Source organism: Cibotium barometz, chromosome 11 (genome assembly GCF_041138505.1).
Source record: "Cibotium barometz isolate CiBa-2024 chromosome 11, ASM4113850v1, whole genome shotgun sequence".
In the NCBI taxonomy this organism is placed as follows: domain Eukaryota; kingdom Viridiplantae; phylum Streptophyta; class Polypodiopsida; order Cyatheales; family Cibotiaceae; genus Cibotium; species Cibotium barometz.
This window is the reverse complement of record NC_141056.1, coordinates 58,095,701-58,239,879: the sequence shown is the minus strand read 5'-3', so window position 1 is coordinate 58,239,879 and position 144,179 is coordinate 58,095,701. Positions and strand designations below refer to the sequence as shown.

Below are 144,179 nucleotides of genomic sequence, written 5' to 3'. Positions count from 1 at the left end.
AGCACCCTCTAGGATCCTTCGCAGGTGACCTAGCGCTTCACTCATAGGCCGCTTCCTTGGTCCCTCATCCAACACCGTACACCGGGGAAGCTCACCATTTAAATGGAACCGAGGCTGGTCAAGACCTCGGTCGACCTTGCTACGTGAGACGTCCTCCATTGACTCTCCGTCAGTAGTTGCAACTTTATCAGTTAGGTCTCCATGACCTTAATCCCTAAGACGGTCAAAATGCTTCCCAGCATTCTTGACATAAAACAGTCATTTACAAACAGGTCACAAAATACAGTTTCTATATCGAACTCTCGTCTTTCCACATTATCCCTCCTCAGTCCACATTACTTATTCCACATTCCATTCATATGTGTACTCATTCTCATCCATTCACTCATATCGACGACACATTATTTCACATACACGAATACATTCATTATTCTACATACACATCCATGTTCGTACATCCACATCATACATCTAATCCCATATCCGCATTCATACATACACATCCATACATTCACATCCACATCCACATTCACATCCATACATCCACATCTACATGCATACATCCATTTTCACATCCGTACATCCACATCTACATGCATACATCCATTTTCACATCCGTACATCCACATCTACATGCATACATCCATTTTCACATCCTCATTCATACATCCACATCCACATACATACATTCACATCCGTATCTACATCCATACATCCATACATCCACATCCACATCCACATCCACATCCACATCCACATCCATACATCCACATCTATATGCATACATCCATTTTCACATCTACATGCATACATCCATTTTCACATCTTTATTCATACATCCACATCCGCATACATACATCTACATCCGTATCTACATCCATACATCCACATTCACATCCACATTCACATCCATACATCCACATCTACATGCATACATCCATTTTCACATCCTCATTCATATATCCACATCCACATCTTAAGTCATCCCATACTCATTCTTATCACATCTCATATAACTCTTAACTCATCTTATCACATCTCATACGCATCTTATCACGTCCTAATTTCTATTTATAGAATAATAGAGAATTCTTATATTTGATAAAAGATTTCTTTATGCATCTATTCATGCATAAATTCTATTTTAAGGAGAATAACACTTTCAAAATAAAAATCTATCTTTTATACATCTTCCTATGCATAAATTCATTTTAAATGAGAATGACACTTTTGAATTAAAAATCAATCTTTTATACATAATTCTAATTTAGTAGAAACTACACTTTTAGAATAAAAGAATTTCTCTTATGCATCTTATTTAAGCATAAAATTCATTTATGATGAAAATCACTCTTTTGAATTGAAAATAAAATTCTTTATGCGTCTTTCTATGCATAAAATAAGAATTAATAAAAATAACACTTTTTGGATTAATTTAAATTCTTTATGTATCTATCCATGCATTAATCCAATTTAGTAGGAATTACACTTTTAGAGTAAAAGAATTTCTCTTATGCATCTTATTTAAGTATAAAATCTATTTATGATGAAAATCACTCTTTTGAATTAAAAATAAAATTCTTTATGCATCTTTCTATGCATAAAATAAGAATTAATAAAAATAACACTTTTTTGATTAATTTAAATTCTTTATGCATCTATCCATGCATAAATCTAATTTAGTAGGAATTACACTTTTAGAATAAAAGAATTTCTCTTATGTATCTTATTTATGCATAAAATCTATTTATGATGAAAATCACACTTTTAATATAAAAATTATATCCTTTATGCATAAGTTTATGCATACAATTTATTTATGATGAAAATCATTCTTTTAATATAAAAGAATTTTTATTATGCATCTAATTTATGCATAAAATTATTTATGAGATAAAAATCTCACTTTTATAATAAAGTATTTCTAGTATACATTTTTCTATGTCTAGAATGAAAATTAACCCTTTAAGAATACTCATACGATGGAGATTACTCTTTTTAACATAAAATTTAATTACTAGAAATTCTCTTTTTCTTAATTCATCAATTATGCATAACATAAAAATCAATTTCTCCATGATTACAATAAAAGTCTTTCAATTAATCTAGGATGATAATTCCTAGAATATGGTAGGAAGTCCTCTTTTCATGCTTTGAATGAAATTATTATATGTGTAGTTTTTACAAAAATTTTGCCATAGCTCCGCTGCTATGATTGATAAATCTCAATTATTTTAAAGGATAAAGCTTATCATTAAGAGAATAATTAGAATGATCCCTAATTGGATCATTAACCCATAGTGGATTGAATCATCAATATTCATGAAATACATAAACTAAAAGCATAGAAAAAAGCTATTAATTTGACCTCAAGCATAGATTAATCTTGGATTAAAGAAAAGCTTTATGAAAAGCTTCATTTGGATTGAGAATAGGTCATGAGTATGACCATTTCTTGAGTGAGAGAGAGAAATTACATAAAAACCATTAGAATTAAGCATAAATAAAAATTTATGTAATTCTTTACTATCATTCATCAATTAACTTCAATAGCATTCATCAATTTATGTAATTCTTTACTACCATTCATCAATTAACTTCAATAGCATTCAAAAACCATTCCAATTAAGCTTCTCAAGCTTGAGAGGGGTTGAGAAGAGAGAAACATTGAGAAATTATAGAAAAGATCAAAATTCACCATTTACCTTACAAATTGCTTGATTCTTTGTTCACGGTAGAGGACCCCAACCAATCAATTGGTTTAGTATGTTGATGGAGCCACCAATGGAGATTGAAGAAAGAGGGAAGCTCCAATTTCTTCAATTTAGAGAGAATTTTAGAGAATAGTAAAAAATAGCATTATTTCAGCATAATTCTAGTATAGTAAAATTCTCCTATTTTTTTCAAAGGACTCATGTTCTATTTATAAGAGAGGGAGGCTCTAACCAAGACCAACTGATTTCTAGAATTTTTTAGATTTGAGTTTGGTTGAATTTGAACTAGATTTGGACCCAGTTTGGTTCCTTTTTATTCGGTTGATCCAAGAGAGAGGAGAGATAAAAATATCACATTATTTTTTAGTTTAAGACTCATTCAAGCATGAGAAGTAGGCGTCTCATTCATGAGAGAAAAATCCCCATACAGAGGTGTCAAAAATGCATCATTACTTCTAAATATCTCTCCTTTTTAACTATTAGCCTTGTCCTTAGTCAACTCTTCATCTTATGTGAGTATTTACTCATTTTTGAGAGATTTTTCTTTTATTTCTTTATTTATCTCTTCCTTACATTTGAATGAATCTTATTGGTCCATAGGAACCTTAATTTAAATTTTCGAAAAAATCTTCATCCTTAGGATAATGCCTCTTGAACAGATTATACTTAATTTCTAATGCACCTTCTGAAAATCTTTTTGAATTTCTGTTTCAGGGAAACTTATTTTAATAAGATGAGATATTTTTCTATCCAAAAATATTAAAAATCTGAATATTCTCTCTAGAATATTTTCTCTCTCTAGATTAAAACAGTTAGAAACAAAATCTTTTATATTTCTGAAGAGGGATTTAATTACACGAGAAGATGCTGGACATCTTGAGAGGCTGGGGAGGAATCTTACATTCTCTCCCACTTCAAAAACGCGAGATGTCCTCATCTCGCAAACTGGGGGTAATCCCGCAAGATGCCAGAATATGAGACTAAGAGAAAATTTAATTAAGAGTAACCACCAAGAAAAGTTTCAAGGAAAGCAAGACTCAAGACAAGAACAAAGATTTCAACTTTATACACTCTTGGAATATAAACAGCAAGATAGAAGAACTTTTTACAATTCAATAAGCCCGTCCATCATATGGTCACAAAAGCAGTACTCACTCACAAGTAGCACACGTATAAGGTAACTCATCTATAGTAATTACAGCACCTACCTCATTGGTATGAGGTGACCTAATAAAAGAACCTCTAAGAGGCAAGCCAAAAATGGGATAAAGGTATATCTTCTGGTGAGGAAGAAAATACGCAAGTAAGAAGACCCGCTCAGAAAACCCACCATGCCTTGATCTCATCACGCAATAGTATCGGGGACCCAAACCCAAAGCTTCAATAACCATAGCCAAGCAGACATTGTTACGAAAGTGATGCTGACCCCACGGTGTTACCCTAGTTATGTCTCGATAGGTCCGCCATTTGGTCTGAGCTACAGAAGTTTCCAAGTGAGGGAAAAGTAAGCGCTCCTACAGTTCTATAAAATCCTTCTTCACAGACTCGCTTGCGTCTTGAAGGTGAGAAATCATCATGGATAAAACCAAGTCTTGCTGCCAAGCCATAAAAGAGATTAAGAAAGAAAGGAGATTGATGGAATTAAGATTACTGCGAGCGACAAGTAAGAGTTACGACTTATATAAAAGAAGGAACTAGCGTAATCTAGAAGTCGACGGTGTATCTTACCACTGAAGTTTTATCGTCTTTCCATGATTTGGGCTTGGCACATATTTCTTTAGAAGGCTTACATGAAATACATTATGAACTTTGAGATGAGGAGGTAGAAGAAGCTCGTACGCTAAGTCACCTACTTTCTTTGAAATCAGATATGGCCCACAATATCTGGGGGATAACTTCTTATACTTCTCAAGAGATAAAGAACTTCTTTTGGGCTGTACTCGAATGAAGACCATATCTGCTTCTTTGAATTATCTGATTGTCCTCTTCTTATCTGCATACTGCTTCTGTCGATCCTGGGCAGCTTTTATATCTTTATGAATTGCCTGCATCTGCTGCTCCATGTCGTCAAGCATTTGTCTGGACATCTCGACCCTAATCAATGGGTCGGACCTAGTTAATGGAGTTAAGCAATCTTGTCCATACAGAGCTTTAAAAGGGTTCATCTCAATACTTCTGTGATAAGAAGCATTGTAGGAAAACTCGATTAGGTGCAGATAGCTTAGCCACTTCTTGGGTTCCCTGCTCTAGAGCATGACTGAAGTATATCTTCGATTACTTGGTTTACCCTGATACTCTGCTCGAGTATGGATGACTGAGAATTTTTGATTAGGCCCTTGGTTTTTAATTGTAGCATAGATCTGTCCTTTTTTCTCTTCTACTACATCTGAAATTGCGCCTGCTCTGGCTGCTGTAGTCTGAGGCAGAATTCTTTCTCTTTGGTTGCCCCAGTTCTGGAAAGGAGTTATGAGGTTATTCTGGATAGAGGCAGATGGATGAGCTGGAGTTCTTCTGGGGTTACCCTGGCTTGGACGAGACGGACCCTGATTAGACTAGTATGAAGGGATTGGTCTCTGAATTTGGGATTCTTGACTTCCCTGTGCCCTTGACATGGCAGGAGTCGGGCAGTCTTTTAACTGATGACCAAAACCTTGGCATCCAAAACACTGGTTCTCACTTCTAAACTCATCATTCTGAATCCTTAAACCTGAGAAAGTATTCTGAGGAAAGGGTCTTCCTTTTTAAACAGAATCTTTCTTTTATTTTAGAGAGGGAATAATTATAAGATCAGAAAGTGTTGGAATTAGGGTTGCAGGAAAGCACACAAAGCTTGGAGAAGAAGAAGCAAGAATGCACACAACACAAAGTGTATTAGATTGTGTCAATGTACAAAAGATAAGTTAGTCCTAGAGTGATGGGCGTATATACAAACTGGGGGAAAAAACCTCCTAAAGAGGGAAAAAGTGCCCCGGTGGTCCTAAGTGTGTTCACACACATCACTGTATATATGGCAACAAATCCCCCCTGGGAGTGATAGTGTGAACGAGAGCTGGCACTCATGTATAGGGGAGTGCCATGCCCAAAGTAGATCAATCCACAAAGGGAAGCAAGCCCAAAGCTTTGCGGAAAGCTTCGAACTTCTCACGAGGAAGCGCCTTTGTGAAAAGATCGGCGAGGTTGTCCTGTGTTGGCACATAGGCTAAGCTGATCTCTCCTGCTGCCCTGATATAGTGATAATGCACCTCAATGTGCTTTGTGCGAGCATGAAAAACTGGGTTTCTCGCAACTGCCAATGCGCTCTGACTGTCAGTGAAGATAGAGGTGGCAGACTCCTGTCCAACACCCAAGTCAGCCATAAGCCGTCTGAGCCACACACACTCAACCGTAGCTGTGAAAGCTGCCCTGTACTCAGCTTCACAACTAGAAGTGGCCACAGTAGGTTGCTTCTTGCTCAACCAAGATATGCATGAGCTACTGAGCATGAAACAAAAACCACTTGTGGACACTCTTGTGTCATAGCAACCAGTCCAATATGAGTCCTAAAAAGCATGCAAATCTGGCGGCAACGATCCCCCCTTGGGATAAAACAACCCAAGATGTATGGTGCCACTCAAGTAGCGAAAGATGCGTTTAACTGCCTTCCACTGCTGAGACCCTGGGCTATGCATAAACCTGCTCACCTGTGAGACTGCAAATTGAATGTCTGGCCTCGTAATGCATACATAAATGAGGCAACCAACAGCTGTTTGATAGAGTGTGACATCAAAGTGATCTCCAGCATCATGAAGACTCAACTTCAAACCTGTCTCCATTGGAGTAGCAATAGGCTTGTAGTCTTCAAGGCCAAATCTCCGCAGCAATGTCTCAATATACTTTGTCTGACACAAAGCAATACCTCCATCACACTGCTTAAATTGTATCCCCAAATAATGATGCAAATGTCCCAAATCTGACATCTCAAAAGAGGCATTCAAATCAGCCTTAAATTCAGTAATATGACTCTCATTTGGTCCTGTGAGCAGCATGTCATCGACATAGAGAGCAATGATTAGATGTACATCATCCACATGTTTTAACATACAAAGTGCTTTCTGTTGGACTATTCTGAAAACCATGTGCAGTCAAATATGCATGTATCTTTTCATACCAAGCTCGTGGAGCTTGGTATGAAAACCATGTGCAGTCAAATATGCATGTATCTTTTCATACCAAGCTCGTGGAGGTTGCTTTAAACCATATAAAGCCTTTTTTAACCTGCACACTTTGTTTTTCTGCCCTGTTTGAACAAAACCACGAGGCTGCGATACATACACCTCCTCATACAAATCTCCATTCAAGAACGCAATCTTTATGTCCAACTGATGTACATTCCAACCATTATGAGCTGCCAAAGCACAAATGCTACGAATGGTAGTCATACGACAAGTGGGAGCAAAGGTCTCATCAAAATCAATGCCCTTTTCTTGAGTATAACCCTTTGCAACAAGTCTAGCTTTATAGCGATCAACACTGCTATCTGGCTTTCGTTTCAAATTAAAAACCCACTTACATCCAATGGCCTTTTTACCAATAGGCAAATCACACAAAGACCATGTACCATTCTTCATTATAGCATCATATTCACTTTGCATTGCAGCCAACCAATTTTCTGAATTTTGTGCCTCATCAAATGAAAGAGGTTCTTCCTCTTCACACATACTAGACACAACCAAAGCATAACAATCTGATGCATAAGAGGCATGCTGAAAACCTGAACGAGTACGACTAGTCATAGGTGCATCAATCTTACTATCACGCAAGGTTTGTGTCAGGCGTTTTTCTGAGACGTCTTTTTGGCTAGTGTACATATGGGTGCATGGCTTGTGTGCAGAGGTTGGCTTTGAAAGCCTGGCCAGGTGTTCAGGGTGAACAGTTTGGATTTGAGCTGGTTGCAGGTCTGTCTGGTGAAAGGTCAGATGGAGGTGATATCAACCATTTGGCAGCTCTCCGTGTGTACGTGTCCCCAAGGATTGTGGGTTGCATTTGGAAAGAGTATGGAGGCATGGGCAAAATATAGATGATAATGGCCAAGGTAGTATGGGCATATGAGTGTGAAATGGGGGGAGTGGCCATCTTAGGCAAAAATATATATATATATAATAATTAATGGCCAAAAAGGTAATGAAAGCGTGGAGCTATATTGCGCTGCCAACGCTGCATTCTGGAAGCCGGTCGAAGGTGGTGAAGGCGGCGTGTGCTGCAGAAAAGCGAAGGAGGTCGCCATATTACAGTGGGGGGCTCCTTAGACGCTTAGAGAGGAGCGTGGAACAGAAGGCATGCAGCCACAGTCGAAGGCTCTCAGGCGCAATCCAGACTGAAGGTGCAGAGGACGTGTGCGTGGTCGGGCTGGTGAGCCTATGGACAGTTGGCGCAGCTGTGCAAGACAAGCGCAGTAGGGCTGTCGTCTGGTGGCCATCGTGTAGCAGCTGGAGACCCTCCCGTGTGAAAAGGTGAACAAGGCGTGTGAAGGCGGGTGAGGACAGCCTATGGGCTAGTGAGCATGGTACGCAGCTGATGTGCTGGCGACTGGATTTGCAGAAGTGATGAGGCGCAACCTTGTGTGAGCGTGGTGAGCTAGGCATGGAGCGCAGCTCTGGTGTGGGACAGGTTTACTAAGAAACGGCTAGTGTTGAAGCCGTATGAGCTGCTGGTGTTCAAAGGCAGAGGCTGGTGTGGGCGCCTTCTGGAGTGAGAGTGGCCGGGTTCATTCTGGTGTGGTTGGTACAGCAGGCAGGCGAGCTGTTCGTGGTGATCAGGGATGTGGTGTATCCTCGGCTGACAGGCCTGAGTGGGTTTTTTATGGTTGTGTGAGTAAGGCTTCTGTGTCGAGAGAAGCTTGTATGAAATGTTTTGATCTGGAATATATTGCTGGGTGTTTGCTTTGAGTACGGTGCCCCTGTTTTTTGGCTGTCTGTCTGGCGTGGGTTGGGTGGTGAGTGAGAGAATTGTTCCAGCCGCCGGTGGCTGGTGGTGCCCCCGTTCGTGTGTGTTATTCCAAGTTTGCGAGGTGGAAGGGCTATAGAGGCAGGTCTTTCTTTCTTTTTTTCACCTCACATCCTTCTGGTGCCCCCACTGAGGATTGCTCAAGGATTGTGTGACTGAGGAGTGGCTCTGGCGTTGTGCTTTGGATTGTTCCACTGAGGATAACTCGGGGATTGGTACAGGCTGTCATGATGTGGTCCTATCCGGAGTTTCATGGCAGGAAGGGAGAAGATGTGTGTGACTTTTTGGAGCAGATGGAGTTGGCATGCATTAGCAATCATGTCACGGATGAAGAGCAGGTTCTGAGGCTGATAAGGATTTTCTTGAAGGGAGATGCCCGAAGCTGGCTGAAGGATTTTGAAGCACAGGATGCTGGTGTCTTGACCTTGGATAGGTTGAAAGAAGGGCTTTTGGAGCGATTTCAGCAAGTGGAGGATTCTAGTGTGATTTGGCAGGAGCTGAGCGTCTTGAAGCAGGTACATGGCCAATCACTGGACGATTTTGTGAAGGTATTTACATGTTTGTGGAGTAAGTGGTGTGTGACATTGAAGCAGGAAGTTCCTCCAATGTTTTTGAAGAAGAGCTTGTTTATTGATGGTTTGCTACCCCATTTGAAGGTCAGGGTTGAGTTGAAGAATCCCAAGTCATTTGATGATGCTGTTAGGATTGCTAGGGAAAAGGAAGGCAAGGTTTTGAAGCAGATGGAGATGGGTATATATCCGTATGAGGGTGTCGTGTCTGCAAGGGATATGAAGGTAAATTTGGTTGAGGTAGGTAAGAGTCCTATGCAAAGTCTGATCAGACAGGAACCTCAAAGGCCAGTACAGGTACGGAGGGGGATGTTCTATATGCCTTCTGATTTTTTTCCAAAGTTTAAAAACCATGTGCAGGTGAATGAGAAGCAGGTGAAAGAGCAAAGTGAAGATGAGGAGTTGCCAGTGAATTCTTCTTTGGATTTGGATGTGGTGGCTGTACATGACAGTGATCTGGAGGATATGCATGCACAGGGAAGCAAAGAGGATGATGCTTTGGAATTGGCTGCGGATAAGAAGGAAGAGGAGCTGGATACAGGATGCCTTGACGAAGATTGTTTACCAGATTCAGCAAGGGAGGAGGATGGGGTAAAGACTTCTGATGAAGTGAAGATGGTTTGTGATGCGGATGTGGAGAGTGTGGAGGAAGATCCTATTATTATGGATTTTCTGGGACAGCTGGATGATGGTATGGTACCTGCAATGAATGAAGTGGATGTTGTTCCATCGGATGGATTAGGTGCTGGGAAGTCTTTGGACGATGATACCAGGGGGGTTGGCAACACTGAAAAAGGTATACATGTAGATTTGGCTGATAAAGAGCGTTGTGAGGAGAGTAGTGTGCCTGAGGATGATATCTGGGAAGTTGCTAGCCTGGATGAGCAGGAACCAGAGGTGGAGATGGATGCTGATATGGCTGAGAGTGTAGCAAAGGCTTCTTTGCGGATTGCTGAAATGCTAAAGGTAAGGTCCAAGGATGACAAGGATTCTAAGCCAGTTGAGCTGTGTGGTTGTGAAGAGATACCTGAGGTGCAGGAGCTGGAAGTGCTGGTGGACGCGGCTGTTGGAGAGGATGCGGATCTTGGTGTGCAGAAAAGTCAAGATGCTGGAACCTGGCCTTCACAGGTGTTGATGGATTGGATGCTAAATGCTGGGATGCCACAGGTTTTGAAGACGAAGAGGTTTGTTGTGGATGAAGTGGTTGTGAATGATTTGGTGGTGCATATGGTGGATGTTTGGTATGCAGTGATGCAGCCATGGTGTTTGAGGGATACTGGGGAATGGGATGGTGAATTGCTGTTTCCTTTTGATCCTGGTGGATGGCGACTGGATTTGTGCTTTTGCTGCTGAGCATGAATGCTCTAGCAGATGGGGGGGGTGGCAAAGTATGTCAGGCGTTTTTCTGAGACGTCTTTTTGGCTAGTGTACATATGGGTGCATGGCTTGTGTGCAGAGGTTGGCTTTGAAAGCCTGGCCAGGTGTTCAGGGTGAACAGTTTGGATTTGAGCTGGTTGCAGGTCTGTCTGGTGAAAGGTCAGATGGAGGTGATATCAACCATTTGGCAGCTCTCCGTGTGTACGTGTCCCCAAGGATTGTGGGTTGCATTTGGAAAGAGTATGGAGGCATGGGCAAAATATAGATGATAATGGCCAAGGTAGTATGGGCATATGAGTGTGAAATGGGGGGAGTGGCCATCTTAGGCAAAAAAATATATATATATAATAATTAATGGCCAAAAAGGTAATGAAAGCGTGGAGCTATATTGCGCTGCCAACGCTGCATTCTGGAAGCCGGTCGAAGGTGGTGAAGGCGGCGTGTGCTGCAGAAAAGCGAAGGAGGTCGCCATATTACAGTGGGGGGCTCCTTAGACGCTTAGAGAGGAGCGTGGAACAGAAGGCATGCAGCCACAGTCGAAGGCTCTCAGGCGCAATCCAGACTGAAGGTGCAGAGGACGTGTGCGTGGTCGGGCTGGTGAGCCTATGGACAGTTGGCGCAGCTGTGCAAGACAAGCGCAGTAGGGCTGTCGTCTGGTGGCCATCGTGTAGCAGCTGGAGACCCTCCCGTGTGAAAAGGTGAACAAGGCGTGTGAAGGCGGGTGAGGACAGCCTATGGGCTGGTGAGCATGGTACGCAGCTGATGTGCTGGCGACTGGATTTGCAGAAGTGATGAGGCGCAACCTTGTGTGAGCGTGGTGAGCTAGGCGTGGAGCGCAGCTCTGGTGTGGGACAGGTTTACTAAGAAACGGCTAGTGTTGAAGCCGTATGAGCTGCTGGTGTTCAAAGGCAGAGGCTGGTGTGGGCGCCTTCTGGAGTGAGAGTGGCCGGGTTCATTCTGGTGTGGTTGGTACAGCAGGCAGGCGAGCTGTTCGTGGTGATCAGGGATGTGGTGTATCCTCGGCTGACAGGCCTGAGTGGGTTTTTTATGGTTGTGTGAGTAAGGCTTCTGTGTCGAGAGAAGCTTGTATGAAATGTTTTGATCTGGAATATATTGCTGGGTGTTTGCTTTGAGTACGGTGCCCCTGTTTTTTGGCTGTCTGTCTGGCGTGGGTTGGGTGGTGAGTGAGAGAATTGTTCCAGCCGCCGGTGGCTGGTGGTGCCCCCGTTCGTGTGTGTTATTCCAAGTTTGCGAGGTGGAAGGGCTATAGAGGCAGGTCTTTCTTTCTTTTTTTCACCTCACATCCTTCTGGTGCCCCCACTGAGGATTGCTCAAGGATTGTGTGACTGAGGAGTGGCTCTGGCGTTGTGCTTTGGATTGTTCCACTGAGGATAACTCGGGGATTGGTACAGGCTGTCATGATGTGGTCCTATCCGGAGTTTCATGGCAGGAAGGGAGAAGATGTGTGTGACTTTTTGGAGCAGATGGAGTTGGCATGCATTAGCAATCATGTCACGGATGAAGAGCAGGTTCTGAGGCTGATAAGGATTTTCTTGAAGGGAGATGCCCGAAGCTGGCTGAAGGATTTTGAAGCACAGGATGCTGGTGTCTTGACCTTGGATAGGTTGAAAGAAGGGCTTTTGGAGCGATTTCAGCAAGTGGAGGATTCTAGTGTGATTTGGCAGGAGCTGAGCGTCTTGAAGCAGGTACATGGCCAATCACTGGACGATTTTGTGAAGGTATTTACATGTTTGTGGAGTAAGTGGTGTGTGACATTGAAGCAGGAAGTTCCTCCAATGTTTTTGAAGAAGAGCTTGTTTATTGATGGTTTGCTACTCCATTTGAAGGTCAGGGTTGAGTTGAAGAATCCCAAGTCATTTGATGATGCTGTTAGGATTGCTAAGGAAAAGGAAGGCAAGGTTTTGAAGCAGATGGAGATGGGTATATATCCGTATGAGGGTGTCGTGTCTGCAAGGGATATGAAGGTAAATTTGGTTGAGGTAGGTAAGAGTCCTATGCAAAGTCTGATCAGACAGGAACCTCAAAGGCCAGTACAGGTACGGAGGGGGATGTTCTATATGCCTTCTGATTTTTTTCCAAAGTTTAAAAACCATGTGCAGGTGAATGAGAAGCAGGTGAAAGAGCAAAGTGAAGATGAGGAGTTGCCAGTGAATTCTTCTTTGGATTTGGATGTGGTGGCTGTACATGACAGTGATCTGGAGGATATGCATGCACAGGGAAGCAAAGAGGATGATGCTTTGGAATTGGCTGCGGATAAGAAGGAAGAGGAGCTGGATACAGGATGCCTTGACGAAGATTGTTTACCAGATTCAGCAAGGGAGGAGGATGGGGTAAAGACTTCTGATGAAGTGAAGATGGTTTGTGATGCGGATGTGGAGAGTGTGGAGGAAGATCCTATTATTATGGATTTTCTGGGACAGCTGGATGATGGTATGGTACCTGCAATGAATGAAGTGGATGTTGTTCCATCGGATGGATTAGGTGCTGGGAAGTCTTTGGACGATGATACCAGGGGGGTTGGCAACACTGAAAAAGGTATACATGTAGATTTGGCTGATAAAGAGCGTTGTGAGGAGAGTAGTGTGCCTGAGGATGATATCTGGGAAGTTGCTAGCCTGGATGAGCAGGAACCAGAGGTGGAGATGGATGCTGATATGGCTGAGAGTGTAGCAAAGGCTTCTTTGCGGATTGCTGAAATGCTAAAGGTAAGGTCCAAGGATGACAAGGATTCTAAGCCAGTTGAGCTGTGTGGTTGTGAAGAGATACCTGAGGTGCAGGAGCTGGAAGTGCTGGTGGACGCGGCTGGTGGAGAGGATGCGGATCTTGGTGTGCAGAAAAGTCAAGATGCTGGAACCTGGCCTTCACAGGTGTTGATGGATTGGATGCTAAATGCTGGGATGCCACAGGTTTTGAAGACGAAGAGGTTTGTTGTGGATGAAGTGGTTGTGAATGATTTGGTGGTGCATATGGTGGATGTTTGGTATGCAGTGATGCAGCCATGGTGTTTGAGGGATACTGGGGAATGGGATGGTGAATTGCTGTTTCCTTTTGATCCTGGTGGATGGCGACTGGATTTGTGCTTTTGCTGCTGAGCATGAATGCTCTAGCAGATGGGGGGGGTGGCAAAGTATGTCAGGCGTTTTTCTGAGACGTCTTTTTGGCTAGTGTACATATGGGTGCATGGCTTGTGTGCAGAGGTTGGCTTTGAAAGCCTGGCCAGGTGTTCAGGGTGAACAGTTTGGATTTGAGCTGGTTGCAGGTCTGTCTGGTGAAAGGTCAGATGGAGGTGATATCAACCATTTGGCAGCTCTCCGTGTGTACGTGTCCCCAAGGATTGTGGGTTGCATTTGGAAAGAGTATGGAGGCATGGGCAAAATATAGATGATAATGGCCAAGGTAGTATGGGCATATGAGTGTGAAATGGGGGGAGTGGCCATCTTAGGCAAAAATATATATATATATAATAATTAATGGCCAAAAAGGTAATGAAAGCGTGGAGCTATATTGCGCTGCCAACGCTGCATTCTGGAAGCCGGTCGAAGGTGGTGAAGGCGGCGTGTGCTGCAGAAAAGCGAAGGAGGTCGCCATATTACAGTGGGGGGCTCCTTAGACGCTTAGAGAGGAGCGTGGAACAGAAGGCATGCAGCCACAGTCGAAGGCTCTCAGGCGCAATCCAGACTGAAGGTGCAGAGGACGTGTGCGTGGTCGGGCTGGTGAGCCTATGGACAGTTGGCGCAGCTGCAAGACAAGCGCAGTAGGGCTGTCGTCTGGTGGCCATCGTGTAGCAGCTGGAGACCCTCCCGTGTGAAAAGGTGAACAAGGCGTGTGAAGGCGGGTGAGGACAGCCTATGGGCTGGTGAGCATGGTACGCAGCTGATGTGCTGGCGACTGGATTTGCAGAAGTGATGAGGCGCAACCTTGTGTGAGCGTGGTGAGCTAGGCGTGGAGCGCAGCTCTGGTGTGGGACAGGTTTACTAAGAAACGGCTAGTGTTGAAGCCGTATGAGCTGCTGGTGTTCAAAGGCAGAGGCTGGTGTGGGCGCCTTCTGGAGTGAGAGTGGCCGGGTTCATTCTGGTGTGGTTGGTACAGCAGGCAGGCGAGCTGTTCGTGGTGATCAGGGATGTGGTGTATCCTCGGCTGACAGGCCTGAGTGGGTTTTTTATGGTTGTGTGAGTAAGGCTTCTGTGTCGAGAGAAGCTTGTATGAAATGTTTTGATCTGGAATATATTGCTGGGTGTTTGCTTTGAGTACGGTGCCCCTGTTTTTTGGCTGTCTGTCTGGCGTGGGTTGGGTGGTGAGTGAGAGAATTGTTCCAGTCGGTGGCTGGTGGTGCCCCCGTTCGTGTGTGTTATTCCAAGTTTGCGAGGTGGAAGGGCTATAGAGGCAGGTCTTTCTTTCTTTTTTTCACCTCACAGTTTGCACCAGCCATTTAGGCATACCTCTAGCCTGCTCATTTTCAGCCCTATCCTGATGAATTACATCCTGTAAATCTGCATCAGAAATAGGTTGATCTATGATGTCGTTTGAAATATGCATAGGCTGAATATTTGCCTCATTAGGACTTACATTTGAATTCCCACCTATAAAGAGAGGCAACAATGTATCAAATACATCGCGTGAGCTCACACCTGTCTCTTTGGTACATGATAACAAAGGCTGCACAGCATCTTCCACAAAAACAACTCTCGACTAATCAAGATACGCTTTGACTGTGGATGATACAATCTGTAACCCTTACTCTCAGCACTGTAACCAACAAAAATGCATTTGACAGCCTTATCATCCAATTTTCTGCGTTGTTGCACAGGCACTAAAGCATAGGCCAAGCAACCAAAGACACGCAAGTAACCAATAGAAGGCTTCCTGCCATGCCAAGCTTCGTATGGAGTAATAGACTGCAAGGCCTTAGTGGGACACCTGTTGAGTACATATGCAGCACACATGACAGCCTCAAGCCAAAACGCATGTGGCAAAGCTTGGCTCTTGACCATACATCGTGCCATCTCCATAAGTGACCTATTCTTCCTCTCAGCAACACCATTTTGCTGAGGGATATACGGCATTGTACATTGGTGTTTTATCCCATGACTAGCCAGAAATGCATCAAACTCTTTAGACATGTACTCCCCCCCTCGATCAGAACGGAGGGTGCCCACAGTACAATTGGATACATTTTCAACCATAAGAAAAAATTGTTTGAAGCACAAAAACACTTCGGACTTTGCCTTCAGTGGATATACCCATGCATGCCTTGAGTAATCATCAATGAAAGTCATGAAGTACAAGTGTTTACCAAATGACGGAGTTTGCATAGGCCCACATACATCACTATGTACAAGCTGCAATTTGCGAGTGGCCTGCACAGAACCATCCTTTGGAAATGCAGAACGCTGCATTTTGCCCAAAATACAGCCTTCACAAACATGTTTCAATGGTGCCTCAAGAGGGGGCAATGAAGCAACCATATCAAATTTCTGCAAACGCAGCAAACTAGCAAAGTTCAGATGACCAAAACGAGCATGCCATAGTTTTGCATCTGAAACTACCTTTTCATCAGAAACTGCATTTGCTGAATCTTCCACACACTTGTCATAAGAATTGAGCCTATATAGCCCACGAAACAAGGTGCTAGATACAATAATCGTATCACCAGAAGTCAAATCATGAACAGTACATCTGTCATCCATAAATTTGACTACAAGTCCAAGTCTAAAGCAAGCGCAGAGACGACAGACAACAGATTCTTCTTTATCCGTGGCACATACAAAGCATCTGAAAGTGTGAAAGCGCTGCCATTTGCAGCAGTAAGCATAATTTTACCAATGCCCTTCACTGGGTAAGAAGCATTATTGGCACATGTGACAGTATTCTCTTTAGGGACAGTCTCAAGAGAAGTGAACATATCACGATGCGAGGTAATGTGCTTTGTAGCACCACTGTCAAAATACCATACATGAGAGTCAACAGAAACTGCCAAACATGCATCATGTACAGATGGGTCATACTGGCAATACACGCTAAACGCCCATTCTGTATCCTGCACAACATTTGTAGAAGCCTCTGCTATTGTGGCTGCATTTGACTTTTTCTTCTTTGCCTCTTTAGCCTTTAGCTTAGGGCAATTCTTAATGACATGATCATTTGCCTTACAATAGTTGCACCTGGTCTTTTTCTTACCTTTATCAAGAGCCTTCTCAGACTTATTGTTGCTAACTGTGGAAGGAGAAGAAGTTGCAGACCTACTAATAGGAGAAGAAACAGTGGAAGGGGCTGCCTTACCACTTCTTTGGGCAACAATAAATGCTTGATCAACTGTACGCTGCCTAGCCCTGTTTTGCCTAGACTGCGCTTCTTGAAAGAGCTTGTTGACTAAAGTATCATACTTGACAGCATCAGGTCTGTCCTCATTAAGAAGTCTCCACGTGGAAGCAAAAGTCTGATATGTCTCAGGTAAAGCATCAAGAATAGTCTGCACAAGAGAATGATCAGGAATAATCTCACCTGCAGATATCACCTGTTCTTTGAGATCTTTAATCTCAGCAAGAAAAACATTCATGTCATCATCTTCTTGCATAATCTTCAATTCTAGCTCTTTACGCAGGTAAGCGATTTTTGCCTCGTTACGACCTGCATACAAACCAGCTAGAATATCCCAAGCCTGTTTTGTTGTTTTAGCTGAACGAATATGTGGGGTGATGTTACGTTTGATAGAAAGTGAAATCAAGGCATGAGCCTGCGCATCTTTACCATCCCAACGAGCTTGTTCAGCATTGGGTAAAACAGCAGCAACAGTAGAGCTGCTAGAACCTGCAACATCCTCAACAAATCCTACATCCACAGAACCTAGACGTACATCCATACCCTGCACAATGTTCCACACTCCTTTTGCAACCAAAACATGCTGCATCATGTATGCCCAAAGTGGGTAGTTACTGTCTCCATCCAGTTTGTCTTCAGCAGATAACATGCGAAATACATCATTGCTGTTATCAGCTATGGCCACTAAGACTGAAACTGATGCAAAAGCTACCTGTATAAAGCAAAGACTGAACAGAAGACAACTTGTGCTATGTAGCACGGTCCACAATAGAACACGTATGTCTGTTTTGCAGAAAACTGCACTGTCGAAATTTCTGCAGAAAATGACGAACACTTGTGCAGAACTTGAAATGCAAAAACGGAGCCCGAAATGACCTCAGATGCAAATTCTGAGAACGCAAAGCCCTACGGGCAAATTTGCAGGGTATAAGATCCTGCAAGCGCTCGTGAAAGCTCACCTCAATCGGAGAACGTGAGTCGGAGGGTGCTGGCGGTGTAGCCCTGGGAGCCGATACCTGCTCTGATACCAATTGTTGGAATTAGGGTTGCAGGAAAGCACACAAAGCTTGGAGAAGAAGAAGCAAGAATACACACAACACAAAGTGTATTAGATTGTGTCAATGTACAAAAGATAAGTTAGCCCTAGAGTGATGGGCGTATATACAAGCCGGGGAAAAAAACCTCCTAAAGAGGAAAAAAGTACCCCGACGGTCCTAAGTGTGTTCACACACATCACTGCCTATATATATGGCAACAGAAAGAGAGGTTCTTACTCCTGTATACCTCGAAGGCTGGGGGAGGAATCTTACATTCTACCCCACTTAAAAAAAATGCGAGATGTCCTCATCTCGCAAAGTAGAGGACAACTCTTTTTTTTAAGATCCAATTTATTCTGGGGTTCTTATATTCTGGTCAACCCAATAGAATACTGGGATAAATATCCCTTATATAGAACTCATCATTAAATAACAATTCATTCAGATCATATCATTCATATCTTTAACACGATAATGGTCCATTAGACCGAAAAATTTCTTTGTGAACATTCCTCCACCACACGGGAATTTCAGTCAAGCAAGTTCTCAATTTGTCATCCTTTAACTTGATCTACCGTGTCAAGTGTTAACAGTAGTAATTTGACAGCACAATCCACTAATCTCATAGTGATTTGCTAAAATCATTATCATCATTCTAGTTATGAATATCATCACAGGGACTCGTCCCATTCATCCTCATTGTGGTTTCGCTCAGCTTATTATATTTCAACCAATTTTCAGGGATCATCATTTTTCAATCAGAATCCAAATCAACTCATCAGTTCTCAAACAGAATTAAAAATCATATCAACCACATTCAAAATCATCATCTAGATAGCATTAATGCTTATAATTTCAAAACTGAACCCGGAAAAACTTTCTTTACCCGAAAAGCACGGGCTATTCCACTAGGATAACTTTTTACTCTAACGTAGTCAAGACCATTACTGATCAAACTGATCCGACTGCACCTATAAAGATACTCGGTCAGATCAAGGAAGAAACTTGCACTTGGATCATTGGGATCAACGCTTTTTTCCCCATCAAGAGGCACGCCGTTGATTCCTATCCATAGAACAATTACTATCCGGGATTTACTTTATCTATCATAATAACAGAAATTGAGTCTCGATTGACGGATCCATCAGTCCAGCCTAACCCCATCCAGTCCCATGGGTTAGCCAACCACTCAACCACTGTAGTGATGGGATCCAATTAGTAATTTGGTTAAGTTTTGTCCCAGGTACTAGGGAAAAGAATTCCCTAGTAATTTGGTTAGGTTTTGTCCCAGGTACTAGGTTTTATCCCAGGTACTAGGGAAAAGAATTCCCAGGTCTCCTAGCCGGAAGTTCATGCAAATATAAAACTAGTCACACCGCTTACACACCCAATATGAAATTACCTTTTTCTCAGCATCAACTAACTTTAAAATAATCCTTTAATGAAACCATTATGTCACTGATGACAATCCTCGAAATCTCTGGTTGAATCCATATTTTCAATCATTCATTCATCGGTGTACTTATGGCATCATTGACAACCAGAACGCTCACCACCTGTTCACTCAGGGGCCTTTTCAATAGTTCCTAGCTCATAGTATCCGGTAATATTTTCACATATAAAAATCAAGATGGAATCCTTGTTGAATATCAGCAAGATCAATCATCAACAGATCCATATAAGAGAGCCATGGACTCATCCGTTGAGGACCAGCAAGGTCAATCAACCAGATCCATGCCCGATTTCAGAAAACAACTCTTACTCCTTGTTCCAATATCTTCCACGACGCAAGTGTGGGTATCTTCGGCGACCCAGAGCCCGAGCACTGTATGGTCACCACCCTCTAGGATCCTTCGCAGGTGACCTAGCGCTTCACTCATAGGCCGCTTCCTTGGTCCCTCATCCAACACCGTACCGGAAGCTCACCATTTAAATCGAACCGAGGCTGGTCAAGACCTCGGTCAACCTTGCTACGCGAGACGTCCTCCATTGACTCTCCGTCAGTAGTTGCAACTTTATCAGTTAGGTCTCCATGACCTTAATCCCTAAGACAGTCAAAATGCTTCCCCAGCATTCTTGACATAAAACAGTCATTTACAAACAGGTCACAAAATACAGTTTCTATATCGAACTCTCGTCTTTCCACATTATCCCTCCTCAGTCTACATTACTTATTTCACATTCCATTCATATGTACTCATTCTCATCCATTCACTCATATCGACGACACATTATTTCACATACACATTCACATTCATTATTCTACATACACATCCATGTTCGTACATCCACATCATACATCCAATCCCATATCCGCATTCATACATACACATCCATACATTCACATTCACATCCACATTCACATCCATACATCCACATCTACATGCATACATCCATTTTCACATCCTCATTCATACATCCACATCCACATACATACATTCACATCCGTATCTACATCCATACATCCACATCCACATCCACATCCATACATCCACATCTACATGCATACATCCATTTTCACATTTTCATTCATACATCCACATCCACATACATACATCTACATCCGTATCTCCATCCATACATCCACATCCACATCCACATTCACATCCATTCCATTTTCACATCCTCATTCATATATTCACATCCACATACATACATCCACATCCTAAGTCATCCCATACTCATTTTTATCACATCTCATATAACTCTTAACTCATCCTATCACATCTCATACGCATCTTATCACGTCCTAATTTCTATTTATAGAATACAAGAGAATTCTTATATTTGATAAAAGATTTCTTTACGCATCTATTCATGCATAAATTCCATTTTAAGGAGAATAATACTTTCAAAATAAGAATCAGTCTTTTATATATCTTCCTATGCATAAATTCATTTTAAATGAGAATAACACTTTTGAATTAAAAATCAATCTTTTATGCATAATTCTAATTTGGTAGAAACTACACTTTTAGAATAAAAGAATTTCTCTTATGCATCTTATTTAAGCATAAAATCCATTTATGATGAAAATCACTCTTTTGAATTAAAAATAAAATTCTTTATGCGTCTTTCTATGCATAAAATAAGAATTAATAAAAATAACACTTTTTGGATTAATTTAAATTCTTTATGCATCTATCCATGCATAAATCCAATTTAGTAGAGATTACACTTTTAGAATAAAAGAATTTCTCTTATGCATCTTATTTAAGCATAAAATCTATTTATGATGAAAATCACTCTTTTGAATTAGAAATAAAAATCTTTATGCGTCTTTCTATGCGTAAAATAAGAATTAATAAAAATAATACTTTTTAGATTAATTTAAATTCTTTATGCATCTATCCATGCATAAATCTAATTTAGTAAGAATTACACTTTTAGAATAAAAGAATTTCTCTTATGCATCTTATTTATGTATAAAATCCATTTATGATGAAAATCACACTTTTAATATAAAAATTATATCCTTTATGCATAAGTTTATGCATACAATTTATTTATGATGAAAATCATTCTTTTAATATAAAAGAATTTCTTTTATGTATCTAATTTATGTATAAAATCATTTATGAGATAAAAATCTCACTTTTATAATAAAGTATTTCTAGTATACATTTTTCTATGCCTAGAATAAAAATTAACCCTTTAAGAATACTCATACGATGAAAATTACTCTTTTTAAAATAAAATTTAATTACTAGAAATTCTCTTTTTCTTAATTCATCAATTATGCATAACATAAAAATCAATTTCTCCATGATTACAATAAATTTCTTTCAATTAATCTAGGATGATAATTCTTAGAATATGGTAGGAAGTCCTCTTTTCATGCTTTGAATGAAATTATTTTATGTGTAATTTTTACAAAAAAAATTTACCATAACTCCATTGCTATGACTGATAAATCTCAATTATTTTAAAGGATAAAGCTTATCATTAAGAGAATGATTAGAATGATCACTAATTAGATCATTAACCCATAGTGAATTGAATCATCAATATTCATGAAATACATAAACTAAAAGCATAGAAAAAAACCATTAATTTAGATTGAGAATAGGTTATGAGTATGACCATTTCTTAAGTGAGAGAGAGAAATTACATAAAAACCATTAGAATTAAGCATAAATAAAAATTTATGTAATTCTTTACTATCATTCATCAATTAACTTCAATAGCATTCATCAATTTATGTAATTCTTTACTACCATTCATCAATTAACTTCAATAGCATTCAAAAACCATTCCAATTAAGCTTCTCAAGTTTGAGAGGCGTTGAGAAGAGAGAAACATTAAGAAATTATAAAAAAGATCAAAATTCACCATTTACCTTACAAATTGCTTGATTCTTTGTTCACGGTAGAGGCCCCCAACCCCACCAATGGGGATTGAAGAAAGAGAGAAGCTCTAATTTCTTCAATTTGTAGAGAATTTTAGAGTATAATAAAAATTAACATTATTTCAGCATAATTCTAGTATAGTAGAATTCTCTTATTTTTTTCAAAGGACTCATGTTCTATTTATAGGAGAGGGAGGCTCTAACCAAGACCAACTGATTTCTAGAATTTTCCAGATTTCAGTTTGGTTAAATTTGGACTAGATTTGAACCCAGTTTGGTTCTTTTTTTATTCAATTTTGATTCGGTTGATCCAAGAGAGAGGAGAGATAAAAATATCACATTATTTTTTAGTTTAAGACTCATTCAAGCATGAGAAGTAGGCGCCTCATTCATGAGGGAGAAATCCCCATGCAGAGGTGTTAAAAATGCATCATTACTTCTAAATATCTCCCCTTTTTAACTATTAGCCTTATCCTTAGTCAACTCTTCATCTTATGTAAGTATTTAATCATTTTTGAGAGATTTTTTTTATTTCTTTATTTATCTCTTCCTTACATTTGGATTAATCTTATTGGTCCATAGGAACCTTAATTTAAATTTTTGAAAAAATCTTCATCCTTAGGATAATGCCTCTTGAACAGATTATACTTAATTTTCAATGCACCTTCTGAAAATCTTTTTGAATTTTTGTTTCAGGGAAACTTATTTTAATAAGATGAGATATTTTTCTATCCAAAAATATTAAAAATCTGAATATTCTCTCTAGAATATTAGAAGGTGTTTCACACCTTTCTATTCGACCAACAGCTCTTATCTATCTATCTATCCATATGGATAGATAGATATTTTCTCTCTCTAGGTTAAAACAGTTAGAAACAAGATCTTTTATATTTCTGAATAGGGATTTAATTACACGGGAAGATGCTGGACATCGTGAGAGGCTGGGGAGGAATCTTACAAGACTCATATGTGTACCTGGGGATTACATTTACGACTCCGCCAGAAGATTTACTATGGCACAGGCAGCCAGGGATAGACTCACACGAGGATATGCAGCTCTGGCCATGCTAGAGAGATAGTGTCACCAGCCAGGAATCCTGCACGAAGGGGTGGTTGTTTGACACACTAGTCACCCCTGCTTTGCTGTATGCTGCAGCAGTATGGGTACCTAGGCTCGCTACCTCCACATGGTCTCAGATAGAGAGGCCTCAGTTTCTCATGCTCTCATGGATGATCCGCAACAGCAAACGCTCCGTCGTCCCACACACATGACATTGTCTAGACAGAGTTTGTTACACCTCCTATGCTAGTAGAGGCCCTCTTCCAGACGATTTGCTTCATACAGAGGATCAGAGATATGCCATCAAATCGACTCACATAAAGCTTTTGAGGCGTCCAGGCAGCTCGCAGAGAGTGGAGATAGGAGATCATGGTATTCACAGATGATACAGTGGCTCACTCAGCATGGTCTTGACATAGATCACCTGCCACCTTTCTAGTATGATAGACATGCACCACACATCTAGCTCTCTCATAGTGAGAGGAACACAGTCCTTCCGACAGAATTTATAGCCGAGACACTTAAGAGACTTGCATTACACCCAGTCAGCCTCTACCGCCGAAGATGCTATACTACAGAGATTAGTTTATGCGTATCTCAACGGATGGATTCATACAAAGACCTGGATACATGGATGTGTACATGCCTCACAGTGCCCGAGTGGTGATTGGCCTGCTCAGAGTGTCATCACACCAGCTTGAGATTGAGGCAAGTAGGGCAGCACGGATCCCCAGAGCAGAGAGGATATGCAGACTATGCCAGGAGGAGGTTGAGAGTGAGGAACATTATGTATGCAGATATAGTGTCATTAGAGAGAGATACACCACCATCTTCAGTGGACATCCCTCACTCCGCCAGATCATGGAGTCCGCAGACCAGTGCAGATTTGGCCAGTTCTTGCTAGAGACAGCGCCACAGAGAGACACTGCTATACGGACTCATACCACAAGGAGAGGTGGGCGACAGCTCCAGCTCACTGATTTCTTCGAGAGATCTATCCCAGTGCCTATTCTGACACAGGAGGGGGTTACACTTCAGCACGCTACAGACCTCCGAGGGGCCAGACGAAGACCGAGAGCACCAGGCTACCAGACTCCCAGAGACTACGTCAGAGGGAGATCACAGAGATACGAGCTCGACATCAGCACCATATCTAGGAGCGGCTAGCTCACTTACACTCACACCCAGAGATCATGCTCCGAGGTATTTTTGCCTCGCCATCGCCTATGTATCACATATTACACCCCCATTATGGTACTGGCTGGAGCTAGACAGATCTGCATTGCATTCTTGTATACCCTACGCATATAGGTTGCATACTGAGCCTCTAGCAGTAGTGCTCCATCCATCACACCCCCCCACTAGCTCAGTATTTTCATAGTTTACTTCATGTTCATTTTGTCCTTTTTTTTCTGGACATCCAGAAGACATTGACAGTTGTACATTGATTTGTCTCATAGGTTGAGTTCGGCCTCTAGTAGACGTTAATACAGCTTTCTTTCTTTCTTACTTTCTCTCTCTCTCTCTCTCTCTCTGACGACACAGGGAGGTAGGTTGCAGTCCCAAATTACATATTTCTTTCAGAGAGCTACGCCACCACCACCACAACAGAAGGGGGGTCACACTTCAACGCGCAGAGGATCTTCGAGCTCGACGGAGACAGAGAGCACCAGGCTACCAAACCCCCAAACTTCATCAGAGAGAGATCACTCAAATCCGGTCTCGCCACCAGCTTTATGTCCAGGAGAGGCTCACACATTTTCGATTAGATCTAGGGAGGATCCTACAGGAGGTCTTTGCCCCTCCCCCACTAATGTACACCATCCTACATCCCTAGTATGGTACTGGATGTAGCTAGCTAGATTTGCATAGCATGATTGTATACTTGATGCATACAGTACTGCACATTGAGCCCCTAGTGATAGAGCTCCATCCATCCCGTGTCAGTTTTGATGGTCCACTCTCCCATCGATCCTTAGCTTTTCGGCTTTGTACCTTGTACCTTTTTCTATTATCTGGATACCAAAGGACATTGACAGTTGTATATTGTTTTGTCTCATAGGCCGACTTCGGTCTCTAGTAGACGTTAATAAAGCTTTCTTTCTTTCTTTCTTTCTTTCTCTCTCTCACGATAGGAAGAAGAGTCTAGAAGAGCTTAGGTTCCAAGGACGTATTAGGTTGGTTTGTAGTTCAATCGACGAGCTCCAGCCATCATTCATGCTCAAGAGCCATACAAGAGCCCCCATCATTTCCTTTGCAATTCAACTAATAAACTTGAGCCATCGTTCATGCTCAACAGCTTGACCCTCATACAAGAGTTCACCCATCATTTGCCTTCGTGTATGTTGTCATGCCATTACAGCTCTACATCCAATGATAACATCTCCCAACCTCACTCACTCACTAACCCCAACTTATGAGAGAGTTGGAAGTGAAAGAATACAGAGAACACTATAAAGACCATATTAGGGACTATGGAAAAATCCCATTACTTTGGAAATTTGTCTTTCAATATGCTTTTTTGTATATCTTCAACATACCAAAATCCAAAGTTGTCGGAGAATGTGGATTTAAAATCTACTTGTCAAGAGCTTTCCAACGATGTCATTTGGTTTTGACAAAAGCTAAAAATGATTCACCATATTCCCATTTTTTAAATCTTACAAAATAGGAATTGGGATTTTCCCAAACTCCTTCATTGCACAAATTACAAACGATTTTACAAACATGTGATTATCTTTTATACTTCATAATCCGTTTCTCACTAAGCTACAAGTAACTAACCTCAGGCACCCTACACTACTCCATTTTTAACAAGGATTTCATAGCTAATCCAACCCTTGAAGCCAAATTTCTCATTCTCATACCTTAATGTAAAAGACTCGAAAGCTTACAACTTGGAAATATATGAAGAGGATTTTTTACATCTAAGGTGTAAACATTATATTGATGAAGTATATATGTTAATTAGAGTGGTTAAAATAGTGGTTGATGAAGAATCTATCACTTCCTCCTCCTCTTCTTCAATCATATTTGCATCTTAATGCTTGGCCTTTTGATCATGTCTTTTTCCAACAATTCGAGTTGTCTAGCCGTTTTACAATAGGTGTAAGTGACATCGCTCTTCTTCTTCAACCCCTCTATTTGTTGAGTAAGATAAGACATTTCCCTTTTATAGCCTTGATCCTTGTCCCTACATTCCTCATCAAGAAGCATAGATATAAGAGATTTTAAATCACTTGAAGGAACCACTCTTTGAGCCTTGACAAGAGTTAAAAATATGCTCTCGACAGTTGAGAATTAGATTACCCCGTGTCTGTTGAAATGTGGTGCTCGTCATGTCTTGTATGGAGCACATGTATGTTGGAATAAGGTAGATGGAGAATAGGATGTTATGAAATTGGAATGGATGCAAGCTAAGGTTAGTTTGGCATGTGAATGGATGAATGCAAAAGGTGGTGAATGGTCAAAAAGTAAGCACATGGAAAGTGCAAGGGTGCATCAGGAATGCAAGCATTTATGAACACATGGATGGCACAAGTGTGCATAGAACATGTGGATTTGAGCTCTATGAGAGCTACATATGGATGTATCAGGCTCATTCTCATGATAAAAGTTGTGATATTTTGATTAGTCTTGTGTCATGCCTTTATCACCTCTATTAGTGTTGATATTATACTCTAATGATGTCTTCTTTCATCTTTCATCCACCATAGCTTTCTCTTGCAACTCTCACACACTCCATAGCCATCTCAAATCATGTATTTTCTTAAATTGGTATCAAATCTAGGATCACTATTGCATGATTAGTCTCAGCATTTGCAATATTATCAAGATTAATTAAGCTACTCATTTTAATTACAAGCAACCTTATCCACTAGCTCATGTAGTGGCTGCCACCATTGAACACCTTCGTTCTCCCTATTCTCCCCAACATTCTGCAAGTCCTTCTAGGAGAATATAGAGCACCTCAAGGGTATCCACGCTTGCCCGTCATGTCCTGTATGGAGCACATATATGTGGGAGTAAAGTAGATGGAGCTTAGGATATTATGAAATTGGCATGGATCCAAGCTAAGGTTATTTGGACATGTGAATAGATGAATGTAAAAAGTGGTCAATGGTCAAAAAGTAAGCACATAGAAAGTGCAAGGATGCACAAGGAATGTGAGCATTTAGAACACAAGGAATGTGAGAATATACAAACACATGGATGGCGCGCGCGCACACACACACACACACACACACACATATCAAACAAAAAGGAAAGGGGTCAGGGGGTGGATTAAAGGGCGGAAACTTAAAAAAAGGGGGGGGTGTGGAAAAAATAAAAGAGGAGGAGGAAGGAGGGGGGGGGAGCAAGGCAAGGAGGGGGAAGTTAAAAGGGGGGATGTGCTAAAGAAGTGGAGTCAACAATCTAATGAAAAGAATGATTAGAAGGATTACATTATTCAACAGCTTCATAAGAATTCTCCTCTACCATTGGAGAGGAGGTGGACACTTACTCGTATGAGAGATTGTATGAGCCACCAAAAAGCCTGAAGTATGAGTCAGCAATATTATGAAAAGAAAGATTACATTATTCAACAGCTTCATAGGGACTTTACTATACCAAGGGATTGGAGCTTCAACACTAAGAGGATGCTTACTCGTATGAGAGATCGTATGAGCCACCAAAATTCTAAAGTATGAGAAGCAGTCAAGGTAGGTAAAATGAAGCTGGCATATCTTGATCATGATGATTGGAGCCAAGTCCAAGATGAGAGATAGCCTTGATAAGTTCAAAATGTATGATGTGTCTAGTAGAGCATAATGCCTCAAGGAACGAGGTCATCTCACCTATTTAATGGAGGAACTGTATACTTTGTAAGTTTTATCTTAATTTAGTTAATATGTTCATCCTTACTTTTCAATGATATACTGAATCTCGTTTTTATTATATTTAGAAATAAGTGTTGGTTAGTGCTGGATATAATCAAGAGGAGTCTAACTATGCATGGTCTCTCATGGAATGACGACTCTCTTTGACCAAATGGAGGCCACAAGGACATGACCTAAACTAGACCCATGTGGCATCTCTAAATCGCAAAGCTCAAGTGTTGTAAGGTTTGCAAGTAATATTACCTATTTTTATCATATTTCACTAGGGAGTTCCAAAAAACCCAAGACACGATTAGGGGGCTGGGGGTGCAATGGAGATGGTCATTCAGTGCCCCATAGATACCATCAATTTCTTGAATGCACATTTTGTAAGCAGCCATGGCTTTTATCCACAGCCATTGTGCATTGTATATTGGCTACATTGCTTTTGCCAATGGTTTCCTTGTATAAACATCGTTGACACCGTCCATCTTTAAGTCATTAATCTTTGCTTCATAATGCTTAATTTCACTTTGAAATGATTGTGTTGACATGTTCAGTTTGTTGGTACCATGATCATCTAAGTACCTATGAAAGGTACTATGGGCAAAATGGGACATAATGGGATTCTACCCAAAATGAGTTTTCATAATACAACTCTTCAATTATTAAAAATTGATAATCTCAAATTTTACTTAAAGTTAAATTATAACTTATTAGTAATTGGTAACCCTAAACTAAAATCTGTACAATACTAACCATTATATCAAGATTCATTATACTTGGGTGATTGATAAAATGATCAATGAATTAATTGTCCACTTGGATGATCACCTTATCTCTAAAAGCTTTTAAGATTAACTTTGTCCTAAAATTCTGTCCACTTGGATTTGAATATAGATGTGGTATATTGGAGACACTTGATTCTCTAATTTCAGGCTCATTTTCATATTTCTCGGCCTAGTGTTTGCATGTGTAAGCATGGAAGCCAATGGAGAGTAGCATGCGTTTGACGTGACACTGGGGCTTGGAGAGCAAGAGATTGCTCCTTCGAGTTGGTGGATACGACACCAAAACTTATTTTGTTTGGATATCCTCTTGGAGCATGGACACAGAGATGATATCTAGACTTATGGGACTGATTTGTCTCGCCCATTTACTTGGGACATGATTATGAATATTTAGACTTCTGGGGATGTTTTATCCCGTCCATTTACTTGGGACATGATTATGATATTTGAACTTATGGGACTCTTTTGTCTCGCCTATTTATTTGGGATATGATTTTGATATTGGTATTATGGAGACTAATTTAGTCTCGCCCATTTAATTGGGACATGGAGTCTTTCACGCATATGGGAATCTTTCACGCATATGGGAATCACTATCTGTCCATACGGAGCCAAGAGGTTCATTGTTCATCTCACTATACATGTGGATTCTCGTGGAGATTGTGAGAGAACAATTCAATGAACACTCCACCATACACGAGCATTCGTGTTGGGATTATGGAGTGAGTGTTTCATTGTTTCCACACCAGGCTCGTTGAGATCCGAGTTGGGATTGTGTGGGAGAACATGGGGAACGTTGGGAGTGGGAGAAAGGATTGACAGAACTATGGAGAACCAGCTTTTCTATCACCATGGTTTGTGCTTTGGAATGGCACCAGTTTGTGTGCATAGCACATGTTTCTGTGTGAGGCACTAGTTTCTTGTGCATGGCACTTGCTTGTGTGTCTTAGCACCTGGTTGAAGATTTTCATTGGCATATGATTATGTCATTGATATTGGTTATTGAAACACATTTGGCTCTTGTGCCTGTGTCTAGCATATCTTCCACAAAATTCTTGCCCATTTATTTGGGACATGGTTATATCTTCATATATTGTTTCAAGCTTTAGAGTTGAGGATAACTTTTAAGCAGCGGGGGGAAATCTAAACAATTGGGCATCTCCAAAATTCATGTGTGGATGGACTTTGGATGCCGAAAAGATTAAGAATGTACAAGCTTTGGGAATAGAGGATTATCCAGGATAGAGGACCAAGTGTTCGTAGCATGGTCCAAACACTCAAGATGGTTTCTTGGACACAGAAATAGGCTTTGGAGCTCAAGTGTCGAGTGGAAAGTATGTATGGTGAACTCTTGAGAATTTGGGAGAGATCAAGCAATGAAATAGGTTTCTACATGGTGCTTATGTATTTCCCATGTGGTGGAACACAAAGAAACGATCTCCTAAATTTTAGAAAAAGTTGCTATTTTTGACAATCTCTGATGGAATTTCCATTCGCATCATTACCTCCGGAATTCAACAGAGATCGAGGACTACCAAAGCGCCATTGTGAAATTAGCTATCATCTAGGATATTTTTAGAGTTGAAGATTGTGAAATTTTAGACATGTGGCACATAAGAAGATAAAAGTGAGACAAGTGTCCTCACACTTGTCAATTCAGCTCTATTGTAGCATTTTCTTGCTTATTTGAACATGAGAGAGTCATCTCTTGGGTGAGATTAAGCTTCAAGTAGGTTTTTGGAGGCTGAAAACTCTGGTTTTTCACCATTTCTCTTCATTTATAAGCCCACCATAGCCATATTCAGCTCAGGGAAGATGATTTTCACTACTCTACACCATCTTGCACACCCCGAATGGCTGTTTTTCAGCAAAACAGTCCTAAAGCTTCCTGAAATTTCTGGTTTTATACGCTATATAGGCTGCTTTACAGGTTTTGGCGCTCATTGATGCGACATATAGGCTGTTACACTGGTTTATGCGCTCATGGATGAGCCACATGGGCTGGTCTACAAGTTTATGAGCCCATGGATGAGCCACATGTGCTGGTCTAAAGGTTTATGAGCTCATGGATGAGTGGTTTACAGGTTTATGAGCTCATGAATGAGCCACATGGGTTGCTTTACAACTTTATGTGCTCGTGGAAGAGCCATATGGGCTGTCATACAAGTTTATGCGCGTATGGAAGAGCCATGTGGGCTGTTATACATGTTTGTGCACCTATGGAAGGACATGTTGGATAGCCATAATGGATGAAGGACACGTTTATGGCTTAATCCAGCATCTCTTGTGGGGAGAGAGTAAGGCCCTCAAAGCTTGCACATGTTATATTTCTCCTTGGATAATAAAATACTCCCCGAGGGGGGGGGGGGGGGGGGGGGGGGGGGGGGGGGGGCGCTATTCCGGCCTCTATGCGGTGTTATAAACTTATATGTACAACTTTTATTTTAATCTTTGTGGATTATTTAATGGTTGTGATTAAATGCCAAAATGTTTAATTGTGCTCATGGTCAAGTGATGCACACCCACTGCCGCGCTTCTCGGGCGAGTTACAACACCCCCTCAACAAGGGAGTACACCTGTATTCAGTGCCCAGATGGGTGCATCTCACTGTGCAATCAGCATCATATAGGTTTTCATTCACACACACTTGGGTAAATTTCACAAATCACGATTTTGTAAAGCTGTTTTGGTCCCATGGACCATATTTGGCTTCTATGGATGTTAATATGCACCCTCTTGCACTGACAATTTGTACCAGAAGCCATCAGACCTCTTAAACTACCAGGCACACAGCATAGGCCCTTTGAAAACATCAACTGCAACAAATTCATAACTGGAAGCTCATACATAGCATCTTGCGTGGGATGTCATCACAGCAGAGACCCATACTTACACATGCATTTCACCTTCCAAACATTATCCCTAGAAGCAAACACAACTTCACTCTTACTTAGCTGTTCTTGAACTGAGGCTTTCTCTTCTCCACAAATGCAGACATGCCTTCCTTTTGATCTTCAAGGGCAAAGGTTGCTCCAAACAAAGTCTGCTCCTTCTTTATCCCTTCCTGTAGCCCTATCTCGTATGCTGAGTTCACTGCTTTTTTTGCCATAAGTACCGCAGGTCTAGATTGTTGAGAGATTTTCTTGGCAACAGAAATGGCCTCATTGAGCAGCTCTTCGTTATTACCTTCAATCTGCAAAGGAAATAAATACAGCCAACATGCCTAATGGGCTTGCAAAACATTCTGAAGTCCCTAAATACATTTTCATCGTTTCACAAACATTCCACATGTAAACTAGATGTGTTAAAATGACAAAAGCGAGAACCTAAATTTTGAGGCAAACCTATCATTACCATGTTGTGAATTCCTAGATTCTTAGACTTTCAATCAAAAGTCATGGTCCAGTCATTGCTGGAAATCCTACGAAGAAACGCAAGCTCCCCATACTGCTGATCTGCCCCCCCTCTGTATGCACTCTTCACCCGTCTCCCTTTGCTTCTCTGCCCTCTTTTCCTCAGCCTCCTTCCTGTCCCCTCCCCTTTCGCCCTCCCTCCTGCCCTCGCGCTGCGCCTTTCCACCTCCGCCCAGCCCTTTGATCTGGAGATCCCGATGGCTGTGACTGAGAGTACCATTGCCTCGCCAGCTCCAGAGATACTAGAGTGCACCACCCGAAACTGTGGACATAGACAGCCAGTACACAGTTACAGATACGGAGCCTATTGCCCCGTCAGTGACCACCCCCGACACTTGACACTGAAACCGGCCTCTGATAGAAAACCAGAGTGCGGTAGATTAGCAATCACCCGTCCACTTGTAGTCTGGATGTGAAAAGAACACAGATTGGAGCTAGAGTGCCCAAATCTGAAAACACAGCGACACATGTTGGCCCCAAAGCTTGGCGCCCCTTGCGGTATTTCTTTATTCAATTATAATAAAATGAATGGCTGAGTACAACACAAAGATCAGCCAAGAGTTTACACCTGTAAGTCCAATCTGACGGCCCACAAATCCTTCTCAGCACAGAGGATCTATGCACACAGATCTGTGTCTTCAAACAACACACTGTGCCTCCCTCTGATCAGCCAAGATCACTAAGCAGGCCAGCCATGGGCATACATCTGGCATAACTCAAGTGCATGATACATCTTCTCAGCTCAAACATACATGTGCTGTCCAATCTCTGTCTCAACCCTTGTCAATCTGCCATACCCCTCCTCTCACAAGGGGCCAGATAACACATATCTGCAACAGACATCAAGCAGTAGAAAGAGAGATAGATGAACAGAAATAGAGCTTACCAAGTTCAGTTCGTGAAACAACACTGGAGGAAGCAACAGCACCAATCTGTACTTGCAGGCACTTGTATCCACAACCCTGCTTCACACGTGTGCTTGTACTTGCCTGTATCCTCCTCCTGATGTTCACTCTTATGCTGTCCTTGAAAATACAGATCTGAAAATCAGCACTGCACTCGTCTGTACCGCCTCGGGATACGTGCCAGGAGCTGTACTTGCACAAACAGCCGGCTGTCCACTCTTGTACCGGCCTGAATCAGAGTATACAGTCTGTCCCGCGCCTGTTTGCGCCACCTGCACAGCAGCCTGCAGCAACTGTACTTGCTGTACCTGGCTGTCCGTACACTGTACGGCAGCCGTACAGTGCTGTACTGGCTGTGTACTTGCTGGTACAGACTGTACAGGGCCTGTGCGCAGGGAATCCTTGCAGCAGCTTCTATGCGCAGCCAGCAACAGAGTCTGATCAGCCAAGATCACTAAGCAGGCCAGCCATGGGCATACATCTGGCATAACTCAAGTGCATGATACATCTTCTCAGCTCAAACATACATGTGCTGTCCAATCTCTGTCTCAACCCTTGTCAATCTGCCATACCCCTCCTCTCACAAGGGGCCAGATAACACATATCTGCAACAGACATCAAGCAGTAGAAAGAGAGATAGATGAACAGAAATAGAGCTTACCAAGTTCAGTTCGTGAAACAACACTGGAGGAAGCAACAGCACCAATCTGTACTTGCAGGCACTTGTATCCACAACCCTGCTTCACACGTGTGCTTGTACTTGCCTGTATCCTTCTCCTGATGTTCACTCTTATGCTGTCCTTGAAAATACAGATCTGAAAATCAGCACTGTACCCGTCTGTACCGCCTCGGGATACGTGCCAGGAGTTGTACTTGCACAAACAGCCGGCTGTCCACTCTTGTACCGGCCTGAATCAGAGTATACAGTCTGTCCAGCACCTGTTTGCGCCACTTGCAGCAGCCTGCAGCAACTGTACTTGCTGTACCTGGCTGTCCGTACACTGTACGGCAGCCGTACAGTGCTGTACTGGCTGTGTACTTGCTGGTACAGACTGTACAGGGCCTGTGCGCAGGGAATCCTTGCAGCAGCTTCTATGCGCAGCCAGCAACAGAGGAGAAAGAGAGAGAGTACTTGCACAGTTCTGGCCGTACAGTGCTGTACGGCTGATTCCACTCAGAAAAACACCAACAGCCCTCCAGAAATCTGCAGTCGACTTGCTCTTCAGCTTCTCCACGCTTGTGTACATGCGCTTGAGAAAAAACTCTCCACTTTTGCTACACGACTCCCCAAAAAGGGAAGAGAGAGAGAGAGGAGAGAGAAACACTCCTCCCCCAAATTAATCCCTAGGGCCCCAAACTTTAATAAGTTCCTAGGGCCACTAAGGCCTAGGGGCAAACTTTATTAAACATTAAAGTTTAATGTTTTTAGTTCCCCCCTTCACACCTAGGGATGTCCACACATCTTAAACTCTGTCCGGGCACCCCCCATGTGAATCATAAAATATTCTGACTCTGCAACCACCATGCCCACACTTGTCCTGTTCCATTTTCACAGGGCCATGACAGACACTGCCACACACTTATTGCCCAAGTGGATTGTATCTCTATTTATGAGGATGTATTGCACTTTTACAGTTGAGCCTCGGTGTACCACATAGGGCTTTCTTTGAGAATTTCGACAGTGATAGCTACGTTTTAGTTTAGTTCTTGTTTCATTTTTAGTTTGTTTCATCCCTATAGGGTTCTACTGCTGTACAAGTGTAGCACTGATGATGAGCCAGTGTGTCACATAGCACCTCAGTGCATGGGTGCATGTGACACCCTTGGACCTGCAATCCCAGACCAAAAAGTGTGACCAGATAGAAGCTTGCTAGAACGATTGCATTGGCTATCATCTAATTTGTGCTCCTGCATGAGCAAAATGTCAATCGGGCCATCTATAATTGCAAGGTGGAGTTGTCCCTCACGACTTGTCTCTGGTGGCCAGGAAAGATACCACTTTACCGCTATATATTCCATGTAAATCTTTATTGATTTTTGGGTTGCCCCTTATGCTAAGCTCCCCTCGCCCTTAGTCCTCCCTTATATCCCAGTCACCTTTTTTTGCTTTGGTCACCCCTGTTTATGGCTTCACACTGCCTTGGGTCGCCCGCCCCTCTTGCATGCATACCATCGCCACCTTCCTTAGAGGTCACCCTTCAACTCGTCAGCTCAACAAGCCACCACTTCTCATGATCATTCTCCTGCTCGCCTCCACCTTTTCCTGCTCGACCCCCCATTCCACTTGCTGCTCGACCCCCTTAGTGACCTACCGAAAAAACCTATCAAGCCATTTTTTTTAGCCCCATTCTGTCACCTTCTCTCCGGGACAGCTTCCACCCTCAGAATGCTCCTCACTTCCTGTGTCTTCTCGCACACTGCAACCTCGCAGTTGGTACCTGGTTCACCATTGCGGGTCAACCAGACTGTGCAGCTGCTCTGCAATGTCCTAAGCAGACTCAATGTCATTGCCTCTGGGACTGCCCAAAGGCTCAGCAGGTTTGGTGGAGGATTCTCAGATTATTCACATCTGAGCTGACCCCCCAAAAAAAAAGGTGAGAACTCCGAGTCCTCTCTAAAACCCCATCTCACAAAGCTACCAAATGCTACAGAGAGTTCATGAATGTGGGTCCCCATATACTCCTCTTAGGCAGTATAAGTGAACCAGCTCTAATCTGGCCTCTGGCAATCCTCATTGCATGAGACGTGTCTCCTCAAGTACCCTGGTTGCTGAATGAAACCATCCGTGAAAATGTGCCAGAAATGATGCCTGTAGTGTTGCATCTTTGCTTATTTAGATACCTTGAGACGAGCCATCTGGACGTCTTCTGAATAACCTGCATCCGCCTCTAGTGGAGAGGCTCCAAAGTCTGCCAGGATAATCGCATGAGGTATTAAGGGCTTGATCCTAATAAGCCTAGGAAACATCATAATTTATAATCTCTATTGTCTAGCTCAATCCTTTTTAATGAGGCCAGGGATGCCAATGGAAGCGTAGGTTATCATTATCCATCTTCCAATCTCTCTACGAAAAAAGTGATTCTTTTAAACATTGCATCCATCTCCAAGGGGGCAACTCCAAACTCCGCCAGGATAGTAAAATGAGGCACTTAGGACTCACATCTGAAGAGTCTAGGTAACGTTAACACTTATCATCTCTCAATTTTGGCCCAACCTTTCCTGTCCAGATTTTGATTTCCAAAAGGGTGCCTGGACATGGTGATCCGGATGGACCAATTTGTGCTTAGAAGCACTGTCTCTCAAGCCTAGCCACAGAGCTATCCCCTTTATGCATCATGGTGAATCTAGGAACACTCCAAGGTACATGTAGGAATTTACAATATCCACCTGCTCGCCTCAGTGAGAAAACCTGTTGCAGGATGTAACATGTTATTTCTAGAAGCATGCAGATCATAAGCTTGGTGTCACCAGAGTTAACTATAAGCCCCTTGGATAACAAAAACTCAGCAATGCATCTAAATGACTTTGTACTGCAACTGAGGAGGAAATCAATATAATATCATTTGCAGGAAAAGCCTGGCATGGAAGTTAAAAGAGAGGAGAAGCCCAGAAAAGAGGAAAGAAGATGAAATGAGAGAGGAAAGGAGAAGAGAAAATGAGCAGAAATAAAGAAAGTGATATCAGCGTCTTCAAAATACCCAGAGGGTCTTTGAGACCAAAAGTAATACAATAGCTCCATGAAATATATTAATGCATGGAAAAGAATTGGAAATAAAACTAGCTACCTATGCATGTGTAGAAAGTAGTACAAGTAGCAATGTGCCTAATACAAGGTGCCAATGTAAATGAGGGATGCATGCCTCATCTAATAATATACCATCCTCCTCCATGAGGAGCACAACACTCATTCAATAACAGTACCATCCTCCTCCATAATAGAGCACACAGCTGTGATGATGTCCCCATCCTATGGTGGGGCCTCTCCATGGCACCGGAGTATGTCCTGGATCTGCAGCTGACAAGGGGAAGGTCACGATCCGGGCGAGGGGGGAGTAAGGGTGGTGTGCAGGGCTCTCAGAAGGGATGACGCTCTCTAGTGACTCCGAGAGTGGTGTGTGCCAGAGGGTCCCATAGTCTGGAGAAAGGAAGGGATATGAGACAGGAAACCCGAAGAGAAAAGGAGTAACAGAGGAGAATGCAGAGAAAAAGAGAAGACGAGACAAAGGGACAACATAATTTTCATAACCAGTAGCTTGGATGACAAGTAGGTAAAGCAGCTCATGGAGGCCTCTTCTTGCTCTAGTCACGCATGAAAATATTTTTTCCCAGATAGGAAACAAATTTGAAAGAGCAGGCACCCCTGCATCTCTTAAGAGATTACTAATTTAACAACAAAGTGTTCACGAGCACCTGCAAGTGATGAAAGCCTTTACATTATGATACTTTCTCTTCTTTGGAGTCTTGATCAGCAAGAAATGCTTTAAGATGGAAGAAGGGAGAGAGTAAATCAGACCACCAGGGTTAAAAACCTGCCAAGCAACACTAGACAAATTTATTCTTTTTTTTCTCCCCTTTTTCCCCGACTGGCCTTAGGCCCAAGATCCTCCTGTAGTTATCGTTTTTCACCACCCGTAGGCAATGCCGGCGAGGAAGCACCTTTGGGGTTTTGAAACCAGGACCTCCTGGTCCTAGACAAACACCTTTACCACTTGAGCTATCACCTTGTTGGTAGGCAAATTTACTCTTATCTATTCATTTTAAACAAGAATAACAAGAAAAAGTCATCAGAGACACCATACCACACGGCTTGCAAGGCCTCGTTGACAAGCCTCTTGAGCATCTATGAAGTACTTTCCAGTTAAGATCATCTCCATGGCACGAGACTTGCCGACTTCACGTATAAGTCTCTGTGTTCCACCCATGCCAGGTATAGTCCCCAAGTTTATTTCAGGTTGACCAAATACAGCCTTTTCTCCCGCAAGTACAATGTCACACATCAAGGCCACTTCACAGCCACCTCCAAGTGCATATCTGGTAAAACATCAATGGCATCACCAACTTACAAATGAGCTATCAAGTAAAAAATTGGACAAATCAAAAGCCAAGCTTACCCATTGACAGCTGCAATAATTGGTTTCTTAATTTTTGAGACATCATTCCACTTTGAAGGGAACGAGGACATATAAATGCTGACAAGATTCTTGTCCTTCATTTCTTTGATATCTGCTCCAGCAGCAAAGGCTTTACCTTTTCCTGTGATAACAATGGCACCAACCTATCCATCCCATGCATATTCCACCGAAAGAAAACATTCATCAAATTGTATCAAAAGTCTCAAAACACGCGTTCATTAGGTATTGGGGATGCATTCACATATAGATAGATAGCTTTGTGCACAAGAACCAGGCCACTAATGAGTAGCCACAAGTTACTGCCCCATGCTATTCGGTTAAAAGAGCCATAATAATGCACACTTCATCCCACCTACATGTCCAGAAGGCAGCCATGGGCTAGTGTACAAGCAAGCACTAGATCGCAGCCTTGAACAGGCGGACTGGACAGTGGACAAGTTCATATAATTCTCTCATTGCAGTCCAAATAGATAGATTTGGCATCAAAGCTTAGGCCTTCTAGAGCCTTGCTTCAGCTCGAATCCTACAAAGGTAGTTCCAAAGTGCAACCAGCGATCTATTGTTGGGAACCACATGATACATCCATGCCCACTGCCAGGTTGCACTTTTTTGTCTTAGTGTTTTCAAAATTTTTCTTCTCTAGCCCATTCCTCAGTGTTGAATGCCTTCTTTGAGTCAGCCCTTAGTGTCTAGAAAGCCAATACACATGGATTTATAAATAATAACCTTAGCTGCCTGTATTAGCATTCTTTCTCCTAATCCTAGGGCTCCCCTAACCCAACTAGATTAGGCCACTAATCTTGAGGATTAGTACCAGGTACGTGACATTGACTGGGCATGAAGGGCCCTATATAAGCATGCTTGGATATACAGTCTTCCCATCTCATTTTCTACCGAGCAAGTGAGCCTTTTTGGAGCATTTGTCTGACGTGAGGCTGATCAAGGCTGATCTACAACAGTGTTGGGCTCAAGATCAGGGATCAACATTTTCAAGTATTATTTTGTACTTAAATTTAGTTGTAAGCATCTTTATTATACATAAGACAAACGGCAGTTTTAGGGCTACTTGTGTGTGCTTGTGTTTGGGTTTCCCTGCAATCTTCTCTCTACTTTTGTAAACCCTAGAATATAGGCTTATGACAGTGGATTGGGTCTTTCTGGAGGGGACCATGCTCGCCTAGGCCTCTCTCCAGGCTGAATGTGAGGTGTCTCCGGCTTATACTCCGGCACCCACAGCCAGGTTTTCATACCGGCACGGAGCCCTGTGACTAGACATAGGTTTTTTCCCGTGTGAACACACTTATGTGTGTTGGGCACCTTGCCCTAGGCTACTTTATGTAATCACATTGTACTTTCATATCATTATTGAGTACATCTTTTCCAGCACTCTTGAGCTTCACTCGTTTTCTCTCTTGCAGCTGTGTGTGTGTGTGTGTGTGTGTCTGTGTATAGGCTTCTCCCCCCATACCCAACATTGGTATCAGAGCTTGGTTAGGGTTAGCATTAGGGTTTGCCCCCCTGCTGCCCGTCAGAGCTTGAGCCTATTGCACACATCTGGAATTAGGGTTTTGCTGCATTAGGGTTAGGGTTAGGGTTTTGCCTTCAACCACCCTATCGCCGCCCTCAGCCGCCTCTGCACGCCGCACTACTCTGTCCGTACGCCATACTATACGGCTCTTCTGCCGCCCTCAGCTGCACGACGACGCCGCCGCCGCCCTTGTGTGCTGCCACCGCCGCCGCCCTTGTGCGCTGACGCCACCGCCGCCGACTGTACCGCCGTTGCCTCTGCCGCCGCCCCTGTGCGCCCCAAATCTGCTCCGTGCCGCCTGCAACGCTCCAGATCTGGCATCGCCCGTCCTTTGCGCCACAGATCTGGGTGCCCTGTGCCAGCTGCGACAGTACCTGCTGCCCCCGTACCTGCCTCGACGCCATCGCCGCCCTGAGTGCCGCCGCTTGTGCTATAGCCCACCGCCGTACGACTGTACTGAGCTGCCGTACGACCGTACATGCGCCTGTATCGGATAACTATACCTGCAAATGTGCCTGCTTTGCACTGTCCAAAACAACTTCAAATTCCAGATCTGCAAGGTTTGACCTGAAATTGCACACATTGCTTATTCAAATTTGGGGCTTTTTACAATTGAGCCTGCAATTGCAAAATTGGCACACATTGGCATTGATTTCAGCAGATTTGGTGCATAATTGCACTAGAAATTTGGGGATTTTGCAGAAATTGACTCGATTTTGCAGAAATTGGCACTATTTGCAAGTAATTTTGGGTATTGCAAGCACATTTGGTTGGCATTGGAGCATTTCCCCCAAATTTTTTGGGAGTTATAGCATTATTACAGCATTACTACTTGTTTGAACACACTTGTGACCACCATGTCTGGGAATACTGGTGATTTATTTGGTATGCTTTTCGTTGAGGATAAGTTGGATGGCACCAACTATCCTATGTGGGCATACATGATGAAACATGTACTTGTTGCAAAGAATTTGTGGGTTTATGTACCAAGGGTTGATGTCAGGCCCATTGCTCCTACACGAGCAGCAAGTACTTCAGGAACCATGGATGCAGGTGATGATGTATGTTCAGGTGGTGCTACATCTTCTGCACCTTTGCCACCCACTCCAGAACAGCTCAGATGGGATGCCAAGGATGCTCGGGCACATGCTTTGATTGCCCTCTCATGCAGAAGGCAAGTTATACCACACATTCATTCATGCACCTCTTCTAAGGGTGCATGGGATGTACTTGCTTCTTTGTATCATGTTCGCAATGAGGCCCGTGTTGCCTATCTTCGCAAGAAGATTGAGTCTGAGCATATGGATGAGGGTGACTCAATGGATAAGTTCCTTACCCGCATCAAGGATTTGCGAGAGCAACTCATCAATATTGATGAGGTCATTCCAGATGGTTCACTTGTATCTACAGTGCTTCAAGGTTTGCCAGAATCCTATCAGGGTTTTGCTACTACTCTTCGTCTACTCATGAAGGGTAATCCAAACTTGTATACCTTTGATGAGTTGGTGACTCTCTTGCTACCGGAGGAGCAGTCTCGTTCTAATAGGACCACTATGCTTTCTGCTGATCAAGCCTTTGGTGCCTTTGATCGAAACAAAGGTAAATCCGAGGCTTCATCTAGTGGTAAACCTAAGGGAAAACCACATGCCCATTCAGATTCTACCTCGTCTAAAGAGGGTGACAACAAGAAAAAGAAGAGATGCAACTATTGTAGAAAACCTTGCCATCTTATTGAGGAATGTAGGAAGCGCATTGAGAGTGAAAAGAAAAAGAAGCAGCAAGGTTTGGCTGCTACTGTGGACACTAAAGAAGGGCAAACTTTGCTCATGTATGCATTAGTGGTTACATGCAATTTGCCTGCTTCTTGTATGTCTATCTCAGCTGGAGATTGGTACTTTGACAGTGGTGCTTCTAAGCACATCACTTCTTGCAGAGATCTCTTTGCCAATTTGCAGGATTCACCTCCAGGTGGCATAGTTATGTGTGCCAATGATGCCTCTTACTCCATTAAAGGCATTGGCAATGTGGAGCTAACAGCATGTGATGGGAATAGCTTTGCTTACATGCAGTTACATGGTATTTCTCATCAGTGTACAACCCCCTATACTCCTCAGCAAAATGGAGTTGCAGAGAGACATAATCGTACACTCATGGAGATGGCACGTTACATGCTCAAAAGCAAGGATCTGCCCAGTCAGTTTTGGCTTGAGGCGGTTATGTGTGCCAATTATGTGCTTAACCGTTGCCCCATTAAAGCCTTGAAATCTAAGATTGCCTACTATGAAGCATGGAATGGCAGGATTCCAGTGGTGACTCATATGAGAGTCTTTGGGTGTTTGGCATATATGCATGTGCCCACACAACAAAGACACAAGCTTGATGCAAAGGCAATCAAATGCATTTTCATTGGTTATAGTACTAAGAGTAAAGGATACAGACTCTATGTGCCTAATACAGGTAAGATCATTGTGTCAATAGATGTTATCTTTGACGAATATGCATCTCAACCACTTGTTTCATGTACCAAACAGCCGTCTATTGGGCCGGAAGATGTCTTTGATACTTTGTTGCCTTTATTCAATTCAAATGTGGACAATGTAGAGCCAATTTCAGCTCATTTACAGCCACCTATGCCTGCTGAAAACCAGCAAATTCAGCAGCTGAACTTGCCCCAAATCGATCCTGAAATGCCTCAGATTGATCAGGATACCTTGGGTGATGCATTGGCAGAGAAAGATGCAGATACTAGGAAGTCAAAAATTGTTCCTAGATGGCTGGTTGACACTTTGCGTGATAGCAAACAGTCTACATTCATGCCAGGTCGTACACGTGCTGCTTCTCGCCATGCATCTTCACATTATGTGGATACAGCTCTTGTTGCCACCGCTTGTAATGAGGAACCCATTTCTCATGTTGATGCATTGGAGGATGACCACTAGGTGGCAGCCATGCATTCGGAGTTAGACTCCATTGATAAAAACGGTACTTGGGAGTATGTGACTTGCCCCTGAGCAAGCGTGCTATTGGCACAAAATGGGTTTTCAAACTTAAGCGTAAACCTGATGGTTCAGTTGATCGCCATAAGGCTCGCTTGGTCGCCAAAGGGTATGCCCAACGTGAGGGCATTGACTATGAGGAGACCTTTGCTCCCACTTCACGTATGACTACCATACGTACTGTTATTGCATTGGCTGCCCACAAGCAGTGGCATGTACATCAGTTGGATGTTAAAACTGCTTTTTTGAATGGCAATTTGCAGGAGGAAGTTTATGTGTCTCAACCTCCTGGCTTTGTTCAAAAAGGTGCAGAAAATAAAGTATGCCGTTTACATAAAGCACTGTATGGTCTTAAACACGCCCCTCGTGCTTGGTACCACAAAATTCATACATACTTGACTGCCAAAGGGTTTCAGAATAGTTCAGTTGAGAGTACACTTTATGTACGCCACATTGGGAACAATGTTCTCATCCTTATTCTTTGTGGATGACATGCTCGTCACTGGCCCTGAAGAGGGTGATATTTCAGCTTTTAAAGCTGATTTGTAGCATGCATTTGATGTCACAGACATGGAGCATTTACATTACTATTTGGGCATACAGTTTATACCTTCTGAGGGTGGTATCATGTTATCTCAGTGCAAATATGTTAGCAGCTCCTTGAGCGTTTTCACATGACAAGTTGTAAACCTGTTTCTACTCCTATGGAACCAGGTCTAAAACTGTCACTTGAGCATGCTGGTGAGCCTTTTGATGTTGCCACCTATCAGCAAGCTGTGGGATGCCTTATCTACTTATGCTCTACTCGTTTGGACATACAGTATGTTGTTTCCCAGTTGAGCAGATTCATGCATTGTCCGAGCACTATGCATTGGCAAGCGTGTAAGCGTGTCTTTCGCTATCTCAAAGACACTGCAAACTTTGCCTTGTTTTATGGCAGTTCTTCTACACTATGCTTGCTTGCATTTACAGACAGTGATTGGGCAGGTTGCTATGACACGCGAGTGTCAACCAGTGGTAACTGTTTTCTTCTTGGTGACTCATGCATCTCATGGCTCAGTAGCCTACAGTCGCCACTTCTAGTTGTGAAGCTGAATACATGGCAGCCTTTACAGCTACTGTGGAATGTGTTTGGCTATGACGCCTTCTAGCCGATCTTGGTGTTGGATAGCAGTCCCCTACCACCATTTACACTGACAGTCAGAGTGCTTTGGCAGTTGCACGAAACCCAGTATTTCATGCTCGCACAAAGCATATTGAGGTTCACTATCACTATGTCAAGGAAAGGCTCCCTGCAGGAGAGATTGACTTGGCTTATGTGTCTACACATGCCAATATAGCAGATGGGTTTACAAAGCCTCTTTCGAGGGAAAAGTTTGAAGCTTTCCGTGAAGCTTTAAGCATACAGCCTCTTCCAGGGTAGTCTGCTACACCCTATCCCTATTCACACCATTCACTTGAGGGGGGTTTGTAGGTCATGACCACTCCCGGCTAGTTCAGGTGTGAACACAGCTTACTCACGAGCACTTTTTCCCTGTGTGACTGGACACACGTTTTTTCCCCGTGTGAACACACTTATGTGTGTTGGGCACCTTACCCTAGGCTACTTTATGTACTCACATTGTACTTTCATATCATTATTGAGTCCATCTTTTCCAGCACTCTTGAGCTTCACTCGTTTTCTCTCTTGCAGCTGTGTGTGTGTGTGTGTCTGTGTGTATGCTTCTCCCCCCATACCCAACATCCACCAGATTCTCTAGATAGTTCCTGCACACCTTCACCGGCTTGACGTCCGGGGGCTACCGGTTTGCCGAGCTCTTCCTCCATGCCTCGTGAGGAACGAGCTCAATTATTTGAAGCTTTTGAATCCTCCCAAGTTCAATGGGAAGATGGACAAAGAATTGTCACCAATTGAACCCACGAGATGGTTGCCACATTGGCAGCAACACATGGTTCATATATTTTTCAGCTCCATTTGGTGCGTACAGTTTTAACGAGTGTTGATATCTTGTGGTGGGAGAGATCGCCTTAGGCACCACTCTGTGACTTGTTGGGATGACTGTCGCCGCCGCAAGGTAGTCTTTGAAGCAATTTATCCCTGTAGATTATGGGCATGAATTGAAGAAACGTGGGAACATTTTATGTAGAAACATAGCAAACTGATAACCGACTATCGCGCTCATTTCTAGAAGCTTTTGCTCATGCTCCCAAGGACCATCCCGCACACGAAGCAGGTTGAGTGATTTGTGGATGGTTTGAAACCAAGGTAGTTAGAGGCGTCAGAGGCGTTTGGTACGAGGCGGGTATGGTACGCGCCTCAAAAGACTCGTATGTTTTAGAGACGTTAGAGGCGTGTTAGAGGCATCTGTTTTATATATATGTGTGTGTATATATATATATATATGTGTGTGTGTGTGTGTGTATATATATATATATATATGTGTGTATATATATATATATGTGTGTATATATATATATATATATATGTGTGTGTATATATATGTATATGTGTGTATATATATATATATGTGTATATATATATATATATATATATAGTGAAAGATAGATATAATATATATAGTGAAAGTTGAGAAAGAGAGAGAAATGAAATGATATATTAACGTCTTCAGAAGGCCAAAATGACCTATGAGACCAAAAAGGTTACAACAATTGGTGGATCTGATACAATGTCTGTGTAAGAAAAGCTAAAAACAGCTAAACAACTAACTCAAACTGAAACAACTATGAGGAAAAGTACAGTACTAGGAGCTCCTAATGGATAACATCTAGGAGAAAAACTCCAGCAACAAAGGTAAGCATCATACACATCACTATCCAAAGATGTCTCTCATTGGTCGATGGCGGATATCCTCAATGTCCTCCATGGTGAGTATTCTAACTGGACGTCTCCCATGCCGTGCTAGTATGGTCATGATCCTCTGTTGTAGTCTCCGCCGGTGTCGAGATGGGCCTCTCATCTTGGGGCGCCTGGACCGCCCCAGCTCTATAGCCCGATCAATCAATGTACCTCTGTTGCGGCTATACTCTGGGGCTAGCTGCAATGCCTGCTGGCCTGACTACTCAATCTCTGGTCGAAAGAAGTCTATAATCTGCCTCTGTAGGTGTCTCTCCCTCTCTGATCCCCTCCCTCTCAAGAGAACCTCTCTATGTCTACGCAGCTCCAGCAAGTATAATCCGAGGCATCTCTGATCCTGGTATCTCATGACTCTAGAAAGTGGTCCGAAACCCTCTCTAAATAGGCAGTGAAAACGGCCTTGTATCTCATAATATACTGGACAGTGACATATGTAATGTAACTCTGTCTCTGGCTCCATCTGGCACAGTGACAAATCCTGGCCTCAGCTGGTACTCCTCTGAATCTGCCAGTCTCGACTCTCAATCTCTAGCTCGTGTGAGGATGTGCACATCTGACCAATAGCACACCGTACCCCATGAGAAAGATGAGTATCCATGTAGCTGGGTCTAATCACAAACCCATCCTCCATGAGCTGGAGAAGATGATCTCTATAGAAAGCCATCTTCGTACCAAGCTCGTGTGTCGGCTGTATCCATGTCCTCCTAGTGTCCAGCTGAGTCAAGTCCTACCTGATAAGTCTGGTAATCTCTGCCCGTGTGAGAGAGAGGGAGGGTGTATCCAGGGAGTACTGAAATGGAGGTAGCCTGTCCATACTAAAGCCATGCAGTTGGAACCAAGCTGTCATCTGTGCATACCAACATGATCCGTCTCTCTGTGATGCCAACTGTCGTGAAGACTCAAGGGCTAAGCGAGCATATATGTCTCTAGGGAGAGCCCAAGTGATATGTATAAAGGAGACTAATCGAGTGAGTGCCTCTACTACCAATGGGAGGGCAGCCATCTCTGCACAGATAATATCATGTGGTACGGAGGCCTTGGCCCTAATCATCCGGGAAATCATAAAAACCAAGGGCCTCTCCATACGTCTCCATCCATCAATGCTACCAGCTCGGCTGTGGTGATCCATTGAGGGTCCCCATTCCCCACTCCATACAGCATGGCTAAAGTGACCAAAGTGTCAAAGAGCCAGAGCTTTGTTCGAGGTTCCTGAAACTGAACCTGCGAACACATCCTCTCTAGTCTCCCCAATGCTGCATAAGCTCTGGTCAATCTGGTCTCCGCTGCTCTCCTCAAGGAAAATAGTGGGCCACTAAAAACCACACCAAGGTAAGTATATGCATCTGTATACTCCACTGTCTCCTGACCATATGTAAAGGTGGGTACTGACCTCCTAACCCACTGTGCTTTGGTGTTAAACACGATGCACCTTGGTTTTACCAAGGTTAACAGACAATCCACTATCCTGTGCAAACGTGTGCAATGTATCCAAATGACGCTGCATCCCCTCTTGAAAATCTGAGATCAGCACAATATCATCAGCATACAATAACAGCGGAATCCATGTCCCTGCTAGTTGTGCTCCTCTGTCACGCTCCCGCTCTACATAGTCCGAAACCTCATCCACAAACATCCCAAATAAGGTGGGAGAAAGGGGGCAGCCCTGTTTCACCCCAATAGTGGAGTAAACCATCTCACATATACCCTGAGTAGTACGTACCTGCCCCACAATTGTCCAGTATAAAGCCATGATTCCCCAAATCAGCTCTGTGGGCACTCCCATCTCCTGTAGTCTGCGCATCAGTCTGGCTCTCGGTACTGTGTCAAAAGCTTTGCGGAAATCTACAAAGCAACAATAAATCCTCCTACCATATAATCTGCCCTCCTCAATAATAGCTCTGAGTGTCAAGATATGATCAAGAGTGGAGAAACCTCTCCTGAACCCTGCCTGCCCTGATGCACATATGCCCTCTCTCTCTGCCCATCTACTCAACTCCTTCTCAAGAACAGATGCATATAATCTAGCCAATGTGTGACCAATCATGATGGTACGATAATTCCCAGGAAGCATGGGATCCCCTGACTTGAAGATAGGCACAATCGTGGACATATTCCAAGTCTCAGGAAAACCCTCACACATGGCTCGGTTAAACATCATAGCAATAAGCTCTGCAAGCATATCTCTGGCATGAATAAAGTGCTCTGCTACCAAACCTTTATGATCATATGCTCTCCCAGTCCTCATCCTGTCAATAGCTTTCCTTACCATCTCAGCAGTAAAGAAAGCACATATCTCTGGGCATGGCTCCGATGGGTCTGGCAGGGGAGGCTGTCCTGGTGCTGTGTACAGGGATGCTGCATACTCACCCCAAATCTCTGTGGAGGTAATGGCTGGTGATGGTGAATGCTCATGGAATAGTCTCCATGCCTCGCCTGAGTCCTGACTCATAAATAACTGATACAAATCCCTCTCTAACTGAGCAAGATAAGCCCTCTTCTTCCGTCGCACTAGGTGCCGGAAGGTAATCCGTGACTGTCTGTGAGTGGTAACACCCATGAGCACCTCTCTTTGTAATCTGATCCTCATTTCTCTGCACTCCTCATCATACCAACTGTTCTGGGGCATGTTCCCAGATCGTCTCCGTGTAGGCTGACTATGGGGATATGCCTTTGATGCTGCAGCATGAAGCGTCTCTATCAATATCTGAGTGAGCTCATCTAATGGCCGTCCCGGCTCCTCGGCACATAAGCGTCTGTATATCTCATCCGTGTACACGGTGTCAGTCTCCCTCGTAGTAAAGGTATAACGAGTGTGTGTGGAGACCTCTTCCAATGGAGAGGTGCTGAACTGAAATGTGAGAGTGAAGGACAAGATAGCATGATCCACTGCTATTCCAACCGGCCTAGTGTCTACCATAAAATCCTGAAAAGAGGAAATGAGACTGGGCTAAGCCATAACATAGTCCACTGTACTAGCACCATGCCGATGTGGAAAGCTAGTCAAACCGCCCGATGTCGGGAATCTCTGTAAGCCATTCAGGATGGCCAATCCATGTGCAATCCCCATGTCTATCAAATACCGCCCATACACTGTATGTTCCTCATCCTGTGAGAGTCTAGATAGGCCCATATCCCTAACATCAAGCTCCCTCAACATCTTCTCTGAGGTATCATAAAATATTGTCTGGTTATGGGCTGGTCCTGGCATTGAAGTCCCCCAGGAGAATGATGTCACCATCCCTGGAGAACTCCCAAATGTCATCATCCAAAATAGAAAAGGGAGACTACCCGCTAGGTGATGCATACACTGATGTACTAGGAGCAAAATAGCATATAGCAATGTAGAGATATCTGCCCGTCTCTGCCCTCCGTCTAACCCACATGTACCTAGCCTGCTCATCTCTGCGGACTATATGTATCAGTGGCTGCAGCTCCTCTCTAAACAATACTGCCACTCCTCCTAAGCCTCGTCCTCTATGCTCTGAACGAGTCTCCTGTCTACAAGCTGTCTCCCATCGGTATCCACTAACATGTGGCATGGACTGTCCAGGAGCCTGATGCGTCTCACAGTAGACGATGATGTCCCTCCCAGTGAAACTATCCTCAAAAGCCCCTACATCAAGGCGTAGAGATCCATTACAATTCCAGTAGCAACTTTGAGTGTAGTCCCATAGGTTTCGCCCCGTCATGAAGAGCACCTCTCCATAATCACCACTCTACCATCTCTATAGAAGGCCACTAGAGTGTGTATGTATGAGCCTTGAGGGAGGGAGAAATGAAATGAAATGAAATGTTATATTAACGTCTTCAAAAGGCCATAATGACCTATGAGACCAAAAGTTACATCATGGTGGATCTGATACAATGTCTGGATAAAAAACCCCAGAAAATGAAAAATAAAGATGATACTACTGGCACCTAGAAAATGAAACTGGAACTGGAAGGTACACTATGGAGGTACCTCCATCTCATAATATGTGCCGCATCGGACACTGGCGGATCTCCTCAATATCCTCTGTGGTCAGCACCCTGACTGGGTGTCTCGCATGCCTCGCAAGAATAATCCGAATCTGCCGCTGCAACCTCCGTCTATGCTGGGATGCCCTCCTCCGTAGTCGTGGGCGTCTGGACCACCCAAGCTCAATCGCACGATCAATCAGTGTACCCCTGGTGTGGGCGGTATCCATGTCCTGCTGCTGCTGTGGTCCATCTGGCGCAAGTGATGGCGGGACTAAAGAAGTCTGTAATGTGCCTCTGAGTCTGGCTCTCTGTGCGCCTAAGCAGGCTATCTCTATGTCTCCGCAGCTCAAGCAAGAACAATCCCAAACACCTCTGGTCCTGGTACCCCATGACTCTGGAAAGTGGTCCAAAACCCTCTCTGAATAAACAGTGGAAACGACCACGTATCTCATAGTATGCAGTACAATGGCATATATAATGCAGCTCTGTCTCTGGCTCCCCATGGCATACTCGGCATATCCTGGCCTCAGCTGGTATACCTCTATATCGGCCAATCTCAATCTCAAGCTGGTGTGAGGATGTACGAATCTGACCAATAGCACATCGTACTGCATGAGACAAGTGTACATCCATGTAACTGGGTCTGATCACAAAACCATCTGCTGTGAGCTGAAGAAAATGCTCTCTGTAGAAAGCCATCTTCGTGCCCAGCTCCTCAGTCGGCTGTATCCATGTCCTCCTAATGTCCAGCTGAACTAAATCCTGACGGATGAGTCTGGTAATCTCTGTCCGTGTAAGAGTGAGAGAGGGTGCCTCCACAGAATACTGGAAGGGAGGCAATCTGTCCATGCTAAAACCATGTGCCTGGAACCAAGATGTCATCTGTCCATACCAACAAGCCGTGTCTCCCTGTAAAGCCAACTGTCGGGAGGACTCCAAGGCGAGGCGTGCATATCTGTCTCGGGGGAGATCCCACAAGCCATGTATGTAGGAGACTGATCTCGTAAGAGCCTCAATCACCAAAGGGGCAGCCGCCAGCTCTGCTCGAATAATCTCATGAGGTACCACAGCCTTGGCTCTAATAAGCCTAGCAATCATAGATACCAAAGGCCTCTCCATACCTCTCCACCCGCCTGCGCTGTGATGGCCCACTGAAGGTCCCCATATCTGCACTCCATAAAGCATAGCTGATGTCACTAGAGTGTCAAAAAGCCAGAGTTTCGTTCGAGGTTCCTGAAACTGAACCTGCGAACACATCCTCTCCAAACCACCCAGGGCTGCATGTGCTCTAGTCAATCTAGTCTCTGCTGCTCTCCTCATCGAAAACACTGGCCCACTGAATACTACCCCAAGATATGTATATGCATCTGTATACTCCACAATCTCCTGCCCATATGTAAATGTGGAAGCTGATCGCCTAACCCACTGTGGCGTGGTGTTAAACACCATAACCTTGGTTTTGCCAAGGTTGACAGACAATCCACTATCATGTGCAAACTCATGTAAAGCATCCAGATGACGCTGCATACCCTCAGGAGAGTCAGAGATCAACACAATATCATCAGCATATAACAATAGTGGGATCCATGTACCTGCTAGCTGGGCTCCTCTGTCCCCCAATCTCTCAATGTAGTCAGAAGCCTCATCCACATACATACCAAACAGTGAAGGAGATAACGGGCAACCTTGCTTCACTCCTATAGTGGAGTGAACCAAAGTAGAGACCCCCTCTGGGGTGCGTACCTGTCCTGCAACTGATCTGTATAAAGCCATAATCCCCCATATGAGCTCTGTGGGTATCCCCATCTCCTGTAATCGCCTCATCAATCTGGCTCTGGGCACTGTATCAAATGCTTTGCGGAAGTCCACAAAGCTACAATAAATCCGTCGCCCATGCGACCTGCCCTCCTCAATAATGGCCCGCAGAGTCAAGATGTGGTCAAGAGTAGAGAAACCTCTCCTGAACCCTGCCTGTCCCTCTGCTCGAATGCCAACTCTCTCTGCCCATCTACTCAACTGCTGCTCAAGAATGGATGCATACAATCGTGCTAGTGTGTGACCAATCATAATAGTGCGATAATTACCTGGCTCCATAGGGTCCCCTGACTTGAAGATAGGCACGATGGTGGACCTACTCCAAGTCTCGGGTAAGCCTTCGCACATAGCACGATTGAACATCACTGCTAGAAGCTCTGCCAGCATGTCTCTCGCATGAATAAAGTGCTCAGCAACCAATCCATCGTGATCATATGCTCTCCCAGTCTTCATCCTATCAATGGCCTTCCTTACCATCTCTGCGGTAAAGAAAGTACATGTCTGTGGGCATGGTGCTGGCGGGTAAGGAAAAGGTGTCTGTCCAGGAACTGTATATAGAGATGCTGCATAACTACCCCAGACCTCTGTAGAAGTGATGGCCAAAGCAGGGGAGGACTCATGAAACAGACGCCAAGCCTCCCTCGAATCCTGGCTCAAGAACAGCTGGTATAATTCCTGCTCTAGCTGAGCAAGGAAGGCCCGCTTCTTCCTTCGCACAAGGCGTCGGAAGGCAATACGTGACTGTCGGTGAGTAGTGACTCCCAAAGCAACCTCCCGCTGCAGTCGGGCTCTGGTCTCTCTGCACTCCTCATCATACCAACTGTTCTGGGGCATACATCTAGAACGCTGTCTCTGTCCAGGCTGAGTATGTGGATATGCCTCTCTCGCTGCATCATGTAAAGTCTCTGTCAGTATATGGGTCAACTCCTCCAAAGGTCTCCCTGGCTCCTCTGTGTACAGACGTCTATAAATCCCATCTGTGTAGACAGCATCAGTCTCTGAGGTAAAAGTATATCGAGTGTGATCTGCCCCTCGTGTCCTCTGAGCTGTGGTAAAGTGAAAAGAGATGGTCAATGTCAACAATGCATGATCCACTACTACCCCAATGGGCCGAGATCCAACTGTGAAGTCCTCAATGCATGAAACAAGGCTGGGCATAGCCATAACATAATCCACTGTGCTAGCACCATGTCTATGTGGAAAGCAAGTAAATCCAGCTGCTGACGGAAACCTCTGCAAGCCATTAAGTATGGCCAACCCATGTGCAGTCCCCATATCTACCAAATATCTCCCATACTCTGTGCACTCCACATCCTGTGAGCGTCTGTCTAATCCCATATCCAGAGTGTCCAGCTCTCTCAGCATCTCCTCCGAGGTATCATAAAAGGCTGTCTGGCGGTTGCCCGTCCGGGCATTAAAGTCCCCTAACAGGATGATGTCTCCATCCCTAGAGAACTCCCATATGTCATCATCTAGCACAGAGAAAGGAGACTGCCCTCTAGGTGCTGCATATGTCGATGTACTAGGAGCAAAATAGCATATGGCAATATACAGGAATCTGCCTGTGTCGGCCCTCAGTCTCACCCACATATATCTGGCCTGATCATCTCTCCGAACTATGTGTAGAAGCGGTTGCAGCTCCTCCCTGAAAAGAACTGCCACCCCTCCTGATCCTCTACTACTGTGTACCGATCTCGTCCCTACTCTGCAAGCTGTCTCCCATCTGTATCCTGTCACCTGTGGCATCATCTGACCAGGGGCCTGGTGAGTCTCGGAGTAGAAGACTATATCTCTATCTCTAAAGCAGTCCTCAAAGGCACCTACATCAAGTCTGAGAGATCCATTGCAGTTCCAGGCTGCCAGCTTTAATTTGGTCCCATAGGTCTCGCACCGTCATGTAGAGCGTCGCTCCACGATGACCACCCTCCCTTCTCTATAAAATGCTATCTTACCCTTTTCTCTTGCTGCTCTAATCTCTGGCATGACTTCCTTCATATGTGCAAGCTGTGAAAGAGTAAGATCATCACCAAGAAAAATGCCTGTATTCTTTAAAGTGGGTCGTCTCTTCAAGAACTCCTTCTTCACCTCAATAGAAGGGAAGCGAAGTATGAGATCTCTTTCCTTTGATGTTTCCCCGTTGCCTCCGCTTTTTTTGCCCACTCTCCAGGCTTTTGCGTGTGTCGGACTGTCAATCCCCATCAACACCATAAGCTGTCATGGCCCTGTGAAAATGGAGCAGGACAAGTGTGGGCATGGTGGTTGCAGGGTCAGAATATTTTATGATTCACATGGGGGGTGCCCGGACAGTGTTTAAAGATGTGTGGACAACCCTAGGTGTGAAGGGGGAACATTAAAACATTAACTTTTAATGTTTATAAAAGTTGCCCCTAGGCCTTAGTGGCCCTAGGGAACTTATTAAGTTGGGCCCTAGGGATTAACTTGGGAAGGAGGTTTTCTCTCTCTTCACTCTCTTTCCTCCCTTTTTGGGGAGTCGTGTAGTAAAAGTGGAGCCTTCCTTCATACGCTTGAGTTCCATCGTGGGAAAGCTGAAGAGGAGGAGAAGGCGGCTGTTTGCTGCAGGGTGCTGCTGTTTTTCTGAAGGAACCAGCCGTACAGCACTGTACGGCCAGTGCTGGACACTCTCTCTTTCTCTCTTTCTCCTCTGCTGCTGGCGGCGCACAGGACAGTTGCTGTTTGGGGCTGCGCAGAAGGCCTGTGCAGGCTGCACAGTTGGTTTTTCAGCAGGTACACCTGGTACGGCTGCCGTACAGTGTACGGGCAGCCTGGTACAGAAGGTACAAGTGCTGCAGGTGGTGTAGACAGGTGCTGGACAGGCCTGTGTACTCTAATTCAGGCTGGTACAGAAGTGGACAGCAGGCTGTTTTTGCAAGTACAACGCCTGGCACGCATCCCGAGGCGGTACAATCAAGTACAGTGCTGATTTTCAGATCTGTACTTTCAAGGACAGCATAGGAGTGAGCATCAGGAGGAAGATACAGGCAAGTGCAAGCACATGTGTGAAGCAGGATTGTGGGTTCAAGTGCCTGCAGGCACAGATTGGTGCTGTTGCTTCCTCCAGAGTTGTTTCACGAGCTGAACTTGGTAAGCCTTGACTCTGTTCATCCATCTCTCTTTCTATTGCTTGATGTCTGCCACAGGTATGTGTTATCTGGCTCCTTGTGAGAGGAGGAGTATAGCAGATTGACAAGAGATTAAGACAGGGATTGAACAGCACATGTATGTTGAGCTGAGAAAATGTATCAAGCTCTAGAGTTATGCCAGATGTATGCCCATGGCTGGCCTGCTTTGTGAATTTGGCTGATCAGAGGGAGGCACAGTGTGTTGCTTGAGGACACAGATCTGTGTGCATAGATCCTCTGTGCTGAGAAGGATTTGTGGGCAGTCAGATTGGACTACAGGTGTAAACTCTTGGCTGGTTTTTGTATTGTACTCAGCCATACATATTATTTTAATGGAATAAAGAAATACCGCAAGGGGCGCCAAGCTTTGGGGCCAACAGGTGTCGTTGTGTATTCAGATTTGGGCACTCTAGCTCCAATCTGTGTTTGGTTTTTCATCTAGACTACAAGTGGACGGGTGTTAGCTCTTACCGCACTTTGGTTTTCTATCAGAGGCCGGTTTCAAGGTTCCGTTGCCGGGACCAATCATCAACTTTCTGAAGGGGGTGAGCTCGTGGTTGCTTTGAAGAAAGCCATCGCTGAAAATTCAGCAATCATGTCTGATACAGAGGAAGAGTACTTCTATCAAGAAGAAGAAGAGCAAGAGTCTTCTCCTGAAAGAGATGTATCTGAGGATATTTTTGCAGGAGAACAGGCTGCAGATGTTGAGCCTTATGAGGATGTAACACAGCCAGAAGATGTGCATGGTAAAGAGGATGATGATGCTCGGTTCAAAGATCGCTTGGCTAGTGTTATGGATACTTTTATGCAGCTCACTCAGAGTGAGAAATTTGCTGAATTTTTGAGATCTCGCTCAGAGCCCCGCACAGAGCCCCAGAAAAAGAAGAAGAAGGTTCGTTCGAAGAATCTTTCTCAAGGTCATAGTGGTACCACTCCACAGGATCCATCTCCTGCCCAGTTTCCGAACATGCAGCATGCTTTTGGTGCTAACCCACAGAGTTCCTTCTATGGACAGCCACCTATTCCTCAGCAGAACATGCATCCAGGGTACTTTGGTGGTGGCTCAATGTTCCAATCCATGACTGGGGGTTATCCTCAGGGAGGCATGGGTATGTATGGGCCTTTTGGAGCCAATTTTCAGCCTGGCATGCAGGGGAATATGTATGGTGGTATGCAGTCCGGTATGCAAGGAAATGTGTTTACAGGCATGCAACCTGGGATGCAAGGCAATATGTTTGGTGGCATGCAGCCAGGTATGCAGCATGGAATGTTTGGAAACATGGCTGGGATGTATGGTATGCCTGGTGTTGGAATGGGAAATGTTGACCCAATGATGGGTATGAATGTTGGGGGCAGCAATCTTACGAAACCACTTCCATATGATAATCTAACGCCTATGGGAAAGGCGAAGGATTACAAGGAAGGGGGAGCTGCAGTGAAGTTTGACACTTTCAGTGGGGCCAAGGATAAATTGAAGGCACTTACCTTTTTACAGCAGTTTGATGCTGCTTTTTCTGGAGGGAATTACACAGAGTCCTCAAAGGTGAGGAAAGCTGCCACTTTTCTTAAGGGCAATGCTTTGCAGTGGTGGTCTACTCTTCTTTTGCAGGGCATAGCACCCACCACATGGGTCCAATTCAAACAGGTTTTCTCTTCCGTATGGCTCACATCTACATTTGAGGTGGATGTTATGACAGCATGGCACAAGCTGGATGCTTCAAAGTGTGATAGTTTGGAGGATTATAACAAGAAGTTTTGGGAAGCTCTACTCCCAGTGACTTCTTATCGTGCCGTGCCATTATCTGAGCAGGTTGAGAAGTATTGTTGTGGGCTGCCCAAGGAGGTACGAGATTACTGTATAAAGACAAGAGTAACGAACATGTCACAGATGATTGAAAATGCTATGACAGCTAATGCGTTACTCACAGGTGGTTCATCTGGGTTTAAAGGCAGTAAAAAATTGAGCAAGAAAGCTGAAAAATTTGGGCATGCTTCTCGTGATGCTAAAGGGTCTTCAGAGACAAAGTATAAGAAGCTGCCAATGCCCAAAAGGACTTCTGAGGAAAGACAGGCTTTGAGAGATGCTCAAAAGTGTTTTTACTGTACTGAAGAGGGACATATGTCATTCAATTGTCCCAAGAGAACGTCCAAGAAGGACCCTGACAATAAAGGAGAGCCCAAGCCAAAGAAACAAAAGCCTTCTGCAGGCTTAGTTCCTGATCTTGTGGGTGAGCAGCTAAGTGGTGAAGCTACAGAGTTGTGCAGAGAGGGAAAGAGCATGTATTGGATGTAAAACTCAAAGGGGAATCTGTTCCTATTGTATCCGCTTCGGCGATTTCATCAGTAATGAAAAAGCATCTTTCCGCGTACTTGATTTATGTAAAGGATGCACAGGATGATGAGTCTAAGTCTAATTTGTCAATGTTAGATAAAGACAGGGCTGATTTCTTAAGTGGGTTTCAAGACTGTTTTTCCGAGTCATTGCCAGGAGAATTACCTCCTGAGAGGCCAGAAGATCATGCCATAGATCTGATTCCTGGTAGTACTCCACCGAATAGACCGCCGTATCGTGTTAGTGCAGCCCAACAGGAAGAGATTATGAGTCAGGTGCAGGAGCTATTGAATAAGGGGTTGATTCAGTCTAGTTCATCACCCTTTTGCTCACCTGTACTCTTAGTGCAGAAGAAGGATGGTTCTTGGCGCATGTGTATAGATTACAGGGCGCTGAATAAGAATACCATCAAGAATCGATTCCCCATACCGAGGATCGATGACATCTTGGACCGCTTACAGGGCTCCACAGTTTTTAGTCGTATTGACTTGAAAAGCGGGTATCATCAGATACGCATTAGACCCGAGGATGTGCATAAGACAGCATTCCGAACCACGTTTGGGTTGTATGAGTTCTTGGTTATGCCCTTTGGTTTAACGAATGCGCCTGCCACATTTAACAGAATGATGGACAGGATCTTCAGACCTCATAGAGAGTTTGTGGGCACATTCTTTGATGATATGATTGTGCATTCACGAACTGAGGAAGAGCATAGAAGGCATTTGGCCATTGTGTTTGCAGAACTCAGAAACCATAGGTTGGTGGTTAATGGCAAGAAGAGTGAGTTTTTCTTGCAGGATATACATTTCTTGGGGCATATTGTGTCTGGTCATGGAGTCCGTATGGATCCAGCAAAGGTGGAAGCAATACTTAATTGGCCAGCTCTGAGGACCGTGCATGATGTACGCAGTTTTCTAGGATTGTGTTCCTATTACAGGCGTTACATACGGCACTTTGCTGAAATTGCTTCGCCTCTTCATGCTTTGACAAAGAAAGCAACTCCGTTTAGATGGGCTGATCGGGAAATTACAGCATTCAAAAAGCTCAAAGAAAAGCTTACTTCGGACCCAGTATTGGTGTTACCGGACCTCCGAAAGGCTTTTGTTGTCCAGTGTGATGCATGTGGAAGTAGCATTGGTGCAGTTCTCATGCAAGCGGGACATGTGATAGCCTATGAGAGTAGAGTTTTGCAAGATGCCGAGAAGCATTTACAGGTGTATGAGAAAGAGATGTTGGCTGTAATTCATGCTCTTTCTACATGGAAACACTACTTGCTTGGGGCTGATTTCACTGTACAGACAGATCATCAGACCTTGCGTTATTTCCTCACGCAGACTAAGCTTTCAGAGAAGCATATGCGTTGGGCAAACTTTTTGTCAATGTTTCACTTCCAGATTGTGCATGTGGAAGGCAAAAAGAATGTAGTGGCAGATGCTTTGTCACGCAAGCCACAGGTCTCTGCAGTTTCACTTGCTTATCATCATGAGCTTGATGAAATGAAAGAGCAGTATGCCCATGATGAGGACTTTGAAAGGTTGTATGATCAGATGTCTGAGGGTCAGCGGCATGAGCATTACACTCTCAGAGATGGGTTTTTATTGATGCATGGCAGACTGTGTGTTACCAGGCCATTGCGACTCAAGGTTATGATTGAAAGTCATGCTCCACCGTATGCAGGTCATAGAGGTATTGACGCCACGGTAAAAGCAGTGGAGACTTTCTTTTATTGGCCAACCTTGAGAAGAGATGTTGATGCCTTTGTGAGGCAATGCATCGTATGTCAGAAGGTAAAGTTTGACCGTCAGAAGACACCAGGGTTATTACAGCCTTTACCTATTCCGGATAGACCTTGGGAGAGCATTGCCATGGATTTTGTATTTGATCTTCCACGGACACAAACGGGAAATGATGGCATCTGGACTATCATATGCAGGTTCAGTAAGCAGGCTCATTTCATTCCCGTGCGGAAGACAATTAAAGTGGATCATATGGTGAAGTTGTTCATGGCGAACATCTTCAAGTATCATGGCTTGCCTACGTCTATCATTAGTGACCGTGATCCACGGATGACGAGTTTGTTTTGGAGAGGGTTGTTTGACAACATGGGTACAACTCTCAAGTTTTCATCGTCATTTCATCCACAGACAGATGGTCAGTCAGAAGAGGCTAACTCTACAGTGTTGGATCTTCTCAAGTGTTATGTGTCAGAGCACAAGCAACAATGGGAAAAGTATCTTCCTTTGGTGGAGTTTGCATATAACAACACTGTACATAGCTCGACAGGCAAGGCGCCTTTTGAGATTGTAGAAGGAGGGAAGAAGGTTCCACCCATTTTGCATACAAAGGATAAGATCTTTGAGGCTGATCAGTATGTGGAGAGCTTGGATGAAGCTTATCGGAGAGTTAAGTTGGCCCTCCAGAAAACTCAGCACAAGCAAAAGAAAGCCGCAGACCGTCACAGACGTGATTTACAGTTTGCATTGGGTGATTGGGTTCTTTTGCGCTTTGAAAAGGCTAGACTCAAGAAGATGAAGGGTAAAGAGCGCTTATTCCCTAAGTTGAGTATGCGATATTATGGGCCTTTTCAGGTTTTGGAAAAGATTGGTGAGGTAACCTATCGTTTGAAGTTACCAGATCACTGGAGGATTCACAATGCTTTTCACGTGAGTCTTCTTAGACCTTTCCGTGGGGATGTGCCTGAGGATGTATCAGATGAGGCTCAGCCGGAAGTTGAGGAACTTGATGAGGTTCTGATTCCAGAGCAGATACTGGCACATAAAGAAAGGAAGGTACGAGGTAAAGTTTCCCGTCGCTATCTTGTGAAGTTCAAGAACTATTCACCGATGGATGCGAAGTGGATGGAGGAAGGTGACTTAACAGATTCACCTCAGGTTTTGCAGCTTTATCTCGATGCCTTTGAGTTAGAGCCGACTTTTATTGTGGCTCATTCAGGTTCAGCAGAGCATGGGTCTGGAGCATTACCTGATGCTCAAGAGGGGGGTAGCACCTCCACTCCCTTGATACAGACAGGCCCAGATGACATCTAGAGGTCGCTTGGTGCAGATTTTATCTCATCCGAAGGTACTGAGGCTGACAGTACATCTGTTTATGGGACTTCTATGATATATGTGTACTAGTCACATGGAGATTTTTCTGGATATGTATGGTTCACAGTGGTATACAACTTGGACTATTACTATGCCATTGGTTTGCAGTGAATGATGATACATGTGTATGGCTCAGAGAGATTGGGACGCTGATCTTGCCATATTGTATATTTCACTTTGGATATTTTGATGCATCACCAGAATGCAATCGAGGACGCTTCCCATCTTTCAAGAGGGGGGTATGTCATGGCCCTGTGAAAATGGAGCAGGACAAGTGTGGGCATGGTGGTTGCAGGGTCAGAATATTTTATGATTCACATGGGGGGTGCCCGGACAGTGTTTAAAGATGTGTGGACAACCCTAGGTGTGAAGGGGGAACATTAAAACATTAACTTTTAATGTTTATAAAAGTTGCCCCTAGGCCTTAGTGGCCCTAGGGAACTTATTAAGTTGGGCCCTAGGGATTAACTTGGGAAGGAGGTTTTCTCTCTCTTCACTCTCTTTCCTCCCTTTTTGGGGAGTCGTGTAGTAAAAGTGGAGCCTTCCTTCATGCGCTTGAGTTCCATCGTGGGAAAGCTGAAGAGGAGGAGAAGGCGGCTGTTTGCTGCAGGGTGCTGCTGTTTTTCTGAAGGAACCAGCCGTACAGCACTGTACGGCCAGTGCTGGACACTCTCTCTTTCTCTCTTTCTCCTCTGCTGCTGGCGGCGCACAGGACAGTTGCTGTTTGGGGCTGCGCAGAAGGCCTGTGCAGGCTGCACAGTTGGTTTTTCAGCAGGTACACCTGGTACGGCTGCCGTACAGTGTACGGGCAGCCTGGTACAGAAGGTACAAGTGCTGCAGGTGGTGTAGACAGGTGCTGGACAGGCCTGTGTACTCTAATTCAGGCTGGTACAGAAGTGGACAGCAGGCTGTTTTTGCAAGTACAACGCCTGGCACGCATCCCGAGGCGGTACAATCAAGTACAGTGCTGATTTTCAGATCTGTACTTTCAAGGACAGCATAGGAGTGAACATCAGGAGGAAGATACAGGCAAGTGCAAGCACATGTGTGAAGCAGGATTGTGGGTTCAAGTGCCTGCAGGCACAGATTGGTGCTGTTGCTTCCTCCAGAGTTGTTTCACGAGCTGAACTTGGTAAGCCTTGACTCTGTTCATCCATCTCTCTTTCTATTGCTTGATGTCTGCCACAGGTATGTGTTATCTGGCTCCTTGTGAGAGGAGGAGTATAGCAGATTGACAAGAGATTAAGACAGGGATTGAACAGCACATGTATGTTGAGCTGAGAAAATGTATCAAGCTCTAGAGTTATGCCAGATGTATGCCCATGGCTGGCCTGCTTTGTGAATTTGGCTGATCAGAGGGAGGCACAGTGTGTTGCTTGAGGACACAGATCTGTGTGCATAGATCCTCTGTGCTGAGAAGGATTTGTGGGCAGTCAGATTGGACTACAGGTGTAAACTCTTGGCTGGTTTTTGTATTGTACTCAGCCATACATATTATTTTAATGGAATAAAGAAATACCGCAAGGGGCGCCAAGCTTTGGGGCCAACAGGTGTCGTTGTGTATTCAGATTTGGGCACTCTAGCTCCAATCTGTGTTTGGTTTTTCATCTAGACTACAAGTGGACGGGTGTTAGCTCTTACCGCACTCTGGTTTTCTATCAGAGGCCGGTTTCATAAGCTCTTTCACCTCCTCTCCAACTTTATCCCCGTCTTTAAGGCCGGTAATCCTCACATGCAAAGCACGTGTACGTCTTCGTTGTTCCTCTTCCAAAGTCATGTTAATGATTGTAGGTGTAGGGGTTGTTATCTCCTTACCTTTACCCTTCTTGGCGACCTCTATCCACTTCTCCGCTTCATCCATCTTCTTTTGCGTCTTGGTGATGACTTCCACCCATGAGGAAGTCTTTGCTTCCTGTTGCTTCTCTTCTTCCTTAATTGCCCGTACTTGTTCCTTGATAACCTTGAGCTCTTCTATCATGGATGGCTGAATTTCACCTTCTTCAAGTCCACCATTTGCCTTGGCCTCTGCAAGCTCGCTCTGAAGAGCTGAAATTACGCCTTTGAGCGTGTTGACTTCCCCGTGAAGGTCTTTGACTTCCGCTATGAGGTCCTCCTTCTCCTCTTTCCACCGCTTACCCTCATTGAATACCATTTGGAGAAAGTTTGCTTTCTCCTTCCACCATCCCTCCATCGGAGAGAGAGGGTGTGTATGAGGAGAGAGAGACAGAGAGAGAGAGAGACTAGAGTGTGTATGTATGAGCCTTGAGGGAGGGAGAGAGAGGGTGTGTATGAGAGAGGGAGAAATGAAATGAAATGTTATATTAACGTCTTCAAAAGGCCATAATGACCTATGAGACCAAAAAGTTACATCATGGTGGATCTGATACAATGTCTCGATAAAAAACCAGAAAATGAAAAATAAAGATGATACTACTGGCACCTAGAAAGAAAGAAAGAAAGTTGTATTAAACATCTGCAAAAGGCCAAAATGACCTATGAGACCGAAATAGTCCATCCTCATTATCAAGATTCAAGGATACAAAGTAAAATAAAATGAACTGAAATGAACCGGTAGAGTATAGAGAGAGCTCCAAAAGTGGGTATAAAAACATCATCATTCTAGTGTGTTTTAAGTTTGAAGTTTCAACTTTGGGTCTTGAGAAAGGCTTAAGGGAGGGAGGGAGAGAATGAGGGAGAGAGAGTGTGTGTGAGAGGGGCTGCCTTGGGCCCTTAAAGCCCTCGTCTAAAGACTCAAACCAGCCAAATATATATATATATATATATATATATATATATATATATATATATATATATATATATATTTGTAAACACCTTGATCAAGCAATCGTACGCCTCAAACGCCTTGTACGCCTCAAACTGTTAGAGGCGCGCCTCTTAACAACTATGTTTGAAACCATCTTTGCAGGCAGACATTTGTGCATGTTGGCCCCATGATCTTTCAGATTCTGTTCATCTTGCTAACCCTCAAGACACGGGAGAGTTCCAAGTCTAGGACGCACAATAGGAGCAATAAAAAGGCAAAGACAAGGGTGATGAGGAGCCTCAGTGACTCTCCTCACCCTTGAAGAGCGTCACACCAAGATGGACAGTGCTTTTATTGTGACTCCACCGAGCACATCGTGAAGGATTGTCCAAGGACCTTGGAGGAGTAATCCAAGGAGGAGGCTTCTTCAGAACCGGAGGATGAGTGTGAAGGAGATGCATATGTCCGCATCTGAACTTTTTTCATTTCTCGGGTCGAGGACACACCCAAGGGTGCCTCATTGCATTAGGCCACAATTACAAACAGAGCAAGTTTTCAGCCAAGTCTATGAGGGAGAGTCTTCACAATTGCCGTTTGCACTCCGTGGAGAATCTTTGGCTTCAATGGTGATCGCTTCAATTTCCGGGGTTGTTCAAGTGGACTCTCCTCACCTGCCATTTACATTGGGTAGAGTATCTTCCGTTTTTGATGTCATGGAGACACCACAACACGACATGTTATGAGATTTGTCTTCATGCTGGGTGGATAAGCCAATTGGTGTATCTTCACAGTACACAGATTTCTTGGAGACTGTACTGACAACAACCAAGGTTTTGACTTAAGTATATCAGCAGATGTATTACTTGGAGTATGTTCCACAAGACATGGGTGGTTTCAACATACAAGTGCCGAGTAGTACTGATGGATACAACTCTGGTGCAATGTTTCTGAGGACCATTGTGCTTGGTTCTTGTTTCTTCCTTTAGGGTGGTGCATTGGAGCCAATGCAAGCAATTCTTGTGCTCCATCTGAGCCAATGCATTAGTGGCTGGAGTTTGGATAATGGAGTTTTGCTTGGCCATTCTCTGGAGTGTTCTTCTCATGGGCTACGGGAGGATACTCATTGGTTTGCAGTGTTCTTTCATGGATGATTGGTCCGTAGGTTTCTTTGTAGGTCTTTGTGGTCACATGCCGAGGACGGAACGTGAGCCTTTGCAATGGACACAAAATGGTCTTGTAGTGTTTAGGGTTTTGGGTATCTTGGATGAGCTTTGCTTGGATCTTTTCCTTTTATGGAAGGACACTTTATAAGAACACCATGCAGCTCAGGACAATTGCAATGCAAGCAAAAGAGAATTCGACACACCTACGAGTATGCACAGCACAACTGAACATCAGATAGCAGTCGACACGCAGAGTGGGACAATGCAGGTAACACGTGACACTGCCACGTGGCATTGGTGATGTGGCAATGGTGAAATGGCATTGATGATGGAAGTCAGATACAAGTGGCCGACAACAATACTACTCACCAACTAGGAGCATTGCTGCATATATATATGTGGGTAGCCAAATCGTCGTATTCATTTGCTTTCCTCAGTGTTGGACTTCACAGATGTAGGCAAAGTGCTAGCCAAGAGTGTACATTAGGTCATAGGGCTATGATTTGTGACGCTTCATTTTCAAGCACATCTTGTACTTCAATTTTAGTTGCATTACTTCTTTCTTGTACATAATACAAAGCAATAGTTTAGGACTCTTGTGTGTGTTGTATGTGTGATTCCGCTGCACTCTTCTTTCTATCTCTGGTGTGCACAAGTTTTGGAAAGTCCTTTTGGAAGTGTCTCCATTTATGCATGTTCCAGAGGCAAAAAGAAAGAGAAGGTTTCAATTAGGATTACAACCCATGTATAAAGCGGGACTACAAATGTATCTTGGTCACACCTTACAGCAACTAATCGTAGCCGCCACTGCCACTGAGCAATTGAAACTCAAGTTGAGTCGATCCAATAAGGCCAAACCCTAATTCCAAGACAAAGAGAGGGCTATCCAAAACCTACAAAATAGTGGATAGCCACCTAAAAGGAACCAAAACCAAGATAAAAATGGTTCAAAGGCTGAAAATAAGTCTAGCAACAGAAAGAGCAGTATATGAGCAAGGTCGTGGCAACACTGAGCATATTGCAAAAGCATGCCCGAACAAGAAGCAGTGTGATAATATGAATGCACCAAAGCCCAACGTGCATATGGTTCCGGATGTGCAAGGAAACACTTCACATGATAGCAAAGACAAGGTTGTATGAAAAGCTTGGTGACAGCTTAAGGGTCAACCCGCTTTGTTCATGTTTGATGATTGTGCCATTGAGAACTTCATATCTACACAGATGGCAACTACTTTGGGTATTGAAGTGGGGGACATGGGTTCCCAAATTGAAGCAAGGGCTGCCTTTGTTGGTAGAGAAGTGCAGGTTATGCCAATTATTGGCAAGTTGCACATACACATTCAAGTTTGTGTGGATCAAGAAAACTTTCTTGTAGCGACTTTGAATGGTTGTGATATATTGCTTGGAAAGCCTTGGCACATGCGCATTGATCCATGCAAGGCTTACAAGACCAATAGGATCACCTTCATGCATAAAGGCCGAGAGCATGTGATTGATGCTGGTGAAGAGGGTGATACTATTCCCATTGTATCTCATGTACAAATTAAGCAAGTAATGAAAAAGAGTGTTTTTGCGCACTTGATTTTTTAACGGGATCATCTTGAAGAAACTAATGTGCATGTAAACACTCTTACTAATGAAGTATGAAATTCTTGCAAGAGTACAATGATTGTTTTGCTGATGAGTTGCCACATGTACGATCGGAAGATCACCACATTGATCTTGTGGCAGGTAGCTCACCACCTAATACGCCAATCTATCATGTGAGTGCATCCCAAAGAGAGGCAAGTAAATGAGCTTCATGAGAAGTTCAACCAAGCTCTTCCCCATATTATTCACCCCTCTTCTTAGTTCAAAAGAAGGATGGATCTTTTCGTATGTGTGTGGATTATAGAGCCTTGAATAAGCTCACCATCAAGAATCGGTTTGCAATTCCAAGCATAGACGACATCCACGACAAATTGGATGGATCGGCATGTTTTAGCTAAATCGATCTCAAGAGTGGATATCATCAAGTGCGTGTGGTGCCTGAGGATGTATATAAAACCGCTTTTTCAAGACAACATTTGGGCTTTCCTAAATCAAAAGGGACATGTTGTGGCTTATGAGAGCCATAGATTGCATGATGTAGAGCTCTCTCTTGGCATTTATGAGAAAAAGCTTATAGCTATAATTCATGCACTAACCATATGGAATCATAACCTTCTTGGGGTTGATTTCACGTTGAAGACAGATCACCAAAGTTTAAGGTATTTTCTTACCCGAACTAAATTGTCAGAGAAGTCAAACGGATGGGCAAAGTGAGACTACAAATTCAGCCGTGTTCGACCTCTTGAAATGTTATGTGGTAGATCAAAAGTCTTCTTGGGAGATGTAAACCGGCCTTCAGAAAGCAAAGGGCGGTGGAACAAACATTTGCACATAAAACACTTCAACACCATTGAGGACCTAGAAAAGGAAAACAAACAGGGGGAGCTAGAGTGCTCCTGCAAATAGTACACGGACACCGATTGGTCCCAAATCGCAGTGGCGCCCCTTGCGGTATTTCTTTAATTGAATATAAGAGCTTTGATTACAATATAAGGCTGGGAACTCAGCCGTCACAGTAGAACCCCTGAAGCCTGCAAAGAACCTGCATCTGGCTTCTTGTCCACACGGCATCCATAAACAAGTCCAACCATTGTTCACATCGAAAGACTCTCTCACATTGAGTCTGCATACAGAAGCTTTCTCCCATGATCAAGGCTGCCACAACCATCCATAGCCTCTCACACTATGAACAGCATCACACCCTGACACATCCAGTGCTTCTGCATCACAACACAGACTCCCAAACTGTCTCTCAAAAGAGAACTCGCATCACAGCACAGCATACCATACAGTTGACACACCTGTACAAACCCTCTCTACCTTCCAAGGGTACTATCCATCTCTGTCATGGATTCCCTGTCCCCTGTCCTATCAGTATAGCAAGGCTGTACCAAACATGTGTCCATCCCTGTATCTTCTGCCTGCATGTGACCTATCTCCTGGAGAAACCCAAAAACATGTCTCTTCGTCAACAACGGCATACATCTAGTTACCTATTCTCTCATGAAACATCTGGCAACATAGAGATGCCCATATATGTAGGTCCCACTGTTCCTTTCTAGCAGGAAGAAAACAATCTGCTCCATGAGCACGCAGCCATGCGAGCTTGCTTCACTCCCATGCCAAGAAACATAACCAAATGACCTTGTACTTGCAGCCAAAAACCCAAGCACATAGCTGAATTTGCAGCCAAGCAAAAACAGCCCATAAACTGTCCCAAAACAGTCCCGAACCCAAATCAAAGAGAAGCTGAAAGTTCCATCAGATGAACGCCATCGACATGATGTCTATGTTCATGGAAAAACAACCTCTGTCCACCTTTGTATCAAGAGAAACCAGCCCCTTTCCACTCAGGAGAAGAGCACGCAACCCTGAGCGCCTGCAGTCTAGCCCTCCTGTGCACCAAGCGGGAGAGAGAGAGAAAAGAGCATGGGCCACAGCTTCAGCCCTCCCTCTACGGTTTCTCCTGCAACTTGCCACCCTCTACAAGGGCTTGAACAATCCGGTCGGCCAACAGTCCTGACCACATGGAATCCAAGGCTGTACTTTTCTGCAGACCAGCCAGCCGCCTGGAGAGAGAAAGAAAACGCATCCTCCAAGAGCTAGAGAGAGAAAGAGAGAGAGAGAGAGAGAGAAAGCGCTGCAGTCTGCCAACTTTCCAAAAAGGGAGATAAAGAGTGGGTGAGCTTGCTGAGCTGTGCGCTGCCCTGCAATCTGCCCACCTGCGCTCCTTGGTGACCAGCCGTCAAAGAAGAAGCACCCCCGTCTACTGGCCCGACTTGTAGCTAGAGAGGGAGAACCTCCACATGCTGTTCAGCCCCCATATGCCACCTGTAAACAGTCCGCCTGCCTGCAACTGTACTCTGTCCCTCTGTCCAGCCCACGTGCAGTCCATCCACGTGGAGGTTCAGGCCATCAGTCGCGCCAGAGAAAGGCTTAGAAGCTCCCTCCTTCAGAATCCAGCAGTCGCCTCCAAAAAGCACATGCGCCTGCTGTAGGGATAGGCGCCTCTTTTGCCTGCTAGCCCTCCTTTAACCCAAAAAGCACACGTGGCCCCAAATATAGCATAAGGGCCACGTTTCTTTAATGAAGGGCTTAATAAATGATTTTAAAGGTTTTTAAACCTTCAAAGCTAAAATTCCTTTGTCCCCTTTCACACATGGGGTTATCCACACATGGGCTTCCATCTTCACTCCCACCTGATGCCATTTCACACTGTCCACCATGTCCCCGTGCACACCTGCATCTTGTCCAGAGAAAAACACAGGGTCGTGACATACCCCCCTCTTGAAAAATGGCAAGCGTCCTCGATTGCACTTAATGGCACAGTAAAGCATCTTATGAGCAAAGACTCCCATATGGCAAAAACAATGGCCTTCCAATGCATCTGGAGGATAGAACAATCATCCTGCACAATAAGCCACACTGTCCTCTTGCTTGTTCCTTCAGAACCTACAGCAAAAGTCTAAAACCAAATGGAAACACGTTACCTGTGTCAGCCAAGAACAAAACCATTCGGGTGAATTGTCACCAGCCTGGACATTTCCCAGTCTGAAAGGGGTCTGGTGGACTCCAGGATGTTTAAATATTTGGAAAGTACAAGCTTTGGGAATGGGGGATTATCCTAGAATACAAAGGACCGCACTCCTAAAATTTAGGAGAGTTGCTATTTTTGGCCCGACTCCGATGGAAATTCTGTTCGCGTCAGTACATCTGGAATTGAGCAGATACCAAGAGTTGGCAAAGTGCCTATGACAGAATGTCTACCAGTTGGGATATTTTTAGAGGTAAAGATTATGGAAGGACCCATCTCTTAGATTGGGACATGTGGCAAGAAAGTGGACCAAAGTGAGACAAGTGGCCTGACACTTGTTAGAAAATGGATCAAAATGAGACAAGTGGCCTCACACTTGTCACTTCAGCTATTGTGTGGCTCTCCACTTGTCATTGTAGCCTTCTCTTGCCATTTTAGCTCATGGGAGGCCCAAATCTATAGATTGGAGCCCTCTCTCTTCATTAATAGAGGCTCTCTTGTTGCACACTAGCCTCTACCACCGTTGAAGGTTTCTCTAATGATGGCTACTCTCTTTCTCTCTCACTTGAAGGCTGCCCATGAAGAATACCGGCTGTATGGGACTGTTTTGGAGGCTTCCATCGTGAAGAAAGACTGAAGGCAAGGGTATTCAATCATTTATTATGATTTCTAGCCATTGTATGTGTTGTACCAGCATTTGTACTTGCTGTACCTGCTGTACCAGCCACCGTACTTGCTGTACCAGCCACTGTACTTGCTATACCTGCTGTACCAGCCATCGTACTGACTGTACCAGCCACTATACTTGCTGTACCAGCCATTGTACATGCTGTACCAACATTTGTACTTGCTGTACCTACTGTACCAGCCACCGTACCGACTGTACCAGCCACTGTACCTGCTGTACCAGCCCTTGTACTGGCTGTACCAGCTTTTGTACTTGCTGTACCACCCATTGTACCAACTGTACCAGCTTCTGTACTTGTTGTACCTGCTGTACTAGCCATCGTACCTGCTGTTCCAGCCACTGTACCGGCTGTACCAGCCATTGTACCTGCTGTACCGGCTGAATGGAGAGTTGTACTTGCTGTACCCTCTCTATTGCATGAAGACCCGTGGTTTTTGGGGAAGAATCAGTACCCACACGGAGGTATATGGATTATATTGTTGGCTCGGCATTTCTACAGCCAATGTTCCGGCTCAGTTGCCTTGTGTTGGGCTGTGTTATGGCATTTGTATATGGATAATCCGGCATCTCCCGTGGGGAGAGTAAGGCCCTCAAAGCTTGTACATGATATTATTCTCCTTGGGTAATAAAATACTCCAAGGGGGGGGGTCGGCCCATTCCGGCCTCTATGCGGTGTCACATGTGCAAGCTCCATTTTCAGCATTTGTGGATGTTTTGTCCAGCTTTATGTTTTATGCAAAGTGATGATGGATATGTGTTAAGGCTGTGGCCATGTTTAAATGTTTTAATATGCATTGATGGTATCAACAAGTGTGTCAAAGGCCCTAGTCCCCCGGGCACTGCCGCCGCGAGTTACATTGGTATCAGAGCATAGGCTTTCTTGGAAGCGGAGGCTTCCTTCTATCAATAAGGAAGAGAAAAGATCTGGAGTGGGGACCACACTTACCATCATTGCTATTAAGCATGGCCAGCCACTTCAGAGCCTATGAAGCAAGAGCATGAACAATAGACAGCTTGATCTAAGGATTTATGAATTCACAAAATTTATCTTGGAAGTATGGAGTTGGCTTTATGTGCACACGTTTAGCACTCTTTCCATATGGATATTGTGGATTATATTATCAAGCTTACAGGCAAGCTATATGGAGATATATCTCAGGATATCTTAAGGATATGGTGACGAGATATTTCTTTTGGCTTCATGACCAACCTGGCAAAGAACAGCTAAGTATACTTTGAGTTTGCAAAGTTGGTGCTTTTGCTATTTACTATGAAGTGTTTTTGATGTTCACTAACCCTTGTATAGCTATGCAAGGAGAAAGGTGTTGTTGTTTGCCTTGAGATGGTTTCAGGGAAACATTGTTTATGGCTCCCTTTAATGGGATGAATTCTTTTCATGGCTCCCTTTATTGGGATGGAATATATCTATGGAGATTTCTTTCTTGGACGAGATTTATATAGATATTGGGCTTAACATGCAATTTCTATGGACGAATCTGTTCGAGTTTATAGAGAAGAAATCTTTGGTTATCTCATGGATATGATGCTTTTATGGATTAAGTTCACCTCTACTCCAAGGTGTGTGGTTAGCACGGAGTATGTTGTAAGAGTGATGGTATACAAGGATTATGGTATACAGGTGTATGGATTCTTGGACTTCTTTTCTAGGAATTTGGATCCATCCTCAGGTTTATGGATTATTCTTTTTGGCTCCCTTTATTTGGGATGCATTGGACTTATGGAACTCAAGGTTCACTTACCCTGTGTAGTGTTCTCTTATCCTACGTGCTCTCTTGAAGATTATTTCTACCATGTGAGGGTGGAACAATAGAGAGCAGATGCAAGGGAACATGGGCACTTCAAAGGGTAGTGACAAGCACAACATACCCTGTGTAGTGTTCTCTTGTCCTACGTGCTCTCTTGAAGATTGTTTCTACCATGTGTGGGTGGAACAATAGAGAGCAGATGGAAGGGAACATGGGCACTTGAGAGGGTAGTGTGAGGTGGTGGCCGAAACGCCTATAAACTATGTGTAGCAGAAATGCGTATGGAACACTAAGTTATCTATGCCTGCGAGTGATTGTTTTCAGGACTCCTTGTTTAGCCGCCCTATGTAGTATTTCTCGTGTCCTAAGTGCTCTTCAAGATGTTGCTACCTTGCTTGGTAGAACATAGAGCCAATGGTAGAGAATATGGGCACTGAAGTCGGGCCGGGCGTCAAGGCAGCTCCTTGGTGATCTACATCGACATACCATTGTTTTCTAAATGCTGAATTTCATATGCATTGGCATGGATTATGCTATCTGGACTTATGAGACTGTTTTGTCTCACCCATTTATCTTGGGACATGATTTTGATATTGGTATTATGGAGACTTATTTAGTCTCGCCCATTTCTTTGGGACATCGATTCTTCAGTTATATTGGATTTTTGAGACTGTCTCGTCTCGCCCAATCGATGGGGACATGATTATATCTTGAATATATGGCTTGAAGCTTAAAGTTGCGGACAACTTTTAAGAAGTTGGGGAGGATGTCACCAGCCTGGACATTTCCCAGTCTGAAAGGGGTCTGGTGGACTCCAGGATGTTTAAATATTTGGAAAGTACAAGCTTTGGGAATGGGGGATTATCCTAGAATACAAAGGACCGCACTCCTAAAATTTAGGAGAGTTGCTATTTTTGGCCCGACTCCGATGGAAATTCTGTTCGTGTCATTACATCTGGAATTGAGCAAATACCAAGAGTTGGCAAAGTGCCTATGACAGAATGTCTACCAGTTGGGATATTTTTAGAGGTAAAGATTATGGAAGGACCCATCTCTTAGATTGGGACATGTGGCAAGAAAGTGGACCAAAGTGAGACAAGTGGCCTGACACTTGTTAGAAAATGGATCAAAATGAGACAAGTGGCCTCACACTTGTCACTTCAACTATTGTGTGGCTCTCCACTTGTCATTGTAGCCTTCTCTTGCCATTTTAGCTCATGGGAGGCCCAAATCTATAGATTGGAGCCCTCTCTCTTCATTAATAGAGGCTCTCTTGTTGCACACTAGCCTCTACCACCGTTGAAGGTTTCTCTAATGATGGCTACTCTCTTTCTCTCTCACTTGAAGGCTGCCCATGAAGAATACCGGCTGTATGGGACTGTTTTGGAGGCTTCCATCGTGAAGAAAGACTGAAGGCAAGGGTATTCAATCATTTATTATGATTTCTAGCCATTGTATGTGTTGTACCAGCATTTGTACTTGCTGTACCTGATGTACCAGCCACCGTACTTGCTATACCTGCTGTACCAGCCACTGTACCGACTGTACCAGCCACTATACTTGCTATACCTACTGTACCAGCCATCGTACCGACTGTACCAGCCACTATACTTGCTGTACCAGCCATTGTACATGCTGTACCAACATTTGTACTTGCTGTACCTGCTGTACCAGCCACCATACCGACTGTACCAGCCACTGTACCTGCTGTACCAGCACTTGTACTGGCTGTACCAGCTTTTGTACTTGCTGTACCACCCATTGTACCAACTGTACCAGCTTTTGTACTTGTTGTACCCGCTGTACTAGCCATCGTACCTGTTGTTCCAGCCACTGTACCGGCTGTACCAGCCACTGTACCGACTGTACCGGCTGAATGGAGAGTTGTACTTGCTGTACCCTCTCTATTGCATGAAGACCCGTGGTTTTTGGGGAAGAATCAGTACCCACATGGAGGTATATGGATTATATTGTTGGCTCGGCATTTCTACAGCCAATGTTCCGGCTCAGTTGCCTTGTGTTGGGCTGTGTTATGGCATTTGTATATGGATAATCCGGCATCTCCCGTGGGGAGAGTAAGGCCCTCAAAGCTTGTACATGATATTATTCTCCTTGGGCAATAAAATACTCCAAGGGGGGGGTCGGCCCATTCCGGCCTCTATGCGGTGTCACACGTGCAAGCTCCATTTTCAGCATTTGTGGATGTTTTGTCCAGCTTTATGTTTTATGCAAAGTGATGATGGATATGTGTTAAGGCTGTGGCCATGTTTAAATGTTTTAATATGCATTGATGGTATCAACAAGTGTGTCAAAGGCCCTAGTCCCCCGGGCACTGCCGCCGCGAGTTACATGAATACAAAGATGTCACCAAGCGACTCCTAGATAACAAATGAGCCTGTCTGTAACAACAAGGGAGTGGAGGTGCTACCCCCCTCTTGAGCATCAGGCAATGCTCCAGACCTATGCTCTGCTGAACCTGAATGAGCCGTAACAAGAGTCGACTCCAACTCATAGGCATCAAGATAAAGCTGCAACTCCTAAGGTGAATCTGCTAAGTCACCCTCCTCCATCCACTCCGCATCCATCAGTGAACCTCCTCCATCCACTTTGTATCCATCAGTGAACAGCTCTTGAACTTCACAGGATAGCGACGGGAAACTTTACCCTGTACCTTATGTGCCAGTATCTGCTCCGGAATAAGAACCTCGTCAAGTTCCTCCACTTCCATCGAAGCCTCATTTGATACATCCTCAGGCACCCAAAACCTGCTTGCACTCCACCCAAGTGATAAGCACAAGTCCTCGATGAAGCATAGTAGATCACCACTGCTAAACATAGAAGGAAACTGTCTTCCGAACCCATGAAGCCTCTATGAAGATACCACCGGTGACAAACTGTCGAAAGCCATAGCCTTCAACGCATCTCCTGCACCATAACACTTCAACTGCTTCTTGTTCCTGGCCGACTACTTCTTGTCCTTGGTGTCTTTTCTCCTGAGCTTCATCTTCAGCTCTTGCTCTTCACCTCATATAGGCAAAGACACAATCCTGCACTTTGTCCTGCACTTCCTTTTCACTTTCCACATGTTGAAGCTTTTGATGTGACAACCACGGGCTCGCCTCCTTGGGAAAGTCGACGATGTGTCCCGGCAAACGGAACCTTGTAAACCGGCCTTCAGAAAGCAAAGGGCGGTGGAACAAACATTTGCACATAAAACACTTCAACACCATTGAGGACCTAGAAAAGGAAAACAAACAAGGGGAGCTAGAGTGCTCCTGCAAATAGTACACGGACACCGATTGGCCCCAAATCGCAGTGGCGCCCCTTGCGGTATTTCTTTAATTGAATATAAGAGCTTTGATTACAATATAAGGCTGGGAACTCAGCCGTCACAGTAGAACCCCTGAAGCCTGCAAAGAACCTGCATCTGGCTTCTTGTCCACACGGCATCCATAAACAAGTCCAGCCATTGTTCACATCGAAAGACTCTCTCACATTGAGTCTGCATACAGAAGCTTTCTCCCATGATCAAGGCTGCCACAACCATCCATAGCCTCTCACACTATGAACAGCATCACACCCTGACACATCCAGTGCTTCTGCATCACAACACAGACTCCCAAACTGTCTCTCAAAAGAGAACTCGCATCACAGCACAGCATACCATACAGTTGACACACCTGTACAAACCCTCTCTACCTTCCAAGGGTACTATCCATCTCTGTCATGGATTCCCTGTCCCCTGTCCTATCAGTATAGCAAGGCTGTACCAAACATGTGTCCATCCCTGTATCTTCTGCCTGCATGTGACCTATCTCCTGGAGAAACCCAAAAACATGTCTCTTCGTCAACAACGGCATACATCTAGTTACCTATTCTCTCATGAAACATCTGGCAACATAGAGATGCCCATATATGTAGGTCCCACTGTTCCTTTCTAGCAGGAAGAAAACAATCTGCTCCATGAGCACGCAGCCATGCGAGCTTGCTTCACTCCCATGCCAAGAAACATAACCAAATGACCTTGTACTTGCAGCCAAAAACCCAAGCACATAGCTGAATTTGCAGCCAAGCAAAAACAGCCCATAAACTGTCCCAAAACAGTCCCGAACCCAAATCAAAGAGAAGCTGAAAGTTCCATCAGATGAACGCCATCGACATGATGTCTATGTTCATGGAAAACCAACCTCTGTCCACCTTTGTATCAAGAGAAACCAGCCCCTTTCCACTCAGGAGAAGAGCACGCAACCCTGAGCGCCTGCAGTCTAGCCCTCCTGTGCACCAAGCGGGAGAGAGAGAGAAAAGAGCATGGGCCACAGCTTCAGCCCTCCCTCTACGGTTTCTCCTGCAACTTGCCACCCTCTACAAGGGCTTGAACAATCCGGTCGGCCAACAATCCTGACCACATGGAATCCAAGGCTGTACTTTTCTGCAGACCAGCCAGCCGCCTGGAGAGAGAAAGAAAACGCATCCTCCAAGAGCTAGAGAGAGAAAGAGAGAGAGAGAGAGAGAGAGAAAGCGCTGCAGTCTGCCAACTTTCCAAAAAGGGAGATAAAGAGTGGGTGAGCTTGCTGAGCTGTGCGCTGCCCTGCAATCTGCCCACCTGCGCTCCTTGGTGACCAGCCATCAAAGAAGAAGCACCCCCGTCTACTGGCCCGACTTGTAGCTAGAGAGGGAGAACCTCCACATGCTGTTCAGCCCCCATATGCCACCTGTAAACAGTCCGCCTGCCTGCAACTGTACTCTGTCCCTCTGTCCAGCCCACGTGCAGTCCATCCACGTGGAGGTTCAGGCCATCAGTCGCGACAGAGAAAGGCTTAGAAGCTCCCTCCTTCAGAATCCAGCAGTCGCCTCCAAAAAGCACATGCGCCTGTTGTAGGGATAGGCGCCTCTTTTGCCTGCTAGCCCTCCTTTAACCCAAAAAGGACACGTGGCCCCAAATATAGCATAAGGGCCACGTTTCTTTAATGAAGGGCTTAATAAATGATTTTAAAGGTTTTTAAACCTTCAAAGCTAAAATTCCTTTGTCCCCTTTCACACATGGGGTTATCCACACATGGGCTTCCATCTTCACTCCCACCTGATGCCATTTCACATTGTCCACCATGTCCCCGTGCACACCTGCATCTTGTCCAGAGAAAAACACAGGGTCGTGACAGGAGAAGTACCTACCGCTTGTAGAATTTACATACAACAACACGGTGCATGGATCTACACGAAAGGCCCCGTTTGAGATTGTTTATGGTAAGGTCGTTTTGTCACCACCTTCATACAAAGAAAGAGATGTTTGCAGTTGATGAGTATGTAAGAGACTTGGATATTGCCTTTATACAGGTGCGGACAGCCATTGCAAGGTCACAAGACAAACATAAAAAAGCTGCCAACAAGCATAGAAGGCAATTTGATGTCAAAGAGAATGATTGGGTATTGCTGAAATTCGAGAAAGCAAGAATTAGAAAAACGCCTAACAAAGAGAGTACATACCCTAAACTTGCAACCAGGTACTATGGGCCTTTTCAAGTGATCAAGAAGATCAATGAAGTGGCTTTCAGGTTGACATTGCCTAATCAGTGGCATATACACAATACTTTCCATGTGAGTCTCCTTCACAAATATCAAGGGCCGGAGCCCAGTGAACCAATCATTGAGAATCCACCAAAAGTGGATGAGCTTGAGGCAATTTTGCAACCAAAACAGATTGTGTATCACAAGGAACACATGCTTATTGCTAGCAAAGTTGTCAAGTGTTACCTTGTGAAGTTAAAGAATTATCTTTCCATTGATGCTAAATGGATAGATGAAGAGTTCTTTAGAGATTGCCCGCACTTGCTTCAGACGTATTTGGATGCTTTTCAATTGCGGACAACTGCTTAGAAGCTAGGGGGATGTCACCGTTTGGCCACCCAACTACCCGTGCTTTCTCTATATACATTGGACTAGTGTCCATGGAGTTGCATATGCTAGGGATTGATGCCACTCATGTGATACGGTGGACTTGGCTTTCCGTTGGGACTTGTGTTTGTGTGTACATGCCCGAAAATGCCTGGAGGATTGGTGTTCTATTGTGTCTGGTACCTCGTGTACTTGCTTGGAACACATCTATTTTGGTATAGTCTCATGAACGGCTAACATGGTTATGTGGCTTGTGATAGGTGGCAAGTATTGGTCAAAACCCAGCCTTAGAATTTAGCATTAATTTATAAGTGAGTGTGTACACACTTTATTAAGTTTTGGGCAACCAAAACTTACTTATAAACTATGACCAGCCCTATGTTCACACACATTGATGTCCCGAGTTGGACAAAGCTCAATGCCCACCACCCAAACCTTATCCTCTTTGTTTAAAGAGAGTAATCAGCCATGTGTCCATCCCAACTTGAACCCCATCTAGCTTTTCCTCTTTGCTTAACACCCTGGATGGACATCTCATCATCTCTCTCTTCGTTCTCTCTCTAGACGTTGGCGCCTCTGTTCATGAGGCTCTTTTGGCTGTATTTTCTGCACTTTCTCCTTGTCAACACCATATCCAAGCTTGGTAGTGTGTATTACAAGTTCCAAGAGTGTTTCCACTTCGTATTCACTCTCCTACACACTCCCAATGACTGAAATTCAGCAAAACAGCCGTAGGGGGGTGTGGATGCCTTCGATGGCTTTGTTGCATCGAGCTCTCTAGATGTGCCGCAGCAATGCTACTACAAATCTCCCATCTCTGGCTCAAACTAGGAGTCCAGTGACCACTAGATGGGACTGGGGCTAGGACTGGCACAGTCGAGATGCAAAGATGGGAGACCTGAAGGGCTAGCCCCCCACCTTCCTCCTCTTAAGCCATGACGACCTTGGCCTCAATGGCCCAAACAACACTACCCAATCTAATAGTACGGAAAGAGGCTCTCTCTTTAGTGAAGATGCAAAGAATCCACTGCCAAACTTGCTGAGCGTTCGGGCAATCCCAAAGACAATGTCACTGAGGCGGCCACATCTCAGACATGCTGATGGTCTACCTTCAATGGCCAACCATGAGCCAACCGCCAAACTCCTATGTGCTAGCAACCACAAAAAGAGTGATCTACTGAGATCGAAAACTGTATCCACTGCCAAACTTGCTGAGCGTTTGGGCAATCCCAAAGACAATGTCGTTGAGGCGGCCACATCTCGGACATGCTGATGGTCTACCTTTAATGGCCAACCATGAGCCAACCGCCAAACTCCTATGTGCTAGCAACCACAAAAAGAGTGATCTACTGAGATCAAAAACTGTCCCAGAGTCTCTTCTAGAAATCCAAGAGAAAGCGTGGTGAGAGGCCCTTAGACTGCCAATGTCTTGTTGGTGTTGGAGTGCCCTCGACCTTGGGCATCTGGATCCTATGGCCAAGCCATGCGGTGTATGCAAAAAATGAGGCACTCGGAGTCTCCTCCCTATTTTGCACTGTGTAGGATCACAAAAAGTCCACTCCACAGAATGGGCCGGCTCCCCCAAATCCATAAACGCCAGAGTCTCTCCCTGGCCACCTTGGCTGGTGGTGGGTCAATGTGCCACTCATGTGCATGGAATCCGATCATCTTCACCGTCTGTAACGTGCATCCCCTGAAGTCCTCCAAGGGGGGCTTTGATCTCACTAATCTGCCATGAGGTCCAATCGAAAAGGTGAGCAAGGCGGAGCTCTCATCCACACCATGAACTGCCAAGAGAATATCATGCATGGTGAACACTCCGAGCCACTGCGGGGGAATAGGGTCAAGGATCACGGTCAGCCAATCCGGAGGAATGGTAGAGTTGATGTCGAGGTTGAGTCTGTCCCTACATCTGATCCCAGTCAGGCCCCTCTCTTGAGCCACTGGGGGAGTTGTCCGAATGAAGTTGGGGTGGGCGGAGAGCCAACCCAAAATCCACACGACTTGTGCCAATTGATCTGCGCTCCTAATGCGCAATATAAGATCTCTATCACCTTTGTAAATCTCTAAAGATTCCCCACGTCTCCTGATAAGTATGTTGTCGTGTCATCTAGTCTAGCAGCTCCTCCTATGCACGGATGGGGAGATACAATTCTTGGAGCCCAATCTCCTAAGCTGAGAGAAAACTACTCATGGCCTTGGCAACAAATAGAAAGAGATATGGCGCTAGAGGGCAGCCCTGCCGGACCGAGCGAGAAAGGGGAAATCTGTCACCTCTGGCTACCTGAATGAGAACTTAACTGTGAGAGGCCGAGTATAGTCCAGAAACACCATGGATCCACTCCTCCAGATATCCCATCCGGCACATCGTCCCCTCCAGAAAGCCCCAGTCAACTCTATCGTAGGCTTTTCAAAATCCAATAGGAGCACAATGTGATCCTGCCGGTGCATCTTGGCCGAAGCAGTCACCTCCCAAAAAGTGAAGATGTTGTCCCAGAATGCTATGATCCTAACAAAACCTGTCCGAGTATCATGAATCAAGTCAGGGAGGAAGGGCTAAAGTCTCCGGTTGATGGCAGAATCTCGGTCCCAAGGAGGGTGATGGGTCTCCGCTGCCAAATCTTCAAATCGTTCACCACCCTCTTTGGGAATCAAGTGTATTAGACCCTCTAAAAGCCTCTCTGGCATGGCACTTGTAGTCATAATCTCATTGAAGGCTGTTCTAAGGCCGCCTTCCATGAGATCCTAGTGACAAAGAAAAAAGGAGATTGGAAGCCCGTTTGCTCCCTGGCATTCCCCCCTAGGGACTGCCGTCAAGGCCTCCGCCACCTCCTCAGCTATGAAGGGAGTCAATAGAAAAGTCCGAAGAGCGGAGTAAACCACCTCTCTCGTGTGCCGCTAGATCCTCTCTCGCGCATCCACCACCTGACTCTGAAAAGGAGCCACCCGTGAGAAGGGATCTGAAAAAATTTGTGGTTCTGGCTCTCACATGGGGGGGGGGGGGGGTTTCAGATATGATTGATCCATCTTGGCCTCAGAACCTGTAGATATCATCTCTTTGCCTATGGGGGCCTGAAATCTCAAAGAAATCAATGACTCTATCTCTCGCATGCATCCAAAAGGAAGCCTCGCATGGTATTTGTACTCCACCCTCCGCTCCTCTATGGCTCTGAGCTTTGTACCGGCGGCACTGAAGTCCATGGGCTATTTGGGGAGCTCTCCTGAAGTCACTGAAGAGAAGCAAGGCCTCAACAAATGCTCCTCTCCTGCTCACGGAATCCAGTCAATCTGCTCTATGCTACCTCTTGTAGTGAATTACCGATCTCACCTAGGCTTGCAACCAAGGTGCTACTGAGGTTAATCCTGATAGAAAATCCAGCCCCTCTCATACCTGCTTTATCCTGCTGCATATCTCAAAGTCTTGGATGAGGCTGTAACTATTTGGTCCTCTAGTTCTATTTCACATGATGAAACCCATGACTGGACACCAGACACGTGAAAGAAGACATGGGGACAAGGTCCATAAGGTTTGATTAAGAAAAAGCACCATTCTTGGTCAAAAAGCAAGAAAAAGCAAAAAGTCAAACAGGGTTGACCGCGAGCCAAGGGCACCATTGGAAAGAGGAGACTGAGCCGGACCAAAAAGCTAAAAGGCGCTTTCTCAAAAAGCAGCTCTAAGGCCAAAAAGCAAGGCCTTAAAGCCAGAAAAGCAAAGCACCAAAAGTTGAGTAATATTTTATTAATACAAGTAAAAAGAGTATAAGCAAAGGCAAAAAGAGAAAAGCAAAGCATAAAAAGGCAAAGCAAAAGCATGACGGCTTTTTGGCAAAAAGCAAGGTCTCTTACAAGTATAAAAAGGATTGGACTTCTCTTGTAGTACCATGAACAAGATCATTGAAGATTTAAGGAGATCGTGGAGTGTGTGTGGACATCTTCATGATCATGATCATGAAGAGTTTCTTCTTCGCCATCAACACCTTCTCCAACTTGCTTTTCAGATGTACAGTCAGCCCTAGACTTGTATGGGCATATGCATGGGCGAAACGGATGCATGTACGGACATGTACGGATAGAAATTTCAAAAACCCTAAAAACTGCTTTTTGGATGTTTCTATTGCCCAAAAACCATTAAAACAGGTTTTATATCAGTTTTCTTGCGAGAGAGAGCTTTTCCATGGTTTTCGTCATGGACAAGGCTACAGGAGTTGTGGAGATTACTCATGGGATGAGCGAGTGTTTCTTGGACTTGGACATATAGCTTAGACATGGAGAACTTGGACATAGAGCTTGGACATGGAACATGAAGCTTGGACATAAACATGGAGCTTGGACATATAGGTTTGGCATGAAGCTTGGACATGAACATGGAACTTGGACTTGGACTTGGACTTGGATTTGGATTTGGATTCCTTGGACTTGGATTCATTGGATTTAGATTTGGATATTTGGATTTGGTACTTCCCCGGTGAGAGATACTTGTGTGTCATCCCCGTGGTGTGCTCAACATCAGAGATCTTGTACGTCGACATCGACATCAACATCAACTTGGATATCCTACATCGACATATTTGTTTGTTTTGTATTCATTGATTGTATTGATCTTGGCCAGCGTGCCCGTGGATTGTTCCTGAATAAATTCCTAAAAGGGGGCGGGACTTGTTCCCCACTCAATGTGGTGTACTGTGCAAGATCCCCATTCCCTTTTCTCTCTCCCCTCTCTCTTTATATTTTTATCTCTTGGACACGTGGTTGAGTCTATCACTACACGCCCCACTAGGCTTACAGTGGTATCAGAGCAAGATTTCTCTTAAAGAAACTTTCTTGGGGTATGTCGAGAGCAGAGGGAGACCAAGGGCCTAATGAAGGGAACAACTATAAGGCCGATCCAGGACTTCAGGATGGAAACCAGGGTCATCCGAAGAATATCATGACTTTCAGCAGTTCAGACGACCTCTCAAAGACAAAGAATTTATTTCTTGGAGAACCAAAAGGGAACAGGAGCAAATTTCTGCAGATTTCATCAAGGATTGAGCCACTGAAGTTGAAAGAGTCGAAGCTGCTAAAGCCTATTTTTGAGTCACCATTGCAGAAGGATCTAGAGCTACCCGCTCTATTTATCATGGAGAAGACAAGGAAGCTACTCCTAGGCCTACTCTTTCAGATGCAGTTTCCTCCAAACAAGTAAGGGAAAGGAAGGCAAAGAAGCCAAAGAGATCGGAAGATCATCAGATTGACATCACGCGAGGAAGTTCGACAGATGGTTTGCAGTGGTGCTTAGCCTATTGCATGTTTTGACAAATAAAGCCATGGGATCTTTGTGGACCAAAGCTGAAACAGAATCCTTTTGAAGCATTGAGACTTTATGCTAGTAAAAAAACCAGTGTTGGATATTCTAGACCCTTTTTTTTGTGGTTGAACATGATGAGATTGCATTGGAGCGGTCTTGAACCTATTGTGGCCGATGAATGTCAAAGCCAACAAGGAAGCATATGCATTATCTCGGAGACCCTTGAGCCATGCAGTTTCTATGGGTTACCATATGGATTTCACTTTGATGAAGAATCCTTATGCTACCAAAGAGGATTTCAAAGATGTTTTGCAACAGATTGCAGAATAGAAATTTGGTTACTTTTTATGTCATCAAGAAGGGTTTTCTTATGATACAAACCTAGGTCATGTGTTAACACAAGGAATAAAGACCAAAGTAATGGAAGAGTGTCATGCTTCTCCATACATGGGGCATGGAGACACCTTGACTACACTTCAAGCTTTGGAGAGCTATTTTTATTGGCCTAGTATGAGAAACACATTGAGCTTTATGATTCGAGAATGTTTGTTTTGTCATAAGGTCAAGTTTGATCGACAAACACCAGCACGATTATTGCACCCATTGAATGATCTATGGGAGAATATTGCTAACGATTTTATCTTTGGATTGCCGAAGTCAGGGAATGATGGTATATGGCCCTTTCAGGATACCAAGAAGATCAACCATGTTATCCCCAGAAGAACTTGTTTTGAAGAATCCACCAAGGGTGGAAGAGCCAGAACAGATTGTGTTTCATTCTGTGAGAAACAGTGGAAAAACACTGGTTAGAAAGTTCCTCTTGGGATTCAAGAGTTATTCGCCGGCTAGAAAGTTCCTCTTGGACGTGAAATGGATGCCAGAGGAGTACTTCTAGGACTATCTAGATATACTTCAAGCTTATGAGCATTGAGTAAGTGGTTGGTCGAGATGTATTTGAAGTATAGATATGGACGTCTTGCCATCAAGAAAGATTCAAGAGGAAGGGATCATACCTCTAGCCCTCTTCACTGTATATATATTGGATTGGAATTGATCATTATTTTGTTTATAATGGTTATTTGGACATGCTCTAGTTTGGGTGTGGCAAGATGCCACAAAGCCCAAGAAGCAAGATTTCAGTCCAGTTTGGACTCCCCTTTTCTCCGACTGTCTCACGAGGATACCAACCGGATTATCCAGTTAGATCTTCTCATCCTCTACACCCATTGCACATGGATCACACCTCCGAAGCTCCCCACGAAGATGCACTTCTACAGAGATCACTTCTTCACACTCATTGAGGATGGATTCATCCAACAGCCAGGCTACTTGAGTGTTCACATGTCCCATGCCATGCGGATTATGATTGGCCAGATACGGGTTTCATCCCACCGCCTTAGAGTGGAGACAGGTAGAGTTGAGCGCATCTTTAGAGCCGGGAAGCTCATACATAGACCCAGAGAGGAGAGGATCTGTCGATTATGCCACACAGAGGTTGAGACGGAGGAGCATTACATATGCCGCTACCAGTATACTATGAGATCCGCAGGACGTTTCACTGTCTATTTCGTGAGGGATTTGGTCCACTCTCCAGGATCATTGACTTCCAGGACCAACGTTGCCTAGGCCTTTTCCTATTTGAGCTCCGCAGACATGGGGACACCTTCTTGAGAGAGAGCTTCGGCCCCAGCCACCCCGCCCCCTCTCTCGCCAGCCAACCATCACCAGTTTCTTCCGGACCCAGGAGGTGGAGGACACCGACATAGTGAATCTTGTGGACCCTCCACGAGCTGCTCTAGACCTACCTTTTCCTAGAGGAGTTACCTCGGACCACGAGCCTCCGCACTCCAACGTGCCCGACGCCCTTGGCCCCCCTCGTCGGCCACGATCACCTCATCAACTCCAGATGCAAGACATGATCCACCGCCATCGAGCTACCTTTCCACGTGACATAGCTGAGGGAGACCTCTCGGCCATACTCATTAGCCCCATGCTTGATATTTTGGAGAGTGGTATACCATCTACTCGGAGCTGATGTTGCTCGTGTTTCTATGTTCTTAGTATTCCATGATGAGTTTCCATGGACAGTTTTGTATCACCCCAGTGAGATAGCTATGTTTACGATTTCTTTCTGTTTTATTTTCCATTCCATGATGAGATATGCCATGGACATTTTGTATCACTTTGGTCTCATAGGCCCATTGGGTCTTTAGTAGACGCTTAATATCTCTCTCATGTACCCCATTTTGACTAGTAGCATTAGCTTCCCACTCTCCCTAGTTGCTGCTTCTGGATGCTCCCTACTGATGTATTGTAGGGCTAGATACTTACCTTCAATTCTTTCTTTTCTTTTCCAGACAGTGTATAAGATCTCACATGGTTGTAACTTTGGTCTCATAGGTCACTTTGGCCTTTTGAAGACGTTAATATAACATTTCATTTCATTTCTCTCTCTCTCTCTCTCTATTCCCCCATCAGCCACCCCTACCCCCACCCTCAGACCCCTGCCCCACCACCTCCACCTTCTTCACAAAGGGCATGGTTCTCAAGGCCATTCGTAGACTACGCAATGGGCGAGGCCAAAATCATAAGGGACTCACTGCCGAGTACATCTCGCATGCCCATGATCCCCTAGCGCCCCTACTAGCCTACATGTTCAATAGAGCCCCTTGTGAAGGATTTCCACCCTCTTGGTCCACCAACACCATCACCCCCATCTTCAAAGCCGGAGATCCACTTCATCCTAATAACTACAGGATGATCGTGATTGGTGTCACGACCCTGTGTTTTTCTCTGGACAAGATGCAGGTGTGCACGGGGATATGGTGGACAGTGTGAATGGCATCAGGTCGGAGTCAAAAAGTAAACCCATGTGTGGACAACCCCAAGTGTGAAGGGGGGGTCAAGTGATTAAAGTTCTCTCTCATAACCCATGGTGACAAAGGGTTTTGGAGGGGACAAAGGTTTAAAAGCCTTTAAAAATAAAAGAATCCCTTTTTTGGGGATAATCGTGGCCCTTATGCTATTTTGGGGCCACGTGTGTGCTTTTGGAAAAAAGGACGGCTGGCTGAAGCGTGGAAGGGCAGGCGTGGAGTTTCTAAGAGAGAAAAAGCGCAAACAGGCTGCAGGCTGCACCGCTTGGATTCCTGCTTTTGGGGGGATAGTGGACAGGCTCCAGGCGTGGAGATCTTGTTGGAAAAAAAGAAGCGCATGCTGATGGCAGGCGTGGAAAGGACTGATGCACAGAACCGGCTGATGGGCTGCGCTGAAATACACACAACCTGAACTCCACAGACAGGCTTGCTTTTTGGGAAAAGTACACGGGCTGGTTGCTGTTCAGCAGAGAAGACAGGCGCAGACTGAATCCTTCTTCTTCTTCTTGGCTTTTGGAGGGCTGTCTGGCCTGCTGCACAACAGCATACACAGGCGCCTTCTAGATCTCTCTCCTTTTCCTGTGTTTTTAGCAAGAGACTGGCTGGCTACACTGCTGTCCATACAGGCAGAGCTGACATCGAAACGTGGACTGTAGGAGGGAGTGCAAGGCTGGACAGCAGGTCCACCTACAAGTGTTCTCTCTCTCTCCCTATCACGTCGAATCAGGTGCTGGACTGCAGGCGGCTGCAGGACAAGAAGGCAGGACACAACGGGGCTTTTCCTCGTGTCTTTTTCTCTCTTGTGGAAAGCGACATAAAGACTGTAAGTCTCTCTTTCTTTGTGAGCAAGTGGGACTGCAGGTGATGTCTTTCGGAGTCTCTCTTTTCACTGGCTCAAGACTGTTCCAGAGTGGTTCTCTCTAGCCCTTTGTGAGAGGAAGGGTTTGGCAGTTCAGAGGGTGGAAACAGGACTGTGTATGGGCTGTTTTTGTTTGGCTGCAAATTCAGCTATGTACTTGGTTTTTTGGCTGCAAGTACAGGTCACTTGAATATGTTTCTTGGCATGGGAGTGATGCAAGCTCGCATGGCTACGTGCTCATGGAGCAGATTGTTTTCTTCCTGCTAGAAAGGAACAAAGGGACCTACAGTTATGGGCATCTCTATGTTTCCAGATGTTTCATGAAGGAACAGGTAACTAGATGTATGCCGTTGTTGGCACTGTTGTTGAATGGTGCCATGAATGGTTCTGTATGGAAACAGGACAAAAGTTTCAAAGGGAAACAGGCCTGAGGGTTTCATGTGGAAACAGGTCGTAGGTTTCTCGAGGAAACATGTATTTGGGTTTCTCCAGGAGATAGGTCACATGCACGCAAAAGGTACAGGAATGGACACATGCTTGGTACAGCCTTGCTACTGATTGGACAGGGGACAGGGAATCCATGACAGAGATGGATAGTACCCTTGGAAGGTAGAGAGGGTTGGTACAGGTGTGTCGACTGTATGGTATGCTGTGCTATGATGCGAGTTCTCTTTTGAGAGACAGTTTGGGAGTTTGTGTTGTGATGCAAAAGCACTGGATGTGTCAGGGTGTGATGCTGTTCATAGTGTGAGAGGCTATGGATGGTTGTGGCAGCCTTGATCATGGGAGAAAGCTTCTGTATGCAGACTCAATGTGAGAGAGTCTTTCGATGTGAACAATGGCTGGACTTGTTTGGGGATGCCGTGTGGATTTGAAGCCAGATGCAGGTTCTTTGCAGGCTTCAGAAGTTCTACTGTGACGGCTGAGTTTCCAGCCTTATATTGTAATCAAAGCTCTTTTAATCAATTAAAGAAATACCGCAAGGGGCGCCACTGCGATTTGGGGCCAATCGGTGTCCGTGTACGGTTCAGCAGGGCATAGGTCTGGAGCATTGCCTGATGCTCAAGAGGGGGGTAGCACCTCCGCTCCCTTGTTACAGACAGACTCAGTTGTTATCTAGGAGTCGCTTGGTGACATCTTTGTATTCACCCGAAGGTACTGAGGCTGACAGTACATCTGCTTATGGGACTTCTATGATATTGTGTACTAGTCACATGAGATGGTAAAGTTGGCAGTCGCGCGCACCTTGAACTAAAACTACAACTATGGATAACTCTATGAAGGGCATAAGTCTTGCGAGCACTCCTAGAGTTGGTTTGGTTCATGGAAATATGGATCGAACTCTATTTGTGCATGTATGCATACACTTTTTGAGGTAGAGGTATTTTTGTATTCTGGTGCCATTGGATCCAGGTACCATTGAGAATACATTGGGAAATACTCTGCATTGTGTCATGTGCTGCATGTATGTTGGTATGATACATCAAGTGCTTTATTATGTCATGAATGCACCACTGGGTGTGACTCCTGCGGGATGGCCATGAGACATACGTGGGAAGTACTTAGTGGATGTAGTGTTTGGATGCATTGAGTGCTTTCATATGCTCATGTTGTACCTTCAGTCGTGGGTCCTGCGGGATGCCCATGGGTGTAAGGCTTGCGAGCAGCCCTTAGACTGTTACTTTGGAGTAGGTAGAGCATTTTGAGGAGCATATAGTTTGCGAATGCATATATGTGTCATGCATATGTTTGTCATATGTAGAATGATGCATGGTTTTGTTTTTGGCTAACACAGTTAACGTGTTTCCATTTGGTTTTAGACTTTTGCTGTAGGTTCTGAAGGAACAACCAAGAGGTGTTTGTCACTTTGGCGTGACAGTGTGGCCTATTGTGCAGGATGATTTTTTTTTTTTTCATCACCTTGATGCCTGTGAGGGCCATTGCTTTTGTCATATGGGGAGTCTTTGCTCATAAGATGCCTTACTTTGCCATTGAGTGCAATCGAGGACGTTTGCCATTTTTCAAGAGGGGAGTATGTCACGACCCTGTGTTTTTCTCTCGACAAGAACTTGTTTGGGGATGCCGTGTGGATTTGAAGCCAGATGCAGGTTCTTTGCAGGCTTCAGGAGTTCTACTGTGACGGCTGAGTTCCCAGCCTTATATTGTAATCAAAGCTCTTTTAATCAATTAAAGAAATACCGCAAGGGGCGCCACTGCGATTTGGGGCCAATCGGTGTCCGTGTACTGTTTGCAGGAGCACTCTAGCTCCCCATGTTTGTTTTCCTTTTCTAGGTCTTCAATGGCGTTGAAGTGTTTTATGTGCGAGTGTTTGTTTCACCGCCCTTTGCTTTCTGAAGGCCGGTTTCAATTGGCCACACATTGGCCAAGCTCTATGGATCAGTGCTAGAGGCGGAGCTCAGTTCATTTGCAGAGAGGGGGATGCAGAGCCTCAGGACAGGCTGGCTTTCAGAGGAGCTATTCTATCCTTGACCACATCTTCACCCTCCATGCCATTATCGTGGAGGGTAGAGCACAACATCAGAGGTATTACTACTCCTTTGTGGATTTCCGCAAAGCTTTTGATACCGTACCCCGAGCCCGCCTCTTACACCGTCTACAGGAGATCGGAGTCCCATCTGACATGGTTTGGAGCATCATCGCCCTCTATGAGTCTGTCACTGGACGAGTGAGAGCCCCAGGAGGTACATCACAGGAGATTTCCAGCACCATTGGGGTGAAACAGGGCTGCCCTCTATCACCCACTCTTTTCGGCCTCTACATTAACGAGATCTCGAGCTTTACTGATGGATTAGGTGGGGCTGGTCCCACACTGGCAGCATATTGATCCCCATACTACTTTATGCAGATGACATCGTCCTCCTCTCAAACTCAGCCGAAGGGCTTCAGAGACAGTTGGATGCCTTACATGACTTTTGCACTCAGCGGGACCTCTCTGCTGTTAACCTTGGTAAAACCAAGGTAATGGTCTTCAATACCTCCCACCCCGTCACATCCAGATTGAGCTTCACATATAGAGGGGATCCTGTGGAGATTGTCTCATCCTATGTCTACCTTGGTGTCACTTTCAGCGGCCCACACTTTACCATGCTTCCCGCAGCACATGCCAGAGTGACGCAGGGATATGCAGCCTTGAGCTTACTTGAGCGGAAGGGCTTCCAGGAGCCCAGGATGAAGGGCTGGCTTTTTGACACCCTCGTCACACCAACCTTGATGTATGGAGCAGCTTTTTGGGGGCCAGATTTATCCGATGAGGATTGGCAGCGAGTTGAGAGGCCCCATGTCATGATGTTCTCCCGTATGATCCGCAACAAACCATCAGTCCCACACCAGATCATCCAGGCAGAGTTTGCTGCAGCCCCGATGGTAGTGGAGGCACTCTTCCAGACAGTCACGCACCTTCATCGCATCAGTCACATGGATCCACACAGGTACCCGAGGCTTGCCCTGGAGTCCTCCAGACAGCTAGCACTTGAGGGGGACTCTGGAGTATGGTATGCACTGGTTTCCACTTGGTTCTCAGTATACAGGCTCTGCATGGACCGCCTACCCCCCCTTCAGTACAGTTTGGACTCCCCTTTTTTCCAGCTGTCTCACGAGGATACCAGCCGAGTTATCCGGTCAGATCTTCTTAGCCTCTACACACATTGCACATGGATCACACCCCTAGAGCTCCCCACGAAGATGCACTTTTAGAGAGACCACTTCCTCACACTCACTGAGGATGGATTCATCCAATAGCCAGGCTACTTGAGTGTTCACGTCCCATGCCATGCGGATTGCGATTGGCCAGATACGGGTTTCTTCCCACCGCCTCAGAGTGGAGACGGGTAGAGCTGAGTGCATCTTCAGAGCCGGGAAGCTCGTAGGGACACCTAGAGAGGAGAGGATCTGCCGACTATGCCACACAGAGGTTGAGATGGAGGAGCATAACATATGCCGCTTCCCAGTATACTATGAGATCCACGGGAGGTTTCACGGTCTATTTCGTGAGGCATTCGGTCCACTCTCCAGGATCATTGACTTCCAGGACCACCGTTGCCTAGGCCTCTTCCTGCTTGAGCTCCGAAGACACAGGGACACCTTCTTGAGACACAAGCCCTAGCCACCTTGCCCCCTCCCTCGGCAGCCAACCATCACCAGTTTCTTAGGGACCTAGGAGGTGGAGAAAACCGACATAGTGCATTTTGTGGACCCTCCACGAGTTGCTGTGGACCTACCTCACCCAAGAGGAGTTCCCTCAGACCAAGCCTCTGCACTCCAGCGTGCCCGACGCCCTCGACCCCCCCGTCGGCCACAATCACCTCATCAGCTCTGAATCCAGGACATGCTCCACCGCCATCGAGCTACCTTTCCATGTGACATAGCTGAGGGAGACCTCTCGGCCATACTCGCCAACCCCATGCTTGACATTTTGGAGAGTGGTATACCATCTACTCGGAGCTCATGTTGCTCCCATGTTTTTATGTTCTTAGTTTTCCATGACGAGTTTCCATGGACAATTTTGTATCACCCCAATGAGATAGCTATATTTATGTTTTCATTCTGTTATATTTTCCATTCCATGATGAGATATGCCATGGACATTATTGTACCACTTTGGTCTCATAGGCCCATTGGGTCTTTAGTAGACGCTTAATATATCTTTCTTTCTCTCTCTCTCTCTCTCTCTCTCTCTCTCTCTCTCTCTCTCTCATGGTTGTAACTTTGGTCTCATAGGTCACTTTGGCCTTTTGAAGACGTTAATATAACATTTCATTTCTTCTCTCTCTCTCTCTCTCTCTCTCTCTCTCTCTCTCTCTCTCTCTCTCTCTCTCTCTATATATATATATATATATATATATATATATATCTGCACTTGTCTCTCTATCTTGGATGTTGTCTTCGTTGCGAAAAATTGCTGAATTCTGTCCATTGAAGTTACTGATTCTACCCATCAAGCTTCCACATTTTACAGTCATCGATGCGCACATCATGCAAATGATGAGAGAGCTTGACTAGGTGCCCTTGGATGGTGGCAGACACCGACTCCGTATCCCATTCCGTCCTTGGATCATTGCACCACTCTTTGCATGGAGAACCTGCAGTGGTGAAACACCACACAAATCTGAATGGGAGCCACTGTCTTCTCAAAAATACCGGTTCCTTCGACAGAGAGACATCGAAAGAAACTGTAATCCACTGGCTGCCCGAGAACCCTAGAAGGGCCGCCTTGCGACTCTAGCAAAAGAGCCCTCACTGGAGAGGTGGCGATGGTTATCTCAACTGGCTCTAAGAAACGATGAATCAAGCAGTGGACTGAACTCGCCAGCTGCCTCCGCTCCAGGTTTGGCACGGCTAGTGGGCAGCGTGAATGCTCCGGAGAGGCGGGATGAGGGGGGAGAAGGGGCAGCGAAGGAGTTAGGTCAGAGGAAGCTACTAAGGGGAGGGTTGAAGATGAAGGTTGGGGAGGAGGCTTGGGGGACAACTGAGGGGTGGGAGAAGGAAGAGGAGGGGAGGAATCCTCCTGGGAGGAAGGGTTCACCAAAGGCTTGGTTGGGCCAGAGGGCCCCACTGGGATTTGGGAACCTGGAGAGGAATCTCAGTGAGGTTACGGCCTCCAAACAAATGAGGCCGGAGGTGGGTTCCTCAAGGTAACCTGGGGGGGGGGGGGGGTGGCGCATCACTGTCGGAGATAAATACTCGAAACGGTTCTCTGCTAAAACTGTATCCTCCTGCGCTCTGCGAGCCTAGAACGCTCGGCGGTGCCGCTATGCCGGGAAGCCGACTGGTGGCTCCGCCGTCTCCAACCAACGGTCTGCCACTCTCCGGCATCAATATCAATTGTGGCCGGATCCTAGTGCTCTGTTGCCTAGGAGCCAGCTTCCCTCCCACCCGCCTAAAGAGGATCTGAGCTGGGACCGAGGGGGTGGACCACTCGAGGCGGTCTCCTAGACTGATGGCGAGGACAAGCTCTAGCGAGATGTCCCATATGTTTGCATATGAAGCATTGGCTTGGGAGACCAAAGCACTCCACTCTCTGCAGAATAGGGGCTCCTCAGAGACAAGGAAGAGATATGGCATGCGGCACTATCTCTGGAGAGGTTATGCCGATATGAAGAGATGGAATCCCGGCCACCCGAGCAAGAACCAAAGCGGCGGTGGAGGGGGATTCCATCACTCTCCTGATAGCACCACCTATCACCGAGAGGAGAGGAAGGTATTCCTTCCTTAGGCCTGGGAAGCAGACTGTAACAAGAAAGCCTGAAATGCCAACCAAAGGGACAGATGCTGGGTCAAAGCTGTGTTGCCACCTCGCAAAGAAGGCCTAGGCCGTACAGAGTGCGGCAAGGCTTAGCTGCATGACTTTGTCCAACACCGTTGGCAAGTCGAACTCAACCTGGTAGTAGCCGCGTCCCAAAGGGTGAATATCAGTAATCTTTCCAGGTGTGCCAAGGAGGCTAGCCTGTAAACAAATCCTAGAGCTATCCACACGTCGGGCGGCTACCCACAATCTTGCATACCAAGATGGAGGCCTCTAAGGATGCGACTGTCGAAGCAAGGAGCTAGAGGTCCGCTTCAGAAAAGGCAAGGCAAAGGATGGTGGCCTCGGTCGGGAATAACGGAGCAACTGCCATGGAGTCCTCCTAGGGGTTCAAGACCAGAAGAGGCCAAAACTTGTTGAAAGAAAGAGCTACCCGAGTGCTGAAAACCTGCCTTGATAAAAACACAGGAGGGGAGGGGAGGGGAGGGGAGGCGAGTGGGGGTACGGGGAGCAGGAAGGGAAAGAAGGATAAGGTGGGAAGGCAGAGCGGCCAACAACAGGCGAGGGAGAAGAGCTACTTCTTTCACCTCTACTCCTTCCTTCGTTCCCCTCTTCTTCTCTTCTTCTCTCCTTCTCTTCTCCCTTGCTCTTCTTCTCCTTTTCTCTTCTCCTCCTCTCTTCTTTTTTCTTTTTCTTCATACACCATCCTTCAATGTCTTAAATCTTTCCCAATTTCGATCATCTCTTCTTCAATTTCTTAAGAATCCTTGATTGAACCACTTGTGGCATCTAATCATGCAAAATTGCCATGATGCCTCACCAAAATAAGGATGGTTCCGCAAGATGTGTGAGAAGACACCATTTTTTCATCATTACACTATGTTTTTAGATGGCTACTATAAGCTCTAAGTATTTATACTTTATGAAATTATTGATTTTTCGAAACCTCACAGTTTCTTAGCCAAGGGACGAAACCTTTCGAAACAAAACCTGAAAAACCTCGAAACGAAAAAAACTTCAAAACGTTTCTTGTGACTATGCTGGTGACACACATGAAGCCACGTATAGAGATGGCATTCTTGGATACTTACATGTTCACACTCATGGAGCAACTCTCTACCTTGCCATTGGTGCCATTCCTTGGGAGTACCACACGTTAGTTGGTTTATTTTATGGCCATTTACAACACACATTTCACATGGTGGTGGTCTTCACCTTGAAGGTCTCAATACACACTGTTTATCCAGAAGATGGAGACCTCTTACATAATGGATGGTATTAAATTCTGACATCACACAAGCCTGCCATAATGGTAGCAATGAGCCCCACACATGCTCCCATTGCTCTTCAAAGTGCATGACCACTTCATTTTGTAATAATAATCCGTACTAAATGCCCTAGATTGAGAAGGGTGAACCCATCCAAGCCAGGGATGGAAACCTGATGAGGGAAGGGTTGAGGGACGATCAAACTGAGCAAAGGGATACCTGCACCAAAGTCAACCTGGCAGTCCTAGACAACCCTGGCACCAGCCCATGATGCAACCCTATCCCAAAAGTGACCTCATGGTACTCTTTTGGTAGGCCTTGGAATCAATCTAAGACCAAGATATCCATATTGGAGAATTGCGAGTCATGCTCAGGTGAGAAATCATGCATGATGCCACCATGAAGCTAAATATGATGTCAAATCGTGAGGGCAATAGGGCTAGGTGATAAGGCTATCTTGCAAGCGAATGTGGATGGTGTCAATCGAGATAGTCCACTAGGGAGAAGCCTTAACCAAGAAGTTGAATGCTGGTGATGTGTGTATGCTCACAGCCTCCCCTCCACATTGTTTTAGGAGAAATGGTCTTGGGCTGATTCAATTGAGCTACATTTATGAAAAAAGAAGCTGAAGTTACCCGCTTAAAAATTTGCATTTTGAATGTGGGCTTGATTGAGAAATTGTAGCAAATCCTTTCAAGGGTGGGAACTAGAGAAATCCAGCACATGTTGGGGGTGGGTAAATGTGCATTGCTTTAGCTCACTAAAAATATAAAATATGTTGATAGATTTGTCCTTTGGGTAACAAGTCTCAAATCTAAAATCTTGAATCGAGGTCCGATGAAAAAGATCACATAAAATCCCAACACTCTTTAGCTCACTAAAAATATAAAATATGTTGATAGACTGGTCCTTTGGGTAACGAGTCTCAAATCTATAATCTTTAATCGAGGTCCTATGAAAAAGATCACATTGAATACCCAACACTCATGGAAGATATCAAACACACAGGTATCTAAAAAATTTATTTCAGTCAAAGAGTAAGCAGGCATGGTATAATACCTTTTGTATTGCATCAAGTTCTTGGAGAGCATCAATCACGTCGTGCATCAAATCTTCAGAAAGAGCGTTCAGCACCTCTGGCCTATTCAGTACAATCAATCCTACAGTCCCCTCTTCAACAAGCGTCACTTCAATGCACTTGTACCCTTTGGGATAAGCTTCTGATTTGGTGTGCACTGCTGACTCCAAAGCATCGCAGCTTGATTCAGATGAACACAATGGTCGATAAAGCTCCAACTTTGAGGCTCTATAGCTGCTAGAGTTGGTTTGATGGAGACATGATGCACTAAATCTTAATATAAGGCTCTCAACACTACAGAAATTCAACTGGTGAGAGGCTTCAGAAGCCACAATATCTGCAAGCATAAATCCTTAATTAAGCTTGGAAAATAACGCTGAGAAATAAAGCCTCATAACATATATTTGTGTGTGTGCCTGTGTATGTGTGTGTGTATGCTTGAAAAATGAGAGAAACATTCTATGTGCTGATATCTTCTCCCTAGGATAAGATTTAGACTACTAAAACTGAACATACAAAATCAGAGTTACCCCCTAGATATACAACTGCTGATGGCTCCACACTGTCAAGAAGATGGTAATTCCAAGTGTTCCGCACCACTAAAAGATTATGGAAAATCTGCATGCCCTCAGTGCACCACGCTCTCCACATCTGCCCTGCAATAAGATTCCCTATAATCTTCCATACAGTATCTACATGGGGATTATGGGGACGAAAGGGAGATACATGCATGAAATCCAAGCGGATAGACTGCATCCCTCCTTGTCCAAATGCAGTACTCTTATAGAATACCCAAGAGCTGAATTAGGCACTCTCGTAATGAAAGACATGATAATTGCTATCCTCTACCAAACCCTCTAAACCTCTATCCATCCCCCTATACAATGCTGAATCAACTCTATAAATATGATGCACCTTGGGCAAGCTAGGGCTGCATTGTAAGAAGTGGCCTTTTTGTAAATCAGAGGCTGCGTGAACTTTCGGGCCATGTAAATGGTAGGTATCTCTGGAGATACCGCCATTGGTGCAGTAGATGCCATGTAGGTTGGTGTGTCAGTGTGTCAGAGGTAGCCATCGAGTAGGTGGCCACTACTCTTGTTCTTGATGTGTGTCACATCTAGTGACCACCGCGAGAAGTGTTCCAGACTTGGTCATTTGAGAACATGGTCCTCCCGAAATCGCCACTTGAAGCGTCATTAATTCCACTTTTTCCGCAGGCATCTAGGGTGGCTACAAGTCGCCCACCACTAGTTGATTCACCGTCTCGGTGAATTGTTAGAAATATGTGATCTAGCATCCATTCTTAGTGTGTTTCCTTAGTAATACCTTAAGAGTGGTTTGTTCTAAGGTGAGCAGGCTCAAATTACAAGAGTAACTAGGTGTAGGTCTAGAAGTTCTCTTCATTTGATTGGGGCATCACCTTTTAGGTGAGTCAGGTGAAAAATCATAGGGAGATGGAGAGAATCAAGGACTCTAGGCGCCTCCCTCTCATGAGCCTATAAACTCAGCGGCTACTACTCACACATTAGAGAGCTAGAGATAGCTAAGTGGAGAGTACAGTATCCATACTTTGTGTACTTGCTTAGTGATCAATATACTAAGTGGTCCTTTGTGGAAATACTCTCTCTTTGCTCTCTTCATTGGTATTTGTCTATGTGATGCATTTGTGGTGACCTTGACTATACTCCATTGCTCATTGGTTACATTTGATTAACATCTAAGTGGTGGCATGTGTTGCTTTAATGGTGTGAGATTGTTTATGTGATGATCTTGTGCATTGCTTGATTCATTCAATAACTAAGCTCACACCATGTCTTTTAAGATGGTATCAGAGCTCCTTTCAATGGGAGTGTAATCTTTCATGAGTTGATAGATACATCTTTGTGAGTGTGGGTAGCATTCTCTATTAACATTGAGTGGTATTCTTTGTGAGTGACTCTTTGTTGCATTTGTTGCTGATTCATCACTTCATTGAGTGGCACATTGGAGTGAAGAAAGTGTTGCATTTGTTGAATTTTTGGAGCATTAAGAGAGCCAACATCCAAATCTCTTTGTGAGCTTCTATGTGAACCTTGCTTTGTGCAACACCCCTTGTACCTTCTTCTCATTGCATTGGTGTGAGTGGCACACACTAGATTGAGTGAGGGAAAGCATTAGTTTCTTCATCTTGAGTGGCACAAGAGAAGGAAGAGAAATCCTCTTTGGCAAAGTTCTTTGTGAGTAGAGGTAGAAAAGAAATTCCTATTTTTTGTGAGGACTATTTTGCATCTCTTCATTCACTAATGGGTGGCACATTGAGAGAATGAGAGGGCTATTCATTGCAAGACTCTTCATTGTGGTAGAAAGTAAGCTTCACTTTTGTGTAAGAGGAAGTGCGAATCTCTGCGTCAGAAGGAATTAGAAAGAATGCAGAAGCAAGCTTGAAACATAGCATAATAGGCGCATTTCTTCTTTCAACATTCAGCTTAATTAACTGAGATTAAGTTCTGCACTTTGTGGACAGAAGCTTACCACCTTACTCTGGAGAGTGAGTTACTACCTTACTGTGGGAGTAGCCTGAATAAGAGCAAGTGTCTCTATGTGAGAGAAGGAAAAGTACTATTGAGTAAAAGAGAATGAGAGAAAGAAATCTACAGATTTTTTGTCTGCATAAGTAATAGCTTCATTCTCAGCTCATTCTTGAGCCAATCTTTGGCTGGTGCTCCTCTGGCGCAATCTTTAGCTTCAGGGAGGGGCTTCTGGAAGCAGTCAAAGTAGCGCATCTAGCTTACAGAGTTTCAGCAAGGTCAATCTCCTCTACATGACCGAGCAGCTAGGGATTCTTTGGTGAAGCATCAGTGTAGCAGCACAACCAACTGACGATGACTGTTTGGGCTGTGGTGGTATAAAAACAGCAATAGTCTCCTGTGTCAACAACAAAGTGGCCATTATTCGAGCTGTTGTTTCTCCCCTGGGCGTATGAACTAGCCGCATGTGCCACTTCGGTGTAGTGGTAGATGGTGGCTAATCACGGTGGAAACTGTTCAGCAAACAGCGCCGCCTCCTTAATCCGTGTGGTGCGCAACAGGGTTCGCTCAAGGTTCGGTGCAGAATTCAAGGGAATCGGGTTTTTTAAATTCAAATATTTCTATTTTAAACCATAGTCCCTATAAATCTTGTGATAAAAGGGTTCTCAACCTTTTGGCATATTCTTCATCGCCTTTGTGGGAAAGTAAATACCTATGCATTCTTTGTGAAAAGCATCATGTACATGCCCTAGTGATATAAAGGGATTTCAATTTCTTTGTGATTGGCATAAGGTGTTGTGTGAGTTTTATCCTTGTGAGCTTATGCGACCTCATCTATGTGGCCATGCATCTATGTGATGATCTCATAGTGGTGGATCTACTTCGTGAGTATCATGGTGGCTCTAGGCACTTCATGTGTGAAAGGAAAGTGGTTTTATCATCACCATGTGAACCCTTTGAAAAACATTTTGTGATGTCCTCATGTTATAAAGGACTTGGATCAACCTTTGTGATAATGCATGCGATCTTCTCCATGTGTGAGATGGAGGTCACTTGCATACCTTGTGAGGTCTACTTCGTGGTTATTTCTATGTTACCGTTGTGGTACATTCACTATGTGAGCACATGTATTGTGCACATCTCCTTTGTTGACACTCTTGGTGATACTCCTTTATGGTCTCTATGTGAGATCATGATCCTTTGTGGTGGTGAACTTCATCGACTTCTTGATGGAGATCAAATCTTGGTGGTGGTTCCATTCCTATGTGCTAGATTGTTCTTCATTCATGATGACTACCTTGGTGGTGTCAACATCAACTTGGTGACTTCTTTGTGGCTTCTTTGTGATAGTTTTCTCTTGAAGATGGCATGGCTGGCAACATGCTCTTAATCAATACCCTTGTGGACTTCTTCAAATAAGCATGAGTAGCAGCATGCTACATTTGTTGGTGACATTACATTTGTATGACATTTTATAGCCCGTGGGGCAATGTTGTTATCTTAGTGGTATCTTAGTGCTTTCTTATTTTAGTGACAAAATTGAACCAAGCACACCCTACGTGGTATGGATGCTTGATCAAGGAAGGGTGTTAGAAATATATGATCTAGCATAGAGAGAGAGAGAGAGAGAGAGAGAGAGAGAGAGAGAGAGAGAGAGAGAAATGAAATGAAATGAAATGAAATGTTATATTGACGTCTTCAAAAGGCCAAAGTGACCTATGAGACCAAAGTTACAACCATGTGACATTTAATACACTATCTGGAAAAGAAAAGAAAGAACTGAAGGTAAGTATCTAGCCCTACAATACATCAGGTGTTGATCGGGTGCTGCAAAAGAAGCACACTCCTTATTCTATATTATCCACAAAAGAATAAAAGAAATGGTATACACAAGGGGTTAGTCTGTGTTCCCACACGAGACGGTCAGTAGAATAAGTTGATGGGTGTGGACGGCCATTGGCCCTTACCCCAACAACCTCCCACTTAAAGGCCAATGTGCCTTTAAGGGAAACAGTCAGTCATAGTACAAGATATGTACATGTTAGTGAAGCGTAAGTAACAATTGAATGTTGTCTATGTGAAGCTAATCCAATTGCATCACTACATACAATATTTTTCCTTTTGGATGTACGATTAATAACGCTTCATTAAGTATAATCTCATTTGCTATAACCCGTAGTTCCAGACCCAGTACCTTCAAGAAGAGGCGGATTAGCCTCTATTTCGAAGCCTTTGATACGCAAGAGAATTGACAATTCTTTCTAACGTTGACACGTGTTGGACTTTCGAAAATTTATCAATTAGTTTAACCGGTTCGGAGCAAATGGAGCTGGATCTACCCTTGCAGGTACATGGGTCGAAGCAATAACAATATTCTTACGAATACGAGAATTACTGCGCCCATTACCAATACTCCTCAATATTAGGCGAAGTAAGAATCTGGGATCAGCTTCTAGTCTATGATACGAGCGATGAACATTCAATTCATGAATATTATCTTGAATCCATATTGTACAGGGAGACACCTCTCTCGCTATCTTCCGAGATGAACTTTCCATGTACATTATTGAAATATGATCGATTGTATAGCAACTTCCTTAGTGGTAGCCTCATCAATGGAAGGTAGGAATTGGATGCTACATCCCTAATAACGGAAGATCGTCCAGTTTCTATGGGTCCTACTACCAGAATTCCTTTAGATGGTAAAAATCCTGATTAGAGTGAGATAGGTATGTCACGACATGGCATATTCAGAATGCCTCTTCGTCTCGTCGTTGCTAAAAATAGAATATTTCTCTCGGGGGTGGAAAGAGCCCACTTCTCCGCATGATCCAACTTACGGATCTTGTAACTTAATAGATCATTTTGACAGAATTGATGTAGGTATGCCAAAACATTAGATCTTTCTTGTGGGGAAGGTTCATGATCAATCTCATTGCTCCATAAATCAAAATTGGAACTCAATTTCGACTCATACTTGGAAATACAGAAGGAGCACACCCCGTATTCTATGAGAGAGAAACACAGGTGTTGATCGGGTGCTGCAAAAGGAGCACACCCCTTATTCTATATTATCCACAAAAGAATAAAAGAAATGGTATACACAAGGGGTTAGTGTTCCCACACGAGACGGTCAGTAGAATAAGCTGATGGGCGTGGACGGCCATTGGCCCTTACAACCTCCCACTTAAAGGCCAATGTGCCTTTAAGGGGAACAGTCAGTCCTAGTACAAGATATGTACATGTTAGTGAAGCGTAAGGATAGCTTCACGTAATGCCCATCAACTCTCTGCAATGTGCAAACCACTCGGAGGACAAACTCTTCGTGAGAAGATCTGCAGGGTTATCATCTGTGTGCACCTTGACAAACTGGATGCGCTTGTCCTCAAGCACCTCACGAATGAAATGATAATTCACATCAACATGCTTCGTCTTTGCATGAAACACTGGATTCCGTGCCAACTGGATAGCACTCTTACTATCACAATGCAAGACCGGTATCTCTGCAGTAATGCCCAAGTCTCCCACTAAACTAGTAAGCCATATAGCTTCCTTGCAAGCTTCTGATGTTCCAACATATTTGGCCTTCCCCCTCTCCATACTGAAACGCTTGAGTATTCTAGATACATACTCAGTTTGGGACAAGTAAAGCACTACTTCATAGGTATTCTTCCCGGCTATAAGCATATCATCCACATAAAGGATCAAGATCAAAAGACTACCATCCACAGCCTTCTTAGTATAGAGGCAATGATCCACTTCACTCCTTCTATAACCTTGGGACTTCATGAATGCATCAAACTTATGATACCATTCCCTTGGCGCTTGCTTCAAACCATAAAGGCTCTTCTTGAGCTTACACACCAAGTTCTCTTTGCCATTCGCAACAAAACCCTCTGGCTACTGCATATAAATGTCCTGATGAAGATCACCATGCAAGAACGTTGTCTTGACATCCATTTGGACAAGCTCCATGTCCTCTCTGGCAACCAAAGCAAGAACACACCGAAGAGTGGTCATCTTGACTACAGGAGAAAATCTCATCAAAGTCAACACCCTTCTCTTGCTTGAACCCTTTGGCAACCAATCTAGCCTTGTACTTAGGCCTTCCATCACTCAGTGTGACCTTCAACTTATAGACCCATTTGCACGGCAAAGCATGTTTTCCTTTTGGCAAAGGTACCAAGTCCCAAGTTGCATTCTTATGTAAAGAATCCATCTCTTAATGCATAGCCTTCTCCCACTTAAGCTTGTCATCACGTAACATAGCTTCTTTATAACACGAAGGCTCCACCACAATCTGTCAGCATGACATAATCCAATGATGGAACATATCTATCTGGAGGATGTGTCACCCTCGTAGACCTCCTCAACACTGGCTCAACAATGCCACCATTTTGTTCCGCTCCGTCACAATTCACAAGGGGAGGATTTTCAGCTTGCATACCTTGTGCTTGTTGCCCATCATTCGGTGCATTTGGCACTCTATCATGCACAAGTCCATCTTCTTGAATCACCACTCTACGTATCTCAACAGTAGGTATAGGTTTCTTACGCATCTTCTCTTCGTTGAACACAACATCATGGCTGCGTACAATCTTTCTGGCTTCTGGATCCCACAAACGATATCCCATTTCGCCAGATTTGCCATATCCAAGAAATATGCACTTCCTTGACTTCGGGTCAAGCTTATTCCGCATCTCTTTAGACACAAGGCAGTATGCTTCACAGCCAAAACACAAAGATGCCCATAAGATGGAGGTTTCCTAGACCATAGCTCCTCTGGAACCTCCTCATCTAAAGCCTTCTGAGGTGACCGATTAATAAGATGAACAGCTGTATGGACAGCTTCTGCCCAAAAACCATTAGGCAATCTAGCATTGGACAACATGCTACGAATCTTCTCTTGAATCGTCCGATTCATCCTCTCAGCTACACCATTCTGTGGAGGATTATATGGCGCAGTCAACTCTCTTAATACCCTTCGAGTCACAAAAGTCCTGAAAGACTTTCGAGACATACTCTCCACCATTGTCTATGTGCAAGCACTTAAGCTTTTGGCTACACTGATTCTCCACTAGTGCAACAAACTTCTGAAAGGCTTGAAAAAGATCATCCTTTCACTTAAGAGGAAACACCCACACCTTCCGTGAGTAGTCATCAATAAACGTAGCAAAATACGAAGCACCTCCCAAAGACATAGTAGGCATAGGTCCACACACATCACTATGAACCAAATCTAGAAGCTCACTTTTTCTCTTGCCACTTCTTTTATGTGCCAACTTCATTTGTTTGCCAAACAAACAATGATCACAAACAGAAAAATCTGAAAAATTGAAATCAAGAATATAACGGAAATGAGACAGCACTTTCATTCCCTTTTGGCTCATATGGCCTAACCGGCGATGCCACAAAGAAGTAGACGGCTGCTCACTTACAGCAACGACATGATCTTTAACACTGGAAACATGTAGCATATAAAGTGTTCCAGACTTAGAACCACGAGCTACAACAAGAGAACCTTTGATTATCTTCCATGAACAATCACCAAACGTAACATGGTATCCACCATCATCAAGCTGTCCAGTGCTAATCAAGCTTTTAGTAAGCTGTGGCACATGTCTCACGTTCTTGAGCATAAATGAAGAACCATTGGCAAATCTGAGATGCGCATCTCCCACTCCAACAATCTCACAAGCATAGTCATTGCCCAGTCGTACGCATCCTTTTTTTTTTTTGCATCATATGAGACAAACCACTCTCTATGTGGAGTGACATGAAAAGATGCTCCGGAATCAATGATCCAATTTTGTGACAACACATTGTCTGTGGCAACAAGAAATGCATCTTCAAATGTAGAGGCATAACAAATATCACCATCATCACTGCCATTGACAATAGTGTTCACCTCCTCAACTTTTGCCTTGCCCTTGTCATCGTTTTTGGCATCATCCTTCTTCTCTTTGCTCTTTTTCTCCCTTTTCCATTTGTTGCAGTCCTTCTTAACATGACCTTTCTTGCCACAATGATAGCATTCTATGTCTTTGCCACCACGAGACTTGCTACGAGATTTACCTCTCTCAACAGATTTCCCCCTTGCATTAGACCTTCCTCTGACAGTGAGAGCACTAGCACTTTTAGTGCCTTCAACATTCTTTCGATTCACCTCTTCAGTGAGAAGACTGCTCTCAACATCAGCACTCTTAAGACCACCAGCAGGTGCACTATTGCTAATTGCCGTACGAAAAGTATCCCAACTTTCTGGCAATGTCACTAGCAAAAACATAGCTTTGACCGAATCATCAAAAGCAATCTTTTGAGCTAGCAATTGACTGAATATGGCATTGAACTCATTCAGATGATTAGACATAGAAGTCCATTCCTTCATCCAAAGATCAATCAACTTCTTCAGCCAATACACTTGACTCACAGCACTTTGCTTGTCATACAGGTCGCATAACTTTTGCCATACCACATATGCACCACCTTCTGTATCCTTCACATTGAAGTAAACTGATTTAGACAAGGAAAGCATGATCGTAGACCATGCAAGCTCATCCAACTCTTCCCATGCATCATCACCCATGCTCTTCGGCTTTACACCTTTGCTCTTGATTGGCTTAATCTGTTTCTTTTGCACCAAAACGTTGTAGTCTTGCTCTTTCCAAAATAAGAGAAATTAGTGCCATCTAACTTCTCAATGTTATAAAAAGCATTCTCCGAAGTAGAAGCCATGATGCATCTACAAACGTGCAAAAGAGACTATGCCAAGCTCACGAGAGAAATCCAGCAAAATTTCGACAGTATTTCGATACTATGTCAGTCGAAAAACCAACTATGCAACACGCATAAACTCAGCTAGCTCTCACGGGAAAATCCGACAGAGTTCCGATAGAGTTCCGACAGTATACCAACAATACAGACCATAAATAACCAAGCCAAGTTGAAGCTAACTGCCATACTGACCACTGTCAATGCATCAGGGAATCAAACGCATAAATCACTGTCAACTAGAACCAACTCTGATCAGTGAACGCATAGACTGTATGATATCAATGCCACACGGCAACTGAGCACATGCATACCATACGCTATCCTGTCCACATGATACCCACAATGTACCATACATGAGCTGTCAATCACACAAACTGCCTGCAAACCACTGTCACAAGAACGCACGAGGGAAGCCTCGCCGGTGAGGACCCACTGAAGAAGAAGGGACAGTACCACGCGAGTGTGGACCCGCCGAGACATAAAAGGCTCGATATGTGTGTGCTCACCGGACGAGCACACTCTCACGCATGCGCATACACAGGGCTCAACCCGCGTACATACACATACACATGCACCTGCAAATGTGACCTTATTTGCAACTTGTAGGCGTGCCTATGCACGATATGGCCTCACAAGACATACAAGGCCGTCATCGAGTGCATCTTATGGATACCAAGTACCACAACCAATGCATTCCAAGCAAGAAGGTAACCTGTCAAGCACCTGTCGTGCCTTTAAAACAACACCTCAATTGGCATACATATCCACTAGTGCATTCACCTGCACAAGTACTTGAGCCTCCATATCCATGAGATCTTCTATGCAAAAATTTGCTGCAGACTGTTGCAGAAAATTTTCTGTGCAAAATTAGATCAAACTGACCACACCAGCGTGTCCGGAACGTGCCAAAACCCCAGGATAGAGTCTTGGGATGCGCAAATCAGAGTCCGGATGAGGGGGATATGAGAAAAATATGATTTTCAAGCCTCCACACACAGATGCGGCAAGCTTTTTCCCTTTCCCCCTTCTTCTTCTACTAACAACCTTGCTCTGATACCAGTTGAAGAAGGTGGAGAGCACAGAGAAAGAAAGAAAGAAAGAGCACATAGAGAGAGAGACAAAGAAAGAAAGAAAGAAAGATATATTAACGTCTACGAGAGGCCAAAGTCGGCCTATGAGACAAAAAATAATACAACTATGTTCTTCCGGTCATCAGAAGAAAAGAAAGAAAAGAAAAAGTGTGCATGTGTCTGGATACAACTGTGAATCATCATGGATCGGTGGAGTCCATATACAAACAATATAAGGGGAGGTGGGGATGTGGATGGAGTGCTAAGGCAAGATGCATCTCTATATGCTGAAGGGGTAGTACAAGCATGCTATGCAGATCTCTGTCTTAACTCCATCCAGTGCCATAAGAGGGATATAAGATATCATACATCGCCGATGCTGAGGCTGTGAATGGCGTGAACATGTACCCTGAGTCTGAATGAAAGCGAGCTAGCCTCTCCTGTGTCTCCATCTGGTGTCTCATTCGCTCTCTCGGTGACGGAGTCGGGGTGCTCTATGTCCAGTCTGTCTAGGTCTCCTCCTGGCTCTCAATTCCTCTGCTCTCTGTGTTGGGGTAAAGGCATTATGCCCACCCTTATAGTGTGTACAAGCCCATAAGTTATAGTACATAGTACACTTAGTACATTAAAAGTACTAAGTGCACTATGTGTACTAGTGCAATATACATGTGTGATAGGGGAGTCACACACTCATACCTTATGAGTTGACTTATCCCCACAACTCTCTCTCTCTCTCTCCCTTGTGCTTCTCTGTGTATGTCTCCCATGAATGAACTCTAACCCTAATTCTGGTTTTCTCCCCATCACTCTATGCGGTCACCCCACGTGGTACATCAGCTGGCACTGGCATAGCTCTCTGGAAGAAATCTGTGAGCTGGGACTATCTCCCACCCCTAGTGGGAGCGGGTGTCTGGAGGAGTCTCTCTCGAGAACTATGAAGCTCTAGTAGTAGTCTGCCAAGCTGCCGCTGGTCCAAGGCCTCCATCAACTGATGTAGTGAAGAGTGCTCCTCAAACAATCCTGAGAGACAGAGAGAGAGAGAGAGAGAGAGAGAGAGACAAGTGTTGATCGGGTGCTGCAGAAGGAGCACACCCCTTATTCTATATTATCCACAAAAGAATAAAAGAAATGGTATACACAAGGGGTTAGTCCGTGTTCCCACACAAGACGGTCAGTAGAATAAGTTGATGGGTGTGGGAGGCCATTCGCCTTTACCCCAACACATTCTTAGTGTGTTTCCTTAGTAATACCTTAGAGTGGTTTGTTCTAAGGTTAGGAGGCTCAAATTACTAGAGTAACTAGGTGTAAGTCTAGTAGTTATCTTCATTTGATTGGGGCATCACCTTTTAGGTGGGTCAGGTGAGAAATCATAGAGAGATGGAGAGAATCAAGGACTCTAGGCGCCTCCCTCTCATAAGCCTATAAATTCAGCGGCTACTACTTGAAAGAATGTGCACAAGCGAAAGCAAATAAACATGAGAGAGAGAAAGATTGCAAGCAAGAACAAGAGCTTTATTAGCTTGAGGTTACAGAGTACAAGAGCCAGCAGATAGGGCAATGTAAGATGATTGAATGAATAAAAGAGAGCAACTCTTATATACTTGTGCATGAAGCAAGTTGGCTGTAGAAAACAGGCCGACAGGACCTCCACGACAGCAAAAGAAGATGCAATATTTTAACACCCCCTGTGCATCTTGAAGTGTGCAAAAAAGTCAGAAGAAAATCACATCTAATCACCTTGAACAAATGAACATGGAACACATCCTGTCCATAGTCTCTGCTGACCAATAGTTCTGGAACTCATCCGAACCATGAAGGAAACTTGGTTGATCCTGGAACTCATCCGGACCATCAAGTGAACTTGCCTGTCTTTATACTTGGAACTCCGACATACCAGTCCCATGATCCAGATTTAATATAAGAGAGCTTTTGAAAGCCCCCTCTCCCGCCCACAAGCCGTTTCTGGAAGACAGCACGCCGGGGGATGCCCTTAGGATCAGAGCAAGACACCAGTCATGTTCTCTTCAGTCTGTAAGGCCTTGGGAGAGCTGGGGTTATCACTAGGCGAGTCTGTGTCAGTGTCCTATGACTTGTCTTTGCCCTTCTTTGAAGACTTGCCCTTGTCCTTGGCTTTGCCTTTGTCCTTTGACTGACAATCCTTTGATGGGTGGCCTTTCTTCCCACACTTGTAACACCGACTCTGAACTTTCTTCTGCACCGACGCGAGTGCCTGATCAAGTCCAATAGTCGATGAAACTTTCAATTTCCCCTGTGAAACTAGGATGGATTCCTCTTCCAAGAGGAGAGTACACAGATCATCAAACTCGAGGGAACGTGTTGTGATCTGAACCCGCAAAGCTCGAGAAACCATGTCATAATCTGCAGGAAGCCTGATGAGGAGGAGAGCAACTAACTGAGAAGAGGTCAAGGCAATACCCATTGCCACTAATTGGTCATGGATTACCTTAACCTTCATCACAAACGACTGCATGGAAGTCCTTGCTGTAAACTCCAGAGAAAAGAATTGACCCAATAGGTTGACAAACCGCATTGTAGAGTCCCGTTAATATAGATCTGTCAGCTTTCTCCAACAGAAGTAGCACAATCCAATGTTTGCACGGCGGGGGAGACCTCGGGTGAGATGGCTCGTACAATGCAGAGTGAGCTTTTGAGTATAATTGTCCCAAGCTGAAAGTTCTGCAAGCAAGGCATCCTCCTAGTCCTGAGTCCACTTCCTAGAGTTGGTAGGGCGTTCGGGCTTTCGTTCGTGGCCCTGAACAATCTCCCAGAGTCCCTTGTGTGTAAACCAAACCTTCATCTGTAGCTTCCAGTGATCATAGTTTGAACCACTGAGCTTGTCCTCCTTGTTCATGCAGGGGGGATCCATGTCTGCCTCAAAGAAGCTATGTCTCAAACAACCTCTGTAGCTAAGCAATCCACGTGCTCTCTCAAGCACCTTTCCACAAGATCCAACTAGGCACTAGTAGCCCCCTCTGAAGATGCAGGCTGGACAACAACAAAAGAAACCCAAAACACACCACCGGGAACCTCCTACCAGAAGGGGCAGGGAATCTTGGAGGGAGAAGAGCTGATGTGCCACTTGTCTGATGCACTTACTGAATTTGCAGCTAGAACTCCTCCACTTGCCTCTGTAGAAGAAAACACTCTTGGAATTAGGGTTGCAGAAAAGCACACAAAGCTTGGAGAAGAAGAAGCAAGAATGCACACAACACAAAGTGTATTAGATTGTGTCAATGTACAAAAGATAAGTTAGCCCTAGAATGATGGGCGTATATACAAGCCGGGGGAAAAAACCTCCTAAAGAGGGAAAAAGTGCCCCGGCGGTCCTAAGTGTGTTCACACACATCACTGCCTATGTATATGGCAACAAATCCCCCCTGGGAGTGATGGTGTGAACGAGAGCTGGCACTCATGTATAGGGGAGTGCCATGCCCGAAGTAGATCAATCCACAAAGGGAAGCAAGCCCAAAGCTTTGCGGAAAGCTTCGAACTTCTCACGAGGAAGTGCCTTTGTGAAAAGATCGGCGAGGTTGTCCTGTGTTGGCACATAGGCCAAGCTGATCTCTCTTGCTGAGAGTCTCTCCCTGACATAGTGATAATGCACCTCAATGTGCTTTGTGCGAGCATGAAAAACTGGGTTTTTCGCAACTGCCTATGCGCTCTGACTGTCAGTGAAGATAGAGGTGGCAGACTCTTGTCCAACACCCAAGTCAGCCATAAGCCGTCTGAGCCACACACACTCAACCGTAGCTGTGAAAGCTGCCCTGTACTCAGCTTCACAACTAGAAGTGGCCACAGTAGGTTGCTTCTTGCTCAACCAAGATATGCATGAGCTACCGAGCATGAAACAAAAACCACTTGTGGACATCTTGTGTCATAGCAACCAGCCCAATGTGAGTCCGAAAAAGCATGTAAATCTGGCGGCAACGATCCCCCCTTGGAATAAAACAACCCAAGATGTATGGTGCCACTCAAGTAGCGAAAGATGCGTTTAACTGCCTTCCAATGCCGAGACCCTGGGCTATGCATAAACCTGCTCACCTGTGAGACTGCAAACTGAATGTCCGGCCTCGTAATGCATACATAAATGAGGCAACCAACAGCTGTCTGATAGAGTGTGACATCAAAGTGATCTCCAGCATCATGAAGACTCAACTTCAAACCTGTCTCCATTGGAGTAGCAATAGGCTTGCAGTCTTCAAGGCCAAATCTCCGCAACAATGTCTCAATATACTTTGTCTGACACAAAGCAATACCTCCATCACACTGCTTAAATTGTATCCCCAAATAATGATGCAAATGCCCCAAATCTGACATCTCAAAAGAGGCATTCAAGTCAGCCTTAAAATCAACAATATGACTCTCATTTGGTCCTGTGAGCAGCATGTCATCGACATAGAAAGAAAGAAAGAAAGAAAGATTTTATTAACGTCTTCCAAAAGACCGAACTCGGCCTATGAGACAAATCGGAGTACCTGTATGAGGTATCCTCTGTCATCCCAACAAACATACAAAGTGCTTTCTGTTGGACTATTCTGAAAACCATGTGCAGTCAAATATGCATGTATCTTTTCATACCATGTGCAGTCAAATATGCATGTATCTTTTCATACCATGCTCGTGGAGCTTGCTTTAAACCATATAAAGCCTATTTCAACCTGCACACTTTGTTTTCCTGCCCTCTTTGAACAAAACCACGAGGCTGCGATACATACACCTCCTCATGCAAATCTCCATTCAAGAATGCAGTCTTGATGTCCAACTGATGTACATTCCAACCATTATGAGCTGCCAATGCACAAATGCTACGAATGGCAGTCATACGACAAGTGGGAGCAAAGGTCTCATCAAAATCAATGCCCTTTTCTTGAGCATAACCCTTTGCAACAAGTCTAGCCTTATAGCGATCAACACTGCCATCTGGCTTTCGTTTCAACTTAAAAACCCACTTACATCCAATGGCCTTTTTACCAATAGGCAAATCACACAAAGACCATGTACCATTCTTTATTATAGCATCATATTCACTTTGCATTGCAACCAACCAATTTTCTGAATTTTGTGCCTCATCAAATGAAAGAGGTTCTTCCTCTTCACACATACTAGACACAGCCAAAGCATAACAATCTGATGCATAAGAGGCATGCTGAAAGCCTGAACGAGTACGACTAGATATAGGTGCATCAATTTTACTATCACGCAAGGTTTGCACCAGCCATTTAGGCATATTTCTAGCCTGCTCATTTTCAGCCCTATCCTCATGAATTATATCCTGTATATCTGCATCAGAAATAGGCTGATCTATAATGTCGTTTGAAATCTGCATAGGCTGAATATTTGCCTCATTAGGACTTACATTTGAATTCCCACCTGTAAATAGAGGCAACAATGTATCAAATACATCCCCTGAGCTCACACCTGTCTCTTTGGTACATGATAACAAAGGCTGCACAGCATCTTCCACAAAAACAACATCTCGACTAATCAAGATACGCTTTGACTGCGGATGATACAATCTGTAACCCTTGCTCTCAGCACTGTAACCAACAAAAATGCATTTGATAGCCTTATCATCCAATTTTCTGCGTTGTTGCACAGGCACTAAAGCATAGGCCAAGCAACCATAGTTGTTTCTCGTACGCGTACGAACCTGTTCGTACGTACGAGTCGTACGGTACGATACCGTACGAATTCGTACGATATCATACGGTACGAGTTAGTTTTTTTTTTTTTTTCCCCCCAAAAAATTTTTTTCCTTGAAAAAAAAATTCCAAATGCTAAAAAAAAATAGAAACCGTGCTGTACGAAGATCCCAAATGCTCGCAATACTTCACAAGTTGCAACTTTCGTGTCCACTCAGTATTCCATATGGGGTTGTGGAGAGACCTAAAAAATCTGGCGAGGTAGACTGGTAGACTTGATTGGTAGGATGAGAGAATCTTGCTACATCACTTGGGGATCCCTGGTATAGGTAGGCTAGACAATTAGATTCTCAAGTTATGCACAAGGGAGAACATTTGGACATGGCCATTTTGATCTAGAGAGGAGTCCCTAAACTTATCTAGATGCACTCCTCGTATTTGTGCAAGGATGGTCCCTTAGTCATAAACGCTACACTGGGAGTCCTTTGGTATTGCATTACCCATCCAGGTTCTTTTTTGGAGACAATCGGGAGATCCAACCGGGAGAGACACATATCCATGTACTGGTTTCTCAAGCACTGTAGACTCCTCCCCTCCCAACCTTCCCTCACATTCAAGCTTGAAGCTCCATAGCTTGTAAGTGTAAAAAATAAAAACCGTATTTTATCGTACCGTATCTCAAAATTTCATATCGTACCGAATATTCCCGTACGGTATCGTACCGTACCATATCGTATTTTCGTACCGTGACAACTATGCAAGCAACCAAAGACACGCAAGTGACCAATAGAAGGCTTCCTGCCATGCCAAGCTTCATATGGAGTAATAGACTGCAAGGCCTAAGTGGGACACCTGTTGAGTACATATGCAGCACACATGACAACCTCAAGCCAAAACGCATGTGGCAAAGCTTGGCTCTTGACCATACATCGTGCCATCTCCATAAGTGACCTGTTTTTCCTCTCAGCAACACCATTTTGCTGAGGGGTATATGGCACTGTACATTGGTGTTTTATCCCACGACTAGCCAGAAATGCATCAAACTCTTTAGACAAGTACTCCCCCCCTCGATCAGAACGGAGGGTGTGTTAGAAGTCATCTCCTGTCTAGTTTCATACACCAGGGCCTTTGTTGTGGGTGTGCCCGCCCTTATGAGGTGTTTTCCCATTTTTCCCCACACTCCGTATTTTTCCCCTATTTTTTCCCATTTTTCTGAGGCTTGGGAGGGCTGCCAGGTGATGCCAGGAGCACTCTGAAGCTGGCCGACTGGATCTACATCAGTCGTGGGCTGTCAGAGTGCTGGCCGACTTGTTCTGTCTAGGCGGAGGCATCTGTAGCTGGCCGACTGCTATTTTCAGCAGTCGTGGACATATTCCTCAGCCGTGGGCTTTCCTAATGCTGGCCGACTGCCCTCTAGGGGAGTATATATATGTCCTCAGCCCCCATGCCTTATTTGTATCATATCTCGGGATCTTCTTGTGTATATAGAGCAGAGTTACACGCCTACATCTGTCTCTCTCTTGTGCTGTTTTTCTGCCTGCGTTTTTGCTTTTGCTCTTGTGTTCCCAGGCTTGGTCATCATCTCCGCTGCATATTCTGACATGGTATCAGAACCCTAGGCTCTAGATAGGTCTTGGGATTTGTGTGAGCAAGAGGGGGCTGTTTTGTGGCTGATTGGTGGACTGTTTCGGGCTGATCGGGAAGAGGAGAAGCAAGAGGAAGGCGGGCTGATTTGCTGGACAGCCACTTGCAGGTATCAGTTCTTCTTTGTTCCCACCCACCCACCCTTTTCAGAGTACATCCCCGCTATGGCAGATCTATTAGAGATGGCCGAGAGACATGTGAAGATCCCGACACTCCCCACGTTCCCGGTGGACCGTCAGTTGGACGGGAGCAACTACGGCATATGGAAGGTGATGATGGAATCCGTTCTGGAGTCTTACGACCTCGCCGATTTCGTCGTTGTTGGTGTTCCACGGCCGGAAGTAGAGGAAGGGGAGTTACCGTCAACCCGAAAGGACCGGGAGGCCCAGACGCAGATGTGGGATCGCGTCAACGCCAGGGTCCGTTCGTTTATTTTCCTCAACTGCACACCACAGGTAATTAATCATGTAAAGCATACGACGCTGGCCAGAGGTATATGGCAGCATTTGGCCTCACTCTACAACAGGGTATCGCCCATGAAGAGGATTTCCTTGGAAGTACAGATGCGGGTTATGAGCCCTGCAAAGTCGTCGACGATGCGGGAGCATATTAACAAGCTGCAGGCTCTTCAGCAGGAAGTTCTTCAGGCTGGGAAGGAGATATCGTCAGAGGACATGGCCATCACGTTGCTGTCACATTTGCCCTCTTCGTACTCAGCATTCTACTCCTCTTTGATTACCAGTGGCAGGCTCAGCACCATCACGTGGGAGGAGCTTGTGCCCATGGTCTTGGACCAGGAGGAACGATTTACGAACCCTCCTCAGGGTGGAGGTTCGGAGGCCTTTACTGGCCAACGGTCGAAAGGCCGTAACACGGGCAAGGGGAAGGCTTCATCGGAGAAGTCTTCTGAGAAGATGTCCGCTAGTGACCGCGAGAAACTGAAGGCAGAGAGGACCTGTAATGATTGTGGCGAGAAAGGCCACTACTGGAGGCAGTGTCCCAAGTGGAAGACCGAGAAGGGTGAAGACTCCTCAGCAATCATGAAGACTCCGGTTTTTGTGCACCTGGAGGTGATGGACACCGATGCTTCATTTTCTTCAGGCAGGGAGGAGATTGGAGGACTCTCCGCAACGGATACTAGGGAGTGGATTCTCGATAGTGGTGCTTCCAGGCACATGACTCCTTCCCGTTCCGGTTTACAGGATCTCTGCAGGTGTTCTGGTCAGATTATTACTGGGGATACGTCCACTATCCCAGTTCACAGTGAGGGCAGGATGGAGATAGTTCCCGATGGCAGAGGGGGGAAGCATTCCTCCCAGGTGTTGTATGTTCCGGCACTTGGTTTTCATCTGTTGTCAGTGCATCAGGTTTGCAAGACTGGCGTACGGGTGGAGTTTGATGAGCAGTTTGTTGCTCTCCGGGACAAAGCAACAGGCCAAGTGGTTTGGGAAGGTGGAGTGGAGAATGGAGTCTACAGGCTTTCAGCACTCTCTCTCCCAGGTCCTCAAGATTGTGATGAGTGGCAATGTGGTAATAGCTACTCAGGTGTGGATACGCTGCAGGTGCGGGCTTTCCGGGACCAGATGGTGGATAGCTTGCCAGTAGATGGCAGCAGTTGGCAAGAACTTTCCAGTACTGAGGTTGGTAGTTCTTGTGTTCGTGAGTCAGAGGAAGCTGAACAGGTCACTTATGCTCTGATGTCTCGTCGTGTTCGGGACATAGAACTTCCAGTAGTTGAGGATGTTCTTTCCACGGGGACCTTTCGGAAAGCCAAGCAGGTGACAGGTGCTTACTTGCAGAAGGAGGTGGTTTCTCCACGCTTTGTGGTTCCGGATTCAGAGGGGGTGGTTGACAGGTTTCATCAGGCTTCCAGGACTTGTTTGTGCACCGTAACAGGTGTTGATCCTTGTGAGCAGTGTGATGTCTCGGTGACTCAGAAGCTGTATGGTTCATTGATCTGGTTGATGGACACCGGATTGGACGGGAGCTTCCTGATGAGGCGGTTGAGCTCTTGGTTGCAGATGTCTCTTTGTGAGGCAGGATTGCGTTTCCTGTGGTTTCTGCGACATGCGAAGGATCATGGACTCTTGTACACAGGAGGGGGATTGTTGGATGGAGTCCGACTCCACGGTTGGAGTGACTCGGTTTGGGGAGGAGATCCGAACACGAGGAGATCTACTTATGGCCCAGGAGCAGTTTACGAAGCAGGAGGAGGTTGCATGGCAGGTTTAGGCTTCCACTGGAGGAACCCTTGGTCATCCAGAGGCACTTTGTTCGTGAACAGATCGTTGCTGATGACATCTTGCTGGAGTTCTGTTCGACGGAGGACAGTACGGTGGACCTCTTCACGAAGTCGCTCTCAGGATTTGCTCAGGCGGCACCCCAGCTCCCAGTGGTTGGTTACACAGCCAGGAGCTGAGAGGGGGTGTTAGAAGTCATCTCCTGTCTAGTTTCATACACCAGGGCCTTTGTTGTGGGTGTGCCCGCCCTTATGAGGTGTTTTCCCATTTTTCCCCACACTCCGTATTTTTTCCCTATTTTTTTCCATTTTTCTGAGGCTTGGGAGGACTGCCAGGTGATGCCAGGAGCACTCTGAAGCTGGCCGACTGGATCTACATCAGTCGTGGGCTGTCAGAGTGCTGGCCGACTTGTTCTGTCTAGGCGGAGGCATCTGTAGCTGGCCGACTGCTATTTTCAGCAGTCGTGGACATATTCCTCAGTCGTGGGCTTTCCTGATGCTGGCCGACTGCCCTCTAGGGGAGTATATATATGTCCTCAGCCCCCATGCCTTATTTGTATCATATCTCGGGATCTTCTTGTGTATATAGAGCAGAGTTACACGCCTACATCTGTCTCTCTCTTGTGCTGTTTTTCTGCCTGCGTTTTTGCTTTTGCTCTTGTGTTCCCAGGCTTGGTCATCATCTCCGCTGCATATTCTGACAGGGTGCCCACAGTACAATTGGATACATTTTCAACCATAAGAAAAAACTGTTTGAAGCGCAAAAACACTTCGGACTTTGCCTTCAGTGGATATACCCATGTATGCCTTGAGTAATCATCAATGAAAGTCACGAAGTACAAGTGTTTACCAAATGACGGAGTTTGCATAGGCCCACATATATCACTATGTACAAGTTGCAATTTACGAGTGGCCCGCACAGAACCATCCTTTGGAAACGCAGAACGCTGCATTTTGCCCAAAATACAGCCTTCATAAACATGTTTCAATGGTGCCTCAAGAGGGGGCAATGAAGCAACCATATCAAATTTCTGCAAACGCAGCAAACTAGCAAAGTTCAGATGACCAAAACGAGCATGCCATAGTTTTGCATCCGAAACTGCCTTTTCATCAGAAACTGCATTTGCTGAATCTTCCACACACTTGTCATAAGAATTGAGCCTATACAGCCCACGAAACAAGGTGCCAGATACAATAATCGTATCACCAGAAGTCAAATCATGAACAGTACATCTGTCATCCACAAATTTGACTACAAGTCCAAGTCTAGCAAGCGCAGAGACAGACAATAGATTCTTCTTTATCCCTGGCACATACAAAGCATCTGAAAGTGTGAAAGCGCTGCCATTTGCAGCAGTAAGCATAATTTTACCAACGCCCTTCACTGGGTAAGAAGCATTATTGGCACATGTGACAGTATTCCCATTAGGGACAGTCTCAAGAGAAGTGAACATATCACGATGCGAGGTAATGTGCTTTGTAGCACCACTGTCAAAATACCATACATGAGAGTCAACAGAAACTACCAAACATGCATCATGTACAGATGGGTCATACTGGCAATACACGCTAAACGCCCATTCTGTATCCTGCACAACATTTGCAGAATCTGCATTTGTAGAAGCATCCGCTATTGTGGCTGCATTTGACTCTTTCTTCTTTGCCTCTTTAGCCTTTAGCTTAGGGCAATTCTTAATGACATGATCATTTGCCTTACAATAGCTGCACCTGGTCTTTTTCTTGCCTTTATCAAGAGCCTTCTCAGACTTATTGTTGCTACCTGTGGAAGGAGAAGAAGTTGCAGACCTACTAATAGGAGAAGAAACAGTGGAAGGGGCTGCCTTACCACTTCTTCTCTGCTGCTGGGCAGCAATAAATGCTTGATCAACTGCACGCTGCCTGGCCCTGTTTTGCGTGGACTGCGCTTCTTGCAAGAGCTTGTTGACTAAAGTATCATACTTGACAGCATCAGGTCTGTCCTCATTAAGAAGTCTCCATGTGGAAGCAAAAGTCTGATATGTCTCAGGTAAAGCATCAAGAACAGTCTGCACAAGAGAATGATCAGGAATAATCTCACCTGCAGAAATCAACTGTTCTTTGAGATCTTTAATCTCAGCAAGAAAAACATTCATGTCATCATCTTCCTGCATAATCTTCAATTCTAGCTCTTTACGCAAGTAAACGATTTTTGCCTCGTTACGACCTGCATACAAACCAGCTAGAATATCCCAAGCCTGTTTTGCTGTTTTAGCTGAACGAATATGTGGGGTGATGTTACGTTTGACAGAAAGTGCAATCAAGGCATGAGCCTACGCATCTTTACCATCCCAACGAGCTTGTTCAGCAGTGGGTAAAACAGCACCAACAGTAGAGCTGCTAGAACCTGCAACATCCTCAACAGATCCTACATCCACAGAACCTGGACGTACATCCTAGCTAGCTCCATCCTGTACCCTACTGGGGGTATAAAATGGTATACATCAATGAAGGGGGTGTCCACAGCTCCCTAAAGAACATGCCTGGGTGTGCTCTGAAGCGAGCCAGTCGCTCCGCACCCTCTCTGTGAAACTGAGCTCTGATCTCTGTCATCTCTCTCTGGTATAGGCGTGGTGTCCGAAAGCCAGGTGTCCTCTGTCTCCTGCGGGCTCTGAGTGTCTCTGCTCTCTCCCTGCCATGTAGGGGCTGGGAGTGGGATGGATCTCTGAAAAAATGTAGTAATCTGTGTCTGTCGTCCCCTCTCTGGAGCTGTCTGAGCCTGTAATGATGTCTCTCTGTGGCGCTGTATGTCTAGAATGAATCTCCCCAGTATGCGCTGGTCTGCTGTCTCAAAGATCTGGCGTAGGGAATGTGGCTCTCTGAATAAAATGGGATATCTCTATCTGATGGCTGTATATACTCTGCATCTGCATACATAATGCTCCTCACTCTTCACCTCCTCTCTACACAATCTGCATACCCTCTCCTCTCGGGGGATCCGTGCTGCTCTGCCAGTCTCAATCTCCAATCGGTGTGATGAAACTCTAAGCTGACCAATAGCCACTCGGGAGCCGTGTGGTAAAAAGCCCTCCATGTATCTAGGCCTCTATATAAATCCATCATCAGTGATACTCATGAAGTGATCTCTGTAGTATACCATCTTCGGTGGAAGAGGCTGTGTAGGGGATATCCATGTCTCTCGTGTATATTGCTGCCATAGATCCTGTCTCAATACTCTGTTCCTCTCACTATGAGAGAGACGGATATGTGGTGCATCCCAGTCATACTGGAATGTGTTAGAAGTCATCTCCTGTCCAGTTGTATACACCAGGGCCTCTGTTGTGGGTGTGCCCGCCCGTATATCATTTTTCCACACTCCCCGTATTTTTTCCCTATTTTTCCCATTTTTTCCTAGTGGCTGGAGGGCTGCCAGGTGATGCCAGGAGCACTCTGAAGCTGGCCGACTGCATCTGTATCAGTCGTGGGCTGTCTGAGTGCTGGCCGACTTGTTCTGTGCAGGCATGGGGCATCAGATGCTGGCCGACTGCTATTTTTCAGCAGTCGTGGGTTTTGTCCAGTCGTGGGCCTCTTTTAGAGCTGGCCGACTGCCCTCATGGGCTTGTATATATTGCCCCCCATCCTCCTCCACTTTCTCATTCAGTATCTTTGGGATCTTGTGTATAGAGAAGAGTTTACACACATCTCTCAGTGTTTCTTGTGCTGATTATTTTCTGCAGTCTACTTGCTCTTGTCTACCCAAGTTTGGTTATCATTTCCGCTGCATATTCTGACATGGTATCAGAGCCCTAGGCTCTAGGAGATCTTGGGCGTTTTTCTGAGCAAGAGGGGGAGCAGCAGGTTGCTGATCGGTGGACTGTTTCGGGCTGAACGGGAAGTGAAGGTGCAAGAGGAAGGCGGGCAGAGGGGCTGGACAGCCACTGGCATATATTCTGATTTTCAGATTTTTCCCACCCACCCACCCTTTCAGGTTACTCTCCGAGATGGCAGATTTAATCGAGATGGCTGAGAAGCACATGAAGATTCCGACTCTCCCCACGTTCCCAGTGGATCGGCAGTTGGACGGATCCAATTACGGCATCTGGAAGGTCATGATGGAGTCAGTTCTGGAGTCATATGATCTTGCTGATTTTATTATCAAAGGGGTGCCAAGGCCGGAAGCTGAGGAAGGGGAGTTATTATCGACGAGGAAGGACCGAGAGGCACAGGCACAAATGTGGGACCGTGTCAACGCCAGGGTCCGGTCGTTTATATTCCTCAATTGCACACCACAGGTGATCAACCATGTGAAGCACATGACGCTGGCGAGAGGCATATGGGAGCACTTGGCTTCTTTGTACAACAGGGTGTCACCCATGAAGCGGATATCCTTGGAAGTGCAGATGCGGGTTATGAACCCTGCAAAGTCTTCGACGATGCGGGAACACATTAACAAGCTGCAGGCCCTTCAGCAGGAAGTCCTTCAAGCTCGGAAAGAGATATCGTCCGAAGATATGGCCATCACGTTACTTTCCCACTTGCCTGGTCAGTATTCCGCTTTCTATTCCTCGTTGATCACGAGTGGCAGGCTCAGCACCATTACTTGGGAGGAGCTTGTGCCAATGGTCTTGGACCAGGAGGAACGATTCACGAACCCTCCTCAGGGTGGAGGTTCGGAGGCCTTTACTGGCCAACGGTCGAAAGACCGTAACTCGGGCAAGGGGAAGGCTTCATCGGAGAAATCTTCTGAGAAGATGTCCGACGCTGACCGCGAGAAACTAAAGGCAGAGAGGACCTGTAATGATTGTGGCGAGAAAGGCCACTACTGGAGGCAGTGTCCCAAGCGGAAGACCGAGAAGGGTGAAGACTCCTCAGCAATCATGAAGACTCCGGCTTTTGTGCACCTGGAGGTGATGGACACCGATGCTTCATTTTCTTCAGGCAGGGAGGAGATTGGAGGACTCTCCGCAACGGATACTCGGGAGTGGATTCTCGATAGTGGTGCTTCCAGGCACATGACTCCTTCCCGTTCCGGTTTACAGGATCTCTGCAGGTGTTCTGGTCATATTCTTACTGGGGATACGTCCACTATCCCAGTTCACAGTGAGGGCAGGATGGAGATAGTTCCCGATGGCAGAGGGGGGAAGCATTCCTCCCAGGTGTTGTATGTTCCGGCACTTGGTTTTCATCTGTTGTCAGTGCATCAGGTTTGCAAGACTGGCGTACGGGTGGAGTTTGATGAGCATTTTGTTGCTCTCCGGGACAAAGCAACAGGCCAAGTGGTTTGGGAAGGCGGAGTGGAGAATGGAGTTTACAGGCTTTCAGCACTCTCTCTCCCAGGTCCTCAGGTTTGTGATGAGTGGCACTGTGGTAATGGCTACTCAAGTGTGGATACGCTGCAGGTGCGGGCTTTCCGAGACCAGGTGGTGGATAGCTCGCCAGTAGATGGCAGCAGTTGGCAGGAACTTTCCAGTACTGATGTTGGTAGTTCTTGTGTTCGTGAGTCAGAGGAAGCTGAACAGGTCACTTGTGCTCTGATGTCTCGTCGTGTTCGGGACATAGAACTTCCAGTAGTTGCGGATGTTCTTTCCACGGGGACCTTTCGGAAAGCCAGGCAGGTGACAGGTGCTTACTTGCAGAAGGAGGTGGTTTCTCCAGGCTTTGTGGTTCCGGATTCAGAGGGGGTGGTTGACAGGTTTCAGAAGGCCTTACGTGGTCTTCAGAAGGTTTCCAGGACTTGCTTGTGCACCGTAACAGGTGTTGATCCTTGTGAGCAGTGTGATGTCTCTGTGACTCAGAAGCTGTATGGTTCATTGATCTGGTTGATGGACACCGGATTGGACGGGAGCTTCCTGATGAGGCGGTTGAGCTCTTGGTTGCAGATGGCTCTTTGGGAGGCAGGATCGCATTTCCTGTGGTTTCTGCGGCATGCGAAGGATCAGAACTTTTTTACACAGGAGGGGGATTGTTGGATGGAGTCCGACTCCGCGGTTGGAGTGACTCGGTTTGGGGAGGAGATCCGGACACGAGGGGATCTACTTCAGGCCCAGGAACAGTTCTACGGAGCAGCAGGAGGAGGTTGCATGGCAGGTTTGGGCTTCCATTGGAGGAACCCATGGTCATCCAGAGGCACTTTGTTCGTGAACAGATCGTTGCTGATGACATCTTGCTGGAGTTCTGTTCGACGGAGGACAGTACGGTGGACCTCTTCACGAAGTCGCTCTCAGGATTTGCTCAGGCGGCACCCCAGCTCCCAGTGGTTGGTTACACAGCCAGGAGCTGAGAGGGGGTGTTAGAAGTCATCTCCTGTCCAGTTGTATACACCAGGGCCTCTGTTGTGGGTGTGCCCGCCCGTATATCATTTTTCCACACTCCCCGTATTTTTTCCCTCTTTTTCCCATTTTTTCCTAGTGGCTGGAGGGCTGCCAGGTGATGCCAGGAGCACTCTGAAGCTGGCCGACTGCATCTGTATCAGTCGTGGGCTGTCTGAGTGCTGGCCGACTTGTTCTGTGCAGGCATGGGGCATCAGATGCTGGCCGACTGCTATTTTTCAGCAGTCGTGGGTTTTGTCCAGTCGTGGGCCTCTTTTGGAGCTGGCCGACTGCCCTCATGGGCTTGTATATATTGCCCCCCATCCTCCTCCACTTTCTCATTCAGTATCTTTGGGATCTTGTGTATAGAGAAGAGTTTACACACATCTCTCAGTGTTTCTTGTGCTGATTATGTTCTGCAGTCTACTTGCTCTTGTCTACCCAAGTTTGGTTATCATTTCCGCTGCATATTCTGACAGAATGGTGGTAGATGATCCATGTCCAAGCCATGCTGTGAGAACCAATGTGTGACCTGTGCATACCATGATCCTCTGTCTCCTGCCTCAGCCAGCTGTCTAGATGCCTCAAAAGCTCTGTATGACAATCTGTCCTGTGGCATCTCTCTGAATCTGTCTAGCAGGCATATAGTCTAAAATATGGCCTCTACCATCATAGGAGGCGCAGCAAACTCTGCTCGGATAATGTCATGAGGTACTGACGGTTTGCTGCGTATCATGCGTGCCATCATGAGGGCCTGTGGTCTCTCTATCTATGTCCACCAATGGGTAGCAAGGCCTGGTCCCCATACCGCTGCTCCATACATCAATGCCGGTGTGACTAATGTGTCAAATAGCCACCCCTTCGTCCGGGGCTCCTGAAAATGCGCCTCGTGGCAGTCTCTCTAGCATAGCCAATGCTGCATATCCCAGTGTCAATCTAGCTCTGGCTACTGAACCCATGGTAATGCGCGTGGCTGCTGCTGCAGATAAGGTAACCCCTAGGTACACGTATGATGTCACCACCTCCACCTGGCGTCGTGCGAGAGTGAATGTCAGCTGACTCCTGCCCTATCTCGATCTATGAAAGACTGTAACCTTGGTTTTCCCAAGGTTCACAGTAAGACCCCTCTGTGTGCAGAAATCATGGAGTGCATGTAGATGCTGCTGTAGACCACCTGGAGACTCAGACACTAATACAATATCATCAGCACAAAGCATAATATGTACTGAGGTACCTGCTAAATCAACTCCATCTCCGCCTCCCCGTGTAATGAAGTCAGCCACCTCATCAATGTATAACCCAAATAGCGTGGGGGAAAGTGGGCATCCTTGCTTCACACCAATGGTGCTAGCAATAGTCTCGGACATACCTCCTCGGCATCTCACTCGCCCAAAAACCTGCTCATATAATGCGTAGATGCCCCATGTCATATCTGCTGGTATGCCAAGAGACTGCAGGCGCTGAAAGAGCCTCTCTCGTGGTACTGTGTCAAATGCCTTGCGGAAATCCACAAAGCAGCAGTAGAGCTTTCTCTTCCTCACTCTGGCCTGATCAATCATACATCTCAAAGTGAATACATGGTCAGTGGTAGAGAAAGCTCTCCTGAAGCCTGCCTGCCCTGATGAGCGTAAACCTGCTCGCTCAGCATATAAGCTAAGCTCTTGCTCCAACATTGCACCATAGAGTTTGGCCAGCACGTGGCCAACCATAGCCGTCCTGTAGTTGCTCGGATCGAGCATATCCCCTGTTTTGTGAATCGGCACAATGGTGTGCATCGTCCACTCCGCAGGCAAACCCTCTGCTAGTGCCCTGTTAAACAGGTGTGCAAGAAAAGGAGCCAAAGAATCTACTGCATATCTGAGATGCTCACCCTGCAGGCCCATATGGTCGGCGGCCCGTCCATGCTGTAGGCGGCGGATAGCTTCCTGTACCATCGAGTGGGTAAAGAAGCTAGCTGTGGTAGGTCGAGGCTCCTGTGGCTGAGGTATAGGTGGCTGCTGTGGGGCGTGGTATAGGCCCTCTGCATATGTGTGCCATGTCTGTGGGTCTGCAATAGGTGTCGGTGTCCGGGGCTCTCTGAAGTGCCGCCATGGGACAGGGCTATCTCTACTCATGAAGAAATGAAAGATCTCTAGCTCCTGTATCTCTGCGAAGGCCCGCCTTTTGCGGCGAGTAAGTCTGCTCATCTCTCTCCTCGACTCCTGCTCTGTGATGGCTCCCAAGGCTCTCTGGATGCGGAGCCGTGAGTATAGGGCTCTGCACTCGTCATCATACCATCTGTTCTGGGGCATAGTCCCAGATCTCGCGAGCTCTCCTGAGTGGACACGATGTGGAAGCTCTGTAATGCAGCCGTGTGTAGGAGTGATATCCGTAGGTGCCAGGGAGCCAATCCTCTACTCTGCCAGTGTATATGTCTGCCATGTCATGTGTGAAGTAGATGGTAGTGTGTGGCGTCGGTACGTGGGGGGCTGGTGACACTGGTGATCCAGCTAGTGAAAATGCCAAGTATGTATGATCTGCCCCAATAGGACGAGGTGGAATGGAGAATGAGGTGACAAGCTGTGATGCCTCCAAAGACCCCATAATGTAGTCTACCACCGTGTCTCCGGTCCGTGTATGACCCCCATGTGGGAAGCATGTCAGCCCTCCTGATCCCGGCCACTGTAGCATCCCGTTATAAATAACGAGACGATGCTTGGCTCCCAACTCTAGTAAGTGATCCCCATAATGTCCTCTATCTCGTCCAGTGTCCTCTGATGCCCGACTAGCCCCTATCTCCTCTGGATCCACAGGGTGGAGGATCTTTATGTCATCATAGTCATGCACCTCACACGGTCTGCTCTGTGTGTGGGCATTGAAGTTGCCCGTAAGAAATACTTCCCCTAGTGTAGAATAATGCATAATCTCCTCTGACAGACAAGTGTATGGCGAGACTCCTGTCTCCTCCTCCTGTGGCATGTCCTCTCTAATGACATAGGAGGATCCTCATGGAGAAAAGTAACATAGAGCTATGTATATAACCCTGTCCTGTGAGAGCTGTAAGCTGATCCACATGTATCTGGCCTCTGGATCCTGTGCTACCACTCTCAGTCTCCCCTGTAGCTCCCGTCTGAATAGACCTGCTACTCCCCCCGACCCTCTCGAGGTACCCTGGCGTGTGGTCCTCCTGTATGCTGACTCCCACTGGAATCCCTCTACTCGAGGTAGCCCTCTCTCTGGGCTCTGATGTGTCTGTCAAAAGTATGATGTCTCTCCCCACCATAACATGCTCCAGTCGTCCAGGCTGCACCCATAGTGAACCATTACAGTTCCATACTGCCATGTGTATCTCTGTCAGTGGCCTGGTCTGTGTCCCATAGGCCCCAAACCGCTAATCCATGGACCGGCCATCAATGATGACCCGACTATCTCGATAGAAGGCCTTCTTGCCTTCTCTCCTCGCGTGTAAGACTCGTGGCATGCAAGCTCTCCTATGCTCAAGCTGCATCCTCGTGAGATCATCATCCAAGAAAATAGGAGCTCCCTCTAAACCCCGTAGTATGACCCTCTTCCTCATGAAGGTGACTCTCTCCGTCTCTCCTGCAAACTGTAAGATGAGGGCTCGCTTGCGTGTCGAGTCTTTCCCGGCTCTCCATGCATTGGTGAAGGAGAGAAGGTGCTCTTCCTTATAGCCGAGCTTCATGCATAGAAGCTGTCCATCTTTCTCGAGAGTGGAGTCGGGTGTCTCGGCTATACCTGTGACTCGAATGTTAAGGCAGTGGGCATGCCTCATCTTCTCCTCCTCAATGGTGGTGTGAATGATTTGGTGTTCTTCCCTTTGAGTCTCCTCCCTCGCTTTTTTACGGATGTTCTTCTTCACCACCTCAACCCATCCTAACTGCTTGGCTTCGAGTTTTCCCTCCATGTCCTTTGTGATCTCCTTGGAGATCTCTTCTTTGATGGCCGTGAGAGTGTTGTCATTGATCTCCCCTTCTTCCTTCTCAGTATTCTTGATGGCTACCATTTCCACTTTCAATGCACTTACCTCCTCCTTGAGTGCCGTGTTCTCTTGTTCGAGGTTCGTGATCCGTGCTTCGAGAGCCATGATGTGCCGGTGTAGTTTGTTCTCCACCTCATTGAGGTTGGAATCGGATGTCTTCTTGTTCTCCTTGATTAGTGCCTTCATTGCCATCTCGAGGGCCTTGAGTTTCTCTTGGAGACTCGGGGCCATTCCTCCAGATCACTCTGCAGTCCTTTCCACAGGCAGGGAGGAGAGAGAGAGAGAGAGAGAGAGAGTTATGTTGCTGCCTTGGGGGCCTGAGCAAGGGTGGGTGGGAAAAGGGGACCAGCCACCGCAGCGAACAGAAATATTGCAAGCAAGAACAAGAGCTTTATTAGCTTGAGGTTACAGAGTACAAGAGCCAGCAAATAGGACAATGTAAGATGATTGAATGAATAAAAGAGAGCAACTCTTATATACTTGTGCATGAAGTAAGTCAGCTGTAGAAAACAAGCCGACAGGACCTCCACGACAACAAAAGAAGATGCAATATTTTAACACTACTCACACATTAAAGAGCTAGAGATAGCTAAGTGGAGTATAGTGCCCACACTTTGTATACTTGCTTAGTGATCAATATACTAAGTGGTCCTTTGTGAAAATACTCTCTTTGCTCTCTTCATTAGTATTTGTCTATGTGATGCATTTGTGGTGACCTTGACTATACTCCATTGCTCATTGGTTACATTTGATTAACATCTAAGTGGTGGCATGTGTTGCTTTAATGGTGTGAGATTGTTTATGTGATAATCTTGTGCATTGCTTGATTCATTCAATAACTAAGCTCACACCATGTCTTTTAACATGGTATCAGAGCTCCTTTCAATGGGAGTGTAATCTTTCATGAGTTGATAGATATATCTTTGTGATTGTGGGTAGCATTCTCTATTAACATTGAGTGGTATTCTTTATGAGTGACTCTCTGTTGCATTTGTTGTTGATTCATCACTTCATTGACTGGCACATTGGAGTAAAGAAGAAAGTGTTGCATTTGTTGCATTTCTGGAGCATTAAGAGAGCCAACATCCGAATCTCTTTGTGAGCTTCTATGTGAACCTTGCTTTGTGCAACACTCCTTGTACCTTCTTCTCATTGCATTCGTGTGAGTGGCACACACTAGACTGAGTGAGGGAAAGCATTAGTTTCTTCATCTTGAGTGGCACAAGAGAAGGAAGAGAAATCCTCTTTGGCAAAGTTCTTTGTGAGTAGAGGTAGAAAAGAAATTCCTATTTTTTGTGAGGACTATTTTGCATCTCTTCATTCACTAATAGGTGGCACATTGAGAGAATGAGCCCCACACATGCATTTGGTTGGAAACCAACCTTAGTATGCTCAATAATCGGTTTGGGAACAAAACTGGTAGTTGGTTAAAATAAACTGTGTACATGGGCTATATACTTGGTGTTGGAGAGAAAGAATAGCTATCTCCTACTTTAAAAAAACTCGATTTCAAATTCGTGGAGGAGAATGGAGAAAGATACTTCCTCAAGGGTACAAAAGTACCTCTTGTCTTGGAAATTGGAAAGTGCAAAGCATTTGCATGAGATTACCTTTGTCATTTTGCATTATAGAGGCTTGGAATGGCCTATGTATGCTTCAAAATTTGGATTTTTGCATCTGTGCATGCTTGCATGTGTTTGAAAAAAAGCATGCTTACTTCCATTGGAAACTATGGGGAGGCACAAGCTCCAATATGGTGACACATGGCTTGTGGGAAGCCCTCCTATGTGTGGGGGCATAGGTGTCCTTTTTGTACACACCTAGAGCAGCCACTAAAAGGACTATTTTCATGCCATATGTCCATTTCTTTCCCAGAAATCCCCATGCTTAGTAAGTTAGTGGCAGAGTTGACTTTTTCATCCTTTTTGAACCTTTTTAGGCCGTTTTGACATTTTAGATAATATTAAAAGGCTTAAATAAAAAATTCTGACTTTTTCTTATGCTATGTTTGCCTCAAGAGCCCGCGACCAAATAGCTGAAACTTAATTTTCTCAATGCCTCTAACATCTCTAAGATTCTAAGTTTTGGATTGAGCTTATACACCACCTATAAAGGTTTTCTAGCACCCAAACTAATACAAATGCATAGAAACCTTGTTATACACCTTGATAATATAATCAAACAAGGTTATCTATTGTCATGTGCATGACATGCTCATGTACCTTCTCAGGGCTAATCCAGAAGGGGCAGCTAGAAAAAGGACAAGTAGAGTGAAACCGGCCTCTGGTAGAAACCCAAGTGCGGTAGACTAGCAGTCACCTATCCAAAAGTAGTCCAGACAAATAGCAAATGAACAGGAGCTAGAATGCTCCAGTACAAAAAGGAAAAACGACACCTGTTGGTCCCAAAGCTTGGCGCCCCTTTCGGTATTTCTTTATTCAAATTCAAAATGGCACCTACAACAGTGTACACATCATCTGCATCACATGGTTTATTTTATGCAATTTTTAGGCACATTTTTGGGGCAGCCGACATGCAGATAAAGGCATTTATGCCAGTCGTGGGCATTTGCATCTGGCCGACAGCACGTAGGCTGGCCGACCAGCAGCCCTCACTCATATATAAACAGGCGCCTCTCCATTCAGCACCATAAGTCCATTTTCAGCAAAGTGTTCTCCATCGTTTCTCCTCCAGGAAGCCTTGGGAGCAGCAGTTCAGCCACACATCACATTCAGTCCATCGTCGCATCTGAAGTCAGCATTTCAGCAGTGGTCTTCAGCGTTTTCCTTCCAAGATCCTTGGGGACAGCAAGACTTCATCGCATGTAAGCATCTTCAGCATTTATCCTCAGATTTCAGCATAAAGACATCTCTCATACTCCTACACAGAGGGACAACCAGCAGCATAAGGGTTTACCTCAGCATTGGAGCAGGGATCAGTCTTCATTCCTCATTCTTTCAGCATGTTTCCCTCTCTTCCAGGGGTAGACATCATCTAGGACAGCATAGATCCATTTGGATCTCATTGTAACCGCATTCATCATCTAATATAACCGCATTGCATTGCATTGACATTTGACACTCATCTCTCTTGTGTCCATCTCAGTTAATCATCTCTTAAGTAAAGTGTAGCACTAATCCAAGGTTGCTTAACATCGATCAGTTCCCCGCATGTCACATTGGTATCAGAGCATAGGGTAGGCAGCCTTAGCAGTCAGTGCATGTTCATTCTCTAAAGTCATTCAGTCATCATGTATCACGTTTCCGCACAGTTAAACCCAGTTTCTCAAAATCTTGCAGGCCACCCTTAGGGATTTTCCCTTAGGTATGCATTAGTAACCCATCCATCTGCATTCTTGCACAGCATATAGGATTGCACATGGCTTGCATAGCAGTCATCTTAGCAGTCAGTCTTGCATCTGCAAGGCATACATGTTTGCCCATGAATTCTCTCGGGAAGAATGACATCCATCATCAAAGGAGGAAATAAGTTTTGGGCTTCAACTGGCAGTAGCAGGGGGTTCTCTTCCACAAAAGAAGAAGGAAGTTGGCTCCAACATCGCCTCAGGAGGTTCAGAGCTTCAGGAACGACAGAGATGGTAGGTGAAAGGTTTCCAAAAGGCAGGTCAAGGGTGACTCAGGTATTTGCCATTCAGTTCCCGCAGTAGATAAAGTCTTTGGCTCAAAGGATTCCACTCCTACAGACGACCTCAGTCCCGGCAGAGCAGAAGTCAGAAGGGGGCAGTGGTTCGGTGGAGAAGGATCACTAGAGGAGTCGAAAGGTTGCCAGGTATACCACCCAGCAACAGTTTAGCAGAGGGGAATGTCACATGCACACCCTTCAGGTGTACAGTGACATGGCATCATTTCTAGCATCAGAATCATCATCAAATATTTATCAGATATTTATGTATGATTTATCAGGCATTAAAAGCATTTATTTCAGCTTGTACATCATTGTATGGGGCTGGAATGGCACCTACAACAGTGTACACATCATCTGCATCACATGGTTTATTTTATGCAATTTTTAGGCACATTTTTGGGGCAGCCGACATGCAGATAAAGGCATTTATGCCAGTCGTGGGCATTAGCATCTGGCCGACAGCACGTAGGCTGGCCGACCAGCAGCCCTCACTCATATATAAACAGGCGCCTCTCCATTCAGCACCATAAGTCCATTTTCAGCAAAGTGTTCTCCATCGTTTCTCCTCCAGGAAGCCTTGGGAGCAGCAGTTCAGCCACGCATCACATTCAGTCCATCATCGCTGAAGTCAGCATTTCAACAGTGGTCTTCAGCGTTTTCCTTCCAAGATCCTTGGAGCAAGACTTCATCGCATGTAAGCATCTTCAGCAAAAGAACCTTGAGCCTCTCTTTTGGCATCAAGTGTTTGGAGAGCAAGGAGATAATCATCATCATCAACATCGTTATCATTATCCACCCTCTCCATCTGCCGGGCCTAGGGCTGCACCTCCATCTTCCGCCAAGGCTGCCTCCTACGACGCCCAGTTCCCGCCCTGTGCCACCGCCCTTTGCCCTCAGCCTCTGACCAATAGCACCGCCAGCACTGCTAGTGCCGCCCTCATCTGCTGGTGTTGCCACGTGTACACTTCAACTTTTCGACAAGAAATTTGACTCCGGATTCATAAATTCGCCATCAAGATTCAAGGTTCCATCGCCAACTTGGTGTTTGCTTTCTTGAGGATTTTCTATAGATTGGGTATTGAGTTTTCTTGGATTTGGATCTGGATTTGGACTTGGACATAGATTTGGATTTGGACTTGGATCTAGTTTTGGACTTGGACTTGGACTTGGACTTGGATTTGGACTTGGACTTGGAATTGGATTTGGACTTGGATTTGGATTTGGATTTGGCTTGTTTGCTTTTGTATTCATTGTTGTATTGATCCTGGCTAGGGTGCCCGTGGATTGTTAGTGAATAAATTTCTGAAAGGAGGCGGGGCTCGTTCCCTGCTCAGTGTGGTGTATTGTGCAAAGTTCCCTAATCCTTTCTCCCTCTTTCTTCCTCTCTCTATATCTTTCTCTCTTGGATACATGGTTAAGTCTGTCACAGCACGCCCCACTGGGCTTACACGGCCCTTCATGAGTCTGCAAGAGAGCCAACGCTACAGGCACTTGTTATGTTTCTTGGGTGGGGATTTTCTCAATACATGATAAAGGAGAGAGAAGCACCTCCTCCATGAGACCTAGTTGCTCCTAGCATACCACATCTTGGCTCAAAATGACCTCCTTTGCTTGAGGGTTGCAGACCTAGTAACGCTTCAACTCAGCACGATAACCCAAGAAGATAAATTTGTGGTTCTTCATGAAAGGAAAGAAAAATCTCATATATAGATTTGCATTAACATTTAGCATGTTGATCATACTTTCTTATACATTATGAAAGGATAAATATAAAAAAAAAAATTAGTACATCTCTACTACCCTTTTTCCATAAAAGTATATTTCTTGCTTAGATGAAAAGTGACCCCTCTCTCACTCAATTGGATCCCTCCCCCAAAATATTAAAAAAGGAACACAAACAACTCAAAGAGCATTTAAAGTGCACTCAATGAGGAAGAAGACATTAACCACACTCCTTAAACAACACATTAACAATAATCAACAAGCTTAAGAGCCATAAAAGGACTCTAACGAGTGGTTTTCCACAAAGTTCACCAAGTTCTTCTTATTAAAAACAATGTAAATACAAGTATATATAGACTCCAAAAAGGGAGTCGTGCTCTCTCAAATAACTCCACCTCCCCTTGATTCTCTCCACTTCTCCTAGGTGTATTCAACCTCTCCTCAATCAAAAGATGAGTTGCTAGTATTTAGGAGTTCCCAAATGCCACCTAGACAACGAGGTGTCACTACCCTAGCCATCTTGGACCTTAGGCTATTACCCACGCACAGAACATTACCACCTAGCAATTCACTAAGGTCAAACCTATGAACAGCTTTCAGCACAAAACCTATACAAACTAACAAAAAAACCTTTTAATACCGGATATCCCCTCTTAAAACTATACACTCCATAAATTCATGCCCCTAGCTAGAAGCTACAGATCTAATGGAGGATGTGCTCTCACATCTGATTCAACTGAAGTGCTCTATGGACCCGATGGATTCTCAAAAAACACGGTGTTTGGTGCAATACTCTGCAATTGAAATTTTGACTTGAGCAACAGAAGATTTCGGATAAATATTACCGTTACCACTTGGGCGCAGCAACGCACCATGACAAGGTAGAGATGCGCGAGGAGTGAGTGGGGCTAGTCGATGAAGCCAACGAGCCAGGCGCACCATCATGGTCGATCGATCGATCGATCAAAGTTTTGTGCACATAATAATAATAATAAATAGCTACGAATCCCCAGCCCTTAAAAAGACCCAACAAGTGCACACTTCTTATTCTTCCTCTCCAAAGTTACTGGTTATGTAGAAAGTGAGGTGGCATTAAATGAAATATTCCTTGTTGAGCCATTACATGGCATCCTTGGTTTATTTATTGAGTGTGAGAGAGTGATAGATTTAAAATACTCTCAAGGCAACCAAGGCACGTCCAACCAATAAGGGGTGGGGTTGGTGTATTCCTTGTTGAGCCATTACATGGCATCCTTGGTTTATTTATTGAGGGTGAGAGAGTGGTAGATTTCAAATACTCTCAAGGCAACCAAGGCACGTCCAACCAATAAGGGGTGGGGTTGGTGAACAGGGAGGGATAAATCTCAAGGCAAGTCCAACCAATAAGGAGTTGGTGAATAGGGGTAAATCTCAAGGCAACTAGTAAGGGGTAAATCTCAAGGCAACTAGTAAGGGGTTGGTTATTAAGATCGATCGGGGTGAATCTCAAAGACAAACTCAAAGGTCAATTAAGATCGATCGGGGTGAATCTCAAAGACAAACTCAAAGGTCAATTAAGATCGATCGGGGTGAATCTCAAAGACAAACTCAAAGGTCAATCTCAAAGGTGAATCTCAAATCTCAAGTGTAAATTTCAAAAGGCAGAGGTAGAGGCAAATCACAAAGGCAAGTTGTAAATACTTTGGTATACCTATAGGCATTGGACAAGAGAATGTAAAAAGAAGCAAATTCACATTAGATCTGGAAAGTTGCCTTAATCCAGCTATGCATTTACATCTCATAGTGATTCTAGGAAGAATGAGCACTTGTTCACCCATGACATGTGATGGGTAGGGTGTAAAACACATGGCAAGGTGCATGGTACATTGATTCTCAATCCTCTAGGCATGTGACCGATCATTGGAAATGGTTCTCAAGCTTGAAAGAGACTAAGTGTCCATCTATGGTAATGATATTCATCATCAAATTCCACATCTTGGAAAAGTTTCTATTAGGTTGCATAATGAGCAAGTCAAGAGTTTGGGTGATATGTTGTATATGCCAAGCATTCCCAAGAATTTGCTTTATGAGGGAAAAATGGTTAAGTAAGGTCTTGAAGTGAGATTCGACTCGACTAATGATATGGTAGAAGAGCCCAAGCATGGTAACATGGTTAATGTAAGAGGTGCAATTGTTGGAACTATATACAAGCACGCCTAAGATCAATGAAGTGATGTATGCCTGAGAAGAATCGCAAATTTTATGTTTGGAAATTTGGTATTAGAGGTATGATCATACAAGCATGTAGTAGAGGACTAAAACACATGCATGAGCATGGGCTACGCACAGTAGGTCTCCAAAGTTTAAGGTATTTTGGTCATCAAATGTATGTGAAGCATGCTAACTAGGCAAGCAACAAAGGTGGTCTTTTGCAAAGTTTAAGGTATTTTGGTCATCAAATGTATGTGAAGCATGCCAACTAGGCAAGCAACAAAGGTAGTCTTTTCCAAAGGCATCAATGTCAATTCTATGTATCTTTCACATACGAAAAAGATATTTGTTTGCTAGTTTGCTTCTTAAAGTTTGATGCCTACCTAAGAGAACACCGCATCCAAAGGGAGATATTTGTTTTCTAGTTTGCTTCTTAAAGACAAATTCAAAATTTTGATGCCTATCTAAGAGAACATCGAATCCAGAGGGAGACTGCATGTAGCTACACTCCTTAACATAATGGAGTAAGGGAAAGAGCAAGGTCAATCAAGAGGTGACAAGAGCAATGTTAAATGAGACAAATATGCCTTATTTACACACCAAGGTAGTTGCATGCTTATAATTACATCGGTCATGCCTATAATTACATCAACCAATGTAGTTTCATGCTTATTTTATGTCAGCCCTCTATCATAGCAATGTATATCATGACTCTTGAGTAGGCATACAATGGGTACAAGCCATATATGTCACATTTGAAGATTTTTGGATGGACATGCTATGTACACAAAATGATGCCTAAAGCTAAAAAGTGTATCTTGATCAAGTGCCTCTACTATCCATCTACCAAGAGTCTTTGTGTCACCACGCATATAGTGTTTGATAAGACCAAATCAACTTGTGGGGTATGATGTATGGTCAAGTTGAATTTGGCTAAAATAATAATTTAAGGACCACTAGAACTTATAGTTCACCACAAAGAGTCTAATGTCATCAAATGCATCGGTCTCAAAATGGTTACATGTGGCATGGCTTGGAAGCTAGTCAACATGGTCCAAAAACTTATGGTAAGAGCAACAAGTTGGTAGCCAACACATACCCATTAGACTAGCTCCCAAACTCATCATTTTTACTCACTTTCAAACTTGGCTTTTACTTTCTTTCATCCTAGCCTGTATCTCGAAGGCTACATGCCCATAATCTTTTTGATACAATTTCTCAACGGCCCATTCCAAACCCATTATTACAAAAAACCATAGTGAGGTACCTCTCAAGATATAGTTTTGTTGAGATGTGTCGCTAATATACCCTTACGGCCCATTCCAAAGGACCACAATGAGATACCTCTCAAAGACAATTTTGCTAAGGTGTGTCACTAATATAGACTTTACTATACACCTCCTTGAGCCTCTTCATAGTGCCTCAACAATTTTAAGAATGGAACCTCGATTACAGAGGAGGCATTTTAACCACTTTCAATTAACATTACATTTTGAAATAACACAATCACATTGATATTATCTTGAGACTTGAGCTCTCTCTTTGTGATATTGTGTTCATGCTTGCTTCTTTTTATTGTGCATGTAAGTAGGGATTGTCTTACCTCTTGAGAATGCTTCATGCTCTTGTTTTCCAATTTGTGTGCGTGCTTGCATGCTTGCTTCCTTTTTATTGTGCATGTATGTAGGGATTGGCTTACCTCTTGAGAGTGCTACATGCTCTTCTTCTTCTCCAATTTTCTTAAAGAGAGGTAAGCATGGAAGTAAGGTTAAATCGACATTTCCATATCTTTATTTCCTTGTTACGCATGCCTAATGGCTTAGTCTTTAGTGGAGTAACAATGCTAGAGAGTGCAATTGAAGACCCTTACTTTTCACCAATATGAAGTAGCAATGCCACATGGTGCAATTGAAGACTCTTACTTTTTGCCAATATGAAAGTTGCACAATGCGCCACAAGGTGCAATTGAAGACTCTTACTTTTTACCGATATGAAAGTTGCATAGTGTGCGGTTATAAGGTAGTCCCCTTCCTTTCTCCTCATTACAAGGTTATGAAAGTGATTAAGGTGAACATGTTAAGTCTTCACATATTTGAGAGTATATATTGTGTAGTCTTGCATGGCTTGGGAGCGTATGAATTTTTAATTTACCAAGGATATAATAAAAGTTTTATTGCACCATTTTTAAATTACATTAACACTAAGCTAGAGTTGGGATAAGTCATGGGTCGTTAAAGGATGTAAGTACTTTATTTTGGATAATTTATTAGTTCATTCTAACCGTTTGTACTAGCACTATTATTAGCATGGCATATAATAGATAATTCCAAAAATAGTAAGTTTGGGTAGAGTCACCACCTAGTGGGTACCAAGATAGACCAAGGGCCAAGTTTGAGCTAATTTTTAGAAGATCATAATGAGCACATGGATGCCATCACACCATCATGGGGACGGGTGCCCTAGATGGGAACATATTATAAATTGAACACAAGGAAGGTGGATTGAGCATCTACATCAACTAAAGATGAGATCCCAATGATAAATGCATGAAACCAAACTGTATGACAAAAGGCCATTTTGGCTTGCTTTGTTAAATCAAGGGTGATTGTGCTTTATAGAAGCCCATGATAGCACTAGGGTATGCCCACTAATGTGCCTTAGTCTTACTTTATTTTATTGACCTTAGAGTAGAGAACTAGATTAAGGTATAAGGAAGTTTTGGGCCTACGACAATTACCTTGGCACTTATCTTATCCATTTATATATAAGCCAATTTCCACACATTGCTTTATCTAAAAACTTTGTACTCTTTTCTTGTTTCCCTCTTGCTAATGTCTCTTGCTACTCTCTAATGTAAGTGAAAGAACAGTCATCGTACTTGAGTTGCATTCTTGAGTGAATATGAGTGAAATCCTTGTTGTTGGCATGATAGGAGGAGGTTTCAATGGGTTCCTAGGAATACACCAAAACCCTTGAACATATACAAATTTATATAGGTCATGGGTGATGCTCTGAAGTAGCACTTCCAAGACCACTTGATTGGTGGTAGTCAAAGGGTTCACCAATGTTCTTAACAAAGCAAAATGGAGGGAGTTTATGCAAATAACATTCCATTCTTGAGTGAATATGAGTGAAATCCTTGTTGTTGGCATGATAGGAGGAGGTTTCAATGGGTTCCTAGGAATACACCAAAACCCTTGAACATATACAAATTTATATAGGTCATGGGTGATGCTCTGAAGTAGCACTTCCAAGACCACTTGATTGGTGGTAGTCAAAGGGTTCACCAATGTTCTTAACAAAGCAAAATGGAGGGAGTTTATGCAAATAACATTCCATGTAATGCAAGTGTATGTGGATCTACTTGAAGCCACAAAGGCATGGGATAATTTGTGCATTAAATTCATTAAGAGTACACAGATCATCAAACTCGAGGGAACGTGTTGTGATCTGAACCCGCAAAGCTCGAGAAACCATGTCATAATCTGCAGGAAGCCTGATGAGGAGGAGAGCAACTAACTGAGAAGAGGTCAAGGCAATACCCATTGCCACTAATTGGTCATGGATTACCTTAACCTTCATCACAAACGACTGCATGGAAGTCCTTGCTGTAAACTCCAGAGAAAAGAATTGACCCAATAGGTTGACAAACCGCATTGTAGAGTCCCGTTAATATAGATCTGTCAGCTTTCTCCAACAGAAGTAGCACAATCCAATGTTTGCACGGCGGGGGAGACCTCGGGTGAGATGGCTCGTACAATGCAGAGTGAGCTTTTGAGTATAATTGTCCCAAGCTGAAAGTTCTGCAAGCAAGGCATCCTCCTAGTCCTGAGTCCACTTCCTAGAGTTGGTAGGGCGTTCGGGCTTTCGTTCGTGGCCCTGAACAATCTCCCAGAGTCCCTTGTGTGTAAACCAAACCTTCATCTGTAGCTTCCAGTGATCATAGTTTGAACCACTGAGCTTGTCCTCCTTGTTCATGCAGGGGGGATCCATGTCTGCCTCAAAGAAGCTATGTCTCAAACAACCTCTGTAGCTAAGCAATCCACGTGCTCTCTCAAGCACCTTTCCACAAGATCCAACTAGGCACTAGTAGCCCCCTCTGAAGATGCAGGCTGGACAACAACAAAAGAAACCCAAAACACACCACCGGGAACCTCCTACCAGAAGGGGCAGGGAATCTTGGAGGGAGAAGAGCTGATGTGCCACTTGTCTGATGCACTTACTGAATTTGCAGCTAGAACTCCTCCACTTGCCTCTGTAGAAGAAAACACTCTTGGAATTAGGGTTGCAGAAAAGCACACAAAGCTTGGAGAAGAAGAAGCAAGAATGCACACAACACAAAGTGTATTAGATTGTGTCAATGTACAAAAGATAAGTTAGCCCTAGAATGATGGGCGTATATACAAGCCGGGGGAAAAAACCTCCTAAAGAGGGAAAAAGTGCCCCGGCGGTCCTAAGTGTGTTCACACACATCACTGCCTATGTATATGGCAACAAATCCCCCCTGGGAGTGATGGTGTGAACGAGAGCTGGCACTCATGTATAGGGGAGTGCCATGCCCGAAGTAGATCAATCCACAAAGGGAAGCAAGCCCAAAGCTTTGCGGAAAGCTTCGAACTTCTCACGAGGAAGTGCCTTTGTGAAAAGATCGGCGAGGTTGTCCTGTGTTGGCACATAGGCCAAGCTGATCTCTCTTGCTGAGAGTCTCTCCCTGACATAGTGATAATGCACCTCAATGTGCTTTGTGCGAGCATGAAAAACTGGGTTTTTCGCAACTGCCTATGCGCTCTGACTGTCAGTGAAGATAGAGGTGGCAGACTCTTGTCCAACACCCAAGTCAGCCATAAGCCGTCTGAGCCACACACACTCAACCGTAGCTGTGAAAGCTGCCCTGTACTCAGCTTCACAACTAGAAGTGGCCACAGTAGGTTGCTTCTTGCTCAACCAAGATATGCATGAGCTACCGAGCATGAAACAAAAACCACTTGTGGACATCTTGTGTCATAGCAACCAGCCCAATGTGAGTCCGAAAAAGCATGTAAATCTGGCGGCAACGATCCCCCCTTGGAATAAAACAACCCAAGATGTATGGTGCCACTCAAGTAGCGAAAGATGCGTTTAACTGCCTTCCAATGCCGAGACCCTGGGCTATGCATAAACCTGCTCACCTGTGAGACTGCAAACTGAATGTCCGGCCTCGTAATGCATACATAAATGAGGCAACCAACAGCTGTCTGATAGAGTGTGACATCAAAGTGATCTCCAGCATCATGAAGACTCAACTTCAAACCTGTCTCCATTGGAGTAGCAATAGGCTTGCAGTCTTCAAGGCCAAATCTCCGCAACAATGTCTCAATATACTTTGTCTGACACAAAGCAATACCTCCATCACACTGCTTAAATTGTATCCCCAAATAATGATGCAAATGCCCCAAATCTGACATCTCAAAAGAGGCATTCAAGTCAGCCTTAAAATCAACAATATGACTCTCATTTGGTCCTGTGAGCAGCATGTCATCGACATAGAAAGAAAGAAAGAAAGAAAGATTTTATTAACGTCTTCCAAAAGACCGAACTCGGCCTATGAGACAAATCGGAGTACCTGTATGAGGTATCCTCTGTCATCCCAACAAACATACAAAGTGCTTTCTGTTGGACTATTCTGAAAACCATGTGCAGTCAAATATGCATGTATCTTTTCATACCATGTGCAGTCAAATATGCATGTATCTTTTCATACCATGCTCGTGGAGCTTGCTTTAAACCATATAAAGCCTATTTCAACCTGCACACTTTGTTTTCCTGCCCTCTTTGAACAAAACCACGAGGCTGCGATACATACACCTCCTCATGCAAATCTCCATTCAAGAATGCAGTCTTGATGTCCAACTGATGTACATTCCAACCATTATGAGCTGCCAATGCACAAATGCTACGAATGGCAGTCATACGACAAGTGGGAGCAAAGGTCTCATCAAAATCAATGCCCTTTTCTTGAGCATAACCCTTTGCAACAAGTCTAGCCTTATAGCGATCAACACTGCCATCTGGCTTTCGTTTCAACTTAAAAACCCACTTACATCCAATGGCCTTTTTACCAATAGGCAAATCACACAAAGACCATGTACCATTCTTTATTATAGCATCATATTCACTTTGCATTGCAACCAACCAATTTTCTGAATTTTGTGCCTCATCAAATGAAAGAGGTTCTTCCTCTTCACACATACTAGACACAGCCAAAGCATAACAATCTGATGCATAAGAGGCATGCTGAAAGCCTGAACGAGTACGACTAGATATAGGTGCATCAATTTTACTATCACGCAAGGTTTGCACCAGCCATTTAGGCATATTTCTAGCCTGCTCATTTTCAGCCCTATCCTCATGAATTATATCCTGTATATCTGCATCAGAAATAGGCTGATCTATAATGTCGTTTGAAATCTGCATAGGCTGAATATTTGCCTCATTAGGACTTACATTTGAATTCCCACCTGTAAATAGAGGCAACAATGTATCAAATACATCCCCTGAGCTCACACCTGTCTCTTTGGTACATGATAACAAAGGCTGCACAGCATCTTCCACAAAAACAACATCTCGACTAATCAAGATACGCTTTGACTGCGGATGATACAATCTGTAACCCTTGCTCTCAGCACTGTAACCAACAAAAATGCATTTGATAGCCTTATCATCCAATTTTCTGCGTTGTTGCACAGGCACTAAAGCATAGGCCAAGCAACCATAGTTGTTTCTCGTACGCGTACGAACCTGTTCGTACGTACGAGTCGTACGGTACGATACCGTACGAATTCGTACGATATCATACGGTACGAGTTAGTTTTTTTTTTTTTTTCCCCCCAAAAAATTTTTTTCCTTGAAAAAAAAATTCCAAATGCTAAAAAAAAATAGAAACCGTGCTGTACGAAGATCCCAAATGCTCGCAATACTTCACAAGTTGCAACTTTCGTGTCCACTCAGTATTCCATATGGGGTTGTGGAGAGACCTAAAAAATCTGGCGAGGTAGACTGGTAGACTTGATTGGTAGGATGAGAGAATCTTGCTACATCACTTGGGGATCCCTGGTATAGGTAGGCTAGACAATTAGATTCTCAAGTTATGCACAAGGGAGAACATTTGGACATGGCCATTTTGATCTAGAGAGGAGTCCCTAAACTTATCTAGATGCACTCCTCGTATTTGTGCAAGGATGGTCCCTTAGTCATAAACGCTACACTGGGAGTCCTTTGGTATTGCATTACCCATCCAGGTTCTTTTTTGGAGACAATCGGGAGATCCAACCGGGAGAGACACATATCCATGTACTGGTTTCTCAAGCACTGTAGACTCCTCCCCTCCCAACCTTCCCTCACATTCAAGCTTGAAGCTCCATAGCTTGTAAGTGTAAAAAATAAAAACCGTATTTTATCGTACCGTATCTCAAAATTTCATATCGTACCGAATATTCCCGTACGGTATCGTACCGTACCATATCGTATTTTCGTACCGTGACAACTATGCAAGCAACCAAAGACACGCAAGTGACCAATAGAAGGCTTCCTGCCATGCCAAGCTTCATATGGAGTAATAGACTGCAAGGCCTAAGTGGGACACCTGTTGAGTACATATGCAGCACACATGACAACCTCAAGCCAAAACGCATGTGGCAAAGCTTGGCTCTTGACCATACATCGTGCCATCTCCATAAGTGACCTGTTTTTCCTCTCAGCAACACCATTTTGCTGAGGGGTATATGGCACTGTACATTGGTGTTTTATCCCACGACTAGCCAGAAATGCATCAAACTCTTTAGACAAGTACTCCCCCCCTCGATCAGAACGGAGGGTGTGTTAGAAGTCATCTCCTGTCTAGTTTCATACACCAGGGCCTTTGTTGTGGGTGTGCCCGCCCTTATGAGGTGTTTTCCCATTTTTCCCCACACTCCGTATTTTTCCCCTATTTTTTCCCATTTTTCTGAGGCTTGGGAGGGCTGCCAGGTGATGCCAGGAGCACTCTGAAGCTGGCCGACTGGATCTACATCAGTCGTGGGCTGTCAGAGTGCTGGCCGACTTGTTCTGTCTAGGCGGAGGCATCTGTAGCTGGCCGACTGCTATTTTCAGCAGTCGTGGACATATTCCTCAGCCGTGGGCTTTCCTAATGCTGGCCGACTGCCCTCTAGGGGAGTATATATATGTCCTCAGCCCCCATGCCTTATTTGTATCATATCTCGGGATCTTCTTGTGTATATAGAGCAGAGTTACACGCCTACATCTGTCTCTCTCTTGTGCTGTTTTTCTGCCTGCGTTTTTGCTTTTGCTCTTGTGTTCCCAGGCTTGGTCATCATCTCCGCTGCATATTCTGACATGGTATCAGAACCCTAGGCTCTAGATAGGTCTTGGGATTTGTGTGAGCAAGAGGGGGCTGTTTTGTGGCTGATTGGTGGACTGTTTCGGGCTGATCGGGAAGAGGAGAAGCAAGAGGAAGGCGGGCTGATTTGCTGGACAGCCACTTGCAGGTATCAGTTCTTCTTTGTTCCCACCCACCCACCCTTTTCAGAGTACATCCCCGCTATGGCAGATCTATTAGAGATGGCCGAGAGACATGTGAAGATCCCGACACTCCCCACGTTCCCGGTGGACCGTCAGTTGGACGGGAGCAACTACGGCATATGGAAGGTGATGATGGAATCCGTTCTGGAGTCTTACGACCTCGCCGATTTCGTCGTTGTTGGTGTTCCACGGCCGGAAGTAGAGGAAGGGGAGTTACCGTCAACCCGAAAGGACCGGGAGGCCCAGACGCAGATGTGGGATCGCGTCAACGCCAGGGTCCGTTCGTTTATTTTCCTCAACTGCACACCACAGGTAATTAATCATGTAAAGCATACGACGCTGGCCAGAGGTATATGGCAGCATTTGGCCTCACTCTACAACAGGGTATCGCCCATGAAGAGGATTTCCTTGGAAGTACAGATGCGGGTTATGAGCCCTGCAAAGTCGTCGACGATGCGGGAGCATATTAACAAGCTGCAGGCTCTTCAGCAGGAAGTTCTTCAGGCTGGGAAGGAGATATCGTCAGAGGACATGGCCATCACGTTGCTGTCACATTTGCCCTCTTCGTACTCAGCATTCTACTCCTCTTTGATTACCAGTGGCAGGCTCAGCACCATCACGTGGGAGGAGCTTGTGCCCATGGTCTTGGACCAGGAGGAACGATTTACGAACCCTCCTCAGGGTGGAGGTTCGGAGGCCTTTACTGGCCAACGGTCGAAAGGCCGTAACACGGGCAAGGGGAAGGCTTCATCGGAGAAGTCTTCTGAGAAGATGTCCGCTAGTGACCGCGAGAAACTGAAGGCAGAGAGGACCTGTAATGATTGTGGCGAGAAAGGCCACTACTGGAGGCAGTGTCCCAAGTGGAAGACCGAGAAGGGTGAAGACTCCTCAGCAATCATGAAGACTCCGGTTTTTGTGCACCTGGAGGTGATGGACACCGATGCTTCATTTTCTTCAGGCAGGGAGGAGATTGGAGGACTCTCCGCAACGGATACTAGGGAGTGGATTCTCGATAGTGGTGCTTCCAGGCACATGACTCCTTCCCGTTCCGGTTTACAGGATCTCTGCAGGTGTTCTGGTCAGATTATTACTGGGGATACGTCCACTATCCCAGTTCACAGTGAGGGCAGGATGGAGATAGTTCCCGATGGCAGAGGGGGGAAGCATTCCTCCCAGGTGTTGTATGTTCCGGCACTTGGTTTTCATCTGTTGTCAGTGCATCAGGTTTGCAAGACTGGCGTACGGGTGGAGTTTGATGAGCAGTTTGTTGCTCTCCGGGACAAAGCAACAGGCCAAGTGGTTTGGGAAGGTGGAGTGGAGAATGGAGTCTACAGGCTTTCAGCACTCTCTCTCCCAGGTCCTCAAGATTGTGATGAGTGGCAATGTGGTAATAGCTACTCAGGTGTGGATACGCTGCAGGTGCGGGCTTTCCGGGACCAGATGGTGGATAGCTTGCCAGTAGATGGCAGCAGTTGGCAAGAACTTTCCAGTACTGAGGTTGGTAGTTCTTGTGTTCGTGAGTCAGAGGAAGCTGAACAGGTCACTTATGCTCTGATGTCTCGTCGTGTTCGGGACATAGAACTTCCAGTAGTTGAGGATGTTCTTTCCACGGGGACCTTTCGGAAAGCCAAGCAGGTGACAGGTGCTTACTTGCAGAAGGAGGTGGTTTCTCCACGCTTTGTGGTTCCGGATTCAGAGGGGGTGGTTGACAGGTTTCATCAGGCTTCCAGGACTTGTTTGTGCACCGTAACAGGTGTTGATCCTTGTGAGCAGTGTGATGTCTCGGTGACTCAGAAGCTGTATGGTTCATTGATCTGGTTGATGGACACCGGATTGGACGGGAGCTTCCTGATGAGGCGGTTGAGCTCTTGGTTGCAGATGTCTCTTTGTGAGGCAGGATTGCGTTTCCTGTGGTTTCTGCGACATGCGAAGGATCATGGACTCTTGTACACAGGAGGGGGATTGTTGGATGGAGTCCGACTCCACGGTTGGAGTGACTCGGTTTGGGGAGGAGATCCGAACACGAGGAGATCTACTTATGGCCCAGGAGCAGTTTACGAAGCAGGAGGAGGTTGCATGGCAGGTTTAGGCTTCCACTGGAGGAACCCTTGGTCATCCAGAGGCACTTTGTTCGTGAACAGATCGTTGCTGATGACATCTTGCTGGAGTTCTGTTCGACGGAGGACAGTACGGTGGACCTCTTCACGAAGTCGCTCTCAGGATTTGCTCAGGCGGCACCCCAGCTCCCAGTGGTTGGTTACACAGCCAGGAGCTGAGAGGGGGTGTTAGAAGTCATCTCCTGTCTAGTTTCATACACCAGGGCCTTTGTTGTGGGTGTGCCCGCCCTTATGAGGTGTTTTCCCATTTTTCCCCACACTCCGTATTTTTTCCCTATTTTTTTCCATTTTTCTGAGGCTTGGGAGGACTGCCAGGTGATGCCAGGAGCACTCTGAAGCTGGCCGACTGGATCTACATCAGTCGTGGGCTGTCAGAGTGCTGGCCGACTTGTTCTGTCTAGGCGGAGGCATCTGTAGCTGGCCGACTGCTATTTTCAGCAGTCGTGGACATATTCCTCAGTCGTGGGCTTTCCTGATGCTGGCCGACTGCCCTCTAGGGGAGTATATATATGTCCTCAGCCCCCATGCCTTATTTGTATCATATCTCGGGATCTTCTTGTGTATATAGAGCAGAGTTACACGCCTACATCTGTCTCTCTCTTGTGCTGTTTTTCTGCCTGCGTTTTTGCTTTTGCTCTTGTGTTCCCAGGCTTGGTCATCATCTCCGCTGCATATTCTGACAGGGTGCCCACAGTACAATTGGATACATTTTCAACCATAAGAAAAAACTGTTTGAAGCGCAAAAACACTTCGGACTTTGCCTTCAGTGGATATACCCATGTATGCCTTGAGTAATCATCAATGAAAGTCACGAAGTACAAGTGTTTACCAAATGACGGAGTTTGCATAGGCCCACATATATCACTATGTACAAGTTGCAATTTACGAGTGGCCCGCACAGAACCATCCTTTGGAAACGCAGAACGCTGCATTTTGCCCAAAATACAGCCTTCATAAACATGTTTCAATGGTGCCTCAAGAGGGGG

At 44.9% G+C, this 144,179-nt stretch overlaps 1 protein-coding gene across 5 annotated transcripts; it reads right to left on the bottom strand.

Annotated features, from left to right (window-relative positions):
• Positions 1-31,878: 31,878 nt before the first annotated feature.
• LOC147634384 (uncharacterized) lies at positions 31,879-131,362 on the bottom strand. Of its 5 annotated transcripts, XM_086805527.1 has the most exons (6): positions 131,176-131,362; positions 94,785-95,140; positions 38,506-38,669; positions 38,194-38,425; positions 37,805-37,923; positions 31,879-32,269 (listed from the first exon to the last, which is right to left on the bottom strand). In XM_086805527.1, exons 1-6 carry the CDS (start codon positions 131,273-131,275, stop codon positions 32,167-32,169), a joined length of 1,074 nt encoding a protein of 357 aa, XP_086661653.1. In that variant the 5' UTR covers positions 131,276-131,362; the 3' UTR covers positions 31,879-32,166. The 5 variants fall into 5 exon arrangements, with proteins under 5 accessions (XP_086661653.1, XP_086661654.1, XP_086661652.1 ...); XM_086805528.1 differs by lacking the exon at positions 37,805-37,923 and having other exon boundaries at positions 131,203-131,360; XM_086805526.1 differs by lacking the exon at positions 37,805-37,923 and having other exon boundaries at positions 131,176-131,356.
• Between the last annotated feature and the right edge of the window lie 12,817 nt (positions 131,363-144,179).

Bases quoted from the DNA above. Each gene is read 5' to 3' on its own strand.
- LOC147634384 (XM_086805526.1), bottom strand. From the start codon at position 131,275: ATGATGGTGCGCCTGGCTCGTTGGCTTCATCGACTAGCCCCACTCACT. The intron at 95,141-131,175 runs GTAATATTTATC...TTATGCTTGCAG, and splicing joins GCTGCGCCCAAGTGGTAACG to ATATTGTGGCTTCTGAAGCC. The intron at 38,670-94,784 runs GTATTATACCAT...TGGGATGGATAG, and splicing joins AACTTGATGCAATACAAAAG to GTTGGTGCCATTGTTATCAC.